We start from the raw sequence: 144,179 nt of genomic DNA on the forward strand, positions 1-144,179 counted from the left end.
TCTGGGTGAATGCTGGTTTAAATAACTGATATCCCCTTGTCCTTGGAATCTTAAATAATCTGTAGCCATTTTTGCAATGCAGTTAAGAAGAAGACTACAAATCTGCAATTTGTGTGAACAGACTTTTTCTTTTAGTTCAATTTTGACATGTAAGTTGACTTTCATAATTGAGGAGCACACAAAATGAAAGGGCAAACAGAGAAACAAAAAAAAAAAGGAGAAGATCACATACAACAATTCAGCCACCTTTATCTATGTCACGCTGTGGTCATTCTTGCAGTGACCCACCTTTGAAAAAAGCTTGCCTTGTATTTCAGTATTATAGATCACTTAAAATAATACAAAGTGAACTGTACTCAGAACAATCAGAATATACAAAGGCCTATGGATGACGTAAGCTTGTTATACATTACTGTGTAAAATCTGTAATCATTTCCAGGCCACTCCAGTACCCAGTGCCTAATAAATGTGAAATGAACCCTGTACACTTGTTGATACTTGCTGAACACATCTTTCCAACACAAACACTAGATCCTGCGACAATCTGTCAGTTAAGTAAAGTCTGAGATACGGCAGCTGTGTGTTCTGAAAAAAGTGCCAGAGGTAATCACAAAAAGGAATAAAATGAAATGAGAAATAAAGTAAGGCCACGCAATAGATTGCACACTATAAAATACACCAGCAAATTACTTTCTAAGCAAATTAAGTTTTTTTCTTCTTCTTCGTGTTTCCTGGAGCTTCGATTTCTTTGAAAATAATCCAAGTCCATATTGGGTGAGGGGGGGAAAAAAGAAAAAGAGAGATTAAAATAAAAAAAATATTGCACAGTATGACAGTGAAAAAGACAACTGTTATTGGCACTTTGAACTTCTTCATAGATACGTATGCCGTTTTTTCTTCATATCGCAGTTGGTTGATTGGTTTGTTTGTTTCTGTTTTGCTTTTAGACCAGAACTCTGTCCTGTTATTTTGTTTGCAACATCCTGTCTTTAGTACATGAGAAATTACATCTGTACATTTGTAGGGAAACACTTTGTACCTATACTCACAGACAAAATTATACACATTGAAGTAGAGCAGCAGAAACTTCAACTTCATACAAGAACATACCGACTCATAGGAACTGTCAGTTTATGCTTTTACATTATTATTTGTTTGTTATGGTTGTTCCTTTGTAAACCTATTTCATTTTGGACTTTCCAGACAAAATACTGGAATCAAAGAGCAGAAGGATAACATTGTACCTACATGATACTATATATATATATATATATATATATATATATATATATATATATATACTGTATATATAATTTAATAATTATACATTGTGTTAACAGAATAAAGATGTATACCTAAAATATGCTTTAAAGAAAGACAGAAAATAAAAGTTATCCTTGAAATGTTGTCAGTTCTGGGAGAAAAAAGAAAAAGAGTATTAAAGCAATGCAAAGCCAGTGCTTCTGTTTGGAGAGGAGAAGAGGGTTAGACAATTGTGTATGTGAGCAAAACAAAGTTTGAGGCTTATGCACACTGCAATCCGTCATTGAACTGCCTCTATACTGGGCAGAAAGGAGTGGATTAAAGAGCGAAGAGACCTATCTTCCACCATGAAACAACAAATGTCTTTCCATATGCATCGACTCAAGAATGATCAGCATTTCCCATTCCTTGTCTCGGGTTGCCAAGCAGCTAAGAAGGAGACCCAAAGAGTACAATATTTTTTTGTGTTGGTTTGTTTCTGTTATTGTTAGTTGCTGTGGTTGTTGATGTTTTTTTAATCTTCAGAAGTCATTTCATTAGGTCTCCACTTTGGAATCGAGAGTTGGGATGAAACAGAACCAGTTCTCTCTCATTTGGCTAGAGTTGCCATGAGCAATTTGTTTCGATATGTTTCTGAGGGGCATTTATTTCTGTTTGTAGTCATGGAAAGAAGGAAATTTAAGGAGAGGGAGAGAGAAAAAGTGTGTGTGTGTGAGAGAGAGAGAGAGAGAGAGAGAGAGAAAGCATGGTTTCTGAAGTTCCTTTTGTTGCTGTTGTCACGGTTTCTTTGCTTGTTGATCAGTATGTTGATCTCTGCAGGTTTTTTTTATAACACCATGTTAAGTACTAGACAGAACAGGGCGATGAGCGTCTCACTGATATGCACAGTGTTGCTAGCCGACCTGTCGCTCTCCTCAGCTTCAGTCTTTGGGAAGTCGATGGTGCTTTCCATGGGGTGAACCTGTGTCTGTGGAAAGGGAGAACATATTTGTTATATCTGGACATACGGGTCAGTGTGGCCTACATGCAAGTCATTTAGTTAAACCACAATAATGAGCCAGTGCACTTTCTTGTTGAAGTTAACCAGAGGCAAGGTCTTCTTCCAGGAGTCTGTAATAACTCCCTCTGAGTAATGGTTTGTGTACGGAATTCCTAAATTCATGCTCCATTCCGTTTCTGTTCATTTTCAAGGAGCAACCTGCTGTGGATGTAAATACTACATCAATTAACCAAAATGTGTTCTAGTATTTTTGATGTTGTTTGTTTTAGTTTTTGTCCCCTATCAAAAATGTTCACTTTAGTTTCCCTGGAAGAAAGAGGAACCCTTGAATGTCTTATTCTGATTCCTGTATTTCAGATACTGTAAGTTCACTTAGGAGACAGTAATTGTTAGTACTTTATATTGTTATTGACGTCTGTCCTTTACTTACTTCAGGTTCACAAATGTAATCTTTGGAGAGGTTACACTTTGGTCCAATTTCCTGTAAGCATACAAAGAAAAAGGGGGAAACAAGAAAAGTCTTAATACTTTCCCCACCATGACATAGAAAGACAGATGGACCAAATCAAAACTTTGACCTACATACAGACATGCTCAGATTTGTTGGTACCCTTACAGCTCATTGAAATAATGCTTCATTCCTCCTGAAAAGTGATGAAATTAAAAGCTATTGCATCATGTATACTTGCATGCCTTTGGTATGTCATAGAATAAGGCAAAGAAGCTGTGAAAAGAGATTAATTATTGCTCATTCTACAAAGATATTCTAAAATGGCCTGGACACATTTGTTGGTACACCTTAGAAAAGATAATAAATAATTGGACTATAGTGATATTCCAAACTAATTAGTTTCTTTAATTAGTATCACACGTCTCCAATCTTGTAATCAGTCATTCAGCCTATTTAAACGGAAGAAAGTAGTCATTATGCCGTTTGGTATCATTGTGTGCATCACACTGAACATGGACCAGAGAAAGCAAAGGAGAGAGTTGTCTGAGGAGATCACAAAGAAAATAATAGACAAGCATTGTAAAAGTAAAGGCTACAGGACCATCTCCAAGCAGCTCAATGTTCCTGTGACAACAATTGCAGTCCCAGGAGGACACAACTTTTGAAAAAAATCATAAAAAAGCCAGACTGGAATTTGCTAAAATGCATATTGACGAGCCACAATCCTTCTGGAAGAATGTCCTTTGGACAGATGAGTCAAAACTGGAGCATTTTGGCAAGTCACATCAGCTTTATGTTCACAGACGAAAAAATGAAGCTTTCAAAGAAAAGAACACCATACTTACAATGAAACATGGAGGAGGCTTGGTTGTGTTTTGGGGCTGCTGTGCTGCACCTGGCACAGGGTGCCTTGAATCTGTGCAGACCACGATGAAATCTCAAGACTATCAAGGCATTCTGGAGTGAAACGTACTGCCCAGTGTCAGAAAGCTCTGTCTCAGTCACAGGTCATGGGTCCTCCAACAGGATAATGAGCCAAAACACACAGCTAAAAGCACCCAAGAATGGATAAGAACAAAACATTGGGCTGTTCTGAAGTGGCCTTCTATGAGTCCTGATCTGAATCCTATTGAACATCTATGGAAAGAGCTGAAACTTGCAGTCTGAAGAAGGCACCCATCAAACCTGAGACAGCTGGAGCCGTTTGCTCAGGAAGAGTGGGCCAAACTACCTGCAGAAGTCTCACTGAGAGCTACAGAAAACATTTGATTGCAGTGATTGTGCAACAAAATATTAGATTGAGGGACCCATCATTTTTGTCCATGCCATTTTCATTTGTTTTATTATTTACAATATTATGTTGAAAAACAAAATCAAAAGCACAGTCTGATTTGTATTAAATATGGAATAAACAATGGTGGATGCCAATTGGTTAATTGTGCATTCTTTGTTTTTTGTGGAGGGGTATCAACAAATTTGAGCACGTCTGTATAAATATTTTGTAAAGCACAAACCTAAATCCTATCGCATTTTATTTTATTGTCTAAAGGCACTTTCCTCTATGTGATAGGGCACAAGTTTGTAATTTACAAGTGGTGGGTGGGTCAAAATCTTCAGAAGGTCCTTATCCTGCACTAGCTTGAAGCTCAAATTGCACAGAAGCTGCTAGCTGAAGATGTTAGTGACGTGGTTCTGCTTCTTGTTTTAGTTCTCAACTATTGTAGATCAGGCATAAACCTGCAATGAGGAATGACTGCTGCTTTTTAATTGCTTGCTGTACTGCAGTAAGGAACTCCCAGAAGATTGCATCAAACACAATTTATTGGGTATCATCCTGGGAATACTGTTTATCTTAAGGGCATAACATATTATTTGGTAGTTTTGTGGTGCAGTAAACTGCTGCAATACATTTGTGCTTTGCCTTAGTCAAGCACAGTGATCAAATGGAGCCACAGAACTAAGGGTGCTGCTTCTCTATTCACTATATTTCAGAAAATTAAGTAGAAATACAGGTTTTGTTTTCTTAAATTGAAAAGCTGGAAATACAGTAAATCCCAGTTAGCTGACATGCTTTTTGCTTGTAAATGTAGACTGCAAAAGTGAAATAGGTAGTCTATAAGTCAGTGACATTGTCTAGGAAAAACATATTTTTGATAATGTATCGTTAATTAATGTAATGTTTCATAAGTGATTATATAGCTCATAATTATGAAGACAATAGATTATAGACAATAGATATTTAGTGCTGTATTTTAATTCTACACTTGACACTAACTATAATTATATGCATTGAATAATGGCTTACCAACCTCATCCCCCTAGCCCCCTTTGGCTTCTATATGAGAATTATTTAAAAAAAAGTTCCATTGTAAGAAATATAACATGTTCCAGAGACGATCATGTAATAGGTCCTTTGTACTCTGCATTTAGTATCCAGTCTATATATATATAGGGTTGGATATTAAATACATAGTACAAAGGAAACCGGGTAATATATCCAAAAAACAGGTCATTGATATTCAAAGGTCAAAAACGTGTGGGGATTGGGAATCAAATCCCACATAAAAGACAATGGTAGCATCAATTATACTGGAGATATTACTCTGGTAATTACTTGGAAATTCACTCTGAAGCAAGAAACTACATATGACAAGGTAATGTCTGAATAAAATGTATGACCAGAACTTATGTCTGTCTGTTATAATGTACAGCCAGACCTCAGAGACTCAAAGTACTTAAAGTAGTTTTAACCCAATAATGATGGCTACATAGGCTTCTTTGTAAGCTAGGATTAAGCCCAGGCAACAAGCAATTTTGATTGCTTTCTGCTGCACAGCTCATTTTTTTTTATTTGTTTGTTATTACATTTCCAATTAAGTGAGCAAAACTAGTTTGGAGTCCTGCTGTGTTACCAGCAGTGAAATTGTTAGGTTATCCCAAAACACTTCGAAATCTGTTATATATTAGTCTTCCACAACAAGCCCAATAAGAGGCATGGGGCTAAATTAAGACTTTCTTGCATTGTTTGAGTCTGCTCTGTTTTGTGCTTGGCCTTTTGTCACTTACATACTGTTTTATCTAAACGTAAACGCAAATCATATTCAGAGACTCAGCACAATGTATGCTTCTGTTTATAAAGTTGCAGTTACATAGCCAAATCTTAATATTCAGTGGCATTTTTGATCTAGTAGACACTAACTCTATAGGAGTGATACATATTTATTGAATGAAAAAATATGTATATATATACAGCCCTGGAAAAAATTAAGAGATCACTTCACATTGATTTCTGAACTTGGAGTGGACTCTTAATTTTTTCCAGAGCTGTGTATATATATATATATATATATACACATTTTATGTGTTTCATCACTTTACATTTACATATAGATGCAATGTCCATATGAACATGTGTGCAGCAATGAAAAAACACCACACACACACCACAAAGCCAACACTAACACACCAGTTGTCATAGTTGTCATTATCGTTGTCAAAGTCTCACAAATAACTGTGATTAACGGGCAGGGGTCCCACTGTTATTCATCTTTTTCTTTGTGTTTCAATAGACTGTACGTGCTTCCATCTGATTTTAGTCCAAAAGTGTGTACTGCTGAACTGCGAACACTGTTAAACAAACACTTTAAGAGTGTTAATTCATCTATCTCTTGTGGATCATTTGGCATCATTACCAGTTTCCATCGGTAGACAGCTATTAAGTCTCATTTCTCCAGTGTCTCATATCTCGTGTTGTAAAGATGCTGCATGGTGCAGTGGGGAATGAGAAGAGAGAGAATCGCACTACAAAGAAAAATGTAATTGAGCTCTGCATGGCAGTGTACAGATGATGGTGACTATAGAAATAGTTAATGGTCTACTAAGAAGTATTTAATATATAAATCTGGACAATATGCTCTCTAGATATCCAATTCTGAAAGGCAAATTTTGCTCCAGAATACTTGTGGAGGCCTAAGTCCCGAAAACTGGAAAATAGGGGATGGGGGTTCTCAAACTGTTGATTAGGAACTTTGCGGATCTGACACTGCATTGAAATGTTTAATTTATTGTAAAAATGGTAATTAGAAAACATAGGACGTGTAATTACTCAAGCGTGCAGTTTATAATTAGAGTTTGCCCATGGGTGACATTGTTGGGTCTTGTCTTCTTCTGCAGATTAATGCATGGCAATTATAACTTGTCAAACAGGTGCTGGGTGGATTAACTGGAAGAGGCAGAATTAGATCTCCTTTAACCCTGCCAAGAGGCATCCACCCTGCCCAAGAGTCCATGGACATCTATGCATGTCTCGCATACACCCTCAAAATGAACCTCTTTGCGGTTCGGCTGCACAATGACAACACCAATTCTAGTGAAGCTGAACTATCCAGAATGTACATTGGTCCCTCTATAAGAACAAATGCAAATGCTGTATTTAATATTTTCCTTTTTTTAATGTGCGTGTGTGTGTTTCATCACCTTTGTTTACTCGCTGTTTAAACTGAGAGGTCCCCGACATCAGCAGATATTGCAAATGCAATCGGGTCTGCATAAAATAAACTATCGGCCTACATGTCAATGAGAGAAGACCAAACAGGTAATACAGGCTTTCAGTTGTGCTAGAAGCTTCTCGAGGCAATTCAATAGAAAGCTGACATCAGGTATTGGTTTTGGCATTTGAAATTAGTTAGTGAACTAATATTTTGATCTCATCTTGGCTGAAGACCCTTTATAAATTTAGTGAAGTGGTTTTGAGACATGGAACATGGTATTTGACCAGGGCACCAGATTGTGGTGGCTGTCATTTAAGGGTATCTACTGTCACAAAAACCTTGTTGGCAAATGATCTGACTAACACTTGTTTTACTGTCAGCTGCATTTGAAATGACCTTCAGGTACTTTTAAGCCCTATTCATTAAGGTGAGGTCTTCTAAACACAGCTCTACCAATTACCCTCTCTTTAAGTAAATGATTTTTGACCATGATGTTAGTTATAATGTCATGTATATTCATAACATTGTGTGTTAGCATTTGTAAATCCACGTACATCATTTTTGATTAAGGGGTAAGTCTCGTTACAGGACGCCCCAGAGTTGTGTAGTGTGCAGTTAATCAGAATTCTGTTGGTTTTCAAGCTGTGTAAAATGAATAAATTAACATCAAAAAATGACTTCCTCATTTGGGCTGCTCAACTCTATAAACAAGAGACATTCAAATTGGTGACCTTTTCCATTGAGGTCAGTTGAATAAGTTCTTCAATCATCAATACAGTCCAGAGATTGTTAGTTCAAGTCTGGACTATGTCGATGGCTGACTTGTATATGTGTGTCACTGTAAAATAAAAAAAACAATTTGGTTGAGATGCAGAATGACATGTTTTTTTTAAGAGAAAGAATTGCTACCCCTAAACTTAGTCTTTGAAGCTACTAAAGACTGCTAAAATCTGGAAGTTTCCTGCCTTGCAAATGCATTAGTATTGTATTTACCCCATTCATCAAGGTGACACCTTTTAATCAGACTCTCAACCAATTCAATTAAATCAAATCCACCTTATTATCCTTTGGCAGTTACTCTTTTTGTAAGTGTTTCAAGGGATTCTGGATATGTCTTGATTGAGTTGATTGGGTGTTAATTTGCAGAGCTGTAATTAAGGGTCAAAACATTCTCGAAAGTACATGAAGAGCTTTTGCAAATAATTTTGACCCCAAGTTTGGAAATTGTAGCATCATTCAGAGAACAACAGCAATTCTGAAGGCATAAATTATGCAGAACAAATTGTTACTGGACTAGCTTAAAATGATTGAATCTATTATTATTTCTAGAACTGAAGCACTCCTTTCATTCTGTATTACTCATGTATAATGTAAAACATTAATATATATTTCCTTGAGGAAACTAGGACATGATGTTTGGTCTTCAGAAATTTTAAGATTCCTCCATAATCTGCTAACTCTTTTAGTCTAATAATAATGTTCCCTAAACACTGACATTTATTCTGTTTGTAAATGTCAGCTTTAATAATATGAATTCTGATTTAAATGCAACAAATGTAAATTGCTAAATAATAAGACTAAATTCATGCCTTTATCATTCCAAAAACACATAAATAAATTGGTCATATCAAAAGAATTCACTGTGCACACTTGCTCAAATTTGTTTGCATAAATATGACAGCAATTAGAAAACAAGACAAATATGAACTCGGTTTCAATAAAGTCTAAATATATCCAGTTCTTGCTACAAATACTCCTACCATTAATTTACTAATCAGCCTGGCTTTCTCCCATTTATTCAGCCACGTGTGTCTGTTAGTCAGTTGGTCTGTAGAGGCGGCAGTCAAGGGCTTTCATGTGGAAATGCACATCTTGACAGGAACACTGATTAATCTACGGGTTTGTACAACTGTATCTTCCCTTTACAGTTTCTACTCTGTAGTGGGCTGTTCAGATGGATAGATGGAATACATTATCATCACTGTAGTTGTGTCAACATTGAGTTGCCACACACCAGTGCCTCTGTTAATTAATTGGCTCTTAGTTGCCATTTTGTTTGCTGTTTTTCATTTTAAAGAACTCATTGCTTTTCCAGCTACTGGCATTTTACCAATGCGGATCAGATGCCTTATAATTAAAGGTGTTAATATGATTTGTACATGTATATATTTTTTTTCTTCCTTATCTTTTTTGTTGTTGTAGTAAATATTTCCACTTTTAAAGCATTAACCATTTCCCTCCCACGTAAGCTGGGAAAGCTCTGGAATATTTTATTTGTGTCTATAATATACATTGGTTCTATTTTATTTTAATGTATTCAATAGGACCTTGCTTTTTTAAAGTGTATTTATTTATCTACAAAGTGTGCTGTCATGGGTAAATAGGATCATTTAACTCATTTTCTTCCCATTTCTTCCCTTAATAGCATAGGCCTTTGCTTTTATCTATTATCCCATTACAATAATAGTGCAGTGCCATCTGGGGTGACTAGTGGCATCTATTCAACTACACAGCAGTTGTGGACAAGGGAGAACCTGTAATAGTCAATAAAACCAGATGGGGGACCTTTGTTTCCTAATTTGACCTATTGGAAAGACCATTTTTTAATGTAATATTTGGAAAAGCATTCTTCACATTGGTTACTTCAATAGTAATGTGTTTATTCAAACGCCCTTCTATAAAGCTATGCAGTTTATTAGATTGCAAGCCTGTGACTTGCACAGTAACCTGAGGGACATCTTAAGTGTGGATAGCTTTAAAGCAAACCTTTTGGAATACTTTTTTCATTTGTTGCATGAATAATTTCTGATATTGTTTGTGCTATTCATTAAATTACATTTGCATATAAGTACATTTTTAGGTTTTCTTTTAAAGAATCACTCAATGTTCTCCCACCGTAGTAGATACAATTCAGGCCATGTCTCAGACCCACCTCTGAGCACCCATACTTTGCAGCCCTTCTCATTCTTTCACACTCTCTGTTCAATTCCCTTATAATAACTGGCTACTTGAGGCCTCCAAGCTGAGGGTGAACTCTCAAGGAGATGGAGTATTTTCTCAACAATAAATAATGTTTTGGCAAAAGCTGTCTACCGAATGCAGTTCTATTTTGTTTAATTATAACCAGTGTTTTAATTATATATTTAGAAGTACAATTCACTGATGAAGGGAAAGTGTAAAAACAACAAAAAGTTCCACAGAGAGTCACGCTGAACAGGACTTTTAGGCTTTTTACAAAGCCAACTTCTGATAAAATGAAATAAAAAAAGCTTTGCGATTAAAGTTTTTAATTCCTCTTAAGTTTTGTCTGGAAATAGGCCGTCTGGCATACATTCAGTTGTTCGGTTTTCAACATCTAATAGGAGGTTTATAGATGATTTTCCTTCATCCACTCAGAATTTTCAAAGGCAATGAATATTTATTAAAAGTGTCCTGTATTACATTCAGAAATAGACTTCTTAGACTGGTATCTAAGTTTTTTCTTTTTCTACTTAATTTGAATAAAAGCAAAACACATTTCTCAGTGCTCATCAAGAGCAGAAGGAAAATGAAGACATTTCAAGAAAATGGCAATATTGGACATCCACACAGTTTTATTCTATGTTAAAACCAGTGGGGAACCGGCAGGGCCCTCTACACATTCAGAGAGGGCCTAAGGATAGACACAAATCTGTATATGTTTATATAATTTGTAATTTGGTTTACATTTATTTATATCTTTTTGTCTTAATTGTAATGATCTTCCTATTGAATTTATTCAGTTTGTGTTGGAAAAAGAAGAAGAAGAAAATATCCAATCAGAATTTGTCTTTGGTAGTCTCTTGGTAGAAATAATCTAGCTGGGCTCAACGCTCATTGGCTAGGCCCTCAGGCTTTAAATAGAAGGCACCAGCTAACATCATTGACATTGACTTCAATGAGAGCAGCATTTTGGAATGACAGTAGAATCATCCAATCACAAATTGTCTTGTAATAGGTAGGACAATTGTATGATGCCTCAAGGCCCTCTAGAGGGCCTAAGTATATATATATATATATATATATATATATATATATATATATATATATATATATATATATATATAAGTATGTCACTATTTCAGAGCTAATAGCGAGCCTTATCTTGTTTTCTTACGCTTGAGCCTAGCTACAGTAGCTGTCTAACTTTTTGCAGCGTTTTTCAATCGAAAAATAACTTCTTTCGGATTTAAAATCTAAAGACAAGCTATATGAACCTGCCATTGCCCATTTCAGAAAGAAGGACAGGATAATGCACTTACATGATAATCATAATGGTGAGTGGACTTTTTGTTTTCAATACAGCTTGCTTTTTGTTGCTATCTCGTTCATATCATTTTGAATACAATGTGTAAAATATTATTTCAACGTTAGATCACTGGTTGTGTGATAAAATGGTAATGACATTGAAATTGGAAGTACTGGGTACATGACATTTCGTGTTGTGGTGCATTTTTTTACTGTTGCATGCTGGAGATAGAACATCGAATACAGCGCAACTTTTTTCTCTCTGACATGACAGCATATACTGTCCATGGTCTTGAAACAATGTGAGTAGTTGTGTGGTTGAATTTATTCCGCCACTATTTGACTCACTGTTTGTTTTGGCAAATGTTTATTTGAAACAACGCAACCGTATTTTCTTCTAAAGTGGTTCCTGCTATCGATATTTGCAACTGCTTCTATGAGCCACAGCCGAGGTGTGGCTTAGGACCATTTGACTCTGTCATCAAAGAATTGCTTCTCCTACATAGGTCTGCAAAAGAAAGGTCTCAAGTCATGCTCTGTATATACAGGCATCCGAGTTCTCTATCTATATGTATGACGTCAGGTATTTTTCTGTAACTGAAGGCCTAGCTCCAATAGTCACGGTTCGCCACTGGTTAAAACGGTTTTTGAAAAAAAAAGAAAGAAAAAAAATATCAGAATAGAAATGTAAGGCTTGTCAAGTTGAATATGTAGGACTTTCCATGCTAATCTAATGCTAATGCTGAAACAAACTCACATTAATAATTTGTTCATGCAGTGCAAATCCAGTGTCAACAAAAAGGGAAATGAGCTGATTTCTGATCATATCAGTTGTGCACCAAGGGGATACGACTCAATTTTCAACAGACATCAGACAAAAAAAAAAATCTCAGTATTGATTGAGATCAAGAATAATCTTGCATTGAAACACAAACTAAAATACTTAAAGGGAAAGTATTGCTCCTCTCATTACACAGTGGATGAACGATTCTATACATTCGTGCCAGTAGGTTGTGTAAAGCTATGTCTTTGGGTTATATATCAGAAATTCACACACAGTACAGCTACATGTATCATCACAGGTAAACATTTCAATATTTCCAAACACAGACTGTTGTTTCCCATGTTGTTTTCTGAAGGTTTCATTTACATCTAAATTAATCCTGAGAAACTGTTGAGATCCTACCATTTTCAGTACTTTTCTCACTTTAAGTTTTTCAAATGAAGATTTCGCTTCTGCATTGATAAAAAGCGTGCTGGGACTGCATGTCAAAATCGACATTTTATTGGTTTCCACTGTTCTTGTTCAGAGAAAGTTACCAAAACAAGATCTGCCTTTACCCCCCTCCAATCTGAGATTACAATACAATTACTGCAAATATAATCCAATTTCAATCATAGTTTCCAGTTTCCAAAACCATATACAGTATATAGTGTAAGGAAAATGAAATGCTCTATAGTTGCCTGGTTAACTACATATAATACATTGTCAGCAATCCTCAAAAACACTTATTTAAGCAGTTCTGTGAAAGTAAATGCCATTAAAGGAGTATACAATACACAAGGTTAAAATATATACACATTTGTCTCATTTAAAGCCTTTACCTAGAACTATACAACATCTATTAACAAGTGGACCACATGGAAAAATGCCAACTGACTATACTAACATATTGGAGAGGCAAATATTACTTTGTGCCATATAAAACTATACATAATTTACACAAGAAATGAGCAGCGGAAAAGCAGGTTAAGTAAAATGTCTCATGCGGTCTGTGTAATAGCTACACTTGAGAATTGTGGTCTAGCCTGTATTGTTGTAATATGTATGGTGTGCTATGATGCTTCCTGTTAAAGAGGATCGTTTGGATAACTCATCGCTCTGCAAGTTAGGCCTTCAAGGTACAAATGTATTAGCTGCTGTTGTTTTTTTGTCAGTGTAAGGCGAGGTAATGTATTTATTCTGTATCCTCAGTGGGAGTAGAAGGGAAACAAAGTGACTGATAACTGCCTTTGGAGAAAGACTTGTGTTTCAAAGTATTAGACACAAATTTAACATTGTTATTTCCCCAGTGACTTCATATTCTTCTTCTCTGCAGGGCTTCAATAACGTTTTCTGTGACTGAGGGTAGTAATGCACAAATTTATAGTGCACCTACAGATGAACAATCTCGGTTTAAATGATAATATCAGAAGAGGGAAATATTGCTGGGCATGAATGATAATGCTATAATGATATACCCTTCATCTGAAATAATATTTGATAGTGGTTCATTTAGTTTAATAAATATAATATTGAACCATATGTATTTATCAAGGGTACAGTATTCCTTTGCAAGCTTATTGAACACTGATTCAGCTGGGAGAAAACTATTCCAATTGAGGTGTGCAAAATGTGTAATGCCACTCAACTGACTTCTATGGAGTAGCAGTCAAAATTCCTTGTCGGTTTATCAGCAGCAGATGAGACAATTGGGTGTTAAAACAAGCTCAGATTCCCCCACCCATATCCTGAAAAGGTTATTTAAAAGCTTGTCTGATACATTGACACCGACTGTTTGAACTGTCACTAAACGATGTTCCATTTTGAAAATGAATTACTCCCCTCAATCACATAATACAAATATTAGAACTGGTCTCTATGTTTTACTTTAATTAATTTATAGCACTCGGAAGACAATGCCTATTTTCCTAATTATTTCTATGTAAGAAGAGGGATTACAGTAATTTGGAATGTTCAGGCTTAGTTTAATTAATCAATATTTTAAGAAATTGGCATACACTGAGAAATGTCAGAATTTGACATTTTTCTTGCAGTATTTGTGCCTATTTCTCTTGTAAAAAATAAAGTAAAACCTTATAATAAAATTAGTAAACACTAAAGCCAATCATTACAAAGACCATACCTATCTCATATAAACTGGAAGCACAAAAGTACTTCTCGCTTATTGTCTTGGATGTGAGCTTCGTCGGGTTATGAATATTCTAAACTGTGGACATTATTCTGCAAGCTCAACAAAACAGCTTTCACATTTAGCCCGAGAAGAAACTATTGAGGATGTCACACACCTAGAACAAATAAGTCTTGCTTTCGAGTTAGGTGATGACATTTTCACCTGTGAACATGTAGTTTGTCATTTTAAAGGGAAGGTTATAGGACATTGTGTTGAACAAAAGTGACAGTTTTAGCGGAAGATGTTTACACCCTTCATGTGAATGTAATATGAGAAAGGTGGAAAGGGATGTTTCTTTTTCCCATTTAACTCACTTGGATGTGTATTAATATCTTACTGTATTAATATATTTGTCTGCTTCAACAACATGGCTGGGAAACTTGTTCCAGACTCCTATTACCCTCTGTGTAAAGAAATGCCTCCTATGTTCAGACTAAAAAGCAAGACTAAAACCAATGTTATTGTGTGATTTGTTTTGTTCCATCAATATTGTTCATTAAACACCTTATTTATAAATTATGCTCAAGGGAATTGAACACTATAATGAACTGTAATGAAATAAGTGATGTCATAAACAGACTCATATACAAATGTTACATCAGCTCCTTCTCAACACTAAACTGCTTTTCAATCGTTATTGCCTTTTATCTTTGGAACTCTTTGGAAATCAGCCCATTGATGTCACGGATGCTTACCAGAGTCCTGGTACGAAAACTAGAATACAGGCAAGCTATTACTAACCCAGAATTCTTCCACATACATATGTAAATTCAACGTCTTTTTAACCAAGATACGCCTTCTCAAACTTGCAATTTATGTATGATCCGGATATTCTGCTGCAGAGATTTGATGTACATGAACATGATAAATTATTCAACCCTTCCATTCAATATTATGCTAAAAAAATGCATATGCGTCTTACTGACAGGCAGCTAGGCAATGCTGTTGAATAAACATATACAACAAAAAAGCCTAAGACGTATAAACTGTACAAAAAAATGCAGTGCACACAGTTAAATTACAATTACTTTTAAACAAAGTTAGTTTTTTACATTTCCTGTCAACTGCTGAAATTTCAAAGCCTACAATTCCTGAATGTTTAATTAACACATAGCTGGAATTAAGTAAAAGTGCCATTTACAAATTAGTAAATGCATAAGGCCTCTTTTTATACTATTATTGGTTTCCTCTGCTTGAATGCTATGTTGAGAGGCCCACAATTGCCAGGCTGAGTTTGCGTCGAGCTGAACTTACCTGGAGGTTGGCACAAGTAGAAAAGACACAGGCGTCGTCACTAGGTTTAATATCGTTGGGGTTGACTGAGGGCTCAGACTGAACCTCTGGCTCGCGGCTGGTTTTGGCTGTAACCGTGGCTGGGACAGAGGGCGTTTTGGGAATCAAATTGGTATCTGTTCCATACCCAAAGGCTTGAATTGCATTTCCTAAAAGGACGGAAAAAAACTCTGTAAGCAGGTGGCCTCTGTGAGATGGAATTGTTTAATACTGGTTGACAGAGAGAGACACAGTTTCCTTTATCTATGTACTTGTTTGTTTATGCTTTGTCTTGGGAGAAATGCGAATATTGATCAGCAGCTAAAGTGAATGACTTGGATAAATTCAAATTGGCAAATATATGTCCTTTCTTTTTGAAACTCCAGAAGTCTGTAGCAGACAGAGACACTCAGATCCCAAAACAATTAACGTTCCTTGCCATGACATTATCAGGGGATGAGGTAATCATAGGTCAATTGATAACAAACCTTCCTGTTGTTTCTACGAGTTGTCCACAAGGTCACAGAAGTGACTGACCAAGGGGCATCACATTTACTCATTATTTATATTGTTGTTTATTCAGTCGCCAATATGATCTGTTCAACTTATATATTAATCAGCATTTAATGAATATTCATTGATTCTTCCTACTGTTCCCATATATGGATATTTTCTTCATTTTGTCTTGAGGTCTCTTGAGATTATTTTATCGGTAAATATCTTATTGATTCATCGTCGTCCTAATTCAAGGCTCCAACTTTTGTCTAACTAAATTAAAGTACGACGTATAGGGCTGAGATGAGACAATCTGATTCCACAGAAGCTGGGGGGAGGGGGACTTATTCTTTGGAGAGCAGACTCTTTGTTTTAGCTTTTACTTAAGGAAACATCTCCATGAAGCAACATCATCATGAAGGATTAGAGCAAGCTTTGTGTCAAGGCATGAGAACTGCTAATAACTTAATAATAATGCGTGGAAATACAAATCGTGCAATGCAGAAAATACTCAAAGAAAGCAATAAAGGTATTTCTAGATTTCTGGGTCCCCTTTTTCCACCCTTATGGTGTTCAGAGATTTGGGAGTGTTTCAAAAGCTGGTGTATTGGAATCTAAAGCTTCTGTTGCAGATCACTTCAAGATTTTAATTTTTAATTTGTATTTATTTATGTATTTTTAAGTATGTCAATAGTCTGACTTGAACAGATACAAAAGGCAGAGACAGAGAGTTGACTGCTTATTCACACACACACTGTGTTATATGATCAGGTTTCTTCCAGGGTTTATGTCTAACTACCTGGAGAAAGCAGTAACTCATATTGCAATCATTGCTTCCATCTGTGTACAAGAGGGATATTGAAATCTTTGCTAACACAGTTTCATTTAGATTGCAGAAGATCCCGTGATTGATTATTTACAGTCTCCAGTGTACATCTCATAAAATCTGGTATCAGTCTTGATGGTATCAGTGAAGCCTGAAACCAGACAACCTGAAACCTCAGTTTGTGATTGGAAACATAACTCCTAACTTAATAAGATACATTCCACAGAATTTGTTTTTTTGTTTTTTCCTATGTATAATTATTACCCCACAATATAGCACACTATTTTTTTGCTGTAAAACATGTGTCTTGTTTGAATGCATTATTTAATTGACTGGGTACATATACATGGTCAATTCAGTAGAATAAATTGAGCAGCATTTCAATTACTTTCACCGTGGGCTTACTATATTTTTGTGTGAGTTTGGAAGTATGCATTTAGTCAGAAAAGACTGCTAAGGATCTGGTGACTGGTAGAAACTAGAATGGGAGCTAATCAGATATATGATGAATCTGATGCTATCATTTTATTTCTAATTAAATTAGTAAAAAACACCTTACTCTTCCTCTCCCCACTTTTCTCTCTTCTACTCAGTGGGACACCACATAAAACAACAGAGCTTGCAGCTATATGTTCATGCTCTGTGTAAGCCCACCTAAAGAGTTGCAACCTATTAAAAATGTAAAACAAGGAAAAAGGAGCCATCAGCATTTCTGCAATGAAAGTTTTTTGGCTTGTTCAGTCACTTATTGACAAAAGAGCAATACCTGGCAGTTATCCATGGGTACATTTCCCCCAGAGTGGAGTGTTGTGTTCTGCAGGACTTGATGTAATTACCCACCCCCCGCCCCAAAAAAGTGCAATATACTTTAAAGAAATACAAATAAGAAGGAACAGATAACGTCCAAAGGGAAATGACTGTGTGAGATATGAAGTATGAACTATACAAATGTGTCTTTTCAGACAAATGCACAAATGATTTCAAATGGTTGACTGATGTATTGTTGTTTTTGCTATGTATATTTTGTTTTTCCTTTCCATAAATCGCACAGGATACAGTGAAATGCTGTAGGATTTTGGGGCCCGAATCTTTACAAATTCCTTAACATATCAAGCAAAATGTCTTATAGGATCCTTTAGTATGCCTGTTTAAATTTTGAAAAATAAAAACAAGAAAATGTCAAGTATGGATATTTCTGATGAAAAGCAGGCTCATGTAGCATCTTCTCTGTCTTGCAGAATTTTTACAGTAATCTGTAATAATTGCAGTCCCTACAATTCTGCAGGTTTATTTTGCAGGATAATCCACATACTGTATATTTGAGTATTTGGGTATGCATGTCGTTGTTGTTTTTTTCACTCATAAAGCTGTGTATACAAGTATAAAAGTATAAAAGTCTCGTTTTCCTTTTCAGCATAGCATGAGGTGAATACAAATCTTTAATAATGTCATAACTATACAGTTGTCCTTCATGAAAGGCAAGCAATCAGCAAAGCTAACATTGTTTTTTAATCACAGAAAATATAACACACATATATGAATACAAATATATGAATAGGCTATTTTATTTCATTTTAAATTATGTTTCGATTCAGCTTTCCATCTTATTGCTTCTCAGGTCATAAATTGGTCATAGCATTTGTAGACAGCAGATCATAAATAATAATAATATAGCTTTCTGTGGGGCCTGTCATAATTTGTCTTACATATGCAGCTATAAAAGCAGAAGTAATGTATTGTAATTGTCCTAAAGCATCTTATAAATAATGCGTGGCAGTGTGAAGTAGTGGTTAGGCCTCTAGACTCCTGAGTGGAAGGCTGTGGGTTCAGTCCCAGGTGGGGGACACTGTTGTTGTACCCTTGACCAAGGTACTTTACCTAGAATGCTCCAGTAAAAACCCAGTTGTATAAAAGACACATTTTATATTATATAAGTTTTATATTAAGCCTTCCCCCACGATAAACACATCTGTCCCTCCTTGTCCGGGCACCTGTCTTTAACCCTGTGTCCTACCACTTACTGAGGCAGGTGTTCTCTCTGAAGTCCCTCAGGAAGTTTTCACACTCTTCCTCGTCATTGCCACTCCCTCGACACGTGCACCAGGGGGAGATGGTGATGTTTGTGTAGCTGGCATCCACGTAGTTCGGTGTCAAGTCAGATCCTTAGGAGTCACAAAAGAAAAACCGACAAATAGTCAGAGAACAGCATCTACAATGAGTGTGTGACTTCAAGTTGTGTTTTGATCTAATGCAGTGCTCTCCAACTTTGGTCGTAGATAGTCCCAGTCATGATTTGGTATGGTCTTCATTCATTGGTTAATATTGGTCAGTTAATGACATTGTCCAGATTTGAATCATCGATCTCCAGACTATACGTCCAAACTATATTAAGAGGAGGTCTTTGTTGACCGGCATGAAACATTGTTGATCAAGGAAAAGTGGTTGTGGATGAAGGGCACAGATAAGTAAGAACTGTCCTTTTTGTGGATTATTTGGATTCTTTTATCTTAACCATTGGGCCACAAAACACAACAATTAAAAAGGTCAACAAGTTAATTCCTCTATATTTAAAACAGTTCTAGCTGAAAGAACAGTATATGAAGGTGGGGCTGAAATGGGAAAAGCAGATATATAAAATTATCAGTTAAAGCAGCATGATCATGTATGCACTACATGGGCAGAAAAAAATAATATATATAGACGTATAATTATTTATTTGAAATCTAATCTAAAGCACTGAGGAAATGCTGTATAATGTATGCATTTCTAATGGTTCTCAGGCAGGACTGTTTAATATGTAGCAGGAATGAAATTTGTGGATAGCTGGTTAGAGTGGTGAGGCAAACAATTACTCACAATTATGCTAGGTACTTACCGATAAGTCCTGCATAGGATGCTAGACACGCTTTGTAATTGTCATTGGGACAGCTGGTAATTGAAGTTGAATGTGAAGACGTCTGACAATTCATGTGAAAATCTGCCAGTCTCGACCTGGTCACAAAGACACAAATAATACAGATTTGTTTTGGAGGCAGGCAATTTCTTGTTTTACAAAAAGCTGAAGATAAAGGAATCATCATCAGTGGAATACATACATATATAATCAAGAAATCATGTATTATATCCAGAAAGTGTAAATGGTATGTGAGCGATATAATGAGAGAATTTTATGTCTGGGTAAGTGGTTTGACACAGCCTGATAGAAACGTAGCTTGCACTTGATAACAAAGCAGATCCGCGAGCTAACATCTTGCTAACAGGATGTAATGTACAATTCCTCACATTTTAGCCTGTCCAGTTTCAATTATCTTGTTTTTTTAGGTGTTCGAATGTCAGATTTCAAATTTATTGTCAAAGATCATAATCTAATATTTATAAATGCAATATCCTTGTAAAAAAAAAAAAATCAGATGGCAAAGGTATAAATAAGGTTTATGATGAAACAAAACCCAAATGTGTAGCGTATTACTTGAACAATAATAATAGAAATAATGCATACATATTCAGTGTACTGTGATACATTTACCCTGTTTGTAAAGTTTATATATTGTTATATATTGTATTTTTATGAACAAAGAAAACAATACAAATGCAATATACATAGCTTTTTAGTTTACAATGTTATACTTTATAATAAATAATGACCTTTTGCATTAATAAAAACAATAAACTAAAATACAAATAAACATAATAAACAAAACGCTGAAACACAAACTAAAAGAAGACACTCAAACACTATTATATTAAACAATGGAGAGTAATTATCAACTAAAACTCAGTCACTATCAAAACCTGTGCCATCACCGGCTTGCTCTGTGCCATTTATTGAAATGTTCAATCTGGGTTACCAACCATAAATTTGTGGTTTTACTGACATGACTGGCTTTTGTACGAGGAAATTAGATATTCCTGACTGCTCTGTCCTAGCTTTAGAGATTGCATGATGGTTCATGCTGCTAGCATGGCTCCGCACATAACACCGCCAGAAGCAATAGAAAATTACATTTTGCACCACATGCAGTATGCATTTTTACAGATCTTTGTCCAAACGTATCCACTGGATACAGTCGGTGTCTGTTTGATGGCAGTCAGAAGTTTAGTGATGAAGGATGTAGTAGTAATGGAACATTTTTACGGACAGTCAAATCTTTTTACAAATTTACAGACAAGGTGAAATTAAGACGGTTGGCAACCCTGTGTTCAACACAACAAGCTTGGAAGACTGTGCTACAGATGCGCTACAGGGCTCTGAGCAGCATTTTGATGGATCTGGCTGCCACAGACATTCCTTCATTGCCTTGTATGCAGCAGTGTTTTCTGAACGTATCTTGTCACAGTGCTGTATAGCTTTTTCTAAAAACGACATAAACTACAACTAAACAACTACAATTAACAAATAAAGCTAGCAATAATAATATAAAAGTCTATTTAAATACTTGTAAAAGGTGAATGGATTTCCACAATAGACATAAGACTTCTAGATGTGCAGTGGACAGTGGAAGCTCTAAATAACATATGATTGTATAAAAACGTTGCATGGTCGCCCTCTCTGGCTTTCAATACAAACTGTAGAGTACAAGCACTGCCTTTGGAAATTAAACCTGAAACGCTGCACTGGGAAGCTGCTATTAAAATAGAATAAGAAACTTGACATACACAGATATGGCATGGTAATGTGTGAGTGTTTTCATTTGACATATGTGCATACATCATGGTGTTGAAGTAGTTAAGGAGGCTCTGAAAAGGTTGATTTGAATTTCCACAATCCTAGAACTGAGCTGGCCCAGGCTTTTTTAACTTGTGAGACCTGATATGCTGAAGCTTCAAGGTGGTATAGCTTCTGGCTATTCTATGCACAGAATAAATGTCTTTAAAATAAAATGAACACATCCACGATATTAAAATTCAGTGTCTTCCAGGCCTATAGCTTTCTGAAAGGATTATATCAGGCAGAGATAGTCTTTAGCTGAATTGAATACCCCCCGCCCCCCCTCACCCTCAACCCTATCCCCTCCCCATCTGTCTTTTTATAATATCTGCAGTCACATCCTTACCTCAAATGGAAATTCCTTCTTTCCTTTTTTAATTAACTGCACTTCTTTAAGATTTATTTTTTGTTTTTCTTCCTTTGAATATGGCATGTTTAATATGTGTGGACCCCGGTATGGTTATTAATACGTGTAACACATTTTGACCTGTAGGCATTCTTCAGGGAGAGATATATTAAAGGCAAACAATCCTTTAATGCAACTTTATTTGAACGCTAGCACCTTCCTCAGCCCAGCACCCTCTTTGCTTCAGGGTCTTTGATAATCCATGATTTGCCCTGCGGGAGATTGTGACGGAGAAAAGAGAGAGGTTGGTGAAGCTCTTATTCACTTTGGTCCTTCTCTGGTCGTTCCCCTCCCCTCCCTGTATCTTTTACACCTTAAGATGAAAGAATGAGAGATGCATTTGTTCTGGAAGGAGAGCAGCTGACAAAGATTCTATTATGTGTCGCTTCACATCTTGCACAGTGGCAGGCACACTTTTGGAGGATTTTGGGACCATGCTTTCCGGTGAGGGGGAACACAGTCGCTTGTTTTAACCACAGCTAGGCAGATGCACATATGAATTTCTATGCAGGCTGAGATTTTGGAATTGGAGTTGGAGTTGGAAGTATTTACACCTGTCGTTTGAAACCATGTCATTCAGTAAATCTTTGAGTTGATTTAAATATCAATTCAGATTCAGTCTTCACGATTCCAATTGATTGAACTGCATTAAGATGGTTGCCATATTAATACAAACATTGGGACCATGGCAGGTTTTCATATGTTATAATATAAAGCCACCTAAACTGGGAACTCTTTGTTTGGCATATATGCTGTACTGTACAATGCACACTGGCTATCTATTGATTACTTCAGTATCTGTAAACCTCTTTATAAAGTCAAAATGTCTAGCTTGAGAGCAATGTCCATGCATATACAGTAAATTGCAATCAAGCACAGTTAAGCTTTTAGATCTTACCTCATCTAAGAATTGGCACAGGAGAATATATGGCCATTACAAGTCCAATTCACTCAAGTAAACGCAGAAATCAGTTGATTATTATTAAGTTCTCATCCACCTCTCAGTAATTAGTCATTTTTTTATGCAGGTACATGCCATTTGCTGCAGGAATAGTTCCCCCTGGCCCCCCTGATAGTTCTCTGTGCAGGATTTGACGAATTTGAAGGTGGTGAGATAAAGCTGCAGGGCTTGTGGTGTCCTTCTGCTCACCCCAGTTTGCCAGCATCCAAAACAGCCTAGAGACAACAGGAGTTCTCACCAATTGAAATGAAAGGGACTGTTGTTCCCCAAAGTTCTCCCTTAAACACAGTGTGGTGCCAGCAACATCAGGTCTTGGACATGTGAGATGACTCTGACTGGGTGGTGCAATCCCATGAATTCCTTGCTCCTAAAATGCCACAGGAGATTTCACTTTCACTGAGTTGAAAGTTGAAAGAATCCAGTCCTCATTTCTATATTTATATTTATTTAGTGTTTAAAATTCTTTAGTAAATATTCCTCATAAAACTTGTCAGCCACTGCAATGACAAATCTATTCTCAATTTTCAATCTGGTTGCTGTTATCTTCCAAAAATCTAAAATGTAATTTAAAAATGGGTATGTGTGAACTGTGGCTATAGGAAGTTCTCACACTCCCTTAGACTGTTTCACGTTTTCTTGCATTACAACCTTACATTTTGATGCATTTATTTTTATTTTCCTTTGATTTACCTTTGAACCTACTCCACACTTCCAAATGTGAGAATAAAATGTTGCTGGAGGGGGGTGTGTGCTTGGGAGTCTATCTGTGTGCAATAAAAGTGGTTCATATTAATTGGAAATTAGAAATTAAATACAGTTGTTGTCACAGTTCCCTAGCTCTGACCCTCTTCCTCCACTAGAGGCTGCCAATGTTCTCTTGCCTTTTCCTGCTCCCTTCACTGCTTTCCTTTTTTCATTCTATCAATTAACATTCCTCCTCACCCTTGTGCACTTCTGCTTCTGTCCTTTGTTCTCATTGGTCCTGCTCTTGTCTTCTTAGTTTCTGCTCTCCTTTATAAACCCCTCACTGCCCTCACTCTGGGCAAAGTGTTGTCAGATCTATCTGCTTCACTGAGCCGTTCTTCTCCTGGTTCCTTGTTCTCCTGGTTCCTTGTTCTCCTGGTTCCTTGTTCTCCTGGTTCCTTGTTCTCCTGGTTCCTTGTTCTCCTGGTTCCTTGTTCTCCTGGTTCCTTGTTCTCCTGGTTCCTTGTTCTCCACCTGTTTCTATTGACCTCCTGGACTTCGACCTTTTGCCTGTGACCTCGACCTCGCTATTGGATTCTCCTTGGTTTCTGTCCACTCAGTGTAGTAGCTCTGCACTTGGGTCCTTTCTCTATTAGCTTTACGGTCCTCTCACGAGGCAACCGTGACAGAACACTTTGCCTAATCATGGACCCAGTAGATCTCCTCTTTGAGTTACGCCAGGGAGACCGTCCCTTAGTAGAATATGTTAAGGAATTCTGCGTTTTAGCCAACCAGACGCAATTTGATGAGGTCGCTCTAAAGGACATTTTTCGTTTTGGACTCAACAAGTCTATATCCTACCAGATCCCTTATGGTAGACGTGACTGGTCCCTGGTTACATTTATTACTTCTATTCTTTTGTTGAATGACCCGACCTGGGTTGCGTCCGTCGCCGAATCAGAGGTCCCGCTCCCGGCCGCTCCCAATGCCAAACCAGAGGTCCCAAAGAAAGGGAAAAGAAAAAAGAAAAAGGTACCTGCTCCAGTCCCGGCCACGTCTGCTGCCGAATCAGAGGTCCCGACCTTGGCCGTTTCCGCCGCCGAGCCAGAGGTCCCGATCCCGGTCCCGAACCCGGCCGCCGCCGCCGAGCCAGAGGTCCCGAAACCGGTCCCGAACCCGGCCGCCGCCCAGCCCGAGTGCCCAGCGGTCGCCGCCGCCGCCCAGCCTGAGCAGTCGCCAGCTCCACCCTCGACGGTCCTGGCGCCTGTGTCTACGGCTTCCATGCCTCCTGCTGCTTCCTCGGCACTACCTCCTGATGCTTCACCTCCCGAAACTACTACAGCTCTCAAGACTCCATCTTCTACGGCTTCCATGCCTCCTGATGCTTCCACAGCTCTGCATCCTGATGCTTTCACATCACATCACATGATGCTTTTTCCTCCCGAGGCTATTACTTCTCCGCCTCCTGTGGTTCCCTCGGTGCCGCCTTCCGCGGCTCTGCCTCCTGAGGATACACCTACAGATGCTTCTATGGTTCCGCCTCCTGAGACTGCACCACCTCCAGTGATACCGGCTCCTGTGGCTGAAGCTTCTAAGGCTCCGCCTCCTGAGGTTCTTGCAGCTCCACCTTCCACGGCTCTGTCTCCTGAGGCTCCACCTCCAGACACTTCCATGCCAAGTGGAATTGGTAGGATGTTCAAACCTGCTAGAGACATACCCCAAAAGACTCATAGCTGTAATTGCTGCCACATGTGGTTCTACCAAGTATTGACTCAGGGGGGTGAATATTTCTCTAACCAAGACATTTAATTATTTTAAAATTGTTCATTAAGTGTTGTTTCACAAGAAAAAATATCCTACCTCTTCAAAGTGTGGAGTAGGTTGTGTAAATCAAATCCCATTTCAATGCATAGAAATGTCAGGTTGTAACACAACAAAATGTGAAAAAGTCCAAGGGAAGTCAATACATCCTATAGACACTACACTCACCTAAAGGATTATTAGGAACACCATACTAATACTGTGTTTGACCCCCTTTCGCCTTCAGAACTGCCTTAATTCTACGTGGCATTGATTCAACAAGGTGCTGAAAGTATTCTTTAGAAATGTTGGCCCATATTGATAGGATAGCATCTTGCAGTTGATGGAGATTTGTGGGATGCACATCCAGGGCACGAAGCTCCCGTTCCACCACATCCCAAAGATGCTCTATTGGGTTGAGATCTGGTGACTGTGGGGGCCAGTTTAGTACAGTGAACTCATTGTCATGTTCAAGAAACCAATTTGAAATGATTCGACCTTTGTGACATGGTGCATTATCCTGCTGGAAGTAGCCATCAGAGGATGGGTACATGGTGGTCATAAAGGGATGGACATGGTCAGAAACAATGCTCAGGTAGGCCGTGGCATTTAAACGATGCCCAATTGGCACTAAGGGGCCTAAAGTGTGCCAAGAAAACATCCCCCACACCATTACACCACCACCACCAGCCTGCACAGTGGTAACAAGGCATGATGGATCCATGTTCTCATTCTGTTTACGCCAAATTCTGACTCTACCATCTGAATGTCTCAACAGAAATCGAGACTCATCAGACCAGGCAACATTTTTCCAGTCTTCAACTGTCCAATTTTGGTGAGCTTGTGCAAATTGTAGCCTCTTTTTCCTATTTGTAGTGGAGATGAGTGGTACCCGGTGGGGTCTTCTGCTGTTGTAGCCCATCCGCCTCAAGGTTGTACGTGTTGTGGCTTCACAAATGCTTTGCTGCATACCTCGGTTGTAACGAGTGGTTATTTCAGTCAAAGTTGCTCTTCTATCAGCTTGAATCAGTCGGCCCATTCTCCTCTGACCTCTAGCATTAACAAGGCATTTTCGCCCACAGGACTGCCGCATACTGGATGTTTTTCCCTTTTCACACCATTCTTTGTAAACCCTAGAAATGGTTGTGCGTGAAAATCCCAGTAACTGAGCAGATTGTGAAATACTCAGACCGGCCCGTCTGGCACCAACAACCATGCCACGCTCAAAATTGCTTAAATCACCTTTCTTTCCCATTCAGACATTCAGTTTGGAGTTCAGGAGATTGTCTTGACCAGGACCACACCCCTAAATGCATTGAAGCAACTGCCATGTGATTGGTTGGTTAGATAATTGAATTAATGAGAAATTGAACAGGTGTTCCTAATAATCCTTTAGGTGAGTGTATATGTGTATGCATATGTTCATATTTGTTTCCACATGTTTGCTCTTTAAAAATGAACTACAGAAATGCAAGAGGATAAACCGAATTATATATTCTTGTCCTTTAACATAATCATAATAAAAAGGAAAGTTTCCTTATCGACTACAACTGACTACTATGAAAGACCATTTTTGCAAAGAATAAAACAATGCAACACAAAATAAATGTTCTATCTTTTTTTGTCTCTGTATTTGCTCCTTTCCTAAGCATGACAATAGGTCACAATAGGTATAGCCTGCATCTTCACAATCTTCAGATTATTAATCATCATAGCAATACACTCCTACATCAGAAAAGCACCTACAAATAATCTAGGATAATTCTCTCCATGTTGACTTTTACCACTTATTTATACTGTTTAGAGTGTATATTTAGCATCATTCAGAAATCAAAGGAAGCTGTGTAGGGAGCAAACACTGTTAGAAGGATAGGATTTATATATATATATATATATATATATATATATATATATATATATATATATATATATATATATATATATAACAAATGGCTATTGTAGTCCTCTTCCTAGTACCTGATGTTCAAATCTTAAGCTTCCTGCTGTGCTTATGTTATCATAGTCATTTCAGAATTGCAGCCCTTGCAGAATTATAGGTAAGACTCTTTGCAATTATAGTGTATTACCACCAACAGTATTTCATTGGCTTGAGTTTGTAGAAGCTGATGATAAATTCACTGGAGTCCAGCTGCTGCATTTCCCCTCCATTCATTTTAAAACAGGAATATACAGGGGGGTGTATTGGAAGCTATTGTCAGGATGGACAAAAGCATCCTAAAATCCCCCATTACACATTATTTCAGCTGTCAGATGTCACTCAAAAAGGTAAAGAAAAGAACAAATGATTTGCTAAGTTTACCTAGCTTTTTTCTTTTCAAGCTAACGGATTTGTTTTGTTTGTTTGTTTATTTTTATTCCCAGTACTGATTATCTGTAATTGGAAATGCATCCTCTCACAGTTTAAGCTATAGGTATTTGGTTGCATTCATTACATTTAATTCATCCTTACTATACTGCTATGTACATTTTAAGTAGACCAGTTCCTTATTAATATGATTTACGCTGCAAGCTCAGATTGCAGGAATATGTGTTTGTGGTATATGTAACTTAATACAAGGAGTCTGAATCCATCAAGAGACTCGATAGTAGCATTGTGCAAATGGTCCTAGTCGTCTTTATTGGGGTCACATAAAATAGAACTCTCTCCATGTTATACAGTGACCAATTATCACACAGCTGCTGTATTCACACCCTTTGGCTGAAACAATTGTTATGCTGAGATTAATTTAGTTTGATAAATATTATTCATGAATGTATACTTATCAGTTTATAGTTATATGTATGAAGTTATACATTTATATATTATTTGTTGAATGCTTTTATTGTTAAAGCATAAAAATAAATGGAGTGTCAGTCCAAAGTTTAAATCATCTTGTTCTCAACTTGGTTCAATTCACTGGAATGATGTTCAACAAAATCTGAACATTTAAAATTGATAAAAAGTATAGTTTAATGAACAATGCTTATTCAGCTGAAGGAATCACTGAGTTGTATTGTTTCAAATGAAGGGTGTGGCTAATTTGAACAAAACCAGGAAATAGGTTTTAATCAATCTTCACAAGTCAAGGGACACAATGCACTATTTGATCCTTTCACAAAATACTGCCTTCTACTGGTGTGCATGTATAGAAGCAGGAACAGACAAAAAGGAAAAGAGTTTGGAAAGGAAAAACGAAATAAGCAGTGTAACTATACATCTGTATAATACATTATCTGTAATATCTATTTTAACCAATTTACTTTACAAAACTGGGTGACAAACCACAAAAACAATGCATTGCTGCATAGTTGAATCTACATAGCTCCTATCCCAGGGGAAACAGCGCTTCTTATGTCGCATGATGTACTAGCGATCTAAACAAATGGAAAAAGAAAAGCAACCACCCAACAAACAAACAACACCTTCACTGATAGTGTTACAGGCTTTCAAACATGCACAGGTCTGAAAAACTCATTGTATTTCTCACATCAAGGGGCATCATCAAAAATCCAAACACTTGGAACACCTCTAGCATTCTTATGCATTCTGCACAGGAGAGGGGGCGGTTTCATTAGGGCACATTGTCTGCTTGTTTAGAAATTATTGGCATGTAAATGCTCCATTTAATTAACATAGCTCATAGTGATGTACATGATGAACATGGCTAATTACAACCTTGCATGCCGGTTAAAATAGAAATCTAGGTATATGGTATGCAAATGGCCTGCAACACACTCTTGAATATATTTGAATGTTAAATATGCATTATCTGTGTTAATAACTCCCATGGGTTTTAGGAGTCAGGCATTTCCACAATGAATTAACTACAAAACTAATAATAGTCCTAACAATAAAAAAGGCCTGAAAATAAAATAAATTTGTTTTCATCGACTTAGTCCATATAGCTGTAATCAACAGAACAAAAAGCCTTTAACAGTTCCTTCAATTCTTTGATTCTAATACATGTTAAATAACTATTTGAACTATATTTATTAATCAATGATAGATTTCTCAGAGCTTGCTGAACACTGATTTAGCCTGGGAGAAAATGGTAAAGATCCCAGGGTCTGCACATTTTGGACTCAAAATGTTTTCCCAAAAAAAGGAAAATGGAAACATGTAATTTACAAGCTGGAATAACCTGTTTCAACATTAAATGCTGTACCTGGAATACTGGCCTTTGGATAGATATCACTTATACTGACTTAAGTAAATCAATAACTTGCATAGTTTTTTCTCACCGACAACAGATTAAAGAAACTGTGTTAAAATGGTAAAATCACTAAGCACTGACAGCCTAGTAAATGTAAAAGAAGTGTAAAGATTAAATAAAGACTGTATTGACCCGCTTATATTGCCCTACATAATTGTAGCAGCATGCACTTCATTGGCAAGCTAATCGAGCCGAACACAGTTGTTTTCTTGTTTGTTTTAAGCAAATTCTTGGCTTGCCCAGATTGTCACTTTGTGTAAATGCAACCAAGCGCTGGAAGTATGCGTCAAACTGTGCAGAATTGTAATCCTGGAGTACGTCAATTTAACTACAACTACAATTATTTTATTGTACCTCCATATATTGTTTTTCACATATTATATTTTATTATATATAAAAACAAAATCAGAATGTAGCAATATTCCTACTCTCACAACCCATATATTACATGGTAAAGCTGAGTGCCTAAGATATAAGGCCCTGTGTCAATGATTGGTCCTGAAGAGCCACTTTTCTCTCCCACATTCTTTTAAAGAATGTACCAAATAGCTGATTTGGCCACACCTAATGTTATTGCTATCTCTCTAATTGGTTGTTTTGATTTCTAAGGCAAAACTGGAACCAAAACACCCAAAGAACTAGAAGGAGCTAAAGACAGCTGCAGTGCAGGCCTGTCAGAGAATCACCATGGAAGAAACCCAGCATCTGGTGATGTCTATGGGTTCCAGACTTCAGGCAGTCATTGACTGCAAAAGATTTGTAACCAAGTATTGAAACTCACAATTTAATTCATGATTATGTTAGTTTGTTGAAATACTTTTGAGCCCCTAAAACTGGGGGACCACATATAAAAATGGGTGTAATTCCTACACTGTTCACCCAATTTGGATGTAACTACCCTCAAATTAAAGATGAAAGTCTACACTTAAAGCACATCTTGATTGTTTCCTTTCAAATGCATTGTGGTGGCATACAGAGCCACAATGATGACAATTGTGTCACTGTCCAAATATTTATGGACCTAACTGTATGAACAAATATAACTTGCACACTTCCTATGTATATAACCATTTCCATCAGCCCAATATCGATCCAGTGCTGCATGAAGGCCTCCCCAAAATGTTATTATGTCACATATTGTGGTTTGTTCTCCGATCCATTCATTTATTTTACTATCTCTTCTTGCTATTTCAAGCATACAGCTTTCCATGCTTCTTTGTGTTATCTGCAGTTTCTGTAATATTTTTGCCAGATATTACTAAATTAGCACTGGTAGTATGCATTGATCAAATTATTTTCTCATCAGGCAAATGCATTTATATACACTCACCTAAAGGATTATTAGGAACACCATACTAATACTGTGTTTGACCCCCTTTCGCCTTCAGAACTGCCTTAATTCTACGTGGCATTGATTCAACAAGGTGCTGAAAGCATTCTTTAGAAATGTTGGCCCATATTGATAGGATAGCATCTTGCAGTTGATGGAGATTTGTGGGATGCACATCCAGGGCACAAAGCTCCCGTTCCACCACATCCCAAAGATGCTCTATTGGGTTGAGATCTGGTGACTGTGGGGGCCAGTTTAGTACAGTGAACTCATTGTCATGTTCAAGAAACCAATTTGAAATGATTCGACCTTTGTGAAATGGTGCATTATCCTGCTGGAAGTAGCCATCAGAGGATGGGTACATGGTGGTCATAAAGGGATGGACATGGTCAGAAACAATGCTCAGGTAGGCCGTGGCATTTAAATGATGCCCAATTGGCACTAAGGGGCCTAAAGTGTGCCAAGAAAACATCCCCCACACCATTACACCACCACCACCAGCCTGCACAGTGGTAACAAGGCATGATGGATCCATGTTCTCATTCTGTTTACGCCAAATTCTGACTCTACCATCTGAATGTCTCAAGAGAAATCGAGACTCATCAGACCAGGCAACATTTTTCCAGTCTTCAACTGTCCAATTTTGGTGAGCTTGTGCAAATTGTAGCCTCTTTTTCCTATTTGTAGTGGAGATGAGTGGTACCCGGTGGGGTCTTCTGCTGTTGTAGCCCATCCGCCTCAATGTTGTACGTGTTGTGGCTTCACAAATGCTTTGCTGCATACCTCGATTGTAACGAGTGGTTATTTCAGTCAAAGTTGCTCGTCTATCAGCTTGAATCAGTCGGCCCATTCTCCTCTGACCTGTAGCATCAACAAGGCATTTTCGCCCACAGGACTGCCGCATACTGGATGTTTTTCCCTTTTCACATCATTCTTTGTAAACCCTAGAAATGGTTGTGCGTGAAAATCCCAGTAACTGAGCAGATTGTGAAATACTCAGACTCGGCCCGTCTGGCACCAACAACCATGCCACGCTCAAAATTGCTTAAATCACCTTTCTTTCCCATTCAGACATTCAGTTTGGAGTTCAGGAGATTGTCTTGACCAGGACCACACCCCTAAATGCATTGAAGCAACTGCCATGTGATTGGTTGGTTAGATAATTGCATTAATGAGAAATTGAACAGGTGTTCCTAATAATCCTTTAGGTGAGTGTATATATATATACAGCTTTGAAGAGGCCTTCATCCAGCAGTGGATTGATACATGCTGATGGTGATGATATATATACCAATAATATGATGGTGGAGGTTATGATTATGATATTATTTACCAGTTACCTCAATCTAAGACGAAAGAGATTACTTTTACTACACTACATGTGCACAATATTATAAGGGTAAAATAATCCACACAGTACAGTAAATAACATTAAGGCCTACAGTTGTAATCAAAATGTTTCTTAAGATGTGTCTTAAGCAGGTGCCGAAAGGTGGAAAGGCACATTGTGGTCCTAATGCTCACAGGCGTTAAACGAGAAATAAACAGTATCATGAATTTAGTTTTGTGATTATATATGGACCACAGGGCTGTGTTTTGCAATATAAGTAATTCTCACAGTAATGACTGACGCTGCACCAGGTTGTAAAGCACACATCTACAAGTGATTCTCTCCCTGTGTGGCAAAATATCACAATTGTATTTTATGTTCCCGCTTTAAGCCGGGTTATTGTACGTGTGCTGGGATCTGCCGTGTAACTCAGCAAGTTGTCAGTAATCTTGCAGTGTAGGCTTCTCAGATTTAGATCTGCTGGTGAAGAATTTGCTTTAATACGCCTGTGTTGTTAGGGAACGCTCCTTCTGGATGCGTGATTTGAATTCTGTGCAGCAAGAGATTAGGGGAAAAAAGGTGTAGAAGTCCAAATGTGTCAGAGTTTAAGATGGAGCAAGGAGGCGAATTAATGACCTCCCTGAGGATAGGAAAGCAGGCTTCATCACCTACAATGTGGCATTAGCCTGCATACCTAAACAGTCTCTGTTCACCTTGCCTAGTTCTGGAGATATGCATGGTCTCAAAGGAAAGGTGGGAAGAACCTGGGTATAGCACACTTCCATTTTATTCCATATGATTTTCAAAAGTGGGTAAGATATGAGAAGTGGGTCACAAAAGCCTATATTTTGTAAGCACACCTCTCAATTTTTAAAGGTTTCAAAAGGTTTTCCTATCCATTTCATTGAAACCCCTTGGGAAGCCGAGAATTCGGTGATAGAAAATGACTTTGCAAGGTGCTTCTTATTTGTTGCCCTTCTAAAAATCAAGCTGTTCAATCAGGGAAATATTTGCATTCAAAGTGAATCTGCAAATTCACAAATAAAACAAATAATATGTAGTGATTTTTGTGTGTATTCCTTTTTTACCATTATGATTAAAACAATAATTTTCACGTTCAGATCATCTGTGGTGTAGCTGACCTGTTTCAGGTATATTTATTTACCTAGCTTGTCAGCTTTCCATTCAATGCCAGCATAGCACCAGTATAGCTTGGTTCAAACGGGTCAGTCACAAATATAAAACAGCTTTGAATTAAATAGAAGGTGGTATTGTTTCACAGTTTCAAAAAAGTGTGAGAGGTTTCTACATGAAGTGCAATACTAAATAATATGGTATAGTGTATTTCTGCATGCCTAAACCTGCCTCGAGCATTTCATGTAAAAAATTATAGGCTTTCTTGCTTCAAAACGCATTGTTATCATTTCAGCCACTCGGCTCTGAAGGGCGAAAAACGAAACCCCTGTAAAAGTGGATTCATTTGAAAATTTCTGATGGTTAAAACACAGTTATCTGCCATATGTGGAGAGTAGCTATCTATTTCTTTCAGCCCATAATGGGAAACCGATGGCTTTTATCTCTACGACTGTGTGACTATTGATGGGTAGTAGTCTTGCATTTGATGATCTTCTAATAGCCATCTGCCTGCAATGGACAGAAAGTGCAGAAAATGCATCAGGATGATTACCTGGCTAGAGACACTATAATAGCACCCAATATAAACAGCACGGTGTTTGTTGGATTCCCATTAACAGTAAAAAAATGACTGCCTATAAAACAACCCTGCAATATATATATATATATATATATATATATATATGTATTTTTTTCTGGCTCTTTCTGAAATACAGCATAATACGGCAAAAAACATTCAACTGCATGCTTTTTTTGTAAAAAATCTTAATGAAAGTCTTGTGATTTCTCTATATTTAGGTCATCAACTTAATTCAGGTACTCAGCTGACTTCAGACCATGAGGAAATGCGAGCAATCAAACAGTTGTCATTTGTCGGAGTTGCATTCTCGCACATCCTTCAGGATTTCAATACAGATCTACATGGAAAAGTAGAAACCCTTTCCTAATGATAAAGGTGAGTCATTGAAAGCTTTGGAAAACAGAGGAACTGAGTGCATTCACCTTGTTATTTTTAGATCATTACTTCACAGTGTACCTCTGTATGTATAAATATATTTATAACCCTGATATATTTGATTTCAGTACCTCCTCCACACCTACACACACATACACAATATATCTCCATTATAAGTCATATCACAATAACATCATCGCCAGGTCAGTGCAACACTTTATATTTTAAACTCTCTCCATAAAATATTAACTCTCCCATTTTGTGGCCACAGCCCTTGCAGTAAATAACCCACAGGACCACTTCCAGCATCTCTTCGGGAAGATTGGGAAGGTTTACTGTGGGATGCTTGTAGGCATTTTTGGCACACCAATCCTACAGAAATATTCTGTCGGAATCGTGTCAGTTTTTCTGGTATGTGGCTTGCTTTGCTCTAAAAGAATCTGAGTTTTAAAGTCTCCATGAGCAACTGACATAAAAACAGTTAATAATAGTTGTCGCTCCTGAATGAATTGTCTACATTTCCCAAAATATATTTACTGGTGTGTATATTGTTCACTCCTTATAATTTTAAAACACTCTGCCCGTAAGGTCAGGCTGGAAGTGTTAACTGATGCCAGTCAAGACATCCTAGACATTGTTTGTTTTTGTGGGCAGAGATAATCTTTCCTCTTCAGTATACAAGCATTCTCTGACCTGCCATCGGGATTCAGAGATAAAAGGAAGACATAAAGTACAATAACTCACGTCACTTGCATTTCCAGCAAGATCTTTAACTTACACCTTCAAAAAAGGTGCAGAATGGCTCAAGTCACTGTATAATACAGTAAATAAATACACACATACAGACGGGTGACAAATTAAAGGCAAATCCAACATAAAGTGTCTCAGTAAGGTGTTGGGCACCACGAGCCACCAGAACAGCTTCAATGCTCTTGGCACAGATTCTACGAGTCTCTGGACTCTACTGGAGGGATGAACACCATTCTTCCAAAAGATATTCCCTCATTTGGAGTTTTGATGATGGTGGTGGAGAGCGCTGTCAAACACATCAGTCCAAAATCTCCCATAGGTGCTCAATTGGGTTGAGATCTGGTGACTGCGAAGGCCATAGCATATGATTCACATCATTTTCATACTCATCAAACCATTCAGTGAGCCCTCGTGCCCTGTGGATGGGGGCATTGTCATCCTGGAAGAGACCACTCCCATCAGCATAGAAATGTGTCACCATAGGATAAAGGTGATCAGCATTTTTATACATGCCACAGAGCATGATAGGATGTTAATTGCTTAATTGTATCATGCAGTACACCTGTTTGGAGGCATCTGCATTAATTATGTTCCTGCACTAATTTATTCAGGTTTTTCCTTTAATTTGTCACCCGTCAGTGCATAAATACATATTCTAAATTACATTAAACACCAAAACATCCATGCTTTCATTTACATATGTTTGCATGTATTGAAAAACTGCTGGAAAAAACAAATCTATGGGGATTTTGGCCTATGTATTGTACTAGCAGGAATAGTGAAACACATTGCAAAGACTTTTGAAGTGAAAGGCAAAGGTAGTCCAAAATGATAGTCATGCCAAGGTCTACTTTTTTACTTATTTCTTCTTTCAAAACAACCGCAAGGAGCCCTGTTTTTTTTTTTTGTGTATTTTTTTCTCCCGGTAATTTTGGAAGATTGTTTACTTAAAAGCAAAGAACAGGTGGCAAAGTGATGCACACCTTAAGAAAAGCTGTTAGCACACACAGCAGGGATGTTATTGGGGTGGAGGAGAAAAGAGAAACTGTCTTTGGAAAAAGTTAGAAGGCCAAAAGTTTGTATTTTGAAATGACATGAACAGGATTAATTTGTTTGTTATTGATGTTGTTCATTCTTCTTCTTCACAAAGTTTGCTTCTGAGTGTTGCTGTAACTTTGAAAAAGGCCCTCAGGCAGGTAGTTGAATGGAAGTCAAAGAAAGTGCTTTTTGTTTCATGGCTTCTTTATGTTCTGCTAAAATGAATTTCTGTTCAGGCTCCCTTAAGTTGGAATGGGCATCTGATAATCGATTAGGTTCACTGTAGCAGTAACCCTAGTACGGGAGAGATGAAGCCTGAAATAAATGTTTTTTATTGTTGTTGTTGTTGTTTTTTTGTCCCACTTCAAACCCACAACCGAAAATAGAGCTAGGAATACTGCAAGCTCAATGGTATGCATGATAAAATCAAAGAACAGAAGAACACTATAGAATCTATAAAACAAATCCACAAAAAAGAAAGGAAAAAGAAAATGTTGTAGTTTATAGGTTACAATAATGGTAAACAGTACTGTACATACCACAGTAAGGAGATATATCACTTGGTTGTATAAGCAGAGGTCTGTCTACTTAACATGTTTGATCATAGTGCTTTAAACTGCTTTTACAGCTTAAAGTATGTCAATGCTTACTATGATTACACTCAGAAAGCGTGTTTTGTATCGAATGTCAAACAATTAAACTCAAGCCACTTCGGAGCTCTATTTATTCAATATCCAGTGGTCCTCAGTGTCCAACAAGAGGCTTTATCTGTATATCTACCGCAGATCAAAATAATAGCATTTGTATTTGCGTGCGATTTGAAGAAACACTACCGCTTTCGAAAGAGGGAGGTTTTGAAGCAGCCTTAAACTCCCACCACTAATTTTGAATTAACTGCATTACATTGACCTTGTTAATCATCATCTGCATTTCTTGCCAAAGTCCAATCTGAAGATAAGTTGCCACTAGAAGGATTTGTTATAATAAGGAACATGTGGCCTGTCCACTGTACTAATCACAGCTGGGATTTCTGAATCATTACCTGCATTAAACCTGGCAAAGGGTTACATCTGGTTCTAGTCAATGAATAACTAGTTCAATTACACATGGCCAATTGCGTAGTTGTAGTTCTGTGCTCACAAATTGGATTCAAGACTGCCATTGCAAAGCACAGACAAGGAATTTGGATTGTAAACTCGATTCTGTCAATTTGCCCTTGCCAGGTAGGTACCAGTTCAATAAAAAATAAAAAAAAGAATAGATAAACTAGGACGTTCATCTATATTTAAGCTTCTCCCCTAAAATGATAAATGGTAAAGGGAAATCACATCAAAACCAAGGACGGAAAACTGTTAAAAAAAAAAAAAGTCAAAAGCCACAGATATGAGAGCAAAGAAAAAAAAGTTCAAAACAAGCAATCCCTGCTCTCATACAGTACTTGATGCCTTTCAAGCCCTTCTACCTGGAAATAGCTCTTTACTTATTTTTTTTCCCTGCTCTCTGCCATTGCTTTTTCACTCTCCTTCTTGACATTTTTGTATGTACAGAAATAGGTATCCAGGAAGAAGTCTTATCATTTTAGAACTTCAAAAGATAAAAACTAACAAAAGTTTGATAAAGAATGTGTAGTTAATCATCTAGCATGATTATGACATGCATGCATCTTAATGACAGCTGAGAAACAGGCTTTTGTAGTGAATATAGTTTCAGTCCAGTTTTATTTTCTGGGCCTCAACTAAATTATCCCTATAGGAGCCCCAATTGTCCGTGTACATGCAAAGCATCAATACAGCACCGATGAAAAACGCAATAAGTCGACGATGTTCAATCTATTACACTCGCTGAAGACGTTTCAGTTGTTCAAATATTGTGATCTCTAAGATGGAACCCAATAAATAAATACAAATGTCATGTTGGCTGCTTTCATTGTTTTTGATATTTCTCTGCCATCACCCATTTCGCTATGAATTGTATTTCTACATTGTACATGAGATGTCTTATCTGACTTAATAAAAAGAGTGTGAAAAATCCAAGGGGAAATGGGGAAAATGCCTTTTTACATGGTTCTTAGTTATTTCCAGTACCATCTTAAGTCAGTAGATCTGTTTAAATCACCTTAAGGTCAGAAACCATGCTGTGATTGTTCTGCTTAATTGGTCCAATTAAGTAACTCTGAGGTCAGAAGTGCTTAAGGAGTATGGGTTCACCCACCAATAATAATAATAATAATAATAATAATAATAATAATAATAATAATAATAATAATAATAATAGTAAATAAAGTACAAACAGAAAAGTAAAAAAAAATGCAGACAGAAATTAATTAGACATTGAGTAAGTAGAACTACAAAGCCATTATGTACAGAACTTGGCTGTGTACATATCTGTCATCTGGACATTATACAAGAAGGAGTTTGTGTGCGTGCATGTGTGTGCGTGTGTGCATGTGTGTGTGTGTGTGTGTGTGTGTGTGTGTGTGTGGGTGGGTGGGAGGGTGGGGTGGTCCTGCTGAGAACTGACAATGGTAACAAAAATAAATGCTTAAGCCAACAACAACAAACAAAACAGATAGAGAGAGTAATCTGTTCTCTTCCTGACCTTGCGAGGTATTCTCGTGTGCCCCTGCAAATAATTAAACTGCAACTAGCTAATATTTATTCTTCTGCCTTCCCACTGTCTAAATAAGGTTCAGCCACGGCCGATCGGTCTCTGGAGTCATGCTTACTGATCCATACTTCTGCATCTACTACCGTCGGCCCTTCTGCTCCTCACAGATCGATATATGATTTTGTGTTTAGGGTGATGTATATAGCCAGCCTGCCTGTTTATCTGGGAAGCAGTAGCTGTTTGTATTAGGACTTTCACATGTCCAACTCCCCATTTCCCCATTGCACAGTGGAAATGGACACTCCTGCATGGCAGCTTGGGAAAACAGCTATAGCTGCACTGAGAAGACAGCAAGAAAAATAGAGCTCTTCTCCTCTAATGTCAAATGCAAAGCCATTAATCATGGGTAGTATAAACTTCCAGTGTTTTCCAAATGAAAATAAAAATAAGAAATAGACAAAGTGGAAGCTACTCTTTCCTTTAGGTAATAATTAGACTTCCGAGCAGATGTTGTTGGATGGCAATTTAAGCATGTTGAGGTGGAAATGAATCGCAAAAGTAAACGGACGACGAAATTGAAAATTATTAGAAGATATGAAGAGGAAAGAAAACACAGCTGAGGATGTTTGAGCAAGGGTGACAACTACACTCGAAGCCACACAACAGAGTGAAAAATTAGGAGAGAATGAGACAAACACAATTTAGGAACATGCATTTCAGAATGATGATGTGAAGAATGTTTATCAAATGGACGTTGCTTTTTTAGTATATTTTTAAATATATATATTTCATATACACTCAAGATTATAAAAATAGCTATTACAAACTAATACTTTCTCAAATCTGATAATGTACTGTGAAGACTATTTATTGTCAAAGTATTTTTATTATTAACTAACTATTTATAAACATGCATGCATATATGTACTGTAAGTCATACAACCTTATTTTGGCAAATATATGCTGCAACTGAACTGAAAACAGCACATTTTGTAAAACTCAGGCATTCAAAGTACATTCTATTGTCTATAAACCAGGGTAACAAACTCAAATACAAACTAAATAATGGTAACAGTAGCTATGGGTGAATTCTTGCTTAGTTTGACAACACAATAAAAGGTGACTAAAAACTAAATTAATGACACTCATGTAATCTAATCTCAAAACCAAAATAGGGACATGCCATGTTTGGTCAGGAAAGAACACGGAATAATTGAATCATTGGAGGTGTTGTTCTTAATGACCTTTTTCTGTCATTATTGAACGAGACATTGAGAAGGGATTTTGTCTTTTTTAATTTTCTGTGTTTTATTATAATTATTATTTTTGTACTGTAATTTATGATCATGTTCAGCTTCAGAAAAGTCTCAAAGGAAATTGTGAGTATCTGAAACTAAGGTTCAAATCTGATATCTGGCCAGGTACACTAGAGTAGCAACACATTGTGCTGTAGCTTATGTATAATCCCTTGCGACACTCCTGAAATAGTTTGGACAGCAGAAGTAAGTGTCAAATCCAAATATAACTGACTTACTGCAAGTAACAGTACCATACTGCAAGTATGTGACTCCTGCTTAACAGTTGATCAAATGTGAGGTTAAAATTAATTCAGGATACACTACCAGCATTATTCCTTCATCTCTTACCCATCATCTTGGTTGGTTTTCAACAGACATGAAACGTGACCATCGTCATCGATTCAACAAAACCTGTTATATAACGGCTACTTATTTGATTGCTTTGCAATTGAGAAAATAACCATTCAATCATCTGCATGCTCAAGCTGGCCTCATATCTACATTACAGAAACTTTTGCTACGGCACAATCAGAAGCTTTCTACAGATGAGGTAGAGTTGCAGAGTCCTGTGTAGAAATTAGTTTGAACACGGTTTGCCATTGAAGAAGGTAAAATCCCGTTTGAATGGCTTCAGTAATCCACAGCTTTCTATGTTCTGGATAAAGAGGAGTATTTCCTGGTTGTGCTCACAGGTACAGCTGCAACACTATCGCTAATTACGCATTTTCAGAATGGGAGACAGTAGTTAGTGAATTTAACTTCCATTCAAAGTGCTTTTATACTACTATTCAGCATAAATTATATTATAAATAATGAAATTTAATGGGACTAAAGTCGGGTAGTGACCGTGCTTTTAATTATTTCATCTGCTTCCCCACTCTGCAAGTAGGAAATTAAATGTATGACACAATCAACACTGTAAGTAAGAGTTTTAATTGCTAAAACATTATTTTTTGAATGCATGTAAAATTCCAGTCCTTACAGCCTATCCTCCTCTCTTTGCTAATTCATTCATTTTTGTATTAATTGAAATAGCTACACAAGTGTTTGCTAAATAAAACGATAAACATTCAAATGGTGTGGCTAAGCATATAATTGATTAGTACATTAACATATTTTCATTTTTCGTATGTGCAAGTATGTGCATTCATTTTGAGGATGAAGACAGGAGGTATTCTAACAATAAATATGTGGAATTAAAGGAAGTTTTTTTTTTTTTTTTACTGAATGTTAATTAAATAAACAGTCCACCAAAGGCTTAGCAAGTTTATTTAATTAAATTTCACTTAACGTTATAAGCCTCAAAGCAATCTTCAATGGGGAAACACAACATTTCCAAAGATCTACTGTTTTGGTATGGGAAAGCTAATAAACAGAACAGAGACATTTGAAAAAAGGAAGTAAGTAAAGGAACTTGTTCTTATGGGAGCAGTGGGCGTTCATTTGAACCATTTACTTGAATGATTCACCAAACTGTGGGGCTTTGAATGCTGTGTGGAGTCTGTAGCACATGTCTCAGTCAAAGGAAATCAAAAATAAATAAATAAACTCTAGAACCAAACCCAAATTCCTGTGTTCCAAAGCTTTCAAACCGCATCAGTCTATTCAGAAATTATGCCTCTAGGGCCACACTTCTTTATGAAGTCAGTAGCCTACTCCCTCATTCCCTTTGCACTTTGTTGTTGACTGCAATTATACTTTAGCTTTAACATCACAGAGATAAGTCTTGATAACTGCTGTTTTTCCCCCCCATCACTACTTTTAAATGTGTTTTTTTATTTTTTTATTATTTAATTTCTGATACTGTCTGATTCCATTTTGTCCTTTCAATCTCTTTGGAGGGGGGGTTAGGGGTGGTGGAATTGACCCACTCCATCCTTCGCTGGCTTTCCTTCTCCCTGTCTCTTCCCTGTGCAAAGAGAGAACTTGTGGAGAAGCAGGTGTTAATTAAATGGTGCCCCATTAAATTAAATTGAAACGCAGTAAAAGTGATCTACTAATGTTTCAGTTCAGCCTAATTGAACACTGTCCCCTCAATTAAACAGCCAGTCTTCACTATTTCTTCCTAATTGCAAGGTTTCTCTGGGCTGCAGTTAATTTGCTGGCACAGTAAAGGAATGTGTAATAATACTCCATCAAAAAACGAGGAGAAGAAGAGAGGGTTCTTTCAGCCATCCTGGTTTCATCTTGGCTGATATATGCAACCAATTGTCCAATGAAATCTTTCCACAACAAAGCTGACTGCTATCTATTACATTCCCTTGATAAGGAATGGTTAAGATTAAAAGATTTGAAAAGAAAAGATATTGAGTGTTATCCGATTGTTAGTTTCCACTTTTTGTTGGTTTTTTGACGATCACTTGTTGCTTTTGAGATACAATATATTCCACTGCGCGATATAGAATAATTCCTTAATAAACAAACAAAATGTCGCGAGAACTGCCATCATCAATTGCATTAGAGGAGACAGGAGAGTTTGAGAAGGAGTTCGAGAAAATGTTTAGAACATCTTCCCAATTGGACAATCTTAGTAAATCTTGAAGTAGTTCTAGGTGTCAAATTTGTTAGTACCTTTTTGGGATTTGCAAAACTGTATTCCGGTGACTACATCCCAATTAGCAAGGAAGCCACTGAAAGATATATATATATATATATTTTTAAGAAATCAATGCAGGGAAAGGTGAGCATTTGGTTGTTATTAGTGCTTCTGTTGTTTGGTTAATTTACACGGTTTATTGGGTGTAATGAAATGTCCCCCAAGATTTAAGTGGTCGGCAAGCAAGTGAGCAATAATATGGATTTTGTTTCCACATAATGGCCAAAAATTGGTATATTTTTATACCATACACATTCTTTGCTGGATAATAAATCAGTACTGTAGTTGATATGTTGTATGAAGAAAGGGTTTGCATGGGATTAGCACTAGACTCTTCCCTAAGGTCCAAAGCATCAAAATTTAATTTGCTAGCCAGGGATTTGAAGGTTGTTCATAACCTTCAAAGCTTCTTTAGGTATTCACATTGCAGTAAGCCTTCCTTAACAAATCTGACTTGCCAAACTACTTGACAATGTGTTCATTCAGTGTATAAGAGGCTGCAAACCCATACAAAGTTTAATATCAGGAGAAGGCATCTGGGCTCAAACAAATTACCCATTGTTCCTTGTACCACTTAGAATTATCCCCCAAACTAGCCATACATAATAAAAAGAATGAGTCAAGTTCCTCTGCAAGGCTCTGCAACCAGTATCAGATATAGTCCAGATTACACACAATGTACACCAACTACAAAAATAAGTCAGATTGGAGGCCTAGATCAATAGTGCATCTTTTGTCATTTGTTTACTAGCTGTGCAAACAGTTCTTTAAATCTGACTATTGTATCGTTGCAACATTAAACATGTATCTAAGGTGCATGTGGAATTTAGTTTTTCAAATGAATATTAATATGTTTTAATCACGTGGCTTTGTCAAAAGGAAGGAAGAGTCAGCTTTAGCATTTCTTTATTATATGTTGTAGGTGTAAAATGGATCCATTCGTGAAGAAAAGATGAATGTGCAATATACAATGAAAGGATGACTTTCTTTTCTCTTATTACTACTTATTAGATTGTTACTGTAGTCGTACCAAAGCTGTCACCAGTAATTTGTTGCGTGGCGTATGTAATTTAACTTGAATAACTTTAAAACGCTACAGCTGATTGTTAATCATTTTACAAGATGTGCATGTATAATGACCTTATAGACTTTATATAGATCACTTGCTTAAATTCAGTTTACCTGGATTATAGGATGTCTAATGGGATAAACTACACAGGAATGGAAAGGATGGGTGTACACATTTCTATTCAGTCTTTGAACCTTCATTTAGTAATGGGTTGTGAATCTCCCAAGGTTGTGTTGCATCCTTAATTTCAGCTCTCCAATTTTTTTCATTATCCCTGGTCACTTTGGTCCAATTCCTCTTAGTTTAAGACTTAAATGCATTGTTTCTAATCAACAAGTAAAATGAATGGGGGAAGTGGCTTAACTAGGCCTGGGTAATTGGTTTCTATAAATACCACATTCCCAATTCCAGATTCTGAACATGGATTCCAGCTCTAGAAGGGATTATAGACCTAGCTTGGAAAACCATGTATTTCCATCAGCAATGGGTAATATATTTATAATTACAAGACTTTGTTAGATTTTTTTCTGCTACTTCCAACTGCTCACCACTCTTAAGCTGCTTTCACACTAAACAGTTAGGTCTCGTCGAAGGCCACTCGAATGTAAATACAAATGGCAAGAGTGCTATGGTGTGAGAGTGAAGTTCGGAAGTTGGTCATGCTATGGCCAAATTAAAACATCCAGCAACAGATGGATGGAACAAAACACATTTTAAAAGTATTCACACAATTGTTGGCTGTCATGCAGAGTGCCGGGTACGACAGAAGTTTCTAAAAAAATGTGGTAACACTTTACAAATAAGTCTCCCTTACAGTGTATTTACATAGTTGGTACTCAGTAACTACATATGTAGTTACTCATAAGAACAGTATAATTATACATTATTACAATGTACTTCATGTGTAAAAAGTGGGCCAGTACAGCCCCCACTTTTTACACATGAAGTACATTGTAATAATGCATAATTACACTGTTCTTATGATTATCTACATTGGGCATCCTTAGCAGATAATTGTGTACTTACATATACTGTTAATAATTTGTGCACATTAAGTACACTGTAATAATACATAATTACACTGTTATTATGAGTAACTATGAATGTAGTTACTGAGTACCTACTTTGTAAAAAGAAACTGTAACTGGGAGACTTATTTTAAAGTGTTAACAAAAATGTTAAGGATTATAACCATTATCCATTGGGCGGTGAGCAAAAAACCTGTCGATTTTCTCCCCGCCACTGTGTTTGGCCTGGGTTGATAATATGTAGTGAGAAATGGACATGTCCAACCCCGGGGTGAATCATAACCAGTGTGTTGTAGAGCAAGGCAAATGTGAATGCAAGCAGGGCTGAACACAGGCTTTAAATTCTTTCTAGTCTTTACTGCTAAACTCTGACCAATAGAACAATGATGGACTGCCAATTTAGTTATCTTTTTATATGCTGCTATGTATGTGTAGGGAATTGAATGTTAGTGTTTGTTATAACGAGTAAGTTGCTTTGGATAAGTGTCTGCACATAATCATAATAATAATAATGAATAATAACAGTAATAAATTAGTTATGTATGTAACGTAATACAATTGTTTAAAAATTGATTTGATGCTAGTGTTTGTACAGTGACGTTTGAACGTCGTCGTCCCTAGCAAAGAACCCAATCAAACCAAACCAGATCCAATCCAAAAATACCTGCAGAGAGGGTCTGATCGACACATCTTCCTGAGCTCCAAGCAGTGGGGTTTGACTTTGTCTTCGTAGGCGCAAGAAGGGACGATGGTCTGCCTCCTCCTCTCGGCGCATGCCGTGTCCCGACAGGAGCAGAAGAGCAGCCGATAGCTGTAGTCAATCTGGACGCGGTCGAAAAACTGTCGCAGCGCTTTGTGGCACCTCTTGCGGTTGCAGGGCTCCGGTGACTGCATGGGGTTCACCTTGTTGCAGGTGGAGATGTACATGGACCGCATTTTCTTGCAGGTCTCATTCAGGTTGCAGGCTTTGGCTGCGTCCAGGCAGGGATTACAGGGTTTCCCCACGTCTGAGCAGTGGTTGCCTTTCACGGCAGCTGGGTCCATACCTGTTGGAGAGATGTGGAAAGGGTTGGATTGTAAATATTTTGATCTATCTCACTCTTAAAACACATGATGAATGCTTCTTACCTCCAAAGAAAAAGAAAAAAGCAAATATTGAAGCAAAGGAAATTCTGAAAGACCATAATCAAACCAAAAAGCCCTCTGTCTTTCACTAAACAGAACTGCATCTGTATTGGAAAGCTCCAATGATTTTCAGTGTTATCAATGATAGTTCTCATTTTGGGTTTTCCTTTTTTATATTTAATGTTGTTAACACAAAGATTACAAATATTTAGCCTAATAACTGAACTTATATTCTGCATGTTTATTATTAACTGTACTTCTGTACCCAACACTAAAATTGTGGCAATGCCACAGTCAAAATCGCAGTCAAGGGTTAACTTAACCGTTAGCCTTAGTCTAAACTCTCCGGTGGAACATTCTCTTACCCTAGCCCAAAGTAAATCCTAAACTTAATATGATCCAGCAATTTACAAATTAAGAATTAAGAACTACAGATTGATGACACATTAATTCATGATCTCATCTTCCACCTCCAGAACATCACACGGGAGATGCATTGCAATCTTGGACAATTGGAAAACCCCAACTGGTTGCATTCACTGTCCTAAAAGGCGGGCTTTAGTTCTGCCAAGCTCTAAGGTTTTTCAAAAGCGCACAATGTGAACTGATCGATTTATTTTAAAATGTAGAGCAGGATCCAGCATTACACAGCATTATGAGTTTATCACACTGGATTAAATATTTATAGGGACAAGGCTATCGGCTGGAGTATCGATTGATTGTTGCTTTGTGTCAATTGTGTGCGAATGCGATAAGTTATTCATTAGCTGTGGTTTAGCACAAGGGTTAAAAGTAACTATTTGAACATGTTCCCTTTATGTGACAGTCTTTATAGTCAACCTTATAGCAGAGGGTAGAGATAGAAATTGATAATACAGTTGTTTGACGAGTAGGTGGACTGAAGAATCAAAATCCCATTCAGGCAAAGCACTGCAGGCTTGTAACTGCTGCTTCTTTTTTTTCCTTTTCTTTTTTTTACTGTAAATTATTTATGGACAGAAAACTCTTAATAATGAATGAAATATCTCCGTAAGAAGGACCCAGGGTGCTGCATTTTTCAAGGCAAGCTCCTTTCCCTTGCAGATCAGGAGCTGAAACTAAGGAGTACAAATTCTAAGATCGTTTCTCATCGAGATTAAAATCCCACACGGGTCCGCTAAAGGCAGGCCTTCCTCACTTTTTGTTCCAACAGTTTCTGGATTTTTTCCAATGTGACATTTGCGTTTCCGCTGCAGTGTGTATACAAGACAAGACAAAACGGTGCATCACAAAGGCATCCCAAAGCACAGCGTGGGACTAAAAGACAGAACAATAAAATCTGTAAGAATGGTACACACCAGTTAGCATCTTGCTAGATTTAAGGCTGAATTTAAATCTTGTAAAGGTTCGGCTTTCCTAATGTTCTCCACATTAGTATTAGTATTACACTTCTAGGAGACCCTACAGCTGAAGGTTTGCGGATGACTTTGGTCAACCCACAGACCTGCATTTTGTGATCTGAAGGCATTTGACAAGGAAAACAAAAGCTTAAAGAGATGCACAGCACAACAAATTAGAGTTGAGAACTAATGCAGGATTAATAATTAAACAAAGATCAGCACTTCAGTATTGGAAGTATGATGTACTGCTGAGATGGTAGCAAGGGGGTTATAGGTTGTAAAAGATCTTAAGCACTGTGGTAATGTGTGCAGGGACACACTTGATCACTTGAGCCTATTAAGTTTATTAGGCATACCAGCAAATATGGAGTTGCAGCAAACTGAGCAGTACCTTACAAGGACAAGTACTAACATTTCTGTATTGTTCCCATCAATCAGAAGTGTGCTTCTCCAAAGCCATTTTAATTACTGAGGTCTTCAACTTGGTGGATGGGAAAATATAATTACCAGGCTGAAATCTGTATCGGTATTCATTTCTAGAATAGATTTGCAAGAAAAATGGCTTCAATAAGGGCAGCAAGCAATATCTCGCAAAGAAGCAAGTCGAAATTATTGAGAGTTTTATGGGTGCCATTCAGATTCTGCCAGGAAAGGTCAGAACTGGCATCATCTCTAACCTGAGCTAGTGCATCTTTAATACTCTAGGTATTCTCTAAAGCTCCATAAGACAGATGGTTTAACAGAGACGCAGTGAAAGCAACCCCAAAAGGAGCAGCTTGTATAAACTCTTTCGTGCTATTTCAAGGTGATACATAACAATCCCGCTGCTGATACAGCTGCTACGACTAGTAAGGATAAAATATACAAGCACTGCTCCTGCTATTACTTTTCATAATACAGCCATGCAATCACAGTGCTCTGTGATGTTTGAATTATATGAAAGCATAAAAAAGACAACTACTCTTGTATCATAAGTCAAAACAGATATGCATTTGTATGCATATGTGTCTATGTGTGTGTATGTATGTGTTATATATATATATATATATATATATATATATATATATATATATAATTTGTAAGCAAGTGATTTCACAACAGAATAAAAGAGGTCCCGTACATGCCGAATCATTACCCTTTCCTGAGTTTTCACTTAAATTGACGGCTTAGTGGCAGACAGAAATCAAACACTGTGAAGGGCATATTTTGCAGTCTTATTAGAAACAGCTCTGTATATTAAAACAGGCAGCAATAACTGTCCATTCCATCACAGACCAACAAGTCGCCTTATGTGTTCAAAAATGAAACAATTTGATCCTTTCAGAATGTATTTGCAGGAGCATTTCAGCGTTCTTAGCATAGAGACTGGAATGCATTTTTGCACAACAGTTACAAGTCCACACCAAAGGGCTTTCATTTTTTGATGTATTCATTAATTCATTGATTTATTCATCAATTCCATTGTTCATTTTTGAATTGAGCTTGTGCATGGTTCAAGAGCAGACCTGTAAGTTCGTTTCATCAGAAATTATAGACTTCACTAGATTTTCAATAATGGATATGCTTTATTTTTTCTACACCTCCTAATAAGGCTGTTGTCTTGAAGAACCAAAACTGTGCAGGAATTGTTTTACCTTGAAAACTTACTGCAACAACCGACTAAAAGGCCTAAATTTCCCAAGCCTGAGTCACCTACTTAAAATAGCCTTTTGTGTAACACACCACCCTCCCTCCCACTTGACCTCATTATGAACACACACACACACACACACACACACACACACACACACACACACACACACACACACACACACACACACACACACACACACAAGCTTTCAGTGAGAAACCTGACTTGATGCACAGAGTTGTGTTATTTTGGTAAAAATAATGTATTTGATAATATTTTATTTTATTTCCAAAATTCCACTGCACAATGGTAAGTTTGAATTTGGTTAAGGGTTCAAGTCCCCCATAAACTTAGGCTTTCATTAAGGTTATGTTTGCTACTGAAGTAACTCACTTGGGTGAAGATTTGTATGAGCCTAGATTAAAATGTTGGTGTTGGCCAGGTTTTACATTTTTGAACTGGGGAAAGTAACCTACTGATACAATACAATAGGACATAGGGTCTGGTCTCACAGCCCAGAATATAAGAAAAGGGAAAAATTAAATATTATTTAGATGGTCATTCATTCTCATATGTGTAAGGGTTTGAATATTTAAGATGTTTAAGTGAAATGAAAAGCAAATTGGAGATGCTCGTCTTACATTAGCGAAACAGAGAAAGGTAAGGATTTCACAACTGAAAAAACAAAAAGAAAATGACAATCCAAATTCTTCTGGGATCTCATGTTTAACGCTCTACGGAGTGAAGAGTTGGATGATTATAGTAGGTGGGTAACTTACTGATGCAATAAAATAATGCACACCTGCTTACAATATTATGTGGCACACCAGTGTTTCTTTAATTCTGGAACACACATCTGTGACACACATCTGTATATCCCCGAAGGCATACTATTTAAGAATATACGAAACGTAATTAAAGTTTACAAACAAGAGGAGGCCATTTTGACCCATCATGCTCATTTGGTGTCGATTCATAACAAAGTGATCCAAGGAACACGTCCCAAATTTAGGAAACACTGTACAATTCTCTCAGACTCACTCTTTATAGATACCAGTTTTGATGCTAGATACATTTTTGTTTTGTATGTTTGTTTCCTAAACCCTTGAAAGTGAGGGTCAGTATTGTCAGAGATGCAAATGCAGAAAACAGACTCTTATTCGTAAGTGTTCACATGAAAGCATTTTTTTTCAGAAAGGTTTTGTGCCATATCCTATTAATGTCAGTTGGATTTGCTAAATTTAAGCTACTGACTTGCCATAATTCAAGATGATGTAGTGCATATTTGTAATGGAAAACGCAGTTCCACAATAACACTCCTGGCACTTGTCTAAAAAGATTTCATAACAGCGACTTCACTTGATATAGTCCTCAACAGCACTCTGATTAGTCATAGGGCTAAAGAATTTAAGCCTACCTTATTAGGCAGAGCTTTTTTTCTCTTTCTCTCGGTTTGGATTCTGTGTCATAATCTTTAATTATGCTCAAAATTGCCCCGAAGCGGCCCGAGCTAGGTGAAATGAATAAACAAAAGAGCGAACATTAGCAATGTTTTATGCAGTCAAAACAAAATAATCAGGATATGAGAAGCAAAGACGAAGAATGGTAATTGGTTTGTTTGAAACACATTTGTGATAAATTGCAACTCGGTTTCATCGATCCATCATCAAGTCTTTTTTTCACCAGCTAGGTGAAGTCTTGTAAAATGTTCCCATAATGAGTTTTCCTTTTACACCCAGTGTTATCTCTGTGGGTATTGCGATAATTTGGCTAAAAAGCAAGACCAATCCATAGGATGTGTCAGACCAAAACGCAGTTTTGTTTCTTTCAATGAATTGAAATCAAGTTACATGCACATTAAATATTATAGTTCTAGTTATCATAGTAGTAGTAGTAGTAGTAGTAGTAGTAGTAGTAGTAGTAGTAGTAGTAATGATTTCCAAATTCCCTGCAGTTGTACTTAATTTCTGCTTTGGGGAACTTTAAACTATTTTCTTATTTTGTGCATATAGTGAGCTTTTTTGCTTTCCTTTTATTTTCTGAAATTCCACTTCTCTGTCGCAGTGCTAACAAAATATCCCTGTGTCTAGCGTTTGAATATATATCGTGGTACAGTCATATGAAGTGGTTTGTGTTTTAATCTAAATTTGCTGGTATTGGTTTGGGTAATAAGCAGCCCAAAATGAACAGCCTGTTTCACTAAAGTTCTTTATTTGTGAATGCATTTAATGAGTATGGATACATCTGGCGTTTATAAGGTGCTTGCGAATTCGTGTTTGGCAAATGCTGTGCACACGTTATTATGCACTCAGTCTGCATCTACATTTCTTGGGAGGAATTAGCTGGGTGTATCAATGCAAAGGAGACACAAGGTTGTTTTGTGATCATTGAGAAGAGACCCACATATTACAGATTTTCTAGAAACGGACAAAAGCAAAGAGCATCTTTAACTGACGCTTTTTAAAGGTGTAAATGATACATACCAAGGTCAAACCTGTTTGCTACACATGAGTAATAACAAGCATGACCTTCCCTTATTCATTGCTTAGCTTAAACCATGCAGTTTATTTTCCTTTTGTGTGATGACCTTGCTTTCCATCTACAGATTGTGCACTATGATACAATCAAGCCATTAACAGCTATGATTTTTAGAACCTCTCTCTCATTTTCTTCTATTTGTATTTCTTTTTTTAACACGACAGATGGAATGTCATAGCTTTTGTTTATTCCTTATCCTTTGCTTGTAGGTTTAGCCTAAATATTCAGAAAATGTGCATTGATTTTTTTGTTTTTCTTCCCCCAAATAAGGTCAGTACTTCAAGCAGAGATTGTGAGCAGTTATATTTAGGAAATACACATCTTGTAAGCACCTTGGGAAGATGTAGATGGTGTTGACATACCAGCCAAATGCATTAACCCTATTTTAAGTTTATTTTGAGTGGTATAGAATGACACCCACAGAGGTGATTGACACTTAAAACTGAAGAATAGCTGAAAAAGACTGTACTGAATAATAATCAACACAGCAAAAAGAAACCAGGGAAACAGATTAACCTGACAAGAAAGTTGAGAGGAAATTCTTCACAAGACCATATTTTCAGGGTATAACTGACTTCTCTCACCAGGTCAATTTTTCCCAATTTCTTCCCCCAGTACAGACTAATCATTACAAACTGCTGCTTTTGAAAAGCAAGTTGACACAATTAGAAAATATCCCTCACAAATGTATAATACTACGCAATTGTTTAAGAGACGTATTCCAATAGTTGAATGCATGTGCAAACTAACCAAAATCGACATAGAACCTGTGTTCTACAGGCATTAACTCCAGAAGACGAAGAATAATTAATTGCCAGATCATGCCATTCAATTTTAATGGCAGTATCTGTCCGGCAACAAAGCAATGCTGTGACTTTTAGCGTTGCAACCCACGTCTCAACTATCAACTTAAACTGGCGGGGTGTGGAACAAGGAAGAACATTTCCATTCTGAATGTGATTAGGCTATTTTATGCCTTTATAAATATTCCGCCGAGTTATGAAATGCCTATTTTTAGGCCTTGATGAGCCGTGAAATGAACCATTTACATTCAGATGATGTCAAGGTACCGAGGTTTCTTTGATTCTTGTTTAACGACACTCCTGACCCAAGGCAGAATAATAAAGATTTAAAAGGTGTTAAAACAAATAACCAAATAAATCAATCAGTATCTACTGCAGTTGGTACTGAGCCAATACAAGAAGCCCACTACCCCCTGCCTCCCCCCACAAGCAAAAAATGGTTAACATTGCAGTGCACATATAAAAGGCTCCAAAACAATGTAATTCAAAATAAGTGCAGTTCCATTATCAACCACTACTAGACTGGAGTATTCCTAAATATAGTGTTCGGCCTATGTTCCAATACTGGAAATTGACTTCATATAAAGTGACAATGAACTGAAGTATCTCATTATTAGTTTATTATAACAAAATGCACATGTCCATAGTAACTTGCATTCACAATTAAAAAAAACATCTCACACAAGAAGCAGCCAAGAGTCAAGATGGCTGACTCAGGTTAAAATGGGTTGGATAATTGCTGTGACTGGGCTGTAGGCAATTAGGAAGTGAGCTTGTTTGGAGGAACCTGTTTGTTTTCTATATACAGTAATTATGCAGAAAACACCAAAGTCTACATTTGAAATATATTTTCAGACTTGCCAGTGTGCGGAATTTGAATAGGATTAGGAAATGCAGATTTTGTTGTGGTTGTTGAATTTCTCATATGATACAATCGTTTGTCTGAGTACATTTGCACCATGCAAAGTCTTTTCAATGGAAGTGTTGGATTTTGCACTATATAGATGTACGTATGCTGTGCCCTCCAGCATATGTTAATTAACGACTTGAGTACAGAACTAAAGGTTTAACTTTATACATAAGAAATGTATTGACCCGAATGTGTGTGTGTGTGTATAGATATAAATATGCACATTTATGATTTAATATAAAATCCCTGTGAAATGTTCAAATGAAAAGACTAGACTGTAAGTTTGCAAATTGAGAATTCTTCTGTTGCATGATTCTGTTGCAGTACCGGTGATTTTAAATGAAGTGTGAAATAGGTAATATATGTATGTATGTATATAAAACAACCACATGCCAGTTTGGAGGTCAAAAGCATTGCATGTGTTAACCAGTGGCTCATAGAGAAGAAGGAAAAAGACAAACTGGTGAAAATGTAATTGTTTGGTTTGTGGTTTGATGTTTTTTTTCAGTCACTCTAGACATAATTGTATATAAAACATACATACACGTCTAAGCTTCTCAATATTGTGTGAAGAACCACTAAAAAATATTTTTTCCAAAGTGGATGTCTGTTAATATGTCCAAAAGGTCTGAAACTAAACATCACATATACTGTAGGACACAATAAGCTGTTAATTTATCTTGTTGTTTTGTTTTAGGCTCTTTGGATTTAATGTGTGGAGATGGCTACAAAAAACAATGAATTTTGCATATGCAATCTTGACAAAAGGGAGAAATGTTCAAAAATAAAAATAAAACACACATACATGCAGCTTCATACATATTTAATTTACAGCAAAGTAACACAATGTTTGTAGGTAGGGTTCTTATAAAAAAGAATAATCTAAAAATAATAATGCTACCTTTTCAGACAAACATTTAAGCTTTAAATACTTTCATAAACTAAAGACTAATGAAATACTCAGGACTTCTGTGAAAGTGTTTATATATATATTTTACATATTGCAGTTTTGCTGAAAGCCAGTAAAGACTTTTAAAATATTCCCATATCTAGGAAAACAGGTTGCCTTTCTTTTTCTTCTGAAAGAGCTCATTAAAGCGATAAGAGCATAGCAGATGTATGTAATAAAAGGAAATATGAGAAACATTAACCTTTCTCCTTATGCAGATGTCAATATTAAATAAGAAATAAGAGACAGCTACACAGGAAGATAATCACAGCGAGGGAGATGAATTTATCACTGTCATTTGAGCAAATTGATCTATCGCTGTCTGTTCACGTAAATCTCAAATAGATTTAAGCAGCTCTTTTATTGTTTAAACTAGGCCCTGTCATAAATTATTAACATTATAACAAGATTTTCAAGAAGACATTCGGCTATTTACGATCATGGTCAGATTGCCTGTATTAAGTTGAAGATGTCCTTATAGTTTAGAAGTAATGGATATTCACATAATGAGGGAGAAAGAAGAACAGATTGATATTGTTGTTTATACTGGAGGACTAGAGTGAATCCATGACTTATTGCACCTGTGAGAAGGAGAAGGAATTTCTACATTGCGTTTTCCTTTTTGACAGTTGCCAACAAAAGCTTTCACTTCTGTGAATGGGACAGAGAAACATGTGGCATTGATGGGCAGCAGGAGTGAAGTCTTAGGTTAAAAAAACAGCTTTTTTTCCTTCCTTTTGTTTCTCCTTTTCCGCTTTTCAATCACCAATATAGTATAGTGTATATATATATATATATATATATATATATATATATATATATATATATATAAATATATTATTTTGTGTTTGAAGTGGAAGCAGCAGTTTGTTAATGAACACCTCATCATGATGACCTTGACTTAACTGGGTGGAGATCTAGACAGCATACACTGAAACATTTGTTGTTATGCCATTGACTTATTTTCTCATTCTGCATCTGTGCAGAGCTGAGAATTCAGCCCAATCATTTTTAAAGAAAACCTTTTCTTATTTCTCTTTCTCCTTCTCATCAACCAGTACATCCTGTTCCGTAATGTCTGGTGCATCCTTCTCTGCACCCAGAGTAGTTTATTAAGGGGTAGCAGTGGTCGTTAAAGTCAACGTCTATTACTTCTCACACACGTTAAAACCAGCTGTTAAGGTGTAGGTGATCCCTGTTACGCAGAATGATCTTCACTTCAACTTTCCAAAGGAATGCTTGCAGCAAATAAAATATATATATACATATCAGTAGATTGAATGAAACATCGACTGCTGCAGTTGGAACACCAGGGCTTTTAGGGAGAGATCTCAGCATGGGTTAGAAACCTTTACTTAAAATACAATTGAAAAAAATCTTTTCATGGACCTTACAGCATCAGTGTATCAAGGGAGTAGGAGAAAAGTGGAAGCTAGTGTGAGCTGGCGGGGCTGAGGACTTATTTGTGCAAGCCGTGATACCTGTGGAGCAGTAAGTGGCAGAGCACGGTACTCCTGTGAGACAGGTTTGCTTTCTGTGATGAATTAGGCCCCAGCAAATTGAAGCTCCAACATCAGTTTTGACCATCAAAAACTTGGTTTTGTTTTTTCTTTTCAGTGGGGATGGTATTCCGTTTTTCAGGTACAGGAATGAAAGACAGAAAGAAAAACAATACAAAAAGTGATTTTCTTTTTATGATTAAGGCTGCAGAACTCTAAAACCCCAGCAGCTGGAGTCTTTGATGAACAGAAATTCGAGCTGCAGGTTAACATAAAAGGAAGTATGGAATTTGTAGGCGTTAGGCAAAAGAGAGATAAAAAAATGTCTGGAAGCATAGGAATCAAGAGTTGCTTTCTGTTGCTTACAGTTGATGTTCTTGCGCACGCTTTTCTCCCAGTCTGGCTTGAACTGCGTACAGCTTTGAAAGCATGTCTTTCCCTGTTGTTCTTGTTTCTACATAGTTGTTCTTGTTTCTGCATATTGTTATAGATGAAACCTACTTAAAAAAAAAATCTGCATGTTTAGAGATAGATCCTAATTATTAAATCGATCCAATCCACCATAAACTGAGATGACTAAAACACGACCGAACGCTCCGTAAAATACATATAAACTCCACAGGATGATGATGGGGTTTTTGTTAATTAACTGATTATTTCATGTCCAAAACTCAATTGAGGTGGGCAGTATTCTTCAGCACCAACCTTGAGATGACTGTCATACCATTCTGTTTCTGCTTCCCCCCCCCAATTTTCAGTGGCTTATTATAGTGCACTACCTTATGCTAATACCGAAAGAAAAGGGAGGACCTATTAAGCACAGTGAGAGGGAAAAGAGAATATATGCAGTACCAGCTTGTAATTAGTACTAGGTCAATCAGACCTTGTTATCTTCCTGACAGGATAAAAACTAACTGTGCTCACATAAGTCATCCCTTTGGCCCTCTTACTCACTGTATGTAAGCTGTGGAAATAAGATAGTTATTTAAACACACATCTCATTACAGGGGTCAAACATTCACAAAGTCATAGGAGTAAAAGGCTGCACACATCAGTCTCGCACCACTAAACAAGTGCTTCTGTTCTGACCGGTGAGGGAAAGAAGTTTAATTCCAGAAGGCTTGCCACCTGATGTGGTGCTGGTTCTCTTCTTAGGCCAGCTGACCCAGATCATGTGTCAGCCTTCCTAGGTCATTGAATGGCCCCTTTTCTTTTAGGTCAAGTGGCAAATTCTGCATCTCTCCAAACAACGCATTTACATGTTAGTCGCCCGTTCTTCTCTTAGCATAACTATTCTGCTACCCACTATACAGTATCTATCCATTAAAGGAACATGACCCCACCTCATTGATCATACTCTAGTCAGTTCTTGCCTTTTTATTGGCCAGTGTCTGTGGTTCAAGAACTGAAAGAAAAATAAATCGACAGAGCTGTGGAGCTTGCACAGTTTTACTTCTGCACCATTTGAGCACATAGTAGTTGATATTGTGTTTTTTGTGCAAGATGTTTCTGGAAATCAGAGGTGGCAACCCTGGTTTGTAGATTCATTAGACAATTTAGACCTTGTTCAAATGAAAACTCATTCTATAAAGCCATAAGGAATCTTGGATGCAGCCTAGTCTTATAGTACAGTGAAAATATTCTCGCTGTTCCATTCATACACTCCTTCTCCCTCACCCCATGCAGGGGTTTACGGGCATCCACATGGGTCTAAATAACTGAAATTACTGAAAAACAAGCTATTTAATAGTCACAATTAAACAATTCTAAGTCTTTATAAATAGGGAACCTAAAAACCTGTTTGATTGAGAGACTCTCCAGGACCAGGGTTGCAGAATCACATCTTTATTTAATATTGCATTAGTTCATCACACTGTACACTTCTAACTATAGACTTTATGTACACAAAGCAACTATAACCACTGTGATTATCATTTTCATTCAGCTGTATTTCTCTACCATCAAGCGACACTTTCTATAGAACAGAACGATCCTTAAGGTTCAAAGAGAGCTCTTTGTGAACATTATAATAAAATATATATATATATAAAACTGAAAGGGGAAATCTGTGAATACATTCACCCCAATCAATAACATTGTATACATCAGTCAAACCTATTAAACACACACACACAAAGTTTAAGTTTAAGTCCAGGTTGATTTCCTACCTTATAAAGTTTATATTTTATGCAGTTTTACTTGCCCAAATTGCTCTATGTTTTTTGTTCAGCCTGATGGTTGCATACAAATTCTTGGAGCTGATTCTGTGGCTGTGAAGAGTACAGTGCCCAGCAAATTGTACAAAAAGCCACGATTGCAATGACAAGTGTATTGGAGCTTTCACAATGTTCCTACACCCCCCCATTGACAAGATGAACTGTTAAAATGACTTGCATTTCAATTATGTGGGAAGTAAATCTCCCATACGGCAGAAGAAAGGAAAAAAAAAAGTATATTTTACAAAGCTTTGCCATTTCAATGAGCATTTTCTAATGAAACCTAACAAAAGCAACAAGAAGTCTTCAGGGCATTGAACACGTGTTACCTGATACATGAGAAATGTGTGCTTCGAAGACTGAAATATGCTCTAGGGAAAAAGACAAATCTTGTGTCTGAAAATAATAATCCATGCCATAAAGCCTGGGATGCAACACAAATTAGATTGTTTTATTTATAGAGAACTCAGTAAAGCTGCAACCATAAATCTGTTTTAGGAGTGAAGCCGTGCCTTTACGCTTATCCAAGTAAAAGCAATTTCTGCACCTTAAAGCATGCACAAGTTTATTAACGGACAGAGTCTAAAACAAAATGCGTTAAATAAAGAATGGATATGCTTTTACTAACATAAACGCTATGATTACAGCGTTAAGCCCTGTGTATAATGCATTTGTGAATATAGCTTAAAAGCAAGTCCTATATACAAATGATGGGATGTTTAAAGTAATATTAAAAGTATTATGTTAACCCCTATTAACATAAAGAGTAATTGGTTATAATAGGGCTTAATATGATATGTGTGCTTTTAATATTACTTTAAACATCCAATCTTTTGTATGTAGGACTGGTATATGTCCGTCCTGCCATTTGTATTGTTTGGATGTAAACAATAAGGTTTTCTGTACAGTAAAGCTCTCCATCTTTGATTGTTTTCCACATTAAACGTTTTAAAACCCCCTCCATAAATTGTTGCATTTTTTGTCCTTCTGAGCCCCATATACTATTTTAATTGAGCTAAAAGTGCCTTTCTACCAAGTGTTGGTGATTTGAAGAGATCTATGAAGCCTACTGCACTGGGGTATAAACAACTGCAGCATACAAACAAAAGACTAAAATGACACTACTCTTTTATACTTATTTGTTTCTTTTGAGTAAACCCTGAATAACAGAGAAATACTTTCAAAACTGGGGCAATGTCATCTTTAGGAGTGCACCATAAAACATCTTAGTCTCCCTGTGGGCCTGCTGGGACCGCTTAAAGAAGTATACAAACAAAAATAAAGTAATGGAGTGGAAGGCAGCTCATGGGAAGGGATTGGCACCAAAAGATCGGAATTGAAAAAAAAACCCGAAAGAAAGTCACTAAGACTCCACAGCACTGCAAGACATGATGTTATAGTGTGTATTGTTTTGTTTCTGTGCTCGGATGTTGATCTTTCCATGTAAAGTTTTTTTTCTGTTTTCAACTCCAAAAAGTTCCACATTATTGCAAAAGACGACAGTGCATTTTGATCTACAATATCATTGTCAAAGCACACAGTGAACAGTGTACTACCCACTTGATCAAATATTCCATAATTTCCTTTCTTACTTGAACTTCAAGCACAATCACAAGCAGAACAGCTAGTGATTTTGACATTTAGGAAGACTTTAACTTTTTAGTTGTTTTGGGGCTTTTTAACTGATGTGTTTCTTCCTCTGTATTTTTAGATTCCTAAATGATAATTTACCTATTTAAGTCTTTCCATCTCTCTCTCTCTCTCTCTCTCTCTCTCTCTCTCTCTCTCCAAGTGGAACCTACATTATTCAGTATGTACTCAACAAACTCAAAAACAATAACACTGAAATATAAGTACAGTTACCACTGATTTAATTAAATGAATAACAGAATCATATTATTTCAAATTAAAGGTGTGACTAGAATTATATATACACTCACCTAAAGGATTATTAGGAACACCTGTTCAATTTCTCATTAATGCAATTATCTAACCAACCAATCACATGGCAGTTGCTTCAATGCATTTAGGGGTGTGGTCCTGGTCAAGACAATCTCCTGAACTCCAAACTGAATGTCTGAATGGGAAAGAAAGGTGATTTAAGCAATTTTGAGCGTGGCATGGTTGTTGGTGCCAGACGGGCCGGTCTGAGTATTTCACAATCTGCTCAGTTACTGGGATTTTCACGCACAACCATTTCTAGGGTTTACAAAGAATGGCGTGAAAAGGGAAAAACATCCAGTATGCGGCAGTCCTGTGGGCGAGAATGCCTTGTTGATGCTAGAGGTCAGAGGAGAATGGGCCGACTGATTCAAGCTGATAGAAGAGCAACTTTGACTGAAATAACCACTCGTTACAACCGAGGTATGCAGCAAAGCATTTGTGAAGCCACAACACGTACAACCTTGAGGCGGATGGGCTACAACAGCAGAAGACCCCACCGGGTACCACTCATCTCCACTACAAATAGGAAAAAGAGGCTACAATTTGCACAAGCTCAACAAAATTGGACAGTTGAAGACTGGAAAAATGTTGCCTGGTCTGATGAGTCTCGATTTCTCTTGAGACATTCAGATGGTAGAGTCAGAATTTGGCGTAAACAGAATGAGAACATGGATCCATCATGCCTTGTTACCACTGTGCAGGCTGGTGGTGGTGGTGTAATGGTGTGGGGGATGTTTTCTTGGCACACTTTAGGCCCCTTAGTGCCAATTGGGCATCATTTAAATGCCACGGCCTACCTGAGCATTGTTTCTGACCATGTCCATCCCTTTATGACCACCATGTACCCATCCTCTGATGGCTACTTCCAGCAGGATAATGCACCATGTCACAAAGGTCGAATCATTTCAAATTGGTTTCTTGAACATGACAATGAGTATATATGTATATATATATATATCTCCTTTTCCACCTCAAAAGTAATGAAATTGTACTTATCGGGCACTGAAAGCATATTTTCCCCCCAGGTCTAGCTACCTTTCTTGCATTTAACAAAATCTCATCTTGAACATAAACCTGATTCATACACCAGATTATGATCAATCCTATTTAGATGTTCTCTGAATCTGAGATAAATGTATACCATGTGCACTGTGATGATATGAGCCAAGCACAGCCCAAAGAATGTAGAATTTCATATATATACACTCACCTAAAGGATTATTAGGAACACCATACTAATACTGTGTTTGACCCCCTTTCGCCTTCAGAACTGCCTTAATTCTACGTGGCATTGATTCAACAAGGTGCTGAAAGCATTCTTTAGAAATGTTGGCCCATATTGATAGGATAGCATCTTGCAGTTGATGGAGATTTGTGGGATGCACATCCAGGGCACGAAGCTCCCGTTCCACCACATCCCAAAGATGCTCTATTGGGTTGAGATCTGGTGACTGTGGGGGCCAGTTTAGTACAGTGAACTCATTGTCATGTTCAAGAAACCAATTTGAAATGATTCGACCTTTGTGACATGGTGCATTATCCTGCTGGAAGTAGCCATCAGAGGATGGGTACATGGTGGTCATAAAGGGATGGACATGGTCAGAAACAATGCTCAGGTAGGCCGTGGCATTTAAACGATGCCCAATTGGCACTAAGGGGCCTAAAGTGTGCCAAGAAAACATCCCCCACACCATTACACCACCACCACCAGCCTGCACAGTGGTAACAAGGCATGATGGATCCATGTTCTCATTCTGTTTACGCCAAATTCTGACTCTACCATCTGAATGTCTCAACACAAATCGAGACTCATCAGACCAGGCAACATTTTTCCAGTCTTCAACTGTCCAATTTTGGTGAGCTTGTGCAAATTGTAGCCTCTTTTTCCTATTTGTAGTGGAGATGAGTGGTACCCGGTGGGGTCTTCTGCTGTTGTAGCCCATCCGCCTCAAGGTTGTACGTGTTGTGGCTTCACAAATGCTTTGCTGCATACCTCGGTTGTAACGAGTGGTTATTTCAGTCAAAGTTGCTCTTCTATCACCTTGAATCAGTCGGCCCATTCTCCTCTGACCTCTAGCATCAACAAGGCATTTTCGCCCACAGGACTGCCGCATACTGGATGTTTTTCTCTTTTCACACCATTCTTTGTAAACCCTAGAAATGGTTGTGCGTGAAAAGCCCAGTAACTGAGCAGATTGTGAAATACTCAGACCGGCCCGTCTGGCACCAACAACCATGCCACGCTCAAAATTGCTTAAATCACCTTTCTTTCCCATTCAGACAATCAGTTTGGAGTTCAGGAGATTGTCTTGACCAGGACCACACCCCTAAATGCATTGAAGCAACTGCCATGTGATTGGTTGGTTAGATAATTGCATTAATGAGAAATTGAACAGGTGTTCCTAATAATCCTTTAGGTGAGTGTATTGTTGTATACAATTGAGTAAATTTGAATTTGTAAAATGTATTATGCCTTGAACTGCACTGTATTTTTGCACTTTGTATTGCTCTAATTTTGTAATAAATACTACTACTACTACTACTACTACTACTACTACTAATAATAATAATAATAATAATAATAATAATAATAATAATAATAATAATAATAATAATAATAATTTTAGGGAAGAGAAATGGTATGAAACCCTTTAAGGACAATGAAGCTATTTCTTTCCCCCTTATAAGGACAGCACAGATCGTCAATGTACTGTATGAGTGTTTAGTGTTAAATCTTCCCACGCTTCATAATGAATTAGCTCAGAATCTAGTTAAACATGCATGCACGATTTGTTTTTAATCCTAGATTTCTCAAATGAAATGCACGGATAACGATGTCAAAAGCATGTATAAAGATTTTCTGTCTATTATTTTCAAGCGATTTGCTGCTGACTTCAAGCAAAGATGTTTCTTGCGGCTTTCAAAAATATCACATCGTCTGAATACATGCATGCTTGTATAGATTCACACGTGCATAGATCTGCATACAGAGATGTAAAAAAGCAATGAGGCAGAGCATTTTTTTTTGTGGTGTATATGCTGCTAATCTTGTTAAGGAATTATTGTACATTTCCAAAAAACATTTGAAACGGTTTAGTATCTTTAAATGAGGGTGTCCTGAATCAAAGAGAATAAGAGAGTCAAATACATTAATACATACTCATATACTGACCAGGAGCTTAAGGACAGGTATTTAATTGCCAAACTGTGCTTCATAGTAGTAGGAGACAAAGGCTCACAAAACATGACTGACTGTACAGCTTTCACAATTTAAAATCCTGTAACATAAAGCAACCTCCAAAACCATAAAAAAACACGTTAACAAATCAACATTTTCTACTTGAATCTAAGTGCAGGTGTGCATAGTAAATAACCCATCTTCAATTCAGCCTCAGTGGTGAAAAATAAGATGTTTTTTTTTTTGGAAAACAAATTGGCACACATTCAATTTTGTATAAACAAGGCATCGGCATTTTAAGCACGCAGTAAATGTCCAAGTGTTCAAATTAAATATAAAAAAATAATCAAAAGCATTCATATATATCTGTCACACATACAAACACACACACACACATACACACACACAGTTATATTTTCTATATTAAGAGGGAAACCATCCAACATATTGTAGCATTTCAGGCTTCTGCATCAATTTCTTAAAACAACAACTAAGAAGAGGGGGGGTTTCAGCAGCAGCTTTTATTCTGTAAAGCAACAGCATTAACAGGCACAGCACTAATTTTAGTCTTACTCTCTACACTACTACTTCTCTGCCACGGGGCACCAGGGCACCTCTATGTATCCCCTCGCCCCAGTGACCCGCTGTTCCTGCGTGGGGATAACCTTTAACCTTCCACCCACTCTGACCCCCACACACAGAAATGAAAGATAGACACACAAAAAACACTGCAGTTCCCAAACGTCCCAGATCGCTACAATATTTTCTATTCAAATCTGAACTTGCATCAACCAAATGCGCGCATATATAGTTTAGATGTCAAAGGGTATAATTTGCACACTGCAGGACTTCTTGTTTTCACAGAGGATGTATTTATTTTCCCATTCAACGCTGTGCAAATGTATAGTGTCATTACGTTTTGGAAATGTAATCCACCTACATACAGTTAAATGTATTTCAGTATATTCAGGGCTCTGGAGGCATTGTGTGTGTATGTATGCATTTAATTTCAAACTTTGGGATTGACACTGCACTGGTTGGTTGAGGTCAATCAAAAACCAGTAGGCCAATGGGTCAACAAGACCAGGGTTGGGAAACACTGGTTTAACTACATCAACTGACACCTTAGACAAAGAAGCCATTGTATCGGTTTTGTACAATGGCCACTGTGAGGACAGAATTTCACTGTCTTTGTGTCTCCCCTTTCCCCTCCATGTGTTTATAACTAGAACTAACCACTTTGAAGACAGAAGTATGAATCCTGCAAAGGAACAGAGAATACTGACAGATTTACACTTAAACAAAATCGAATCCATTTAAAATATATTGCCTGACTGTATTGCAGGCAATTCTGGGCATAAGACACTGATGTCGTCTATACTGATATTTCCTTTTCATTCAAAATGAAGTGTAGAGCACAGCTGACAATCATATCAGAAGTTTAATCCTTGTTTTGTGAAAAGAGATGTTGGAAGCAGTGAGAGAGAGAAAATAAAAGATGAGACAGATGGGTGAAAAGAAAAAGAGCAAGGTTTCTATTTTGCCTCACTGCCGGACAGTCAAATTTTGTTTCTGTGATACAAAATATGTCAATTGCAGTAGCGGAGTCTGAGTGATTGTTTTTAAGATCTGGTTCTTTTCCTAAAATAATAAAATTAGGCTTAAATAAGGCTACAGCTGTTGGACTGCAAAAAAACATTTATTTCGTTTTGAAATCCTGTCAGTTTTCATCAACATAGTACACATACAGGAACTGGTGGGATAAATAGACAATTTCTATAAATATCTTCAGGCTACTACATATAACCCTGCTGTATTTGTGTGGATGTATGGTTGTATGTATGTATGTATGCCTGTGCATATATACATTGTTATTTGAAAGTATTCACACACATTTGAAACCATTTACTGAAATATTTAGTCTGATACATTTTTTTGTGTTAACCTATGCTTATTTATGCATATGCAAGGATATCTGGGCAAAACTGCTTCAGCCTAGTGAAAAAGTACAAATCCCATCGGTATAAACTTTGGACTGCCATCCCAAAGAAATTGATGGAAATCTATGGTTAGTAAGTAAATGCATCGCCAAATAATATTTTTTCATCGAAGGGTGGGTATATTTGGATGTATGCATGCATATTTGTACATACAAAACATGCATCTACACCCGCACACTTTAGGCACCAGCCTCACATACAAAAATACATAAAAAAAAATTGATTTCACCTTGATGTACCTGGCCTAAGCATAGCTTACTCTGCAGGAGGGTAAATGCTACTTTAAACACACAGCAAATGAAGATACCACTCCATAAACATTGCCTCATTAACCTATCCCCTAAAGGGACAGAACTGCAGTACAGACAAAGTCGAATAATTGCTAATGGATTTCCCAGAGCCAGCCTGCAAAGAAGATATGTTACATAAACTGTAATTCTGCCTTTCCAAAGCAAATTGAAAAGCAGTACGTATAATCCTGAATACAAATATCTCTGTATGTGTAGCAATGATAACAATTGATATTAGTAATAAAATGGTTATAATATAGTAATAGTGATATAATAATCATCATTATCATAAACATAATGTTAATGAAAATAAGAAAGAAAAGCAGGACTATGGCTCATTAATAAAGAGTTTGGTAAGTACTTTGCAATGTACAGAAAAGACACTCCTTAAAGACAGCTAGGCTTGCCATATTAATTGGCTGAGCATGGAGGTATGTTGTTGCAGTTAATTGGAGTGTATTCCAGAACTAGTGAAAGGTAGGGGATTCGGGCCATGTACTGATTGACAAAATAACTCAATCTGTCTAATCTGACAGTTACATTGACCTGCTGTCACAGCGACTATAGATTCACACAAGCTTATTAACACAGTTTGGGCCCCCAGGAGCTCTCCCTGTGATTCTTACTCAGTGCACATCGCGAGCCAGAGAGCCAGTTTCTGTTTTGGAATTGCAACAGAAAGGGAAGGAAAGAGAAGGGAATTAAATGCCTTTGGGAAATGAGACATGGTTGTTGGTGTTTTGTTTTTGCAACTTGTTAAAGCTCCATTTTTGTAAAATCGCCAATGGGAAACACCTTGATTTACCCTGATCCTTTTTAATTTGCTTGTCATAAAAGAAAAATAAACCAACCTTTATTCTACACAGGTTTAGAAATACAAACTAGGAATCCTTGTGCAAAGTGATCCCCAGATTCAATGCAAACCTCAATCTACTTATCTACTTATCAGCAGCTCAGGTTATTCAAAAGGACTTAGATAATACTCAGATGTGGGCTGAAACCTGGCAGATGTGGACAAGTGCAAGGTATTACATGCAGGTAACAAAAATTTCCACTATAATTACACTATGGGAGGAACAGAACTAGATGAAGTATCGCATGAGAAAGACCTAGGAGTCTATGTGGTCTCCTCACTCTCCCCATCCAAACAATGTGGGGAAGCAATACAAAAGGCAAACAGAATGTTAGGGTATATTGTCAAAAGTGTAGAATTGAGAACAAGGGCAGTAATGTTAAGACTGTACAATGCACTAGTTAGAGCTCATCTGGATACTGTGTACAGTTCTGGACTTCAAGAAAGATATCGCTGCTCTAGAGGCAGTTCAGAGGAGAGCAACCAGACTTATTCCAGGTCTGAAGGGAAGGTCCTACTGAGAGATTGAGGGAACTAAACCTTTTCACCCTGGAACAGAGGAGACTACGTGGGGACTTGATTCAAGTCTTCAAAATCATGAAAGGCATTGACCACATCAAACCAGAGGAGCTTTTCCAGATCTGCAGGGACACATGGACCCGGGGACACAAATGGAAATTGGTCTTTAAGGCATTCAAGACAGGAAACAGAAGACACTTCTTCACACAATCTGGAACAAACTCCCCAGCAATATGGTTGAAGCTAATAATTTGGGAACATTCGGAAATAGACTGGTATTAATGGACACCAAATGAGCATGATGGGCCTCCTTTCATTTGTAAACTTTCCTATGTTCTTATTAGGCACACAGCACTGCTTGATAGCCAAGACTCCAATCAGAAAGTGGTTTGGGAACATGAGACTGGAAGGAGGGGTGTGGGGGTAATATTTTGATTCAAGCTTCACCTTTGGTCATCCAGTATACATCAGGAAAACACAGAAATGTATTAAAAGTGCTAATGCTAGGAGACATTCTGATTAAAATAAGGGTTATGAAATCCCCAAAAGTTGTCAAAAATATGCTGTTGGTTATTACCATAATTGTGTTATAATATGTAGGTATGCATTAAACAGAGTTCTGTCAGACTGCAAGAGAGCCTTAAATGTTGAAATATCTGGCTATATCAGAAATTAGATGTAAAATTATCTTTAAAATACTACATTAAAATATTCTCACTACTGCTACAAAAAAAGCTTTGTCACAAAGCAATGGAAATACGTTAATGCAGCACCCCAGAACGCAATTAAACAAACTGAGAGTAAACAAACTTAATTTTAATAAGGAAATCTATACATTTTCTTAATTAATACAGTTCAGTTGACTTTAAAACAGATGACTAGTATATTCATACTCGAGTACCCACAATCAGTGGTGGCTTAAATGCTGATTGGTTGGCTGAGATCCTAGTGGATTTCACATGGTTTCTAACAGGGCAATAGCTAGGCTGTGGCACATGGTAGTGGTTATGACATCCTTACAATATGAACTCTACAACATGATCACTTGCATAACTAGCTTATATCTGTGTTGCCATTGAAAGAGCATGAACATTTATTAGAGGGAAAGTAGGATATTCAGAGACAAGGTCAATGGTCAGAGTAAGTCTGAATGGCTGTTGAATGCTCCTATGGTGGTCAGTTGCAAAATATACCAAGGATGACTTATCTATAGCCCACGAATACATGGGACTTCCCAACCCACACATGGGACTAAGATGCTTGGATATGCGAAAGATTGCTCAAGAAGACACAGCAAGGGTTGACACACATTGCAGCCATTTAGCCTGCTAGTGGAAAGCCCCGAAATAAATGAAGGAAACTTAATGTCCGATGGAAGGGGAAAACGTGCCTGTACTCTCAGTCAAACTGAGAATGTGTGACCAAACTGAATGGAGATGCATCAGAGGCTGTCTTCATCACCTGTGATGGAAAAACATCATCATCATCAAGAACTGGCATCCTTCAGTAAAATCTTCGCATTGAAACGGAGAACAAACTGCTAGTTTGGGATTTTGTTTTAGCCTTGGGAGTGTGCTTGGCAGTTGGAGTCTTCTGACGTGGAGGGTGTACTGTTACCAAGGTTTTTCCAATTCGCAACGAACAGGGCATCGCAAAGCACCTGTGAGGCCTTTCGTCTTTCCCTTCCAAGGCTTAAACTGATTGGCTCTGATGTGTTCTGCTCGTAATCGTGGTGCTGTGATGCGAGAACTGTCTTTTTCTGACAGGCTTCTCACTCCATCACCACTCCTTCCCTCCTTCTGATATATCCTGAAGGCATGAATTAATTAATAACACCTTTTGATATGGCAAGGTCAGAGGCAGTGAAACCCAAAGCCTATTAAAACAGATTTTAGCACAATCCCTGGATACTGTGTCTGCAACTGTAGCACTTGGTTGGCCTATCTGTGTTTGCACCACTCAGTACTGCATTGGTTTTATATGTTCCAAAGATCCACCTTCCTTTTAAAAAATGTGCAGGTTCAGGGTGTGTATGTGCGTTTTGATTGGTCTTGTTTTAAATTGCCTTTCAGATGGCTTGACCTTCACTTAATTTGTTCCTTCTCCGTCTCCCTCTCCTTCTATTTTTTACTCCTACTCCTTCTTCCACTCCCTTTCCACCTCCCCCTTAGGGACCCTGTTTTTCATTTTCAAGTTAACACTTAACAATTAGCAAAGATTATTCTATGCCCCCATCTTTTCTTCCTGTCCTTGAACAATTAAAAACACCGTCAGTGATTCTCACATCATTATCATAGCAAGTACGACAGATGTTAGAGCTTGTCACCGCTCTGTAGTTAACAATTGTTTAAGATTCTGAGTCAGACTCAAGTCAATTCAAATCAGGCAAGGAATTATTATCAGACACTCAGAATCAGTAAAGGCAGTTTTCTAGATATCTGGGATGTTGTATTGGGTTGTCTATAACAGGCCCTGCAAAATAGATCACTAGAATTGGACTCTAAATTAATTAAATGACTAACATCATGTATGGTTAGTTATATATTTAAACTGAATTAACATTTTTCACCAAAAAGACATATATTTACACTGAGCAATATTATTCACTTGTATCCCAACAAAAGCCACATCAAGTAGCTTCCATTCCAGGACATTAAGAACCTTAAATATGAGTAATCCCTAAGCAATCACTTCCACCTTGAGGTGGAAGGTGAGGTTGTCCTTGAATTTTAAGGAAAATAATTATGAAGAGAAGAAAAACATATCCTGATTCCACATTTACAAATCAGATACAAAACCATCCCACTTTCAAGTATAAGGTGATTTCACCTTCACGTTACAGTAAAGCAATACAACAAAAAAATGTTTTTATAATTGTATTATTCCACCCCTCAGGTAATGTAACTGTAAACCCACCACTTGGTCACTAAGAAAGGAGAAAGAAAAAAAAACATTAAAATATAGTTGTATATATATATATATATATATATATATATATATATATATATATATATAGAGAGAGAGAGAGAGAGAGAGAGAAATCATAACTTCACCTGCTATTGAAATGACCCATGAAATGAATCTCATGTCATGTAATAAAAATCCTATCCCCTCACACGACGTCTCATATTTTACTGTGTCTCTTGGTGTCAGTGGCAGAAGGCTGATTTCTGTTTTACGGTCGGCACATGTCAGGGTTTACGGGCTGCTGGGAGAATGAATGAAAATCATTTACGATTGATGGGAAACATAGTCATACTTGCTTCAACCTTGTCTGTGGTATAGAGGAATACAGATTACCACTTCTGTGCTTTAAATAACGAGAACGAGAATCAGCTCGTCAGAAAACAAGGGGGAAAATAATAGCTTTTTTTATGACCAAGGGTTGGGTAGGCTCTATTGCTTATTTGAAAAAAATGGAAATGTAAGTTGCTCATGTAAGATGGGAAACACCGTGCTGGTTATCTACAAGCAGTAAACAAAATGAATAGGACACAATAACTGTTTCCACAACAAATAATACAAATACAATACAATACAAAAAATTGTATTTCAAAAAGACCCTCACAGAACCAAACTGTGTATAATACTCTTCATAAATGCAACCAACAAAAAGGAACAAAATGTCTCAATCAGAATCAGCTACTAAGCAGGTACAATGCAATATACTGGGAGTATTATCGAAGAGAGACAATTACGGAGGGAAAAATATTTAAATCATCACCTTAACCCAGCTGGCAAACTCTAAAATAAAATCACAGATCAAGATGTGAGATTTGCAACAGGTAGAGAGGGAAAGGAAGCTTATATTAGAATTGCAGTTTGCAGGTATCAACTTTTAATTTACTTTAAATTCTTTTGATTTCATTGACTAATGCGTTTCACTTTTTTGACATATGACTTGAATGTTTTAGGACACGCATGTTGTACCCATGTGATTATCAGTTATGATCTATGCATTTTCTTTAACCTATTTTTATCACTTAATTGGAGACTAACTTATTACCACAGTGAACATACAAGTGTGAAATGGGCATATACAATATTCCTGTTAACATTGGAAAAGATAAGATGTGAAAAGGGAACTTATTTTATCTCTGTAAGTCATTCATGTTGATGACACTTTTTTAGTTCATAGACTTTCAAACCTGTCAATGACTAATTATGCATTTTTCAGAATTCCATGCACGTACACAAACAAATTGACAGACAACACAATGTATTTTCCAAATCTATACTAAATGTCTTTTTTTCAGCACCAGGAGAATGAAAATGGAGCAATTTACCTACTAAAAGGCTTATTTGAAATTAGATTCATATTTAGACTGTAGAAATTAGACCACTGGATCAGTTAAGCAACTAGGACATCAATTCAGAGCACAATGGGTAGGAGCACAACTTTCCAACACCCAGAATGCTGTGCTTCCACTTTTGGCAGAGTTTAGCCCTAAGGGGCTGAGAATTTGTTCCACCAATATAATTTCATACAACACCTGCTGTGCTTTGGACTCCTGCCATTCAAATGCTGTTTGCTCTGAACTCTGTTTTGCTCTAGTGCTCTGGCATTGCCCCAGCCCCAGTGCACATATCTGCGTCAGCTGGAGTCAATACTGCAGTCTTCATCACCCAATTCCCCGTTGATGCCATAGGTCTCCTTTCGATTTGCAAACTCGAGACTCTGTGTATGCATGCATAAATCATTGCGGGACTGGTTCTCAAACAATGCAGTACTGTGAGCCATGTACTGAGATGAATTCTGAGGCACCTCTGCCGTTAAATTGATTTAATCTCTTCCTTTTAGGTCATTGTTAGTGCAAAGGGCCTGGCAAAGAATGTACAACTTTTAATTGATTTCTGCTTTTTTGGAATACATAATGAAAACAATCCTTTATTCATATATATATATATATATATGTATCTATCTGTCTGTTTGTCTGTGTGTTATCAAGATTGCTATTTGTTGTAGAATAAGAAAGCAGATGCCACAGGGTGGAACCATGGCATTGAAGATGATCCTATTCTACCTTCACAGAGAAGCTATTTTCACCAAGCAACTTTATAAACTAGTCAGCCCTCACACGTATATGACTAACAGCAAAAAGAAAACAAAAACAAAAAAGATTATGCAAAAACTTTGATGGAAGAACTGAGCATCAGGTATATCCCCAAGACATGAAAATAAAGTATTCAACTTCCGTTGGAGAAAAAATGAAAAGATGGGGTCTCTGATATATCAAGCTTAAGGCAAAAACATTATCCAGGTTTTATTATCCCTTGGCTATCTTTTCAGAGTCAATCTGAAAGTAACTGATTGAAATTTCAACTAACTCCATAGATCTCTCAGCCCTGAGTGAATGATCTTCTGCAAGCTTTTACCTTGCCCTTTTTTATGGTCATAACTTTCACTGCATTAACTGCCGTAGTGTTAAATTGCAGCTCCAGTGACACAGAGGCAAAGAGAGTGGTGTATACTAAACAAGTCTGCATAAATTCGTAATTAGCTTGCTGTAATAACTTGCATATTAAATGTCAAAAGGTATAAGCAAGGTTTCCCCCCTGAGTAAAGCTATGGGGCTTAGAACATTAAAAGACAATTAAAGTTTAATTAGAAAGTTCTACAATAAACAAATAAATACATAAAATACAGACATATGTGCATACATACATAAATAAAAGAACACGCATACAATACAATTATACCTGTACAAGCATTAAGATTTCCCTAATAAAAGATTGCAATTGAGAATATACAAAGTAATTTGCAGTGTTACTTTGACTAATGCCCCCTTATGAAAGCTTTGCTCTAAAGTGATGCAGATCAGAAATCCATTCGTTAAAAACTAATAACCCAACCCAAACTCAAACCACAATTCCAACCCTTGATGACAGCTTACTGAGGATTGTCCCTACTGCTCAATGCAACCAAAGTAGTCATGCACTCACACAATTATCCAGCCGACCATTTTCAGTAATGGCTTCATCCAGGACGGGGTCACAGTGAGCTACAGTTTAACCTGGTAGACCAAGGGTGTGAGACAGGGGACACAGCAGGGTAGCCTCGCACAATCAAGTATTTTTAATTAGTTCCCTGTGGGCATGTTAAAGTTCAAATTTGGGCCAGACATATTTTATAGTGTGAGCGGCAGTTTTCTGGAATGTGTTTTTATAGATCACAGTGTTTTTTTTTTTGCTGCAGGTCTTTCTATTTGCATTTCCGTTGTTTCGACAGACAGGCACCATAGAGCGCACAGATGCAAATGTTACAATTGTGTTTGATTGACTAAAAAAATAATACAAATTAAAAAATACAGGATGTGAACAATTTCCGGGACAATTACAAGGCCCATTATTTCGAACTGTAAAGTGTAAAGTTATAGCTACTCAAAACATTTGTGCCTGACTCAATGGCAATTACATCTCAATTAAATGCTTTACGAGTACATTTGCTTATTTATGGATTATTCTTTTCTTCAGTCATGAGCAAATTAACAATCCCTGTCAGCAGTGCTTACTTTGTAAAGGTCTCCTTGATTTCAGATATGTATTGTATTTCCCAACATGTGGCATGTCATATTTTCATAAAATATCATTATATGTAGGATGCACATTGAGTATTATAGTGTCAAATGTCAAATAATATGTCAAACAAAGCAAAGAAATATATGTATTTAACTATAATAATAATAATAATAATAATAATAATAATAATAATAATAATAATAATAATAATAATAATAATAATAATAGAAGCTATGCATTTTTTTTTTTTTTTTTTTTGTGAGTACAGTTAAATATGCAGGCTTCCAAAAACAAATTAATATGCATGCATCGCTGCTCCACTCATAACTTATTTGTTGTTTGTATATTAAGTCCTTTCGTGCAAGACAAGAACTCTGTAATTCATACTTTTGCTTCCTTATTTTCCTTAATACTGCATTAATTTCCCTAATGCAGTTACATAGGCTACTACTTCATATTGCATCAACACTGTAGACCATGAATCTACATCAGTGGCTTGTTGCCCCTGATTTGAATAGGCATTGCCATTGCAATTCTAGGTCAGCTGTGTTATGTAATACATGTGGTAATGGATGCCCAATGTGTTTATACAACATCCTATGTTGGGTTTATCTGTGCTGTTGGAGAATCTCACCCTTTAAGATCCAGAAATCAGTATATATATATATATTTTTTTTTTAATCTGCACAGCACACTTTATACGCAGTGTTCCTTACATCCAGACTGCTTTTTTATTGAATTCCACTTGTGCTTGTTAATTAGTTTATTGAACTCATTATTTATTTATCAGAGCCAATGTAACCCTGTGTCGAGGTCAAGGTGATGAGGTAAGGAGATCCCATAAAACCTACTGCGCTGTAGCCATGGATGACCCGGATTTGAAAAACAGTGGTTTATGGGATTAATTTTGAGAAAACTATTTGTCTTGGAACACATCAGGTACAACAGGAATTAAAGTTGTAGATGTTTGAAACCAAAATGGTTTGACCTTATCTGAATCCTAATGGCTATAGCATTATTGGTCCTAGCCCTAGCTCGCTTTCCTTACCCACAATCCTCTCTGCACTCAACTGAAATTTCAATGTACATCTAATATTTCTATGTAGTGTAGTATTCTTCTGCTTATTACGGGTTTGATATATTGTTGCTGGATCTAAACAGTAGTTAATGATCCAAAGGTGGATGTATACTACCCTTTGGTGACAATTAATTATGCTTCATGTTACATGCTATTGATTACTGCCCTCCTTTTCCATGGTGTTATACAACTTCAAGAGTCTTTGTTCAGAGCAGATGACTCAGTAACTAATACTGATAAATCACCACACACCCCAGACATTCATTTGGGGAAAACTGGGATATTAACTATAGTGGTTGCAACTGAATATACGTACATTTTCTTTTGTTATATGTTGAAAGACCCAGATGAAGTTTAGCAAAATAATATGCAGTGCCTATAGGAAGTGTTCATCCACCTTGGATGTTTTAACATTTTGTTGGGTAACAACCTGAAATCTTGATGCATATATATACCGTTTCAAGTGGCGAGCGCAGCTTTTCAAAACTACAGCTGATTTAGAACTCCCATGAACTGACTCAACAACTGAATTTAAAGCGCCTTTGCAGAGAGAAAAGCCAGGCATGGCAACTTCCATTAGTGGAAGAATATACTGTTGCTTTCTTGCTGTCTGGTGATTGCTTTGAGGGGAGTTTGGAATGTGAAAATTAAAATGATGTTGTCTATGCAGATATAGAAAGAATCCAGTTTAAGTTTCATAGAGTTTCATGGAATGGTGCATCCTGGTTTTTAAAGAATCACCAAACATTACAAAGGAGGGGCGGCAAAATGTACAGAGTGCAAAAATTGCCAGGGCTGCGGCTGGCAATACACAGTATAGTAGGAGACCTTACATTCAGATTCTGAAACCCCACGGACCAACAATGCCTCCTTGGGAGTGGAAATGTTTAAAAAATAGGTTGGCCTAATAGCATATGATTATGGTATTTGAATTTACTAATTTAAAATGTTTTATTTTGTATGTTTCCTTGTTAGCGTGTTATCTACAGTGGTGGCTTGAAAATGTGTTGAAAGTGCTTTACCTTGATGTTAAGCTTTATGCACGTTGTCACACTAAGCCCTCTGGTACTTCCGCTCCCCCACGTACATCCGCTTTGTCCCATTCACACTGTGCTCTGGCACCTCTTCATTTACAAATTAAGCACTGAGTGTTGCTTTTGTGTGTTTGGGGTCATTGTCCCACTGAAAGGTGAATCCTCCTCCCAGTCTTTTTTAGACTAAAGCCGGTTTTCCTTTAAAGATTCAACTGTATTTAACTCCATCCATTTTGCCTTCTACGCTGACAAAGCTTCCCAGTCCCTGCAGATTCAAACCATCACTATATCATGTTGCTGCCACCACCATGCTACCAGAGTAGGGTTGGTGTCACCTGGGTGGAGTTTGACCAGACATTGCATTAAGCCAATTGTTCAATTATTGTTCCATCAATGCCTGTAAAATCAAAATTGTATCCTGAATTGTTCTGCAAGGTCCTTGTTCTTCTTGGTAGTATCTTTGTTTTGAATGCATTGCCCAACTGTGGGACCGCACAGAAACAGGTGTATCTAATCTGATGTCATGCAACATACTTTTATTGCACACAAATGGACACCTATGAACTTATTGGTGGCACCTGAGCTTATTTAAGAACATCAGAGTAAAGGGGGTGAATATTTATCTAATGAAGACTTTTTGGGGGTTTTGATTTTATTTTGTCACACACACCCCTCCTTTTCACCACATTGAAAGTGTGACAAAGGTTGTGTAGATCAAAAGAAAAGAAAACAACATGTATGCATCAAGATTTCAAGGCTACTTAGAGGTATATAAAGAGCAATTTATGTATAAGTAGGGCTCCTGGATTTTGCATGACTGAAAGACACTATAAAAAGTCGGGCAAAAAGCAGGAGGACAACTCTAACAGAACCAGTAGTGACTGAGTAGTGTAGACAGTGGTAGTCAATCCAACCTCCACCACATTGCTCTTATCAAGTCACTGGGAAGGTCATGAAAAAGGAATTCATGACCTCACCATTTAGCCCAAGGGAATGCAAGACAATGGCACACATTGACCGCAGAGAGCGATGATTCAGACGCTAGAATCAACCAGACGCAGATGTGAAACAGAAATTAAATCTTGTATCTGTGGAAGTCATACAGTATGGGAATAAGTTACCAACTGAAAATCACTGCCTCTAGCCAGGCAGCTAGAGATTAAGCTAAAGTGAATTGGCTGAATAGATGGGGCACTAACCCTCTGCAGATCACCTTTTATGCTAAAGACATGGTGCTGTAAAGATCTGAGTCCCTACTGAAGTTGAGAACCGAGGGTAATTTGCTTTGAACTCACTGCAGACTCCAGAGCAGACATCAGAACACCATTTCTTCATATTTTGTAGTCTGTGCGTCCAATTATAATTTGTTTTACACCTATCCAGGGAGGTGTTGTAATCAGTTTTGGGACTGGGAACTTTAATCCTGCCCTGAAGGCTTCCTGCCATTTCATTTACAGTAATACTGCATTTTACAGTAATTCAGTCTTTTTAAAAAAAGGATAACTTACAAAATAAACAGCTTTTCAGACATCTGTACCAACCAATTTCTAGATACAGTGAGTAAAATCATCTTCCTGGTGTATTTTAAGTACACATGAATTGTAACATCCTCAGGCATCATAGATACTATTGCAACAAGAAAGAGGTATTTTATGAGCATGTCACAATTATCTAGAGAGACAGACAAATTATTTTGTGTTACAGCCTTAATTGGTTGACATACTATGCCTGGGAGAAAAAAAAAAAAAACACACTCATATTTATTGTAATGATTATCCAGATGTTAAAAGTGTCAGAACTGAATGTCTAAACCTGTGAAAGTGCCCATCAGTGACTTAGGGTGACTTCAGTGTAAATTAAGATCTTTCTTTATTCTATTTATACCCAAAGTCGTTGTCTCTAGCATCAGAAAGCTTGTGTTTTGACTTGTAGACAAGGAACACATGAGATCTAGTAATATTTAATTCTCAACCATTAACAAAACGTAAAAAGGTGAAAGTTTCTTTGATCAATTAATACCTTTGTTTTAAAACACTTAGATCAATGAACTGCAGAAGGAAACCTTTATAAAAAACTTGACTTCCATGACACATGCATAGATTACAGGAGGGTTTGATGTTGCAAGTCACTTGAAAAAGCAACCGTTCTGATGCATTTGCACTCACCTGAGATAATTGAAGCCAGTCCGAATGTATCCAAAAGGCGAAAAGTCACTGGCTCGTATGGCGATGTTTCATAAAACTCTTCCCCTGCAAGAAACAGAATGAGATCCAGTTTAATAATGTGTGAAACACAGACTTGTCAGTATTCCCTGTTTATTAAAGCTCTGATCTCTCGCCAGCAGAGTGTGAAGTTTTATCATTTTATTTTAATTGAAAGTGTAACCCTTCGAGTGTTCCAGCAGGGAGAATCTGAAAACACAGAATCTTATTTTTACGAACGGTTTGTGATTTCTACTTCACAAGATTAGTTGAAAATCCATTTGCGTTACAGATGTGCCAACAACACTTTAAATGCGTAGCAGGATAATCTAATCCTGGTGGTGCCAATTACAGACAAAGGGATGAGTTTACATGCTTGTAAAAAGTCATGACAGTGGAGGTAGAGGCATGGCCTGTTCTAAGGTGGTACCGCTGGTTTTCAATCTTGGTTAATACAGTATTAACTGAACAATCCCTGCCTTGGGACTATTTTGTTGTGTTGATTACAGTTTACTTTGTAATCAAGCATACACCAAATCTAATTTCAAACTGTAACCAGGCTTAACCACCATGAATATGACATGACAGAACTTTGAATAGACTTATGTACCAGCATGTAAAATGAGCCAACTGGTGGAAAAGAAGCTGCAAATCAAATCCATATATTTATGAATTGAACTCTACATGTCTGTTTTTTTACAAATGTATTCTAAATGAGGTTCAATTGAAACACCCTGTACCTTATGTTGCGTTACAAGCCTGAAACTACAGCTTGTGCATCCTGAAAAGACTGCAATTATTATTCAGCTGGAATCTTATGATGTCCATGCCTTGTACCCACAATATAAGAAAATATCATTGTACATTCATGTATACCAGTTCCAAAGGAATTTGTGTGTATCTAAGTGAAGAGGAATGGAATCATAGTGCCCTTTGAGAGAGGGGAAAATGGGATCCTTTTTTGATGTCATGTGTCTCCTGCTGGGCCCATCCGTGCTGCCTTGCTCAGGAAGAAAAATAAACGAAAACTGCGAACTTCAAGACATTGGGATGTGACAGGAACTTCATGGCAAATGGCAAATTAGCACTCAACTGCCTGTGTTGGAGCCCATTGCATTCCCAGATGGCTTGTAATCCGCTGCTTAAAATTCACAGCCATTCTATGTGATTTAGAGAAAAAGCTCCAGTGTGTAATTGGTTTGCATTTTGATCCTAATAAAAACATAACAAGGCCAGTGTTTAAGAGAATAGGCATGAAGAGGGCTGGTGGGTGGGTGTAAGTGATCCCAGGCCCACACCTTAAAATGATCTAGTACCCATAATGCCACCATGTTTATGTCATCCATGGGATACTTTAAGTCAGCTCAGGACCCAGACTCACAATAAAAATAAGCATTCCAAATTTGATCATATTAACAAATCAGTGTGACCGGTTTCAGTCTCACAATGATTAAGATGCATTGTCAAAAAATACATCTTCCGCTCTTTTTCCTTAGAAACTGTTACTCCTAAAGATGCTCAGAAATGGCAGCATCTTTACTTTCATATACTTTATGCAGGCTTAAACAACCTGTTAAAAGCTCAAGACTAACAAAAATGAATGCATGACTAAAAAAAATGAATATGTAAATGAATAAATAAAGAAATACATGTTTTGTTTTCATACAGTTGGTCAGAGGAGAGTTGAAATTGGGTGACTGGTAACAACACAGGTTTTGCAGCTCTTGTGCGGAAGAGGAAAATGCCAAAGGAGTCTTTTGCATCTGAAATCTGTTTACTATGTTAATTTATGCTTTGTCCCCCCTCACTAGCATTTTGAAATTAATTTATTTCATTTTGATCCTGAATCCCATCAGTTGGAGCCCAGAAGCTGGCTCACTGGCGGCTTGTTTATAAAGCATCTGACACTGGTGCAGGTATCCACTCCAAGAAAACTCTTGGAGGAATACACACTTAAATGCACAAGCATTACAGTGTCCATTTCAGTGCCAGTTGCATCTCTAAGCACTAGACAGTGTTGGGAATTGAAAGAGTAGCAGAGTTATTTCAATTCACTGTGTTTCGATAATAATTGATAAGTTTGTGATATTAGGAATAATGACACTATTGACATTGGGCAGGGATTAAATCAAAACTCTGACCCACCCGCTAATAGAAAACTACAGAACTGTACTCAGTTGCAACTTCATTTTTAGTTAGATGCCACTTTCTTCCAATCATACATGTATTCACTATGATGTACAGGTTTGTAGTTTTCTATTAGTGGGTGGGTCAAAGTTTTGATTCAATCCGGGACTTTGTAATTGTCTTTGTCTGTATGTGTGTGTTTTTGGTATGGCTTGTTCCTGTAATAAGAAGGGCACATTTTTAAGCTATTAGGAGAACCACTGTATTAATGCAAACTCGACAGGCATAAAAACTAATCACTTTGAAATTATAAACATATCTTCAAGGAATGAAATAAGCAGCATTATTAAATCTGTCATATGTCTGACCTGGAGATGAAATAAAGTAATAAAGGCAGTTTCATATTTTGTGCACACAAATACATACCAGGGGATTTTACTGAAACGACTTAAAAGCATATCGCTTTGTGTGATTGTGATGACTGATAAACATGAAAAAAATGAGCTTATCTCTCAGAAAGGGAAGCTAAAATGGGGGGGCAAAATGTGTGTTTAGGTTAGATTTCATCTTGTCTTCAATGTGGAGCAGCAGGATTAAAAAGGTGAACTGTACAGATGACATCAAAGCTTATTTTATCAGTGATTTCAAAAAGGATCAGAGACCTTCATGTGATATCATATAAAAAGTCTGAAGCATAAGTTCTACCATTTAAAAAAAATAAATAAAAAAGAATCAAAGACTTGAAGACTAGACATGCTTACAGGTCATACATAAATTTGGAACCAGTCTGGGCAAACCTAAATAACTCTCATTCACTTTCCAACTGTAAGGTGTTGTACCCTATTCAAGTGAAGTGTCCTCTCTTGAATTAGCTAAACGGTAGACATCTGTACATGGTATTAATGGAAGTAATCTGAATCATATTTCCTTTTATATTTAAAAGAAAAGTCAAGCCTGGTCATGTATCAGCTCCTATGAAGGCCCGTGCCTTCCTTGCTTTAGCTCAGGTCAGGGTGAGAACACAATGACAGAAAACTGGTCCTTTCAAAGAAATAAACTGGCCTAGTTGAGACTACAAAACTGATGCTGAGCTATTGTGAAAAATAAAAAAATAAAAGTCTAATATAGTGTCAACTTTACTTAGATCGTTGCATTGCTTATAAATAAAGTACTTCATTGCCTTTACAAAACACACAATTGAATTCCAAATTGACTGACAGCACTTTATGACAGAAACTTGTTTGCAACACATTCATTTTTATGGAAGCATCGGTGTCATTTGTAAAAGAAGGAGGTTAACATGCCGTAGCCTTGGTCCTAATCAGTGATTCCAAAAGTTTATGGTACATGGCAAGCGTTTCACTCACCCATTATATAATGGCCACATGTCAAGTGTGTGGAGTGAGTCATATTTCTTTGCCTGTTTTCATATTTTACAGGCAAGTAAATATCTCTCCACAGGTTACACATGAGCATTCATTACATACACTGCTGGTATGACTGGTATGATATGATTATGTAAGATAATTGCTTAGAATTGATTAAAGCCATTTTTTGGGGTTGTTGATTTTTTTGTATTATTACTTTTTGCTTGTTTAAGTCACTTCAGTCCTAATTAGTAATTGGCAGGGTAACATCATTTTTCATCATTTAGTTGTGACTTAACTCTCAATATTCCCATAGTTATAGAGTATTCAGTATGTATATGTATGGTTTGTTCATTTTGTAGGAGTTGAAAACATATTATTTTTATTATTTCAATTAACTTTTTTTTTTTTTAATTGAACAGGTTGTCAGACATTTCTTTCATCTTACAATCAACACAACAGGCAGCAATTATGGCCACATTGTGCAAGTGGCTATTTTCCAGCTCTACGGGGGATCTTCATTTCAGATTTCAGCTCCAACTGTCTTTCATTCTGTTCTCAGCCCTTTGTCTGTTACTGTCTGCCACTGCTCTCCAGAGAGGAGCTTGAAGGCACTGGGAGATGGTAACGCTTCACAAAGAGACAACGTTTACCAATATGCTCTGGCTAAATAATTCTAGCGGGGATTTATTTTGTTGTTGTTGTTGTTGTTGTTGTTGTAAAGTTTCTTTTCCCTGTCCTTTTCAATCTCAGATCAACAGAGATTCTGCGGTGAGAGTGATTGAAGATAGCAGATTCAAGTCTTAAGCTTCATATGATGAGCAATCTATTAAAGACAATGGACAAATCTTGGGAAATCTCTGTCACACTAATAAGGTGGTGTGATTGCTCATTCATTCATATTTGAATATCAAAGGACTAACAATTTGTCATCTAATTCAGCTGATGTTAATCACACATATAACATGGTTAGGGTTTGGTTTTAGGGTCAGGATTAGAGTTCATGCGCTCAACAGATGTGCATGAGGTATTGATGTATTTATCCTATGGTATTCATAAAATAGTTCATGAGGAATCACACCGCATTATTTTAAAGTGTTCCCGAAATCTCTTTTAAGAATTGAGAGAGCATTATAAGAAATCTGTTCTGGTTTTGTGAGCACTGTTAAAACTAAATGTGTTCTCAATTTTAGCTGAATATTTTAAGGACAGTAATACTAAATAAGCTCCATGTATGTCTTATTTCATAAACCAAGATATCACAGAATGTATAATGCATTACCATGTTCCAAATATTTTGTCAGAATCACAATACACTTTTGGTGTTGGTGACGCAGAACTATGGCAAAACTGAAGCTCAAAGCTAATGGTTTTGTAAAATTAGTTCAGTTATCAAAGTTACAGCAAATATAGTAAAAATAACTTCATTTTTAATCAGAGTACTAACTCTTTAATCATATTAAGGTATGATGTGATGAAAAACACTTCATATCTTTGGGTTCTGCACATTATTTTTCTTAGAAGGTGAAAATGACAATAATGCTTTCTTCTGTTTTTAATCTTATTTGCTTTTCTTCATGTTTTTTTGTTTTGTTTTCATAAGTGAGATGACCTGCACTAAAACCGAACTTAATACGTCGGTGTTAGGGACCAATGTAGCTTGACATAAGTTTTAATACATGGTAACACTTTAAAATAATGGGCATTAATTCCTCATGAATTCTGATAGTAACACAGGAAAAACACATGAATACATGACGTAATTCTTAATTCTTACGTTAATTTGTAATGATTTATAGGCTCTTATTCATATGGAATTATTTTTTAATAAATGAAGTAGATCATTATATATATATATATATATATATATATATATATATATATATATCATGTCTTCACACACTATCGGAATTCATGAGGAATTAATGCCCATTATTGTAAAGTGTTACCTAATACAGGTATATATGCTATTTACATTCTTAGGGTCCATAAGATAATTTACATTGCCTGAACCACTAAATGCTGAACAACTTCTCCATCAATAATGTAATAACATAGGGATGGGCATCATGTCCTTACTTCGTTTTACTTTTTTATCATATAATATTTCTAAGCACTGACTAACACAGAAAAGCATTTTAGTAAAAAAAAATAAAAAAATGCAGATCATTTTAAATATAAAAAAATCACCTTAATCAATCTTTTTTATCTTACCTTGAGGTGAGTTTTGCACAATATAGGCATGACTGGAGATTGGGATTGAGATTGTTGGAGAGGATTAGGATGCAAATTTTGAGTTTTATTTAGTTTTATTTATGTGCATTTATTTATTTATGTTTAGTATAGACCCTTAGCCACTTTACACAAGGAGAATTTTAAAGCATTACAAAACGTGGAGTAGTACAATCAAAATGATACTTGAAATGTTACTTATACTAAGGTGTTGTCAAAAATGACGTACCAATGCAAGTGCAGGGATTTTTTATGTGGTGTTCCTCAAAAATTCAACAAAGTTGGTGAGAAACAACAATCTAGCAGGAACCCCTGTAATATAAATCACCTAAATGTCTAAATTGAAGAAAAACTCCCTGATTCAATAGGACAGGTGGAGACTTTGATGTGTGAAATGATCAATATTATACAGATGGAAGAGACTTTCTTCTTTGAAGTCTTATATGTGCGTGTGTGCATTTACATATCACATTTGTGACCAATCCATTGGCTAATGACACAGATTCTCAATTACAAGAAAAGGCTTCTGTAATATCTATAGGTCAGGTTATAGAAAAACCTTGCTGCTCTGTAATTACACCCTAAAAGCTAATATTTAATTTTGGTTAAGTAGTGCAATCTTTGCTCAACAAGAAAAGCAAAGATCGGGCAACGTTAAATGTGGTACTGAAATGGACAACTTTCACCCTACAGGAAACCAATTGGATCAATACAAGGAAAAAGTGAGAATGTTTTCGAAGTTAAAGCGATGATGCTGTATGCAGTTTTCCGAGAGCTGGTTTCACAGACCCAGATTAGCCCTTGTCTTGGACTACCCAATGTAATTTTAGTTAGAGTAGTGCAAGGCTAGTGCTAGTCAAGGTCTATAAAACCATTAAATGTTATTTCCATTAAATTCCTCTAAATTAATAAAGTGCTACACTGGCATCTTAGGGTAAGGTAATGGAAGGTCAATGTGATATACAGTTAGGTCCATAAATATTTTGACAGTGACACAATTGTCATCATTTTGGCTCTGTACACCACCACAATGGATTTGAAAGGAAACAATCAAGGTGTGCTTTAAGTGTAGACTTTCATCTTTAATGTGATTGTAGTTACATCCAAATTGGGTGAACAGTGTAGGAACATAATCATGAATTAAATTGTGAGTTTCAATACTTGGTTGCAAATCCTTTGCAGCCAATGTTTGCCTGACGTCTGGAACCCATAGACATCACCAGATGCTAGGTTTCTTCCCTTGTGATGCTCTGCCAGGCCTGCACTGCAGCTGTCTTTAGTTCCTTCTTGTTCTTGGGGCGTTTTGCTTTCAGTTTCAAAACAAACCAATCAGAGAGAAAGCAAAAACATTAGGTGTGGCCAAATCAAATTAAAAAGACATTAAAAATAAAGAACACACAGGTGAGCTCAGGAACACCAAAAGGGCTGGAAGACCATTGAAAACAACTGTGATGGATGACAGAATAATTCTTTCCCTAGTGAAGAAAAACCCCTTCACAACAGTTGGCCAGATCAAGAACACCCTCCAGGAGGCAGGTGTATCTGTGTCAAAGTCAACAATCAAGAGAAGACCAGTTTAAATACAGAGGGTTTACCACAAGATGTAAACAGGAAACAGGAAGACCTGATTAGAGTTTGACAAAAAACAGCTAAAGAACCCTGTACAATTCTGGATCAACATCCTATGGACAGATGAGACAAAGATCAACTTCTATCAGAATGATGGGAAGAAAAGAGTATGGAGAAGGGAAGGAACTGCTCATGATCCGAAGCATACCACCTCATCTGTGAAGCATGGTGGAGGTAGTGTTATGGCATGGGCATGTATGGCTGCCAAGGGAACTGGTTCCCCTGTATTTATTGATGATGTGACTGCTGACAAAAGCAGCAGGATGAATTCTGAAGTGTTTAGGGTTATATTATCTGCTCAGATTCAGCCAAATGCTTCAAAACACATTGGACGGTGCTTCACAGTGCAGATGAACAATGACCCGAACCATACTGTGAAAGCAACCCAATACTTTTTTAAGGCAAATAAGTGGAATGTTCTGCAATGGCCAAGTCAATCACCCCACCTGAATTCAACTGAGCATTTCACTTGCAGAAGGCAAAACATCCCAAGAACAAGCAGGAACTAAAGACAACTGCAGTGCAGGCCTGGCAGAGCATCACCAGGGAAGAAACCCAGCATCTGGTGATCTCTATGGGTTTCAGACTTCAGGCAGTCATTGAAGTATTGAAACTCACAATTTCATTAATGATTATGTCAGTTTGTCCAAATACTTTTGAGGCCCCTAAAACTGGGGGGGGGGGCATATATAAAAATTGATGTAATTCCTACACCATTCACCCAATTTGGATGTAACTCCCCTCCAATTAAAGATGAAAGTTTACACTTAAAGCACATATTCAGTGGTTCCTTTCAAATCCATTGTGGTGATGTACAGAGCCAAAAAGATGACAATTGTGTCAGTCCAAATATTTATGGATCTAACTGTGTCTCTCTCCCTCTCTCTCTCTCTCAATAGGTGCACTAATGCAGTGCTCTTTGTCAGAACCTTCTTATTTTAGAAGTCAAGTTGTTGAACTGTGCTAATGCATTATGTATAACAACCCTCAAAGTTAATCAAACACAAGTTTTATTTCAGCAAAATAAAGGTTCTGTTATTCTTTGGGTGTTGGTCCTTTAGTCCATCCAGAAACATGAATCCAAAAGCACTTTATTGAAGAGAGAAAAAATAGCAAAAAAAATAGCTCAGCCAAGGCATTTATCTCAACAGCGCTCTATCAGCATACACTTCCTTATTTTTGAAGTAAGCCATGAACCTGGAATTAATTTGTATTATATACTTTCAAGAAATGCAAGCTTTTCAAAGACCAGATTGTATGACTTAATTGCCTTCAAGACAGACACATTGTTAGCATTAATGCCTTAAAGAAATAGTACACACAATTTAAGTTTAAAGTTAGCCCATTCGAAAAGCTAATTCTTAATTAATTAATTGATTAATTAATCTTAATGTAGGGTGGCACGGTGGTTAGCGCTGCTGCCTCACAGCCCACAGCTTGGTTCAAGTCCTGGCTCAGGGTACCTGTGTGTGTGTGGCATTTGCATGTTCTCCCAATGTCCGTTTGGGTTTTCTCCACGCACTCCGGTTTCCTCCCACTGTCCAAAGACATGTGGGGTAGGTTAATTGGTCTCGCTAAATGCCCTATTTGTGTGTGTGTTTACCAGTGATGGACTGGAGTCCTGTCCTGGGTGTATTCCTGCCTTGTGGCCTATGCCTGCTGGGATCAGCTCTGGCTTCCCTGTGACCCTCACCAGGATAAGTAGTTTTGAAAATGAATGGATGGATCTTAATGCATTGCCAGAAAAAAAACATTTTCTTTATACATTGTTTAAACACACATACAACCTATATACAGACGGGTGACAAATTAAAGGAAAAAACAATATAAAGTGTCTCAGTGAGGTGTTGGGCACCACGAGCCCCATTCTTCCAAAAGATATTCCCTCATTTGGTGTTTTGATGATGGTGGTGGAGAGCGCTGTCTAACACGTCGGTCCAAAATCTCCCATAGGTGTTCAATTGGGTTGAGATCTGGTGACTGCGAAGGCCATAGCATATGATTCACATCATTTTCATACTCATCACACCATTCAGTGAGCCCTCGTGCCCTGTGGATGGGGGCATTGTCATCCTGGAAGAGACCATTCCCATCAGGATAGAAATGTTTCACCATAGGATAAAGGTGATCACTCAGAATAACTTGGTAATGATTTGCAGTGACCATTCCCTCTAAGAGGATAAGTTGTCCCAAACCTTGCCAGGAAAATGCCCACCACAGCATAACAGTGCCTCCGGACCCCCTCACTATAGGGGTCAAACAGTCAGGCCTGTACCATTCTCTTGGTGTCACCACACATACACTCGCCCACTTGTCATGAACACTAGCCAGTTGAGAGTCTTTGTGACTAATGACCCCTCTTTCAAAGTCATTTAGATCCTTCCCTCTTGCCATCTTGATCCAAAATCGAGGTCTGCAGGGCCTGCTCAGCATTAATATACATGCCACAGAGAATGATAGGATGTTAATTGCTTAATTGCATCATGCAATACACCTGTTTGGAGGCATCTGCATTTCTTATGTTCCTCCACTCATTTATTTAGTTTTTAATTTAATTTGTCACCCGTCTGTATATATATATATATATATATATATATATGGCATCTTTTATATTGCATTGCAGTATTAACTGACTATCAGCCTACAGTGAGGGAAAAAAGTATTTGATCCCCTGCTGTTTTTGTACATTTGCCCACTGACAAAGAAATTATCAGTCTATAATTTTAATGGTAGGTGTATTTTAACAGTGAGAGACAGAATAACAACAAAAAAATCCAGAAAAACGCATTTCAAAAAAGTTATAAATTGATTTTCATGTTAATGAGGGAAATAAGTATTTGACCCTTTCGACTTAGTACTTTGGTGGCAAAACCCTTGTTGGCAATCACAGAGGTCAGACGTTTCTTGTAGTTGGCCACCAGGTTTGCACACATCTCAGGAGGGATTTTGTCCCACTCCTCTTTGCAGATCCTCTCCAAGTCATTAAGGTTTCGAGGCTGACGTTTGGCAACTCTAACCTTCAGCTCCCTCCACAGATTTTCTATGGGATTAAGGTCTGGAGACTGGCTAGGCCACTCCAGGACCTTAATGTGCTTCTTCTTGAGCCACTCCTTTGTTGCCTTGGCTGTGTGTTTTGGGTCATTGTCATGCTGGAATACCCATCCACAACCCATTTTCAATGCCCTGGCTGAGGGAAGGAGGTTTTGACGGTACATGGTCCGTCCATCGTCCCTTTGATGCGGTGCAGTTGTCCTGTCCCCTTAGCAGAAAAACACCCCCAAAGCATAATGTTTCCACCTCCATTTTTGATGGTGGGGATGGTGTTCTTGGGGTCATAGGCAGCATTCCTCCTTCTCCAAACACGGCGAGTTGAGCTCGATTTTGGTGTCATCTGACCACAACACTTTCACCCAGTTCTCCTCTGAATCATTCAGATGTTCATTGGCAAACTTCAGACGGGCCTGTACATGTGCTTTCTTGAGCAGGGGGACCTTGCGGGCGCTGCAGGATTTCAGTCCTTCATGGCGTATTGTGTTACCAATTGTTTTCTTGGTGACTATGGTCCCAGCTGCCTTGAGATCATTAATAAGATCCTCCCGTGTAGTTCTGGGCTGATTCCTCACCGTTCTCGTGATCATTGAAACTCCATGAGGTGAGATCTTGCATGGAGCCCCAGACCAAGGGAGACTGACAGTTATTTTGTGTTTCTTCCATTTGCGAATAATCGCACCAACTGTTGTCACCTTCTCACCAAGCTGCTTGGCGATGGTCTTGTAGCCCATTCCAGCCTGTGTAGGTCTACAATCTTGTCCCTGACATCCTTGGACAGCTCTTTGCTGGAGAGTTTGGAATCTGATTGATTGATTACTTCTGTGGACAGGTGTCTTTTATACAGGTAACGAGCTGAGATTAGGAGCACTCCCTTTAAGAGAGTGCTCCTAATCTCAGCTCGTTACCTGTATAAAAGACACCTGGGAGCCAGAAATCTTGCTGATTGATAGGGGATCAAATACTTATTTCACTCATTAACATGCAAATCAATTTATAACTTTTTTTAAATGCGTTTTTCTCTCACTGTTAAAATACACCTACCATTAAAATTATAGACTGATCATTTATTTGTCAGTGGGCAAACATACAAAATCAGCAGGGGATCAAATACTTTTTTTCCCACACTGTATACAGATTTTGTAAGTGACAAAACACCAAGCACAAAATGGAAGGAACATAAACACAGTATAATCTTGCTGTTTGTTTTGGGCTGAGATACTTTACAAATATACACACACACTCACACACAGAATATGTGGTGAAAAACATCATTCACACCATTGTCTGGTCCAGCCAACCATGTTGATTATTGGTGTATGATGTTCATTGATGGGTAGCAGTGATGCTCAAGGGTGTGGAAGTTCAAACAAAATGAATTTTTGTAACACTCTCTTCCTCCATCTCTGCCAAGTAGCTTACTGTTAATCTCAACTCCTCCCTCTCCTTCCCCCATCTCTCTCTTCTCTCCTGCGGTCTCTGTAAATTACATGTTCAAGATCTGCCCTTTCTAACCAACCTACTCTACTGTTCTAGTTGCCCCCCTATATGTTCTAAGTTTGTTTACAGCTCAAGATATTTTATTTGGCTTCTGTGTTACAGCAAACCCACCCCCCTCCAACAAATGCAGATTTTGCAAATTTACATAAACTGCTTTCATTTCTAAATCTATCATCCAAGCACTCTGAAATGAACTCTAGAAAACATTGTCCCAATGCACTATAAATAGTACACAAACAAATTATAACTGATACAAACAACAATAAACCATTGCATACATTTTTAAACTGATTTATTCAGTTTAATATTTATGTTTATAACTGATGCAAGATTGGCAGTGGGTCTAAACTGTATTTACTGTGAAAATGACTAACTGGAGTGCTCGTATTGTGACTGTGGCATGTATTATTATTAACTTCTGATTAACTATTATATGATTAGAAGCATCAGGTATAAGAAATTTCTCTTTTGGTTGAATGTGAAAAACACAAAATTTATGCTGTATCTGTAATTACAGTAAAAAATACTTTGTGGTATGCAATGTGAAAGAGAAAATGTAATTCACCGTGTTATCTTTCAAGTCGGAAGCACTGTCCAAGGGGGGGGGGGGGGGTTCTGCGTACTTCCGTAGGAACCCGATCTAAATGTCACTTTATCAAAGCTGCCATTGACCCCTGCACACATCACTCAGAACAAGTCCCTCCCACTATCTGTTCTATAACACGTGACAGCGCAGGTTCGTCCTCTTTTGCCATTGCGCTGGACTCGAGAACATAAGCTCTCTGTGTCTGTGTTTGTAACAAACATTCAAACTGCGTATTTCGGCTGGCTGGCTCACTTCATAGTGTTGTTCACCACCGTTTTCACTATACATCGTCTGTGTCTTGTGTGTGTTTAGTTATTATTGATAGCTAATCCCGATTCTGTCCCGTCCGCGCACCGGAGGTCCGGCTGCGCTTTCGGTTTCAGTTTCGTTCACAAGAAGAGCCTTTAAAAATAATAGTCGTGTTCCTGTAAACCAGGACCAGGAGTTTTGAGCAGTGATCCAGACTTCCCCCGAGTGAACTCCACCTTCACTGCACTGGTCTCCTTAACCCCACTGTCCATGGAGTCACGTGACTTGGCCTGTCCTGGCAGGCAATGTCGCGTGACGGAGACCCTGCTCCGGAGGGCCTACGAGGCTGGAGCCCAAGCAGCTGGCCTGCGTAACACTGAAAGCCTGCTGGCCCTTTACCTGGCCCAATTGGCTGAGGCCCCGGACCCAGCCACTGCATCACAGGCCCCGCTCCCTATCAGGAAGATAGTGGTGGCGGCCGACCTGCTGGTTAATGTGATGCATCACAGCGCAAGGGCAACTGGACGCTCCTTGGCAGCTATTGTGGCGGCTTGCCACCAGCTCTGGCTGTCACAGGCAAGACAAGTGTCTGTCACGAACAGGACCCACCTCATAGATGTGCCCATGTCGCTGGGCTGTACTTTTGGCCCCTCCATGGAGAAGATGCTGATGCGCACTCCCCCAGGAGAAGGAACAGTCCCTGCAGCGAGCAAGGGTCTGCCTGGTTACACTCTCGGCCCAGCCTCGCAGGCAGCCTTCAGGAGCTCGATGTCTCTCGACCTTGGCTCCCATGCAGCAGCCCAGGCAGCAATCTCGGCCCCCGAGTGGCATGGTTTGGGTCCACTTATCCCCTTAGAGGGAAGGGTCACTGCAAATCATACAAAGTTATTCTGAGTGATCACCTTTATCCTGTGGTGACACATTTCTATCCTGATGGAAGTGGTCTCTTCCAGGATGACAAAGCCCCCATCCACAGGGCACGAGGGCTCACTGAATGGTTTGATGAGTATGAAAATGATGTGAATCATATGCTATGGCTTTCGCAGTCACCAGATCTCAACCTATTTGAACACCTATGGGAGATTTTGGACCGACATGTTAGACAGCGCTCTCCACCACCATCTTCAAAACACCAAATGAGGGAATATCTTTTGGAAGAATGGTGTTCCATCCCTGTTCTGGTGGCTCGTGGTGCCCAACACCTTACTGAGATATATGCAAAACGCACTTCCTTAAGAAACTATAAAACACATCTTCTGTTTTGTAGAGCTGACAGAAACACCACTAGGTTGGATGAGGCAGCTGGTAATAATGAATAGGCTTAAACCATACTGTTTGAATGTTTGTTTGGGCCCAAGCAAACAGGTTATAAAACGTATGCATTCGGACATTCTCTTCTTCAAGTCGGTCACTTATACTTTTCCAGACACAATTCTTTTCCGTACAATTAATGTTCCGTATCATATAAAATAATGCTAGCAGAAAATATTTTGCCTCCAACCCCCTAACCACCCCCCCACCAGCTAGTTATCTATGGGCAGTAGTAAAGGTGCACAGAAGCACAGCCTAACTGTTTTCTCGAAAACAGGAGTGCAGACTAAATTGATGGAGGAATGGAACAACACTTTAAGTGCCACCATCAAGTAATTTGCAGACTTCATGCCCTTAAGGCTGTCAGCACCTAGCAGATTGGACTCCCAGAACAATTCCCAAATACACTCTATTGATTTCGAGCCAAACTATTATCCAACATTGAAGGGGATGCCCAGTTTCTTTTCCCAGTGCATTTGTAGTTGAAAGTGTTCACATTTTTCAATTGAATTAATATTGTCCAGTTACTTTGGTTTAATATTGCTGTTACCTTGTGCATCCATGATAAATGTACATAGTTTGTTGAATTGAATGCTGATTCAGTTTTCAAGGGGTAAATACCTTAAACTAGAACTATATGTATATGTGTGTATATAAATACTTAGGATGTTTGTAATGTGTGTAAAACAACTTCAGTTTTCAGTCCACATTTGCAGGCTAAATAAGTGTAATAGAAACAAATTTGATTATGAAGTAACAGATGTTTCTCACTTTCCTTTTTCATTTTTTTTAATAAAAGATATACCGCCCCCAATGGGAACCTTGAACACACAGAGGTAAGTACCAGCCTTTTCTACAGCTGTTTCTGTTCAGTAGTAAAAGATAGTGATAGCACAGATGTTGTTGACCATCACCAGTATCTCTGTCCTCATATCTTTAGCTCTTAATCTCTGCTTTACTTGCTGCTTCTCACTCAGAATATAATCACCTAATAAACAAAACAAGCAGTGCCAGCTGAGCAGAGCGAGACACAGCAGGAGAAGAAGCCTAAGACCAATATAACTTAATTTAAAATACTCTTGTTTCTCAGCTGCTTTTTGACCCTGAACCAACAGGTCAGCATTAAAGGAGAAAACTAAAGCAAAGCATAATGCTCTTAGCAGTGCCTAATGTATTTATTAATACTTATTTTCCATTCTCAGGCATAATCAAGTTAAAGAGATGATGGGAATATGTTTCTTAAATCAATGGTGCAAATATTTCTGCAGCTTGAAAGTATCCCAAGAATATGGCCTACTTGGCTATACAATCCCACCCAAAACCCAGTGGAAATATTGTCTATTGCCTGCTCAGTTTGAGAAAAGGGGGATACAAGTTTGAAAGCAGTCTTATAGCCTAGTTTATAGTCTGTCAGCTCTACTATTACTACAAAGCCAACAACTGATCACCTTTATTTTAAGAAAACGCCTTTACCCTCTGATGGGACAGAAAAGTACAGATTTTTTTTATTCTGGCAGCACCACTTTTTTTTTTTTTTTTTTTGTATTGTTTCTTTTGCCACTGAAATATGGAAACCGGAAAGATTTGAATTTCACAAGACCTCTGACCTGTACTTCGTCGTCCCATAGTGTAATTATAGTGGACATTTTTGTTACTTGCATGTTATACCTTCCACTTGTCCACATTGAATTTCATCTGCCAGGTGTCGGCCCACAACTGAATATTAGTCCCTTTGAATAACCTGAGCTGCCGAGATTGTATCTGCTGAGCCACCTATTTTAGTATCATCTGAAAATTTGACAAGTTTGCTAACTATCCCAGAGTCCAGATCATTAAATATAGATTAGAAAATGCACCAAATACTGATCCCTGTGGAACTCCACTAACAACCTCACTCCAGTTAGAAGTAACTCCTCTTATCGACACCCTCTGTTTCCTATACATCAATGTACTTACATTACCCTGAATACCTACAGCTTCCATGTAGAGAGAGAAATACACTACGACAAAAGACCTCCCAATATGGGAGGTTTAAACACCATAGCCAGCTCATATACACAATGAGCCCCATTACACTGATCAGATCCCATATTGAATACTCTGTATAACTGTGGTTGTCATGTCATAAGGAGAAACTCTGCTTCCCTACCATTGGTATCAAGAAGAAGACCGATGATTTGTGGCCTTGAAGGCTTTTACTACACAGAAATATTCATGCTGAATTAACACTGAGACAATTACTAGGGCAAAGAGCAAGTGCTTTTAAAACTGAAAACAGGAACATATTCTCTACACAGACGGGGGTGGGAGTGTGCAACAAGCTGCTCGGCCATGTTGGCGAAACAGACTCCCCTAGGATTCGACAAGAAACAACTAGATCAACTAGATGAAATCCTTGAATCAATTAGTTATGAGCATGCCATCATAAGAAGCCTTCTTTCCTTTGTAACCTTTCTTGTGGCCTTATGTTCTCAATTACAGGCAGGGGTGGGGATGAAGCAAATTACAGTGACAGACAGGAGCCTAGATAACACAGCCCTCCTGCAATTAACAAATGGGGATAACGAGAAGGGATATCTAGATATCTAGAATTCCTCAGTTTAAAACCTTTGAACAGACACTTGCTAAACATGGGGCCGTTTCTCAGAACCCCACTGACACAATCCGATTAAACACTCAAATGGGGCATCCAAAGAGAAGTCAACATGCTGTGCAGTCATTTAAGAGGGGCAAACTCCTGAACTGCTATGGTCATGACCTAATTGCCTTTAAATCTTTCTGAATGTTTGAGCTTATTGCATTCGTGGAAACAGCATCTGCATTTGGTATAAGGAAGAGCCACGATGGGAGATCAATTATTCAAGGCTTTGTTTTCTGTGTGTGTGTTAGTATATATTTATTTTGTGCCCATGTAGTGAAGAAAAATAACTTGAGCAGAACGCTGTTAATCATTTATTTGTATGTGCATCACAACCTTTTCACAGGATCTATTGGGTTTGTGAATAATAACCAACTTAGGTGTAAACCCTGAGTGTTTGCTTCTGTTCCAGCACAGCACAGAGTGTACATATCCACAACGGAAGCTGTAGTGGAGCCTGGTGCGCTTGTCAGAAGCACTTGTGTTCTCAATGTGATGCATTTGGAACAGAGCTTTGAAACGTTCGGATCAATTTGCTGGTTCGTTGAGGGGTTTAAAACAAATACCTATGGCAAAAAGTATAACTCCTGCAATGAGGAGAACATCAATAATGTATGTCTCCTTCAGTATAGAGGAGCAGCAGGGGGGGTTCTGCCAACTAGATTAAAACTCAGTACAGAAAAGAGGAGAAGAAAACAGGGAAAGTGTGACTTACCACAGACTGTGAGAATCGTGCATTGATAAGGGTGATGGGTGTAAGAAGCTAGACAGAACCATGAGAGTCTTCATTTGGGATCAAACACTGCTAAACCTACAGAGCGCTGCTTTGACAGAGATTAATATGGACAGGACATCAACACCAACACCTCAATGTTCAGTTTAGTTGGTCTTGTGAGTTTGTAGACACTTTCAGAGAAGGGCTGATTATTTATACCATACGCACAGTAGCAAAACTGGATAGTCCAGGTTATATCACAAAGTACTTGTATAGGGGGTAGTATAGGGGAAGGAAATTGATGCTGCACATCAATCTGAAGGCCTACTGTGAAGCCTGTTTTATTTCCCATGTTATTGCCTTGTATTGGCTGTGAAAAGTCTTTTGTGTAGCTGTGATTGTTCTGAAATGGAGAGTTAGTTGGGCAATTAACAAAACAGCAGAGAACTAATTATAATTTAGAGCAGGCTGATCCTTTTTACTGCTTATGAGCTACAGGAGCTTGTATACAGTAAGAGATTATCCCAGATGCGGGCTATTGTTACTGTACTTTGAGTAAATGTACATAGGTATAAGTAGATTAAACTTCTGAAATATGTTTCTTTTAAAATTACCATTCTGACTCAGATCATTATCCCTGTGTTATGGTTGTACACACTGCTGATCAGATTATATAGTCGCAAAAAATAATACCAATGCACATAGAAAAAATATATACAATTTAAACAAATTTCATTTTAAGAGAGAAGCTTGAATCTACCAGTTACTTCTATAAGGATATATTTAATAACTGTCACCAAGATCCCGTTTCTGCAATTTGTGTCACAGTCAGATGCTTTTATGTCTGTACCTCTTGTGGGGTCTAATTTCTTCAGTGCTTCAATTTTATAAATGTCTGTATAGTTTCCTGCACAAAACAGCCATTAACGTATCACTGCTGCAAAGAAATGCTTTGGAAATAAAAGGTAAGCTCTTAGCTCCACTGGGCAACTTAATCTCTATTGCCCACCTCTCTCGGACTGACTAGCACTGGATAACATGCAAAGATAGCCACCCCTGCTCGTGTCCACAGGTAATTGACGTAAAACTGACATTTTACTCTATTGCAGTCTGTTTGATGTAAATGTGAATTTAATAAGTATTGCTATAAGGACACATAGTCATCACAGCACATGGATTTTATTTGAAAAAATTAACTCCACTCTCTGTTTTTAAAGAGATATCAATTTAATTAAAATTGCAATTGCTCTTCTCACTTTCCTATTCAAGGCTAATTGGAATCCAGGAATTATTCTTCAGGAGGGAGAGAGAGAGAAAGTGAATTGTGGTATCATTAATCGGCCTTTCAGCGCTTGACAAATTACAATAGGTCTTGTAATTTAATTTCAACCCAACTGGTACTCTGTTCTGTCTTTCTAGAAGTAGCCCAAACTCTTACCCATGCTATTCGGGGACACAAAGCTCTGATTCAGCTGGCCCTTTATCTGATTGTTAAAGACCTTCAAAGTTAGTTAAAAATTGTATGATCTATTAAGAAAAAAAACTGAAGAATAGACACCATAATTTATATTGTAAAACATCTCACAGAAATCAAGATTATATTATTATTAAAACCACATAGGTTTGTATCTTGTTCGAGTTTTAAGTTTATTTTATTTTATTGGGGGGGTGTCCTTGTTCTCTACCTACCTGGATGTGGGCGTCTGCTAAGAAATAAATAATAATAAAAATAAAAATAATAATATACACTCACCTAAAGGATTATTAGGAACACCTGTTCAATTTCTCATTAATGCAATTATCTAATCAACCAATCACATGGCAGTTGCTTCAATGCATTTAGGGGAGTGGTCCTGGTCAAGACAATCTCCTGAACTCCAAACTGAATGTCTGAATGGGAAAGAAAGGTGATTTAAGCAATTTTGAGAGTGGCATGGTTGTTGGTGCCAGACGGGCCGGTCTGAGTATTTCACAATCTGTTCAGTTACTGGGATTTTCACGCACAACCATTTCTAGGGTTTACAAAGAATGGTGTGAAAAGGGAAAAACATCCAGTATGCGGCAGTCCTGTGGGCGAAAATGCCTTGTTGATGCTAGAGGTCAGAGGAGAATGGGCCGACTGATTCAAGCTGATAGAAGAGCAACTTTGACTGAAATAACCACTCGTTACAACCGAGGTATGCAGCAAAGCATTTGTGAAGCCACAACACGTACAACCTTGAGGCGGATGGGCTACAACAGCAGAAGACCCCACCAGGTACCACTCATCTCCACTACAAATAGGAAAAAGAGGCTACAATTTGCACAAGCTCACCAAAATTGGACAGTTGAAGACTGGAAAAATGTTGCCTGGTCTGATGAGTCTCGATTTCTCTTGAGACATTCAGATGGTAGAGTCAGAATTTGGCGTAAACAGAATGAGAACATGGATCCATCATGCCTTGTTACCACTGTGCAGGCTGGTGGTGGTGGTGTAATAGTGTGGGGGATGTTTTCTTGGCACACTTTAGGCCCCTTAGTGCCAATTGGGCATCGTTTAAATGCCACGGCCTACCTGAGCATTGTTTCTGACCATGTCCATCCCTTCATGACCACCATGTACCCATCCTCTGATGGCTACTTCCAGCAGGATAAGGCACCATGTCACAAAGGTCGAATCATTTCAAATTGGTTTCTTGAACATGACAATGAGTTCACTGTACTAAACTGGCCCCCACAGTCACCAGATCTCAACCCAATAGAGCATCTTTGGGATGTGGTGGAACGGGAGCTTCGTGCCCTGGATGTGCATCCCACAAATCTCCATCAACTGCAAGATGCTATCCTATCAATATGGGCCAACATTTCTAAAGAATGCTTTCAGCACCTTGTTGAATCAATGCCACATAGAATTAAGGCAGTTCTGAAGGCGAAAGGGGGTCAAACACAGTATTAGTATGGTGTTCCTAATAATCCTTTAGGTGAGTGTATGTGCTCTATTTATGTACAATATATTTTGCTGTGAGTTCCCCCACACAAATGTTTCTTTGGTGGTTAAATAAAAAGTCATATTGCATTATGATGACTAATCAAAGTCATTCTTCAAAATACTCTTCCTTTGAATCTGAAGTAGCATATTGCTCGGACATTTCGGAAAAGGACCTGGTGGTTAATGAAATCAGTCCATTAAAACCTACTTCTACATGTTTTTTCATCATTTGTCCCCCTCCATTAAATAATTCTTCCACTTGCAATATGTGTGTATTTGTTTCAGCTGCCTCAAGCATTATAACTGAGATTAGAGCAAGTATTAGATTTAATGTGCAGCGTGAGATAAAATAATGCCGCATGTAAACTGTAGATTAAGAGGGAAATGCCCATTCCTCCTTTATGCTAGCCTGCTTAAGGGAAATCCTATACAAGCATTGATTGCAGTTTCCTTATTACAAATACGTTATTAAACAGCTCTCCGGCTATTACACATTAATTTAATAAATCTCTTCCTGGCAGTTTTGGGAAATGATTTGCCTGAGGGCAGCAGGCTTATTGCCTTAATTAAGGAGACATTCAGTTGCGTTTGCAATGTGTGCTTACACAGGGCCTTAGAGGGGCATAGTGAGAGTGTGCTGTCATCTTAAGTTATCAGAGTCTTGGAAGTAAGTGCCTTCACAAGAGGCACCCAGACAGCTCTGAGGCGCATCAACGGTATGTCCTCTAAGACAGGGAGAAATGCACATTATGGTAACTATTATGTTTTGGAGAGGACGTCAAATGCACCACCACCAATTGCCCACCATGGGTGACAAGAGTGGGTGATTATTTTAGGTAAATGGAGTGAACCTGCATGCTTATCACAGGGACGATGTGCCAAGCAAACATTTCATTCACTTGCAAGCACCTGTTCTTTTGTTTGTTGGTTGGTTGGTTTGTTTGCTCCCTTTATAAGAACTGTGAGCTTGTTTACTGCCTGTGTGCGCACTGCTCTGACAAAAAGATTTCGGAAGCAATAATAACTGCATGGCAATAGCTGCTGGTGGACTGCAGATACCATTTTCCTGGTTTTAGTCCAGTTTATTCACTTCACCAACTTATTGTTAAGGTTTTGAAACCTGGAAATGGCTTGACGAGACATTTTCTTGGAATGTGGGTCAGTTGCTGTCTGGCTTCATTAGGGTTAATTGAGAGATCATATCTATTAGTCGGAGGCTATTCATAAAAAAAAAAACAATACAATAATCAAATAGATTTTAAATGATCAAACAGAGGAAAACTAAACCAATAAATCTGCTTTGACTCTCCTTAATGTGTGTTTTAACAACAAAGAGCACCTTTGTCAGAAGTTTGGTTTGGTAGTTGCTTACCCATAAACCAACTAATAACTACTAAACCAAATTGCCTTTGATCTGTAAAGAACCGTTTGCCAACCTTTAAAGCTCAACGCTCACCTACTTAACCTTAGGATGTAATTTTACCAACTCTTTCTGCCCACCCGCTGGCACTCTCTCCCCATTTATAAACCTGAATCATGAAACTTCTCTTTCAGCGAGAAACTTGAACTTGTCTTGACTCACTTGTCTTGACTCAAAGCCACGTGATCCCTGGCAGGAACTTGTTTAATGATAATAAATGAGAAGTGTTGATTTCATTATATATATTTTTTTTTTTAAGTGATCCACTGCACAACAGCTGAAAAACACCACTTTATTGTGCACGGACAATTAAACATATTGCAAATTCAGCTTATCTCAGTTGAAATAAGAACAATCTGAATATTAGCTTGTAATTTGACAGCAACATGCTTTTTTTTCTTCTCGACATTTTGATGCCGCTGTACGAGATGAGAGTGTTGGTTAACTTTCAATATAAACAACCCATTCCCTTAACTGGTTTCACTCCCCATGATAGCTATTCACAATGTCTTGGACCTTTCCCTCACATATGTGGCAGCTTCAAATAATCTGTCTAAATGGGAACAATTTCGGGCAAATCCATTAGGCCTTTTAGATATGTTAACATGTGCACAGCCTAGAAAAATCCTAAGAATATCTCCCTATACATTTGTTTTAATAGCGTTAATTGTTTCTGTAATTTTTGTATCAACCTACAGGCAACTATATACAAACAAACCCTAAAAGTACAATGTGTCAAATTCAACTTTTATGAATTTCAACATAGTACAAACATTATATATATATATATATATATATATATATATATATATATATATATATATATATATATATATACACTCCCCTAAAGGATTATTAGGAACACCTGTTCAATTTCTCATTAATGCAATTATCTAACCAACCAATCACATGGCAGTTGCTTCAATGCATTTAGGGGTGTGGTCCTGGTCAAGACAATCTCCTGAACTCCAAACTGAATGTCTGAATGGGAAAGAAAGGTGATTTAAGCAATTTTGAGAGTGGCATGGTTGTTGGTGCCAGACGGGCCGGTCTGAGTATTTCACAATCTGCTCAGTAACTGGGATTTTCACGCACAACCATTTCTAGGGTTTACAAAGAATGGTGTGAAAAGGGAAAAACATCCAGTATGCGGCAGTCCTGTGGGCGAAAATGCCTTGTTGATGCTACAGGTCAGAGGAGAATGGGCCGACTGATTCAAGCTGATAGAAGAGCAACTTTGACTGAAATAACCACTCGTTACAACCGAGGTTTGCAGCAAAGCATTTGTGAAGCCACAACACGTACAACCTTGAGGCGGATGGGCTACAACAGCAGAAGACCCCACCGGGTACCACTCATCTCCACTACAAATAGGAAAAAGAGGCTACAATTTGCACAAGCTCACCAAAATTGGACAGTTTAAGACTGGAAAAATGTTGCCTGGTCTGATGAGTCTCTTGTTGAGACATTCAGATGGTAGAGTCAGAATTTGGCGTAAACAGAATGAGAACATGGATCCATCATGCCTTGTTACCACTGTGCAGGCTGGTGGTGGTGGTGTAATGGTGTGGGGGATGTTTTCTTGGCACACTTTAGGCCCCTTAGTGCCAATTGGGCATCGTTTAAATGCCACGGCCTACCTGAGCATTGTTTCTGACCATGTCCATCCCTTTATGACCACCATGTACCCATCCTCTGATGGCTACTTCCAGCAGGATAAGGCACCATGTCACAAAGGTCGAATCATTTCAAATTGGTTTCTTGAACATGACAATGAGTTCACTGTACTAAACTGGCCCCCACAGTCACCAGATCTCAACCCAATAGAGCATCTTTGGGATGTGGTGGAACGGGAGCTTCGTGCCCTGGATGTGCATCCCACAAATCTCCATCAACTGCAAGATGCTATCCTATCAATATGGGCCAACATTTCTAAAGAATGCTTTCAGCACCTTGTTGAATCAATGCCACGTAGAATTAAGGCAGTTCTGAAGGCGAAAGGGGGTCAAACACAGTATTAGTATGGTGTTCCTAATAATCCTTTAGGTGAGTGTATATATATATATATATATATTTGTTTGTGTGCTTCTGCTTTTGCGGTATAATAAGATATATGTTACAAGTTATCCCAAAGGGTTGCATTCTGATCTCTTCCACACATTCTTCTCGAGATAAGCTTTGATTTCTCAGCATTCAAATATTCAGAATAATAAATAAATAAGGCTGTGACAGATTATGCTCTGCAACATGTATATTTTTAAAATATTTAATTAACTCGGACAATATGGAATCAAATGTGCTAGCAATTGTTCTTCACATCCCCATCAGGAAACATGTACAAATATAGGCCAGAGCTTAGGATACAGAATGAGAGACATGTTTCTTTGGCAGTGATTGTCAAAGTAAACCAAGCGCTTGACATAATTTAACACGGCCCTGGCAACAGAAAAGGATTTATCTTCCAACTATCATTCAACTGCTTTGCTCATGAAATGGAAAATGTTAAAGTAGTCCAACTTTAGTCCCCCAACCCCCACCATTTCAACCCTTAGAATATGTTATGAAAGGGAAGTGGTGAGTTTAAGAGGTAACATATATGGACCACAGCACCTCAAGAAACCCATTAGTCAATTCTGTTCATTAAAATGCAAGACTCTCTCTCTCTCTCTCTCTCTCTCTCTCTCTCTCTCTCTCTCTCTCTCTCTCTCTCTCTCTCTCTCTCTCTCTCTCTCTCTCTCTCTCTCTCTCTCTCTCTCATAGCATTCTGGGATTGCCCTGCAGATCTAGATGCTAATTGACTCCTCTGTGGCTAGATTCATATCATAGTAGGGCTCAACCTTCTCTCCTGCCCCTTACCCTACCCCACCCCCCCACAACCACTGCATGTGAAATGCTCGATTTATGTATTATAATGGTATACGTAGCAAGTATATAGGCCTAAGCACTGGAATATCAACGTCTTTAATTCTTTTTCCTGCCAGATAGTTGTGCCTTTCTTTGGCAGAAAATGTGGCTCGACAAGAAATATGATAGCTTGAATTGTACATCTATTGTGTTTATATATATATATATATATATATATATATATATATATATATATATATATATATATTAAAAAATAACAATTGCAAAATTGCAAGTTGAAGCAGTTATTTTCCCAAAATGTGTCCTGTATTCAGACAGGATTGATACCAAGAACAGAGCCACAGGACAAATGGACACCATGCAAAGCAGATGCATCCAGATCCAACAATTTGGTCACAGGGAGGGAGTGATGTTTGACTGGACACCCTGCAGGAGATACCATTGTAAAAAGTTTGGCGATAGAAATCTGTGTTTGTGCACGATCTGTTCCCTTTACATTGGCCCCGTGATGGTGCTCTGTTCCCTTTACGTTGGCCCCATGATGGTGCTTGCTCCTTGATCCTTGCCCGGATGTATATAGATATACTAAGGGCTGCCTGTTCTGCTTAAGATCCCCATGTCTGGAATTGGCCGCACTTGTTTGTTTTTGGCACTTGGCCGTGGCAAACTGTGCAGTGGTGCAATGTCAGTCTACCTGCTGGGGAAGCTCATCAGTACTTTTGTTTCTCCCCGACATTTGAAGCTTCCAGTGGTGTTTTGAATTGCTTTTTAAGCGGCTGCAAATATCCAGCTATCCACAGGGATAAGGCTCTGTATCTGTGGCTTATGAGATTACGACGCGAATCTGAGTGATTTGATAATTGCCCATCGACCAAATGCTGTTTTTCATGTTGGATTCAAATGTATGATATTTATCGGGCAAAAAGCAGAGATCATTGCTTTTATTTATTTTTCATTTAGGTCTTTCAATATTTATGGAGATTTGGAATGGCTCTGAAATCATACGCCAATCTCTTTAGATTAATGAGGAATTAAACATAGGAAAGCAACATAATATCAATGGACAGGGTGGTGTGTTAAAGGTGGCAACAATGAATTACTTTTATCTTGTCACAAGCTGTGGGTTTTCGTTCTAAAAGTGCTGACAAAAACCTATACTAATCTCCTTTCACGAAGCATATTATCAGAGGGGCCCGGCCGTGTTTGAAATGTGTTGGCTATCAAAAGATTTTGCGTTCTTGCGCTTTGCAATTTTTCTGACAGCCCTTAAGCTACATTTTGCTGCACATCCCTTTCCCAGCAATTAACTTTAATTATTATCATTTAAAGAACTGCCACCAAGTGCCTCTTGGTCATGTTTCTGGTAAACCGCATTTTCTTATGTCAGCAATCCCTTATTACTCCTCAGAGGAAATGCTGACTCTCTGCTGTAGTTCAATTTGAAAGGGTCAAGTTTGTAATAAAGAGATTGGCTCTCATCTGGGACAAACGTCTTGATGTTAACAGTAGCAGTAGTACTAATAACTGCAATGTCTAAACACTATTTTGGTATTAAATGTTTCAGAAATATCAATATTAAATTACTAGGATTTGCATACACCACTTATGTCATCAACTTAACAAGTACATATTCGATTCAAGATTGATAAACACCTACATAGATTGTGTTTTCATGTGCAAGCTCTAGGGTATTTAAGATAATAAGCAGAAAGCATATTTTACAGTTCTTTATGCTAGGAAGTAATGGCAATCAACCCAAGGAAATTAAAATAGATACAAATAAAGATGCATACATAGCATTGCTAGTAGTCTTCTGGGAACAAGGTTAGTGATACTATGCAATATTTTGACAGGGAGAAGATGGCAGGGAGAAAGATGCTGTTTTTGCATATCTATCTCTTGCACAATGGTGCCAGCCACCTTGCTTGGGTGCACAATATGCCAAAGCAGTAGGACAATTAAGACTTAAGTGATGTAGCTGTGACTGAAAATGAGAAGCAACTTTTTCAAATGATTGCTGACATTTTTTTTTTTTTTAAACAGGGTTCCTGGAAATGCTTCTAACTTCTGTTCATTTAACAATACAGTATGCAGAAGATTCAGGGAATCGCAACTGATATAAAACTTAAAAAGAAATGAAAAAAATCCAGGAACCTAATCCTAATTTGCATTAGACCCTCATCAGCACTAGTCTTGGGCTAGCCAATGTTATTTTAAGTAGAGTAGTCCTAGAATATTGCTAAGGTCTGTGAAACCAGCTATAAATATGCAACATTCATGATGATCAGCTCTCTCTGATAGCACACAAATATATATGTATTACTGGTTACATATCTTTTTTTTGCTCCCAGAATCAAATTAAATGCAATAACTTTTAGAAGTGGAAAGTCTAAGGTCTCATCCTGAATCAATGGTTAACTTTTCTTTAGAAGCTGCTGTTTGAGATGCAGCAGAAAATGTAGAACTCTGTTTCTCATGTGTCAATGAATGTTATGCCCTAGGTGTCGGAGAGAAAGTGGTGTGTGGAGTTCACTGAGCAAGCGGAGCCATTTCAGAGGAACTGCCCTTTCAGCACTGCACAAAAAAGGACAGCTCCCACTCTGGAGACATTATTCCAAAGGGTCAGCACAGCATTAAAAAAAAAAAAAAAACATTGTGGAGTTGTGTTATTGCACCCAGTACACTCACAAGACCAGTCTATTTCAGTCAGCACTTCCAATCTCATTCCTTCCTTGTTGCAAATACTTTACTGAACTAATCAGTCAGAGGGGTCCAACCCTGGTCCTGGAGAGGATCCAGCTGATTTTAAGGGTTGCCCCTAAATAAAGTATAAACATTTATAGTATAATAACACTAATCAGTTAAGCAGGTTTCAATGTTTTTATTAATACAGAGATGCCCTTTAAAATAAGTAGTGATTTGTTTTGTGATTTGTCCCCAGTCTTTGAAAATTGTCAATGTATGATGACCAAGTGATTTGGGGCTGTCCAGCACCAGGGTTGGAAACCGATGGTCTGCACTGTTGTCCTACCATTTCTTCTAGTATTATTACTAGAGTGATAACTGAGTATCGCCTTGCAAATCGTATCTGCAATAACCTTATTAAGCTTGCTTAGTGCATTTTGGAAGGAGATCATCTTAAAAGAAAGACCCAAAAAGACCTTAAAGCTGAAACGCTGAGTTGTACCATTTCAAATACTCAAAGGGGCTTTTTGAGTTTTGTCCAGCTCTAATTGGTTTCTCCTCATTCTTCTTCCCAGCAGCAGTTTCCTGCTGGAATGTTTAACATCACAAATATTCTAATTTGAAATCAGAACAAAGAAAGAGTATTTGAAAAGAAATAATAAAGCACCTATCAGGATACATGTCAAGTAAGACGGGGGATTATAGAAATGGGCCTATAGTATTCATTATTCCTTTAAATATGTGCTTAATCTCCATCAAAGGATAAAGTCCAGATATACAGTACTAGCAAGGTGTTTTTCAAAGCATTTTTGTTCCAGCTTTAACTGTGCAAAAGATTTTTTTCTGAAAGTAGTCAGTGTAATTGATTGCAAGTGTTTAACAGAATTTTGAATCTCAGCTGGAATGCAGTAGCAGGTAGAAAATGTTGAGGACAGTTTGTACTGGGGCAATAACGTTTTTTTTTGTTTTCCTTTTTCCCCAAGCACTTTATTACGCTGCAGCTGACCTCAATTCCTCATTGAAATGCCTAGCTAATGAAGAACAGTTTTCTTTAAAAGCTCTCTCTGATGAGTTATATCAATACTGGCTTTTGTGGTGGTTTTCAACAACTGCCAGTGCTGACAGTTAAGAATCAGACGGCATTGTATTGGTGTCCGAAACTCATAATGAATGCCTGACCATATTGTAAGCTAATGATTACAGCTCTTTCAAAACCATTAGGAAGGTATGGCAGACAGGGTTGATAAAGGAAGCGTAGGGATGCCTTGATATCCAATAACACCACTAATGGAATCAAGCCGAACATAAGAGAATGCATAGAATTCTCCAGAAATTACAATCTTATGTTTTGGTTAAATCTTAGTGTTAACCTTTCTGGACATACAGCAGTGATTTGAAGCTATTTTCTGACACAGAACCAAAATTGTACCGGGAGGTATTGAGATTCATGACTATTTTGGGATCTCTCTTCCACCAGACAGCAGAATAGAAGGGGTGGATGTCTGCATTGCAAGTGGCCAGGCAGAATGAAAGATTAGATGAACTGAAAACCCATTCTCACATTAGGACTAAAAACAACTCAGATTAAATCTGTACGAAATGGAGTCAAGAGGCAAGAGAAAACAGGACCTGGAAGACAATGCACAAAACAAGCTCCCATAACATCACCCAATATGTCAGACCAACATCTCCGGTGTCAATAATTTGTGAAGGGGGGCAATGCATGATGGTTGTTAATCACTGGAGCTTGTCCAATCACTTGTTCATTTGGTCATTGGGGGCTAAATGGTATTCAGGAGCTGGTTGCAAATGATTTCCCAATGACATGAGTTTACCCAATCACCTGACTAATTAATAAGAAGTCTCTGTAAATTGGGGTCTTAAGGGTTGGGGATCTCGATGAAGACCATGAGCATATCTGGAAACAACAGATGCCTGATACCTGTAGAAAAGAGGGGAAAATGTTTATACTGACCCTCTTTCAGGGTACATTTTTGGCCTCAAATCTCAGTTGAATTATCTAATTTGAGTTCATTACCTCAATTCTGTTAACCAATTCTAAGAGGGAAAAGCAGAGAGAGAGAAAAACATGATATCCGGCCACATAATTAAAATCCTATCCTGTCCATTGGGGAAACGAGTCTGCCCACTGAGGTCGCTGCATTATTTGTTTGCTCTTGTTTTCTGCCAATATTCTGTCAAAGGTCTCCCCTGGGCGATGGTTCTACCAGACTCTCACCCCCTTACCTTCTGTTAAGCCCAGGTGAATGCTCCAGTAATTCTGTAAACACTGCAGCTCTTTTTTCATCCCCCGCTTGCAACGGCAGTCATACAGAGGGCTCTCCTGTAGCACCTCTAAGGCGGCCTGGCACTCCCTGTTAGCCAGCATGGTGTTTCTATCCCTGCCAGCCAGACATTGGCGCAGGATCCGATAGCGCGAGCTACACTGGGGGTTCACATTGCACATGTCGCTGGCCTTGACACAATCCACTGGGACTCTCCAACCGTGGGTCCCAGTCCCAGATGAGGCAGAAGAACTGGCCAGCAAATGGACAATGTCATCTGCAGGGAGAAAATATAGGACAGTAGGTTATTGTTTGCCCTTGTGATTCACTGATACCACTGGGGGGGTGGGGGAAAAAATAAAAAAGTTTTGGGGCATCACTGGATGAAAAAAAATCTATTGTGTGAGCAGAGGGAAAATATTTGGGAACAGACCATGTCCTTTCTGCTTTGGCAGGCTTTCAAAGAGGAACAGCAGGGATAGAAACATGTATAGAACCTATAGTGCCCGTTACAGCAATGCTAACAACAATTTAAGTTTTGATTTTATTTCATTTAGCAATTTAAGTAGTCCCTGCGTCAAGCTGAATTGAAATGACGTCAACACCTACCACAGTAATTCTACTCGCTCTGCATGAAGAGCGTCATTACTTGACCTAGCTTTTCAAAGGGTGTGCGGGGGGGTGGGGTGGGGGGGGCAGCAAATGAACACATTGAACTCAGATAACGCGTAATAATGACGTTTTGTGTCAATGTTTTTTGTTGATTAAAGATCAACGAATTGCAATACCAGAATTAAACAGAATGATGTTCTTTGTTGTTGTTGTTGTTGTTGTTGTTGTTGTTGTTGTTGTTGTTGTTGTTGTTTTAATTTGCTACTGATTTAATTATGATTGGATTTGTTATATTACACAGACATACGTGATGACAAAAGTTGGTCATATCTGCTATGTAGTTCATGACTGTATCTTGTAAATTGTATGCCGATTTTATTGAGACTATTGCCACCAGCGACTTAATGAGCAATTAAAAGTGGTAGGTGTGTATTCGGGTTTTAAAACTTATTACATAAATTGTGTGTATATATTATACTGTTAATTGTCACTAAATATACAAGAGACCTAGTACTACAGCTTAAATAGTAGAGAGCAATTGCTCTTTAATACTCATAATAAAGAGGCGTATTTGGAGCAAAATTGCATGTTCAGTTCCAGTTTGTTCTAACGTCACTGATTTGAGAACCAAGAAATATGCAATTAGCTGCTACAAGAAGAACAGGCTACACTTAAGCGTAGCTGTGCATTCAGTTGAGGTTTTTCCCTTTTTTTCATTATTTCAAATATAAATTTGAATAATAATAAATTATTCAAGATGTACATTAAACTTTAGATACAAAATAGGTAACGCTTTTAGATGTATATGAATTCTGATTTATTATTATTATTATTATTATTATTATTATTATTATTATAAATAGCCATACGTCTCTCTCTCTCTGTCTCTCTATCTCCAGAAAAACAAACATTAGTTTAGTCACACATTACCTGCGTTCATAAGCCTTAAATAGAGACTTCAATAGCTGGATTCGAGTGACATCTACAGACTGCACAGTAGGAACTGCCATGATGTATACGGCAGTTTAAATGCCAGAACAATTAGGTTCGTTTGTAGCGGGTTATTAATCAATGTAACCAATCAGAAAAAAATAAGCTAGTAAGACAATAATATGAAGTAAACACGTGCAGACACACGATTAAATATGTATGTATGTATGTATGTATGTATGTATGTATAATCGCTTTTTTTGTATTATTTAAATTGCCAGATTTTCCATACTGTTCATATTCTATACACTTATGTTTAATAATAATAATCTGAACAAGACGTGTTATTGTGAAATATTTCATCAATTTAGAATGTCTTCATTTGCCTAGAAATATCAAATGGACACTTAACAAAAATCCCTTAGGTGTATATGCGTGTGTACCGAAGTAGTGACAGAGAGAAAGAGGGAGTAGTATGCGTTTTAGTAGCAGTCTGTGGTAGATATCCCTCCTTTATAGTACCTCTTGGCTAGTCGGTTAAATATATATATTGTACTTATAATGACCTCGTTAACTAGGATGAAGGTTTGAAAGTTGTGCTCTCGGTCCGCATTTTCTAACGTGCAGGTATTTGTATGTGGGAAAGAACATAAATTATTTCGTTTTGACTGCTAAAAATAATTTTGCATTCATAACTAAACAATTGACGGGAATAGCAATGACTGGCAGTAACAGTGGTAATGTCCAGTCTGTGAAAGATGACCCTGTAGCTTAATTCCACCAACTATTATTTCCCTTACAGAAATAAAGTGAGCCAATTGTATCTGTTCTGTTTTACAACAGGTTACAGCCTAATTCGACTAAGCGATCTAAAACCCAACTTGCACTCTTCCTCCGCTGTTTTGGATTCAGTAATAAACTTTATCTCCAACCTCATAATTTGCACAGTTGTATGTAGGCTATCGTTGCTGTTTGAAGAAAAGCTGCAAATAAAGCTGTCTTGCCGGTCACAACGCGTAAATACCTAGTGTAATAAAAGGTTGTGTACCGTGAAGGTGGTGGATAGTTTGGGATCATTGAAGTCGGAGATACCTCAATCCTTTATTTGGCATATTGCTATTTCTAAATGTATGGGATGTGCTCTTAGTGCGCTTGGTATAAATGGTGTATGTTCTAATGGTTTCACAGCAAAATCAATCACGCAATTAATTGCCTATTTATACATAACATTAAGAAAACAAAATGCCATTCCATGTTTCAGGTATTAAAGATAGAGTGATATTGTAAAATGCTACAATTATTATTATTATTATTATTATTATTATTATTATTATTATTATTATTATTATTATTATTTGCCTTGTACAAAAGTTTGTGTAAAATGCGCCAGCGACTCTTCAAATTATTTTAAGAATGAGAATACAGGCGCAAATGCACTTACACTTACCTAATAAAAACAGGACGCTGAAAATATTCATACAAATCATGATAAATCCAACAGGGAAACGAGTCGCGGAGCTGAAAAGAAATAAAGCCCCTTTCAATTCCTTCCTCCCAGTAAAAAGACGCCAATTCTCCCCACTCCTCGTTAGCACTCCTCTGTGGCTCCAACGGCGTGGAAATCTGAATATCCAAACATGTCCCCAAGATGTGTCAATTGCTGTGTCTCCAACTGCAGCTTCCGAATAATAATCCACAATTCTGGAAAACAAAAAAACACACACGAGAAATAGCTCAAAAGGAGTTGCGGGGAATGAAAGACAGGCAATCCAAAGACTTCCAGCGAGCCGTGCTTATTCACAGTGCGCTAAAACGGCTCACATCCTCTGGAGCGCAAGATAACACAGCTCTCCAAATTGCGTAAAGAGCACACAGCACGTATCAATTTGTAAATGAACTAGTTAACCAGTGCGTCCAGTATAGCGTCTGTCCACCGATTTCCCTTTAACATAAAAAAAAAATCCACTGAGACGGGTCCTGACACAGGCACCAACTGCGTGGGACAAACGCACAGACCGATAAAGGGATGAGGCAGGGAACATAGAGGACGAAAACGGTAACTTATTTTTACCTTTGCACTGAATTAACGGACCGATCTGCCCCTTGTATCTGTCTTAATGCAGACCTATATATGTGTGTGTGTGTACACATATAGATTATCTATATATTTTTTTTAAGTATGGCAGCAAAGTGAGTTAATCAAATCGTTACCAGCATTAAAGAGGACTATATCTGGACGCGCCCTTGGCTTCGTGGAAACTAAGAGGATCCCACAGCGCAAGCAAACGACATTAAGAAAGGAACTCCAAGCCATCCTCTTCCTTATACCCACATGGCATCCTGGTACACATCTTGGCGAAGAAAAACACAACCATTACAAATAAAAAGGGGGTGGAATCATTCTCTCGGGTTGCTTTGCCCCCCCCCCCCCCCCCCTCCTAAGCAGACTTTGTTTGAAAAACAGCACGACAGAGGCACAACATCTCTTCTCTTCACAGCGGACTGCAAAGCGAAAAAAAATATCGAGAGGGAGGGACGGGACGGGGACGAGTCTCTGCTGATCCAACGTCGCTGTCCGTGCTGTTGTGTGGAAGCTGGGTCTTTCGCAGTTTCTTTGCGCAATGTTGCTGCTTCAGCCCCTCTGCTGCTCTGGACGTCAGAGCAAACGCAATGAGAAGTACAGTGCTTCAGTACAACAGCCAGTTACGAGACCAACTTGCCTAGCTATACCCAGTATGCGGTGCCACATTCAATCGACTTCTTCCTCTGCCCCCCTCCTTTTCTCTCGCTCTCGATTTTTTCTTGTGCGGAACAACAGTTGATGATGTGCCGGTCAACCTTACTCCGAGGCAGTATAAGACTTAAAACATACTCTAAAAACCAATGCCGTCTCAGCTCACGCAGGTATGGGTAGTTTTTACGCAGGGGAAGCTGATATCCAAACCCACATAGGTGCGTAAAATATGCAGAAGTGCTGAAGAAAGCGCTTTCAGCTCGTCACACCCATTGCGTTGGCATATTGTTGGTTTGATTTGAGTGAATTTACATTTAAGGAAGTCAGTTTGATACTTTGATATACTGTTTAATAGATTCATTATTGGCTTCCCTTGGCGAACATAATCGTTCTCATGGTATCTTGTCCAGTAAGAAAGAGTTGCACTGCTCTACCACATTGGGGGCATTACAGAGTGGACTAGAAAAGTGCAGTTTGTGTGATTACAGTTCAATGTACGACATGGGGTCCTGTATATTTAATGACGGGCAGGCAATGTCGTGTCTTACATTTGACCTACCTCTGTTTTCAATGAAAGCTTGACTACCAGCAACCCCTCTGGATTTGTTTTTTTTCTTTTGTTGGTTTTGTTTGATGTATTTAATTGACATGTCTTATGCGTTAACTGCCATGCCCATATTTAGTCATGCATTTCAGACTGTTTTGTTCAGCAGCACAGTCATTAAGTGCTCATCATGGTTAACTGCATTTGCACATTGAGATGTCATATATAGAGTTTATAATGGAGCCCTTGTGTGTGGAAGCAGGTCAGTGTTAGCAGGCAGTTTTTAATCCCTAGGCATTATCCATCGGGGTATATCTTCATTCATATCATTGGAGCCTCTAGACAGGTTTCAAATTAAAACACTCAAAGTGTAAAAAAGTGGGTGCCCTCCACCTTACCCCTTAAACAATTGCCTGGCAATGATAAAAGAACTTTCAGTTTCTCCCCCTCAGGAGAACTCGAAAGATGTGTGTACAATCCCAAACAGATTTACAAAAGCATAATCATGCGCAAGATGTCAGTGCGAAAAAAGTTTTGTGATTGTCTACATTCAGCACTTTGTTCTTCTTCTTCTTTCAGACAGAGGATTTCATGTCTATCTGTTCTACACAGAACAATATTAAGTTATCCTCAATAAAGACTCCAGAGAGTTTCATGGTTAGGTACATCTTTAAATCTTTAATGAGTGGAAACCTTTTCTGAAAATAAATGTGCAGTATTTTTGGAAAAAGTTTTTTAATTATATATGGATAATCACCAATTCCCTCATTTGTTCGGGCTCTTCAAAACCTGTTCTAACAATCATGAGCGGACAATAATGATGTGGTCTCGTGCTAGTATTTCTATTACAGATGTATTGATATAGTGTACATTTCTTGCAGATATGAATCAATAGAAATGAATAATACATCAACATCCATGTGGGCATGGGGGGGTGGGGGGGACGGGACGGGATGGGACGGGATGGGACAGAACTGAAATATTTGCTTAGAGTGGTCATATAAAACAGGAAAGCAACCTGTCTATCAATCCTATTTTCTAAGGCTCTAACTTATGGTTGTAATGGACATTCTCAGAGGAAAATGGCAAGAAAAGTACATTTTGAATATAAAATTAGAAACCTGTATAATAATAGGTTTGAAATATAATTGTATAATAGCTGGGGTGTGTGTTTGTGCTGCCCTGCAATGGACTGGTGTCCCATCCAGGGCCTTAAACCCCTGTGTCCACCAGGAGAGGCTACAGTTCACCACGACCCTGCACTGGGTGAAGTATTGAATATGGATGGATGGATGAATGGATAATAATAGATCTCATAAATGGTGGCTACACAGCAAGTGAGTTAAACTGGTAAAATTGTAAAGAAGAAAGTATTCATCAACCTCACACAACAATTTTTTGTTGTTGTTTTCCCCCCAACAACAAAACTATAGACTCAAGTTTACTCAGAAATATGCTGTGGCCTCCTCACTTACCTGCCATGAGAGCCTTGTGGAATATTTCAGGATGAGTTTGACGCACACTGAGTGAACAGGATTGCAGCTGACATTAATGCTGTCTGGTAGAATAAGGCCTAGAGTCTTACTGGAGTATATTGCTTCATTGAGGAGAACTTTTCTGCCTAGTTAATTAAGTACAGAAACTGCAAGCACAAGCTCTGTAAGAGAGGAATGTGATCGATTGGTGGCAGCATTTTATGCTTCTTTGCCTCTCTTTGCACCCCACTCTTTGCATTACTTTGGAGGAACATTGTGTGATCATCCCCTTGTCCTTAGTGCTTCAGTTTTATGCATTCACTTTTCTGTGTTTTGTTCAAGCAATTCTTGCCTTATTTGCCAGTGTGCATGTTTGAATTCCATAACAATGGAACAATGAAGACAGAGATGTCAATTAAATTGAACTGGTGGCAGATGCAACCAAGACAGAATTGACGTGTATGAAAATGCAACACAGAGTCGTCACCCCCCCAATTTTACTTTAAACTATTCATATCAAATAAACAACTGCCGTACTTTGGGCATTCTCCCTTACAGTTTGAGTTGTTTATTGCTGTCTCTTTTTTTCTCATTCATGCTTTATCTTCTCTTCAAGCGTAGTGCTGTTAATACACTTTATTTTGCTCTCCTCTGTCTCATTCTATAATGCATCAGTGATGTTAAGCTCGGGGTGGGGTGTGTGTGTTAGAGGGCGGGGGGACTGTTGAGAGCAATGCATCAATTTTACCACCATCATTTATTTCTTTCTTTCGTTCTCATTTAGATTACATCTGGATATGGGTGTTGAGGACCACTATCATGTTGGGAAATCAAATCCACCAACACAATGCATTCTTCAGGGGATTATTTGAGAAATGATTAAATCATATTGTAAAAGTGAAGAGCCATTTGCCAGACAACAGCATATAGCAATCATGTTTTCATCTAAACTTTTTGCATTTCTGTTTAAGATTCTGTATCCCCATTATTTTAACTGGCTTATCCAGGAGGGTGTAGTCATTGTCTTTGAAAGTCTTAATCCAGCAGTTTTTTTTAAGTTATCCTCAAATCTTAAATTGGATCTCTTTTATTATCATAAGTGAAATAGGTATTGTGGTGCATTCAGTGATTTAGTGATGATTTGGATACCATTCAGCCCTTAAGGACCACCTTGTCCTTACCTGAGAAAATAACTTAATTCATCAGTCTTTAAAACCTGAGACTGACCTGCAAAACTAACTGGATTGGGTGTTTTCAGCAACAAAGCTGGAAATCAAAGCTCCCTGGTTTCTTATTGGGTTTATGAGTAAGAATCTTAGAAAGAGATCAGCTAGAGAGTTCCAGATGTGGATTTTGAGCCACAATTTGAATGATTTGGGGGTTTAGTCCAATACCATTGCACACATCTTGACACTGCCATTCTGGTCACCTAGTTTGTACTGCACACTTTGAAAGTATTTCATTTATCCAATTGTTGTACATTGAAAACTGAGTTTCACCACTAGAGGCTGTCATCCTATACGTTTAAGGTGGAAATGGGTTTCTAAGTCAGGAAATGTCAGACCATCATTTTATATTACCTTCTGGTTGGCAAAAAATTAAATAAAAGTGACGATTTATAAATAATGGTTCTTAAAAGAGGATCTTAATTATTGGCATATCATGTTTAATTTTGTGTTTAATTATAATCATCCATCATTCCTAAAATACCTTACTATCCCTTCTTTCCTGCTACATGTAAAGGCTGCCATGGCATTGACAATGCAATAAAGGCACAAAGTGTGTTGTTTCTTTAATTGTGATCAGTTTTGTTTCATGATTGTGAAGGACAGTTGTCCAGGCACTGTAGCACATTTGAAGGTGCACAGTTTTGCTGTCTATAAACCATTGACATGTAAAGTTGCAAAGGAATGCATGCTTTTGTATTTAAGAGACACTTGAAAACTTACAAGTACATAATGCATAACTGATTTTGTGTCGAATAGGGGCTGAATACAGCACAATGCAATCTCCAACATTATTATGAAAGTATTCAGATTAACTGGAAGTGTACGATTAATTTTGTCTTTAAATTGATTGGCTAGTTGCTATGCTTTAGGCACTTGTTATGCACAGCCAATTGGTAGCAAGTAAGCAAACACTTTCAGGAACAGCTGTGTGTGTTTAGGTACTCTGTTCACACTGTATGCACTGGCGTACCTATATAAGGAGCACACAAAGAGACTGACTATTTAGTTTGTAATACTTATGCAAGTAACAGATGAAGTGGGGTTGACAGTCTTTGGTGTGCAATTCTAGGATCTGATTTTTTGCTGGAGTGCTATTTTAAAACAGATCAAAAATATCCTTTAATTAGGTTCCAAGTGTACTAAAGGCAAAAAAAAAAAAAAAAAGAATAGCAAACAGCAGCAAAAAAAATGTTACACTGAAGTTATCCCAAAGGACTTGCAAGGTAAAAATTCTCATGCATATCACCGCTATTGAATACAAAACCCAAGTGTTATCCTCATTACTGCTGCACCTTTGTTTAAGCATAAAATACAAATGCCTCCTATAAAACTTGGAAACAGGATCTCTGCAAAACGCACTTGCGGCAGTGACAAAGTACCCAGCTATTAACAGTGTTTTAAGGCATGTTGTATTGGGCTTTTTATACATTAGGGAAAATATACATATCAGCACTAAGGGAGCAGACAGTCTCCTTTGCCTTGTACTCAACACTAATGTCACCCCAGAGTATCATTCTGATTTGATTTAAGCGAAGGAAGGACACTGCAAAGCGGTGTTAAAGCATTAACCTTAGTCTGCTGAAAGTCAACTGGTGGGGAATTTGAAGTGTTGATGTGCACATTTTCCAGATTACTTGCCTTCGTCTGGCACAGATCCACAACCAGGTTTACACAACGTCCTCCGTGACATTTTATTGCTGTTTACTTTCCGTGTTTTGTGCTTGTAATACCAGTCCAGTGCAATAATAGTACATATTTCAGCTCCGATGCTTGGGGTGTAACATGCAAGCCTCACAGACCTCAGATGTGAAGATTGATTTTTGTCCTCATATTCCTTTAAAAAAAAAAAAGTATTATCAGTGTCTGCATTAAAGATGTAAAAAGGAATATATTGCTTGGCATCTTCACTCACAGCAGCTGTAACTCAAATATGTCTGTGATAAACACAAACAAGCAAATACAGGGTTTTAGATTTCATCTGGGATTTGCAAAACTCAAATCAGGTAATCTGCATGAGACAGGTATGCCACATATTCTTATATAACGCCTGTTTTGATAACTGAAAAACAGTTTAATACTATGCTTTGATTTCAGTTGCCAGCTGTAGCCACTATACAAAAATCAGACACTCTTTGATGCAGAATTCTCAGCTGGAGATTACAGCTGGAATAAGAATGTACTGGCATGCCAGAGGTTAACACATTATGCCTCAATGTCCAACAAAGGTTCTTCAGTTTTATGGAGATCTAACCGATCTGAATTGATTTTCCTGGTGGAAAGGAATACAATACCATGTCCTTATTGGCATTTGGCAAGCTTGGATATGTCCACTTCTTCTATTTGAGACCTTGTCGTGACTTTAACAAGCCGTTTGTTTTTGAGGTACTATATGTTTTACTTCACTTTATAAAACACCTAAAAATGTATTAGCATTCAGAGGAAGAGAATGTGTTTCCTGGAGTATTAATATTATCTATTAGTGGTACATACTCATAATTAGTGGCAGTAATAGGCCATTAATAAGGATTTCATATGAAACCCCTTCGATCTGAAAACAACTAATAAGCATTTAAGTAGTTCAGACAGTGCCATAGAATACTGTTTTATTGTTTAAAGTATTTTACATTTTCAAATAAAAACATTTCAAATTTTTAATACTTATGATTAAAATCTTTAAAATCAATCCTTAAAATCACTTAAAAATTTTTAAAATCTGTGATTTAACGAAAACAAAATACTTAACTTCAAATAAACAAGTGCACAAAACAACAAAACAAACGTGATTAAAGCAAAACTGCTACCAACAAAAGGGTCAAATACATTGAAAATAACTGAAAATGCACTGGACAAAATAAAGAAACAATTAAAAAGGAAAAAATAAAAAACAAACAAAAAAGGTCCAATGCATTTAAAATTAAATCCAAAACGGACAATGTATTTGACAAAAAAATAGAACAAAACTAAACCAAAAAAGCCCTAAACAATTAGTGTTTTAAAAACAACTAAATCTTTAAAAACAGTTAAAATTCATTTTTAAAAGTCATTTTAAAAGCAATCATTCATAAAATAGTTAAAAGATCTTGGACTCTGGCTCCAGCAGGGGGAACTGACCGTCCCCGGAGGTGGGTCCCATCATGGGATCCTGAGCTCCCCCAGATCTTGTATACGCCAGTTCTTGTAGGCTTCCTCCTTGCCCCTCTGATGGACCTCCAGATTGACGTAGTCCCTCACAAGCACCATGCCCCTCCGCGCGATGACAATCGGGTCCAGCTCCTGCTTAAAAAGACAGATGTTCCGTCCCTCCCACAGGGCCTGCTTCACTGCGCAGAAGACACGCCACCAGCACCTCAGGGAGGGAGATGTTATTCCCCTGGCAGGGCCATAAAGAATCCGCTGGGCGGTCGTCCGCACAGGAACGGCAAACCTGCGGAGGAACGGGAAAAACAGGAGCCAGACCCTGTAGGCGGAGGGGCAATCTCTAAAGATGTGAGCCTCTGTCTCCTTCCCCAGGCAACCCTTATAGGGGCAGATGTCATAAGGGGCTAGGCCCCTTCTGTGCATGAACACTCGGGTGGGGAGACACTGACTCACAGCCATCCAGGAGACATCTTTCTGTGTATTCGTGAGGCAAACGTGTGTAGCGTTAGCCCAGATAAACCAGCAGGTTTCGGGAGGGAAATCTTCTATCCGGCTGGTCTCCTGGGTAGATCTCATCTGACTACAGATGGTCTTATAATCCCAGGAGGCCAGCACGACTTTATGGAGGCCTACTTCGAGCACAAAGGCTCGGAGCGCCCTGTAGAACGGCGGGGGATCCCACGAATGCGGCCTGGTGTTATCCATGGCGCAGAGGCCGAATGGTCTCAGGCTGCTGGCAAAATAAAAGCGGTTCATAAAACTCACTTTCTTGCCAGCAGCCTGGATGTTCTTGACCACATAGGCCAGCCCCTGCACCTTTATTAGCCGCACAACGTCCGGGACCCCCTGCCTCCATCCAGGGTACCCTTCACCATCTGCACTCTTTTCAGCCTCTCCATTTTGCTCCCCCAGACAAACCGAAATACCGGGGGGAAGATCATTCCTACGTAGAGGAGTATCGGGAAGAGGATGGCCTTTACGACCAGCACCTTACCAGCCATCGTCAAGGTCCTTGTGCTCCAGCCGTGGATCTTCCTTTGGACCTTCGCTATGGCCTCCTCCCAGCTCCGGGTGCCCGTGTTGGTCCCGTCGATCGTGATCCCCAGAACCTTGATAGACGGCTTCACAGGGAACACGGTCGGCGGGCCCCGGCCGACAGGCCATGCCCTGGAGAGGTAGACCTCGCTCTTGGCCTTGTTCACAGCGGCCCCCGTCGCCCTGCAGAAGCCGTCCAGCAGTTCCTCGACCCTGGCCACGGACGGAGCGTCCGTGCAGACCACGGCCACGTCGTCCATATAGGCCAGGGCCTTCAGTTGCTCTCCGCCGGAACCCGGGAGATGGAAACCTGTCACCCGGACGTCCCGGCGGATCGCCTGCATGAACGGCTCCAAGCAGAGGACGTACAGCAGGGCCGACAGGGGACATCCCTGCCGGACCCCCGACCTGACCGGAAATGGTTCGGTCAGGTGGCGGTTCACAAGGACCCTGCTGCTTAGGCCGCTGTAGATGATCTTGACCCATCCTCTCCATGACGAGCTGCAGGTATTCGTGGCCCACTCTGTCGAAGGCTTTCTCCTGGTCCAAGCTGATTAGGACCAGGGGAAGCCCTCTCTCGTTCGAGTAGGCCACGACATCCCTGAGCAGCATGGCGTTGTCGGCCGCCGATCTCCCCCGGGCACCACAGACCTGGTCGGGACCCACGACTTGAGGGAGTGGCCGCTGCAGCCGGAGCGTCAGTGCTTTGGCCAGTATCTTGTAGTCGGTGCACAGGAGGCTGACTGGCCGCCAGTTCCTCAGATCTTTTTGGTCTCCCTTCTTGTGAAGAAGGGAGAGGATACTCTTCTTCATCGAAGGGGCCAATCTGCCCTCTCTGTACATCGACCCCAAGACCTGGCCCAGATCTTCCTTAAGCACCTCCCAAAAGATCTTATAGAACTCAGCAGGGATCCCGTCGGGACCCGGTGTCCTTCCAGAGTTAAGACTCTTTATCACCTGGGAGAGTTCAGTGGTGGTGATCTCTGGATCCTCCTCCTCCTCCTCGTCCCCCTCATTGCGGGACTCCAACAGGGACAGAAAGTGATGGATCAGATTTTGATCCACCACCTTCTGATCATACAACTCCCTGTAGAAATCCCGCACCACTGTCTCAACAGCCTCTCTGCCCTCCACCTCTTGCCCCGAGGAGTCGATCATGGAGGACATTGCAGGTCGCCTCTCCTTCGTTTTCTTGAAGAAGAAGCGGCTGCATTTCTCATCGTCCTCCATGATGCGGACCCTGGAAAGGACCTTGATCTTCTCTTGCTCCTCCCGATAGAGGGCGGAGAGACTCAGTTTGACCCGGGCCACCTCCTCAGCTAGGTCGAAGCCTCTGAGCTGTAAAAGACTCAGGCGCTGGAGGCGGGCGTTTAGATGGGAATATCTCGCCCGCCTCTCGCGAGCTTTCCGTTTCCCCAGCTGAATGAAGTAGCCCTTGGTTCTTTTCTTCACCATCTCCCACCACTCTATGGGAGAATCAAAAAGGTCCTTCAGGGTCCTCCACTCCTCGAGGCGTCTGCTAAAGGTCTTAATCACACGAGGGTCATCGAGCAGAGAGGTGTTGAGCTTCCAGACCCCAGGCCCCGACTCCCGTGTGCTCGGAATGAGCACCTCTGTCGTCAGGAGCCTGTGGTCTGAAAAGAAGACCGCCTCCGAAGACATGGCGGTCCTCTCCAGTGGCTTACTGAGGAGGACGAGATCTATCCTGGAGAAGGAGGAGCCAGAAGAACTCACCCAGGTGAACAAGCGGACCAGGTCCCGACCTGCGTCGCAGAGTTCAAAGTCCTCCACGAACGCAGCGAGGTCCCTGCTGGATCTATCGTTGCGGGGCTTACTCCGGTCTACATCCCTCAGAGCACAGTTGAAATCACCTGAAATGATAACTGGCAAGGTGCCGATCAGGAGCGGGCGTAGCTGAGGGAGAAAGAGGACTCTCTCTCTCTCTGGCTGGTGGGGGCAAAGACATTGACCAGCCTCAATACAGCCCCCTTGTATTTAAAATCGAGGCTGGCCAGTCTGCCCGCCTCTATAACCTTAAATGTTTTTGCTGTTATGAAGGGGTTTTTCAGGAGTACGGCAATCCCGTCCGCTCGGGACACATTGGACCCCGACCAGAAGGATTCTCCTAGGGTCCAAGTGTCCCGGAGATCTTTATATTCTTTTTGGAACGGGATGCCGCACTCCTGCAAACAAATAATATCTGCCTTCATTCCAGCCAGAGAGTTTAAAACATCGGTCCTCTTTTTCACCTCAGCAATGCTCCTCACATTTATTGAAATAATAGTTAATGCCATAATGGCTGTGAGGGCAATTACCCGCTCCGTAACAATCATGTAAAGAAACCTTTCTCTTCCCCACTCCTCTCTTCTCCCTCACCTAGCTTAGCGCTAGCACCCATCATTTCAATCATTTGCCTCACCGCTTGATCCTCTAGGAAGACTTTGGGGGGGGCTCGGCTCCCGCCACCCGGTAAGGCTGGCAAAACTCCACTGGGCTCAGGGCCCGTGGTGCTGGAGGTTCTCCCTGGTTCCTTTGAGGCCGAGGCCCGACGAACAGATGGCAGGGCAGAGGCTTTATGTACAACTGGGGAGAAAACTGTGTAGACCCCGCTAGTTGTTCTTTTAACTAATGGTGGGGGAGGGGGTGGTCTCTCCCTTCCCGGCTGTCTGCCGCCGCAGGCCTCCTCCCCCAGCGCCAGTGACCTTACCATCACGTCCCTGATGTCTTTCTGGGAAAGGACACTGGCGCCGACTCTCATCTCCTGAGGACCTGCGGCTCTCCCACTACTGCCGGGAGGGCATACCTGACCCCTCCCCTGGGAGAGTCTCAGTTGTGGGGCAGGAGGAATGTTATTTCTAGGGGGCCTCTCATCCATTAGGCTGCCCACTCGGGGCAGTGGAGAAGGCCCACTACTCTCCTCTCCGGAGTCAGAGTGGGGCGTGTAGAAATTAGAGGGAGAGGACTCTGCAGCGGGGGAGGAGCCGGCAGGGGGGAGGGAATCTGCAGAATGGATCCTTTTTTTCATCATACCCCCCCTACCCATGCTCCTCTTCTCTGCCCTCTTCCCCGCTACCACTGTCCACTCCCCCTCTGCCTCCACTTCTGACCCAGAGTCAGAGAGGGAGCCTATGAGGCTCCTGAGGATTGTTTCCTCTCTACCCCCATCTTGGGGTATCACCTTTGGTGGAGCCTCCACTTGATTTTTTCTCTCTCCACCACCCCCGAGGGCCCGCGCCCTATTTGCATAGGAGGAGGGACAATTCCTGAAGAGATGCCCTCCCCCACCGCACAGGTTGCAGGCCCTCTCCTGCTTGCAGGCCCTGGTCTGATGTTCTCCGCCGCAGACCTTGCAGTTGACAACAGTACAGGCTGCGGCTAAATGACCCAGGGCCCCGCAGTTCCTACATAATTTGGGCATGCCATGATAGAAGACAAGCCCCCTATTTGCTCCTAATACCACGGTGCTTGGCAGATGGCGTACTCCGCCGATGGCGGCCACTTCCACCTGCAGGCGCACCTGCCACCGCCGAGCACCGGTCCAGACCCCATCCTCATCATTAACTCTCCTACTTTCAGACAGGATCTCACAGCCTCACGGCTGAAGCGCACCGCATTATGGCGCCTCACACCGGTGGTTCGCTGGGCCATGCTGTGCTTTCCTACCTGGGAGAAGGGTCCAGAGGCTCTCAATCCGGAGGTCGGGGCAAGTCCACCTGGCTGGGGAGCAGCTTCCACCTCCGGGGCTCTTGCAGGGAGCGGGCCTTGCGGGGAGAAGTCCGGGCCCTGGCTGCAGGAGGCCTCCCTCAGGGACGTTGCCGATCGGCCTGGTCGGTCCCTGGGATCCGAGGCCTCTCCTGGATCCTGGCTGGTGACATCAGCAGGGAGCAGTCCTGGTCAGGCCGGCCTCCGGGTAGATGGTGCCGACTCCTCTGGCTAGGTCCCCTGTCGCTCCCGGTCCATCCCAATCTCCACTCGCCTCGGCCTCCGGACCGCTCCAAGGACCCAGGACTCTGCAGCTCTGTCAACCGGCACCTCCCCGTCTCGTCTGGTCTGGCCTGATGGATCAGCTCCCTGCAAGGAAAAGAAAGAGACTGTCAAATACAGTTCGATGCCCCCTGCTGGACAAAGGTTTCTCTCACTATTGGAGGGAAACCCGAGTCCAAGACAGTGCCATAGAAGTAGGGGGAACCAATGAATAAAGCAAGAGAGTTATTTTGTCCTTAAAAGCCTGGCCATGAGGACATTGTCAGTGGTGGGCCACTCGTGGTCTCGTGGAGACTGGGGAGGGGGATCAGTGTTTTTTGTGAGCTACGGATGCTGGGGAAAATCACTCCAAAACTTGCAATTTTTAAACTCCAATTTGAGGGCAAAGTAATCCTATTGGACCAGTGCATTCACTCTGCCTCTCAGGTTAAATGCCCATAATTATCCTCCACATCAGTCGCTTAGTATTAGTGTCTGGTGTGATGTAGTAAGGGGCAGTTTTTTTGGAATATAAACCTGCTTCCCTCCGAGACAAATGATACACAAAATGTAGGGGCATCACTTTGACACCCCTGCAACAATATCCAAATGAGCCTTTATGCGGATTTGCATATTGTGACTAAACCAAACAAAGCAAGTTCAATCCAAAATTATAGTCAGTTTCTGACTGTGGGCAAGAAGTAACTATTTTCTTCCCTTTTAAGCTGTAAGGCGGTTCACATCTGTGGGCTACAGAAGGCATCATTCGTTCAATTCATGTAAACAAGGTGAGTGACAAATCACCCATTTTACCTCAGTTCAACAGCTATCCATCAATCAATCATGTACATTCTCCCTCAAGGGATTAAGCAGGCTGAGATGAGGGCTAGACCAGGCTTTTTGACTGGCTGACATGACTGTCCAATTATCATATGTTACACTATTTTTTATTTATTTAATTTAGGATTTGATTTGCTCTAAACCTCTGTGCAATTCCAAGATCTTAGAATAGAGCAAAGTCTCAGGATACATGCAGTTCACAGGCACATAAAATCTCTACCACCCCTTAATTTAAAGGAGTTTTTTTTCCTCTGTATTCAGTATCAAACAGGTATAAATGGAAAAACTGATCCTTCAAGAATCCTGTAGTGGACTTGAGATATATACCTGCAGTATATCATGCGTAATAACACCAATAAATAAGATCCTTCTGTGTTGACCTTTCCTATAATTTAGTGAACCTCAAAAAGCATTTTCTTTCTGCGCAGACTCCCACGTTCTTCTTGATGTCCAGTACTACTTCACTACTTATTATCTTACGGTTCAATGGATATAATTATGGGACCTTAAATGGGATTCACTTTCAAAATGGCCAAAAAGAAAATGGGCTATCTATAGCAGCCCATATAGCTATTGATAATCATCGTGTAATTTCATAATCCAGAAGCCATCACATCCACACACACAAATTCAATTAAACCGGCAGACCATATGACTGAAGTTCATATATTATTAGATTGTTGGTCTCTTGAAATTGCTAACATCTATCATGTTCCAATCCAATGTTGACACAAAGAAAAATAGTATTATTTAAAACGGCAGTCTTGCTTGACTTTTACACAAGGGAAACATACAGTAATAGGAATAATAATAATAAAGAATAACAATAATAATTCTAATATACTTTTTTTTGTTGCCACATGGTTTAATTTAGCAGAAATGTAATGTGGCAAATCTTTTTCCACATCTTTCAGTTTGGGTTAAAGCACGAAGTGTTTAAACACTTACAAAATGTGAAGTTATTTTGCTATCTTGTCTCAATGGGACAAAACTGTGTCAGAGTGTGAGTAGTCTTTTTTCTTAATTTTGACATTTACTGATTTTTAGGTGAGGGGGAAAACCACTTCAGCAGATGTGTGAGAGAATGTCAGCCAAGCATAGTTATTAAAGCAGAAGGGGAGGATGGTACAGCACAGTGAAATACGTAAATGACACAAAGCAAAATCATTTATGTGAAAAGGTTCATATCCTTGGCCAAATCCATCAGAACAGGTTTTGCATTATTATGGAATATTTTCCCGTATAATGTGATAAATTGATGGTAAATATGACCAGCTAGAAGATAGGGGGGATAATTACATCAACTAAAATATAATTTTTCCAGATGGCTAGAAAACATACAATAATTATTCACAGTACCGATTCAAATTAAATAATTTTGCAAATTTACAAATTGCATCCTTTTCACATTGTTAAACAAGGCTAATTAAATCAAAATATTAACCATAGTTAGAATTGATTACAGCCAACCAAATTGGTTTATTGACCCACCAATAAAGTAAAAGTATTATTGTTGCTCTGGCAAAAGATTAATTTATTGAAGAAATGTTTCAGATTCAGATGAATAGGACTTTTGTAGGCTTATGACTTTCGTATTATGCTTAATGATATTACTATGAAGGACAATTAATTATTTTTATTATTTTTATGGATATGATGTCTCTAAGACCTGCATCCATAGTAATCAGTATTATAACTTTTAACATTAGGAAAATATTCAAACATGGTTGACACACAAGACATCCTGCTAACGTTTTTCATGTTTATGTACTTATTTAGTAAGTGTATATGAATGTATTAAACATGCACCATTATTAATGATAATTTGTGTAAAAATCTATACTTCTGAGAGAATCAGTAGGATTTTGATATTGATGACAGAAATGTACACACTGTATATGTAGAAATCAACAACAGTTTTTCGAGTTCTAAACTATAACATATTGAAAAAAAACTGTGAAATTATAGGATTTTGGGAAAATGTTTGGATGAGTAATAGTAAAATACAGCTGTCATATAATACGATATGTGGTATGATGTCACTGAGGGGGGTTCAGTGTGAAATACATGACCAACTACGCCACCTCCATTTTTGAGTGAGAGGGAACCCTCTATTGAATTCTCACCCGGGCAGACCCCAAGACATGACAGAAGGAGGTAAGTAATTATAACAATTACTTTATTTACACAGGTTTGATTTCAATTGCACAGCTCATGAAGACTGTACTAAACAAGTGGTAAACAAACAGGAAAGATAAACCGAGCAATACATACACTGATAAAACCTAGCTAAAACCCGCCTTTAATATTCGTCTAAAAGTCTAAAATACCCTACCCAAAAGAAACACATAAATAATAGAGGATCTAGTAAAAGACACTACTAGCAAATATAAAACTAATCTTCCCATACTATAAACATACATAAAGCAACAGCAGTTTCAGAGGCGTCTCGCACTCCTAGAGACACTCGAAATACAAGGACAAATACATATCAATATAAGGTTATTTAACTGCTGTCTCGTCAGGTAGCAGCCACCCCATTAACCACCTACAGATAAGTGAGATGCCTACTCCGGGGTGCAATTACTATTTGGTGCCTTCAAGGCCGGTAGCCGATTCGGGCCAGGTAAAACCCGGACTGGCTCCGCACCAATCACCCCCGGAAGAAGAAAATAAGAAAGTTTACAAATGAGAGGAGGCCATTCGCCCCATTGTGCTCATTTGGTGTCCATTAATAACTAAGTGTTCCAAGGATCCTATCTAGTCTATTTTTAAATGTTCCCAGATTTTCACTGTGGAGTTTGTTCAGATTGTGACAACTCTCTGTGTGAAGAAGTGTCTCCTGTTTTCTGTCTTGAATGCCTTGAAGCCCAATTTCCATTTGTGTCCCCAGTTACAGCTCAGATTTCAGGAGGACCCCAACCGTCCCTTACCACTCTCTGTGGTGTCTGAAATAAAGTGATCTAAGTGTCGAATCTAAGCCTCTTATTGTCACAATCACTTTTCCATCAAACAGGAAAACAAAGTACTTATCTACGCAGGGAAGGTGCACCTTTCTTCCATGGTCTCCAAACGTCACATCTTTTATTCCCTAAATATTCCTCATAGTCAGCTCTCACGGCTCTTCATCCGACCCAGGTCCCCAGAGTCTGTAGCTTTACTGTCTCTATTCCCCACTCTTTCCTCCAGCAGGAGCTTGGTTTGAGTTGCTTGGTTGGGTCTTGTTTCTGCTTCTCTGCTGGTGTGTCTCTGTCTCCCAAGTGAGCAGCACTCCATTCTCTTATAGGCAGGACATTAGAGTCAGGTAACGGTAATCAAGGAGGTGAGGCTGGGAAGTCCACATGGGAATGCAAATTGGCGGCGAATGGTTGGCTGATAGCTTAAGTGACACACGTGATACACCAATTCAAAAACAATTAAGCAATAAAGAATAAAAGAAACCCAAAACATGGTTATTCATAATTGAAAATAACAAAGACAAAACTGTGAAATAATTTAGTGCACAGATTTATGAATAGTGAAAAGAACCCAAGAACAATAATTATATAATAAGTGTTTAAAGCCAATCACACCCCGCTCGTGACAGTTACTATTATTATTATTATTATTATTATTATTATTATTATTATTATTATTATTATACTAAAGCTTCGTCCAGTCTGCTTAGAATACTGCTGTCTGTTTTCTATTATGATTTTGTTAGAATTACGGTGAGGGTTTCACAATTACATTGCAATTTGACTACTAATAATACGAGGGCTGTGTTTCCATTGGGTTGACTGAGAGGATGAACTTCAAATTGGTTGTTTGGCCACCCCCCCCTCCCCCGCTCTCCCAGCTTTTGACCGTCACCCCCCCCATGCTCTAATGTTCTGTTCCAGGACCAGCACCTGCCTTGTCAACCCTCCACTCTCATATACGCTTTGCGTTCCGGCACCTTCTGATTTACAAATTAAGCACTGTGGCTAAGGTTAAAGTTTCATATTTGTAGACAGTTTTTAATTCTAATATTTGTACCTCTGGTTGGAGTGGAGTTGTCAAGTGTTGTTTTAGCGTGTTTACCTCTGGTTGTATAAGCATCTTGCGAGATTAAGGGCTACAGTTTCCTATTTACAGGTAGCTTTGATTTCTAATAAGTTGGGTTACGTTAAAAAAAAAAAAAACTCCAAACAGAATACTGTTTCCATTTTTCCTATTAGGTTTTTGCAAGGAAAGTCAGGGTATACAACAATTAACTTGAAACAGGCTATATGGTCTTGTACATTTTACATTACACAAATTGTAATGCAATGATTTTTTTTTATAATGTTTTTATTATCTATTGATTTGGCAGAAGCCTTTATCCAAGGCAACTTACAAGGTCAACAAGAAAACAATATTATCAATATACAATAGTATTTATACAGCATCACTTAAGTGTATTTGTATGGATGCAAAGAGAAACATTGCAGCACAACTGATATGGGATACAGCAATTTTACAAATGAGGTGCAAGATTATAGTGCACAGTTGTGGTACAAAAATTAGATTTAACACTACTTGGTAGTCATGTCCTCACTGGTGGTAAACATGTCTCTTCAACCCTTATAGAAAGGGCATTCAAGAAGAAATATGACTCTCATTTGGACAGGTAGTGGTTGCAATACACTGAATGATGATGTTTTACAATAATCATACTTATATTGTGTATATATATGTGTGTGTGTGTATATATATATATATATATATATATATATATATATATATATATATATGTATGTGTGTGTATTGCTTACTTTTTATTGGGGAAATTAACTGTAAGGCATTTCCTGCCTCTTGCATTTCTTGAGGCCTAGTAGAAGCAAAGCTGCAACATAAGTTAAGCTATGGAAAGGTGCATTAACCCCTTCCACTCCACTCAAACATCTTTCCTTGCTAGCCACCACATTGATACAGACGGGTGACTAAAGTCACATAAAGTGTCTCAGTAAGGTGTTGGGCACCACGGGCCACCAGAACAGAGTCAATGCTCTTGGCACAGATTCTACGAGTCTCTGGAACTCTACTTAAGGGATGGAACACCATTCTTCCAAAAGATATTCCCTCATTTGGTGTTTTGATGATGGTGGTGGAGAGCGCTGTCTAACATGTCGGTCCAAAATCTCCCATAGGAGCTCAATTGGGTTGAGATCCGGTGGCTGTGAAGGCCATAGCATATGATTCACATCATTTTCATACTCATCAAACCATTCAGTGAGCCCTCGTACCCTGTGGATGGGGGCATTGTCATCCTGGAAGAGACCACTCCCATCAGGATAGAAATGTTTCACCATAGGATAAAGGTGATCACTCAGAATAACTTTGTAATGATTTGCAGTGACCCTTCCCTCTAAGAGGACAAGTTAACCCAAAACATGCCAGGAAAATGCCCCCCACAGCATAACAGAGCCTCCGGCCCCCCTCACTGTAGGGTGTCAAGCAGGTAGGCCTGTCCCGTTCTCTTGGTGTCACCACACATGCACCCGCCCACTTTTCGAAAACACTAGCCAGATGAGAGTCTTTGTGACTGAAGCTCCTGCCATTCGTGTCCCAATAATGACCCCTCAAAGTCGCTTAGATCCTTTCCTCTTGCCATCTTGATCCAAAATCAAGGTCAACTGGGCCTGCTCAGCATTTTTATACATGCCACAGAGCATGATAGGATGTTAATTGCTTAATTGTATCATGCAGTATACCTGTTTGGAGACATCTGCATTCATTATGTCCCTCCACTCATTTATTCAGGTTTTTCCTTTAATTTGTCACCCGTTTGTATATGCCCTTTCTCCCTTCTTTTGTTTTTTCTTGGTCATGCAGATGGCTTTATTTACACTTGCAGAGACAACAGCCCGAGGTCCCTTTTAGCTAAAGATGTTTTCTGACCTAAATGCAGTGTGGAGATGTTTAAAAAACAATCAGAACAAATAATGACTAAATCTGGAGGTCCAGCCCTTCTGCATCTATGCTTCTCTTATTTATGGACAGTATGTGCACACATGCTAACACAGTTTGCTGGATATTAGAGGTGCTGATAGTTATTGAAACCCTGTTTGTGCTAGGATCACCTTGGCTTAACTAAAAGCTGAGATAATGCCCTTCAGGGTCTTTATTGCTTATAGCCAGATGCTGCCTCTTTCTCCAAGCATAAGTGACTTCGCTTCTCGGAATGCTTTCACAGGAGATATATATGTATATATCATGTGAAATTTAAACTTTTCTTTTTGCTCATTCTAGTAAATATTCAGCCTGAAACCCTGACTGGCAGGTGCTGCCTGAATCCCCTAACAAGTGGGGAAGCATTCATACAGGTATCCCACCAGACTCCCCCAGGGTTTCGTATAGTAGCCTATACTGCCAGTAATCAATAAGGAGTTGTCTCCCAGAATCCACTGTGGTGGACTTTTCTTGTGGGAATTGGGTATACCCCCCACACCCCCCCTCACCCCCAACCAAAAAAAACCCTGCATGAAACGGGAGAAAAACATTTTAACTATATAACTGTTCTCTTGGTCATCACTTAAATGCAGTTCAGCACTATGTTTGCCAGCTGGGGTTAGGAAGCGAAGAAGACCGTGTTGTATTTCCCTCAGTCAAGTAGCAGATGTGTACAGTATGGCACTATATATCACCGCATGGTGGCTGCTGAACGGAAACAATCCAGCTCTCTAACTGCCACTTCCGTACAATCATTTCACAAATATCAAAGTGTGCCGAAATGACACTTCTCCAGAATGGATTCATTACCTCCCGCCGCAATAGTTTGTTTGAGTAATGCGTTTGGCTGCAAGGCATAAAGGGAGTCCCAGGCTCTTGTTTATTTGAATAAGACTCTCTCCATGTGAAGGGAACAATACGTTTGGCAGGGCTGTTCCTGGAGTGGGATGAGCAATGATTCACCTAAGTGCTGTTCAAGAAAGTTCTGTCTTCGAGGCAGGAGAGATGAGAAAAACCAAACCCAACCATCACAAAAAAACACCACCAACAATATGTATTGTGCAAAGACAAACAAGTTGTGTGTTTCATCCAAGGGATTTGTGTGTCTGTGTGTGTGTGTAATTATGAGCACACTCAGTGACACTCAGAGCAGTGAAAACATACAGCATCACCGGGGAGCCAAACTTCACATCTGTTAATGTCCCCATTAAGTTTTAAATAAGGGTGGATGAAATGGTTTGGAATGATGTGCCTGTGTGTGTTTGTGTGTTGGTTTGATTACAGAGTGGCTTGAAAATGAAATGAAAAAGGTGATTGGTGACTAAGGGTTCAGCACAAGCAGAGTGCTGTGTCTGGAGGAAACAGGCAATAAAAGACAAACAAAAAAAGAGAGAGAAAAAATGAAATATTGAATGATGTGAACCTCGAAGGAAGTTATTTGAAAGTAGCAGTACTGAAACAATCGCCTCAGGCACCATGGATACATTTGTTTCTTTTTTTCTTTTGTGGGAGGAGGAGAATTAACATTACCTTTGCTCCAACATAGAGATGAATAAGTAAACAAGTTGCCTTTAATTCAAGATGAGCATTAAGCCTGGGAAATGTCCACCCAAAAGCTAATTAATGCAATCTATATTGTTAAGACTGAGGGAACCTGTTTAATTGCACACTTGGGTTTTCTTCTAATAAAGACAGTTTGTTTCATATTCTGTAACTAATGTTACTAGTACTAAATCTGATTTTTAGTTTGTGTAAATCTATTGGGCACATGTTTTACAGATCCCTGAAGTCTGTATCTGGTGCTCTGATCACATCTGGTCTTTGGGGATTCTGTAGCCAGATGTGAACTCCCTCTCCAGCTGTTTCTTCCCTCACTTACCTGTGCGTCAACCTATGAATGGTCTCCTTAGATAAGTTGGCATGATCATAATTCAAATCAGGCAGGTGCCCTTGGTGAGAATCACTGTTCCATCCAAGGCTAACGGTATACTGCATTCAATGGTTCAATTCAGTCACATATGTGTACCTGCAGACAGTGTCGAGTCTTGAGACTCAGTTTTTTCTTGGCTGTTCTCTTCAGAACACTGGTTGGTGTAGTTCATTTGAGAATTAGTATACTTTCTTTCATCTTCTGTGATGTTTCACTCTGTCATTTACCATCAACGCACAAACTTTAGATTAGAATAGGGATTTAGTTTTAGTATGGATTTTTGAATTTGTCTAGCTGAAGACAATGGAGAAGCAATGTGTTTGCTCCTATAAAACAGCAGGAGTCTCAGAGTCTTACATCATTACTGCTTGATAGTGAGCTTTTAACATTTCGTGAGGACACTCCAAGGCTGTATTATAACATATATGCGGCCCTGTCTCTGAACATCTTATTTCCAGTGTGATACATTTTTGTTTCTGAATTATAAAATTCACAACTTCATCACCTTTTTAAATGAGATGGTTTCAGCGGAAAAATACATATTTTTCTATGCATCTCGGGAATTTGTTGTCTTTTTCCAAATACTATCTTAATTTAAAATGGAATTACATTTTTAATCTACAAAAGGGTGGAATTGAAATCATCAGAGACCCTGATGGATAGATAATATTTTCTGTAATTAGCTTGTGGGTTTATATTATACTGAAATGTGTGATTGAACTGAAGACCACACTCAATTCTTTTCCTGCTTTTAGGTTCTTTTAAGGGCATACTAGGGTGCTAGTTAAGACAACCATCTCCCCCAGTATACAATAAGGGAGTGTTTTAGAAAGCCTCTGAAAGTAAAATTTTGCACTGCCAGAGGGCAACTGTCACACCAAAGCTGCAGGTCTGTGTCTGAAATCCCGCCTCAAGGCAAGAAAACGTCTCGACAGGGGTCTGCCTCACTGATAAAGACCCTCACAGCATTGCCCCTATAGAGTTGGGTTCCCAACATCATTATTCAACCTCGTTAGGAAAACGAGTGATTAGTGAACGAGTGATCCCAGTATCTTCAGTTAATGCCGAAGTCTCTCTCTCAAAAAAAAAAGTTCAATCTCTCTAGCTAGGGAAGACATCGCCTTGCTTGTGGATTCTTCCTGGGCTCGAGCAGTGTAAACTACCCATGCCATTTAGTTTGTATTTCCCACCTCAATCTTCATCTTCATCTACATCTTAGTTTGTTAATTTTTATTAAATGGAATTAACATTTAGTTATTCTCTTCCTCACGTCCAACTGTGGAATTTGCCCAGCAAAAGCTCCCAGGAACCAGACCCATAACTACAGGAGAGTTTATTTTAATACTTTGGTCTGAAGGCCTTGTGCTCCTCTAGCCTCTGTTATTATTATTATATTTCTTAGTAGACGCCATTTAAAATTGTTCACATTTCTTTTTTTTACATACAATTACCCTTTATTTATTTATGAGAGCAATCTTGGTACAGTACCTTGCTCAAGGGTACAACAGCAGTGGGGGATTGTGGGATTGAACCCAGAGTGCAGAGCCCTAACTGCTACTCCACACTGCTGCTGTTGTGTTGTGGTCGGTTCTAGAAAAAGCATGAAGTTCAGCCGGAACTGGTAGCTTGCTTAAATTATCCGCGTGAGCTTCATCAATCCTCCATTGCACACCACAGCATCACTGCTTACGGCGTCAGTTGGCAGTGTGAAAAGTAGCAGGTGGCTTGAGGCTATATGTTTGCAAGATGTTTTGTTTTCAACTTCATCCCCTTGCTGGTGTACATTCTGGAGCAGTTTGTAGAGGTTGTAAAGATCACAGCCAGGTGAGTTTGATTGAACTGAGTGGAGAAGTTCTTATCTTGATGAATAGGGGTTGAACACAATATTTGCAAATGCATTTGAACCCCGACTCTGCCGGTCAACCGAGTGAATGAAGAATTGCTGATTGTACCAAAATCCCCCCAACAGCTAATTACTCTGCTTGGCAGTGGTTTTGAGTAGCTCATCTTTCTTCTGTGATTTGTCTTTAAGTACAATGCTATTCGTCAACTCTGTGGGGTGGGTACACTGTACTGTTGTGGAGGGAACGGCATTACATAAAGCCAGTGTTTTAGCATCTGCAGCATTCATCAATCTGGATGTCTTTTGGATCATTTCCATGTTGTGCTTGGAGGAAAAATAATTTAAACAACTGGGACTTTATCCTACATCTCTGCCTAGGCTATCGTTATGCTTAATTCCATCACAAAAGAACAGGGGTCATACATTTGAAATACTGTTGTTTCTCACTATGTGTGTCCCTTTCCTAATTTAGATAAGCCATCTGTGCCAGAGAGATGCTGACTTATGGGTTTCTTGCCTTTCTACGAGAAAAATAAATGACTTTCTCCTGGTAGGTGGGTGGGCTGGGGACCACAGGCTGGAAATAATTGAAAGTAATTCCAAGAAAAAATAAATCCTTAGATGAAACACATTTTTTATCCACTGGGTTTAAAAAAAAGGCAATATAGAAAAACTGTGGCGGCTGATATTACCATTATTATTTTATTTCATTTTAATGGATGGTGAACTTTTTTCATGTAATCTAGGGACTTTTTAACAGTCGCAGTGGGAACCGCTGACTGTATGTATCCCTTATATACATCTCATATAACATAAAAATGAAATCCAGATTACATAAATGGATTCAGGTGAAACTAATGATGAGATCAAATGTGGCCTGAGGGTTTATTGGGTCTTTATAAACCACAAATGGATTTACAACTTTACAATATATCAAAGGATTTGTATGCATGTTTTTATTCACACACACACACAGACACACAAATCATTACTACTTCTAGATAGAGCAGAAGTGCTGATATGATGCATATAACTTTCTTCATTCCTCTTTTTCTATTTTTGTTTTTATTAAAATCAGTGTGGAATAAAGGAGAAATAAATACATAGGTGAAGATTTTTTTTTTTTTAAGGTACTACTGCAATAATAATGAAACTTGTGTATTCTCTTGGCCTTATCACTGCAGGCCAGTTTAACATGAAAGGACTGACAAATGCAATTTCTTGCTGAGCTACAGTCCTTTTTTGTGTTTCAAAGCCAGGAATAAATAGTTAATAAGGTTAACCATAGGTTTCAAAGACCTGAAGCTGGGACAGAAACAATTGAAAAAACAAAATGTCTGCTTCTTTAACATGGCATTTATTAATTTTTTCCAGTTGATACAAATAACAACCTCACAGGATATGGTCCACCAAGGTCATCATGTCAAAACAATTTACTCTGGTATCACTTAACAGCTATCCAAACAAACAGACTTTTCATTTTGCGTTGATCCAAGCAGTGCTTGGTTTAAATAAGGGCTCAGCCACTCATTCCATAGATGTAGACAAGAGATTGGGCTTGCATAACAAAGACTTCTATTTACATACTGGCTTGGTTGTGTAAGGGTTTTATGTTATTTTAGTATAGCTGATCTCTGTGCATACACATATTTTATGTATGTATAGAGCTCTTGCAGTCACGTCATTTTGGAAGCCATCTTGGAAGCCAACGCTGCTTGTTGTAACCAAGACTTCATACATGTAACCAGGCACCTAACTTTGGGCACCCAGATATGTATCATCTGAAATTTGTTTCCGATTCTCTATGGCTGTAAGCTCATTCCTGGAAGAGCATGTATACAATCTGAACAGTCTGAGAATTTAGTATACTGGGACATTTTTACAGTGTAGGATCGGACACAAGTGCTTAGTGGATAGGATGGCCAAGTAGAAATACATAAATACCCTTGAATAATCCCCTCACTGAAACATAAACCCATTCACTTCTATATATCCCACCCCCTCATCAAGTACAACATCTGTTCACCTCATGTTAGACTCTCATGTAGTACCAGGAAAGAGCAAAGAGCGTATTTATAAGAAACATTTACAAATGAGAGGAGGCCATTCACCCCATCCTGCTCATTTGGTGTCTAGTAATGACTAAGTGATCCAAGGATACTATCCAGTCCCAAATTTTCAGCTTCAACCACATCGCTGGGGAGTTTGTTCCAGATTGTAACAACTCTCTGTGTGAAGAACGCCTCGGCTCCACTGGCTTAAGTGTCCGTACCATGTCATGCTGTGCCGGACGAATCCCAGAGGTTTTTTTTGAAAACCAGGTCGTTGTGAAGTCCGTCCCTCTTATGGGAGGAGCAATGACTGTGGGTTTGGTTTGTGTTTGTGTTAAAAACAGAGACAGAGAACGGCACTAGGAGCGACACAGCCTGACGTGGAAAGGACTTTTGTGTCTATTTTATTCTTTCTGCTTTACATGATTGTAAAGCGCGTAATACATACACGTTTCTGTTAAGAGATATTAGGAAGAGCTAAACGTGTATAGACAGCATTATATTCAGACAAGCACGTCCCCGTAAGAATACGTTTCCATGTGCAACAATACCTACATATTTGCTATTTAGTATTATTATTATCGTCATCATTTGTGCTAGTATATATGTATTTTAAACGGCACAACGTGACTCCCTTAACTTATTACTCTTCCTTCAGATTTGTAACTGCAAACAATACTTTTTGACGTATTTATAATTTACTTAGCAGATGTCCTTAACCAGGGCAAGTTACAGTTGAAAAAAAATGCACACGTTTCACGATAGCAGGTTATAATTTAACTAAAGTGTGCAAGTTTCAGTCATAGCGTTTATGGACAAATTTATTAAACCAGTCCTTGATGTTTTAGAGGGAAACCCAGATCTGCTGTATTATTTATTCATTTATTTAACTTGTACATGGGCACACGATAACTGAATCGCCTTCATACTGACTGTCTCTGCGGATTGTCCTGCACACCATTCACACAACACAGCCTGAAACACCGTCCAGCTGTTCATACAATATTAATAACATTGGATGCTACCACTCTGATTATTATCCTTCAGTTTATTTTTAGTTTTATTTAACTAGTCACGGCACTGCACCGGTCCTTTGAAATCCAAGTTTTTAATACTCGGATATTAACTGTAAGCAAATAGTTAACCGGCCACAAAACCTGGATGCGTCCGGACGCTTAAGCCAGTGGAAACACCCGTTTAAAGCGTCTAGGGATGCGGAAACTGGGCAAAAGTGTCTCCTGTTTTCTGTCTTGAATGCCTTGAAGGCCAATTTCCATTTGTGTCCCTGGGTGCGTGTGTCCCTGCTGATCTGGAAAAGCTCCTCTGGTTTGATGTGGTCAATGCCCTTCATGATTTTGAAGACCTGGATCAAGTACTCATGTAGTCTCCTCTGTTCCAGGGTGAAAAGGTTCAGTTCCCTCAGTCTCTCAGTAGGACATTCCCTTCAGACCTGGAATAAGTCTGGTTGCTCTCCTCTGAACTGCCTCTAGAGCAGCGATATCTTTCTTGAAGTGTGGAGCCCAGAACTGTACACAGTATTCCAGATGAGCTCTAACTAGTGCATTGTACAGTCTGAACATTACCTCCCTTGTTCTAAATTCTACACTTTAGACAATATAAGCTAACATTACATACAAACGGGTGACAAATTAAAGGAAAAACCTGAATAAATGATTGCAGGAACATAATGATTGCAGATGCTCCAAACAGTTGTACTGCATGATACAATTAAGCAATTAACATCCTATCATGCTCTGTGGCATGTTTAAAAATGCTGAGCAGGCCCAGTTGACCTCGATTTTGGATCAAGATGGCAAGAGGAAAGGATCTAAGTGACTTTGAAAGAGGGGTCTGTATTGGGGCATGAATGGCAGGAGCTTCAGTCACAAAGACGCTCAACGGGCTAGTGTTCTCGACAAGTGGGCGAGTGCATGTGTGGCAACACCAAGAGACCGGTACAGGCCTGACTGCTTGACCCCTACAGTGAGGGGGTCCGGAGGCTCTGTTATGCTGTGGGGGCATTTTCCTGGCATGGTTTGGGTCCACTTGTCCCCTTAGAGGGAAGGGTCACTGCAAATCATTACAAAGTTATTCTGAGTAATCACCTTTATCCTATGGTGAAACATTTGTATCCTGATGGGAGTGGTCTCTTCCAGGATGACAATGCCCCATCCACAGGGCACGAGGGCTCACTGAATGGTTTGATGAGTATGAAAATGATGTGAATCATATGCTATTGCCTTCGCAGTCACCAGATCTCAACCCAATTGACACCTATGGGAGATTTTGGACCGACGTGTTAGACAGCATTCTCCACTACCAGCTTTTTTGTTGGTGTTGTTTTTTGTCAATGATTAGCTAAAACTTGGGCAACTCTGTGCATGCATGCATAGGCAGTAGCTTTAAAATACTGGCAAGAGCTAAATATTTAGGCAAGGTTTTTCGATGCTCTCTTTCAGAGCACTAGGCAGCTCTGGCCTCCTGTGTTGTCCATTTAACAGAGTGACTCGATTTGGAGCCCTACATTTATTGAGACAGAATTCATCGTGGCACACGATAACAGCCTAAACAATTGACCTGTTACTTATCTAAGTCTCTGGTCTGCCTTCTGTTCAGGGGGCTGTCAGCTGTGCTTCACTGCAAGGGGATTTATTTATTTGTTGTGGCTTGTTGAAGTTTCCAAATGAGGCCTTCAGTACAAACATGACTACTTGACTACTTTTTTTAGACACAATGACAAAGCGACATTTGCAAACAGACAGTACAGTCCCTGTATGATAAGACAAACAAAGCTAAACAGCCTAGTACATTTTTCTCTTGACATAATCTGTACTTTTTTGCTGTGTTTATGTTCCACTCCATTGTGTGCTTGTGGTTTTTTCACATGCACAAGAAGGCTTATGGTCGTTATACTGTAAAGTGATTTATATAACATTACTGTGTGCTATTAAATGGCATTTACATGACCTATTTATTTTCACTTAACCTATGTCCATGTTTTCAATACGTTTAACAATCATGCATTCAAATATGTGAAAGGATTGTCTCACACCCCACCTCCAGCACCACCAACTCTGAGTCTGTCATCCAATCAGCATTTGATTGCATTTTGCTTATAAACAACTACACATATTCAATTATGTTTTTAGATCAGCACGTATTGCTGTATTTCATAGCAGGTAAAATAATGTAGATATTACAATTCATGATCATGTCAGAAAAGAAAAAAATTGGTAGAAGGTGCCACAGTACTATTTTGCAGGAAAACTGCATTATAAAATATTCTATGGATAAAGGAGGGCTGTGTTAAAACATTTAAAACTCTGGGAAGCTTTCTACAGTTTGATGTGCATCAAAATGCATGGCTAGAATCCTTGACAAATGAAATGGTGTTCTCAACATTTGTTTAGATCTGTTTTTACATCTGAAATGAGATGCAGCCTTTTTCTGGATATTGATCAATTTGGTGAATGGGAGACCACAATCCAAGGCATCAGTTTCTAAAAATGTTATTTTACGTTCATATTTTTGTAGATAGACAGAGTACATTTTCCACTCTTCAAGATTTGCTTGATGTGCCATCACAACATTTTCAGAAACTGACACCTCAGATTGTGGTCTCCCTTTCCCAAAATTGATCAATTTATTGAACACTCAAGGCATCTTAGAAATGGCTTATTTACACAATAATAAGAATAACATATAAACTATATACATACATAAAACATGTATTATCTTTTAATGGAAGAACCACTCAAAGGAAGAGATGGACAGCAGCTCCTGTCTATAAACATTCCACAATCACTGATGTTATATAAGCATACTTCATTTATTAAATATTGAAGAAATATTGAACAATATGATGCTTACGTATTTTGACTTTTTGTCTCCCTCAGGGCATCATCTATATGTATATAGAGAAGGATATCATATGTATGTTATTCTTATTATCATTGTGTACATAATACATTTCTAAGATGCCTTGAGTGTTCTACACTTTTTAATATTCAATCTAAGGAAGATGTGTTAAATCATCTTCAAAGCACCAGGATAATAAACATTTGGCTGGTTTAATATAAACATGTCAGAAATGCAACTTCTATTTTGTTCTATTATTTCCCATTAATTAATCTTCCATTGTTTGCTTTTCAAGCACTAATTTGACTTTTAGAGCTTTCCAATGAAATGCTGAATCCAGTCAAAATTTTCTTTATTGGTATGAATAAAGGCTGTAAAATGAAAGACTTATGTTTGTTTTTTCTATTTTTATTGAAAAATAATGTGCATTGTCTATACCCATTTAGACTTTTTATATATATATATATATATATATATATATATATATATATATATATACAAATTTTTATATGTTTGTGTGTATATATATATATATATATATATATGTCTCTACATATATTTCCAAATAATCCATACACTCCAACTTTCGGGGATTACATTCCAATATTTTTTTATTCATTGTTTACTCTACATATTCAATATTAAGACATGCCAGCATCCATTCTGGGACTGTTGATCAATGTCTATCAAATATCATGGACAATCTATATAGGATAAAATATTATTTGAAGTATATGATTAGAATTATTATTAATAAAGAAAGATGTGGAAAATCTTACGGCTGCAGTGAATCCTGATTTTTATTAAGCTTTTGCACATTGCTTTTCCTGAGCTGTGTCTTTTTATTTATTTATTTATTTATTTATTAACAGACGCCCTTGTTCAGGGTGACTTACAAAATATAAGAGCAATACAAAGTGCAATAATACAGTGCAGTTCAAGGCATAATATATTTTACAAATTTCATTTTACACAAGTAATGTGTCACATTGTTTTGTAATAGTCCTGTTGTACTGTTATATAATGCCTATTATAATTAGAATAACATTAATTATTTGGAGGTAGATTGTCTGTATTTCTTTGTCATGCTCCTTAAATCAATTGAAGTTTGTTTGTGTGTGGGTGTGTGTGGGTGTGAGGGGTTGTTTGTAAAATATGGAGCGCATGAACAAAATATTAAGTTTACTGTATGAGTTGCTGACCTTTATCATGTCTCCCCTTACTGGTGTGAAGGCTGTAGTCTTGAGCTAAATCGATTTACAACCCCACAATCTGGCTGTATCCAAAGCACAATAAGTGACTTTAAATGTACTTTGAGTAATAATCTCCCCAGGCCATTTAAAGTACCCTACAGCTGCTCTGTTATCTCTGCCTCTGGGCACCATGCCATGGTGTGCATTGTGCAGTGGTCTTTACCCCCTCGTCTCAGCAATCAACACTTGCTGTTTATAATTATCCATTAGCCTGAGCTAGGTTCAAATTAGAGCAAACAATGAATGTCGTGCCTCACCAAAAACTCAAGCTTTGCTATTTGCTATTTGCAATTTATTTATTTTCAAATACTTGGTTTGTGCAGTAGGCTAATGTAAGGCACGGCTGGTGATGCTTTGATCGCATCACTCCACTCATATGTGTGGTGACGTGAATTGAGGATTGATATTCACGGCTGCTAGTCTGTTGTTATAATTACAAGATCCTCGCAACTTGGCATTAATGACTCCCATGTGTTAAAAGACCTAGGAGCTGAGGCGTGGGGCTGCTGAGTATCATGACAGATGGGACACAGTTTGGAACGTGAAGTGATTATAAAAATAAAAAGACCCTATAGGATTCAACTGTTCTCCGGCTCCCAAACTCTTAATACGTTCGGCTGAGACTGCTATTGTTTTCTTAACTCTGTGTCTCAGAAACACTCTCCCAACTGTAGTTGTTTTGTCGCCATGCAATGCCAACGATCAAAGTGGTGGACACAATCCCAAGCTTTAAACCGAGCACTCTCCATCAACCATCAATACAGTATCTTGTGCGCATACAGGGTTTGTTTCAGACACTGATGGCAAATATATATAGTGGGTTTGGACATCTCCTGGGAGAACTGATGATTATACTAGGCTTGGGAAAGTTGGCTTTGAAAGGCAAACCTTCACTTAATTTCCCAATTAACATCGATGGAGTGCTACATTTGAGAGTTTCTTAGATCACAGTTGAACGCATAGGTAGCAGTGATAGATATTGTTCTCCTGCTGCATGTGACCTGTGTGTGGTAGCAGAGACTGTTATAATAATGAGGGTTTCAAGGGTCCCAAGGTAAAATGTGCAATTATTTTCATATTAGGTTAAAACACAAATTAATACACACAGTAATTACATTTAGCCTTGTTCTTGGCAAGTCATTATTTGTCAGGTCTTGTTTAATTGGAGAACATTCTGGTCTGACACTTCTGATTGTTTCAGAATTGATCAGAATTAGTTTTTGTCCCTCCCCCATACAATTCTGGCATTTATAAGAAATACTTAATCTATTAGAAAACAATCAGAAAAAACATAGAGGAATTGTATGTCTGTGCAAATTACAGTCCTGATAAGACTGACAGTAATTTTGGTTGTCATTTTGTCTACTTGATCCTATTTGCATGAAAGAGTTCTGCATTTAAGTTGCTTCATCACTTTTTTATTCTCAAAATGTATTCTACAGGACAAATATTTGAATGCAAGAACTATGTAGAGCACACGCAATGGTGAATTCTTCTCACCATTCCCTGATTTGCTTTTTCATTTTTCCTGAACTGATAAATGACTGCTCTATAAAAATGCATTGTAGACACTGCTGTCTTAGAAGTGTAATAGCAGTCCAGTGGATCCTCCTTTAACAAAGAAAGCTGTACAACCAGTAAAGGTGAGTCTTGCCTCATTAAACTTAATGTGCTTGCATTTGAAATATCTTGCACATAGATATATTGCAGGGATTAGACCGGAAAAGAAGCAACATCATCCCACTCTTGAGCAATCATTCTGTGCATCGTTGTTTTCTGTTCACTATGTGAATGTGATCTGAGGCCTGCATTCATCCAATAAATGATTATTATTAGCCAAACTTTGCAGAAAATGTGCATTAGAGAGTACTTGGTACATATAATACATCCTCAAAAACACTCATATGATATCAATATGAATAAACCACACATACATCCTGTAATAATAACAAAATCAATAGGCATTACAAACATCTACACCTTTGTACCTAATGAGCAATTTCCTTGACTGTCACCAGCCTCCAAAAATCAGGCCTGCAGCATTATTGTTCATACTGGAATATCTATAACCACTGGCTAAATTCAGCACAGCTCCCCTTCAGCCCACAATGTGTACTTTCTTTTTAAAAAGGAGTGGATTCAACCCCCCCACCCCACCATCAAAGCTCTAGGATTGAAGATGGGAAAAGCCTCACATGGCCAGTAGTGCATAAGTGGCACAAATATCTGGGGGCATAGTCTGGTAATGAGTGAGCGTGACTGGTACTGCACAGAACTAAAAGGCTCCAAAATAGCTTCAAATACTATGAAGACCTTAGACTATGAATTCCCTGATGCTGATTTATGATGTGTTTTCTATTGGTTATTATCTCTATTATTCTCATTCCTATTTCACTTCATACACTGTTGGATATCATGCCCACTGCAACTGGCACTCTGCAAACAGGTTACAGGTGTGTGCGTTTGGGTCTAGTGCACCTTATATGTATTTTGAGTGTATTTTTATGTTCATTTTTGTTCAAGCAAACTACAACTCACAGTAGTTTTCATATCTTCAGACTTCAGTATGCTTATGCTGAGATGTTTATAATCCAGTTAGCTACATTGGCTTTGATTTGAAAGGGGTTATTTTGCAGCTATTCCCCTATTTCGGGTGCTTTTATCCCAACTTCTCTTTACTCTCTGCTATCAATATATTTCCTGGACTAACTGGATGGTACAGCTCTTCTGTTGTCGTTTGGTCCCATATAAATAGTGACATTTCTTCTTCAAAATTGTGATCGGAAAGGTCTAATTCGGTATGTTACAGTGCAATTAAACCAATCTTTTCTTTATTGGTTATGCCCGGGGTGTCCATATTTCATATCTGCATACACTGACATTAATTGAGGACTTTCAGTTCAACAATAAATACATCAATTAAATATTTATCATCAGGTTTAATACTGCCAATACAATAATGCACTCATTGTAAATATTCCTAAGATGTGCACTGTTTGAATCTTTACATGTAAGTGTCTAAGCTACATCTGAGCATTTTACACCTTTCGTCTTCGTGTTTACAGCATTTCGTTAGAAACTCTTTTGTGTCGCACAGCAATCATTTCATTCTCCTGAGCTTTTGGAAAGCCGGCAAGAATTACATCCATCCTTTTTAAGTTTTTTTTTTTTTTTGGTCTTCATTTTGTTTGCACTGCAAAGAAAGAGAATTAAATTCCACTACTGCCCTTTAAGGCTTGTTTATATATACCAGGAGGAACTGCTTTATTTAATTTTTGAGACCAGTTACTGTAGGTAATTTCAGTTTTTGAAGCTCCCTGGGCTCCTGCTGATCCTATTACATGCAATCTTGCCATGTTTGGTTACAGAGGGTGAAAAAATGGCATTTATCATCTTGTGAAAATGTGGTCAGAAGGTGTCTTAATTTTGGAAGTTGCTATTACTATAATTTCCCTTTGCGTAAACATGCAAAAAAATTGATTGAAATGATGTATCATCACTTTCACACAACGCAGTATGTGTGTAATTCAGATTGCCTGAATTATGTAGTAACACTGGTTTGATTATATCAGTTTAA

General features: G+C 38.5%; 1 protein-coding gene across 1 annotated transcript; it reads right to left on the bottom strand.

The window, feature by feature from the left end:
• Positions 1–1,342: 1,342 nt before the first annotated feature.
• On the bottom strand, positions 1,343–110,366 carry gfra2b (GDNF family receptor alpha 2b). Its single transcript, XM_066714482.1, has 9 exons — positions 110,205–110,366; positions 107,178–107,492; positions 77,555–77,638; positions 45,590–45,971; positions 19,893–20,008; positions 19,039–19,179; positions 15,679–15,866; positions 2,694–2,744; positions 1,343–2,230 (listed from the first exon to the last, which is right to left on the bottom strand). The coding sequence occupies exons 1-9, from the start codon at positions 110,242–110,244 to the stop codon at positions 2,090–2,092; spliced, it is 1,458 nt and encodes a 485-aa protein (XP_066570579.1). The 5' UTR covers positions 110,245–110,366; the 3' UTR covers positions 1,343–2,089.
• Between the last annotated feature and the right edge of the window lie 33,813 nt (positions 110,367–144,179).

Source organism: Amia ocellicauda, chromosome 9 (assembly GCF_036373705.1).
Source record: "Amia ocellicauda isolate fAmiCal2 chromosome 9, fAmiCal2.hap1, whole genome shotgun sequence".
NCBI lineage: Eukaryota > Metazoa > Chordata > Actinopteri > Amiiformes > Amiidae > Amia > Amia ocellicauda.

Bases quoted from the DNA above. Each gene is read 5' to 3' on its own strand.
- gfra2b (XM_066714482.1), bottom strand. From the start codon at position 110,244: ATGATTTGTATGAATATTTTCAGCGTCCTGTTTTTATTAG. The intron at 20,009-45,589 runs GTATTTTTGGAT...CTTTGTGACCAG, and splicing joins CGATCAGACCCTCTCTGCAG to GTCGAGACTGGCAGATTTTC. The intron at 15,867-19,038 runs GTAAGTGGTAGG...CCGTCCTTTTAG, and splicing joins CAGAGAGAACACCTGCCTCA to GAAATGCAATTCAAGCCTTT.